This window comes from Lepidochelys kempii, chromosome 1 (genome assembly GCF_965140285.1).
Source record: "Lepidochelys kempii isolate rLepKem1 chromosome 1, rLepKem1.hap1, whole genome shotgun sequence".
NCBI classification, from domain to species: Eukaryota; Metazoa; Chordata; order Testudines; family Cheloniidae; genus Lepidochelys; species Lepidochelys kempii.
Genome location: NC_136380.1, coordinates 213,878,452 through 213,983,205, shown reverse-complemented (window position 1 = coordinate 213,983,205; position 104,754 = coordinate 213,878,452). Strand labels below are relative to the sequence as shown.

The 104,754-nt window shown below is 45.3% G+C and overlaps 2 protein-coding genes across 6 annotated transcripts; one reads left to right on the top strand and one right to left on the bottom strand.

Moving 5' to 3' along the window:
- Positions 1–39,948: 39,948 nt before the first annotated feature.
- Positions 39,949–62,789, top strand: LOC140905746 (C-type lectin domain family 5 member A). Of its 4 annotated transcripts, none has more exons than XM_073329180.2 (7): positions 39,949–40,084; positions 43,729–43,814; positions 47,551–47,619; positions 55,240–55,317; positions 60,416–60,552; positions 61,911–62,020; positions 62,545–62,789. In XM_073329180.2, the coding sequence occupies exons 2-7, from the start codon at positions 43,736–43,738 to the stop codon at positions 62,666–62,668; spliced, it is 597 nt and encodes a 198-aa protein (XP_073185281.1). In that variant the 5' UTR covers positions 39,949–40,084; positions 43,729–43,735; the 3' UTR covers positions 62,669–62,789. The 4 variants fall into 4 exon arrangements, with proteins under 4 accessions (XP_073185281.1, XP_073185251.1, XP_073185271.1 ...); XM_073329150.2 differs by having other exon boundaries at positions 43,717–43,814; XM_073329170.2 differs by having other exon boundaries at positions 39,949–40,211.
- Positions 62,790–68,999: 6,210 nt separating this feature from the next.
- On the bottom strand, positions 69,000–83,834 carry LOC140905720 (C-type lectin domain family 5 member A). 2 transcript variants are annotated; one of them, XM_073329146.2, is made up of 7 exons: positions 83,648–83,834; positions 80,842–80,939; positions 78,069–78,137; positions 74,207–74,275; positions 73,949–74,085; positions 71,544–71,653; positions 69,000–70,368 (listed from the first exon to the last, which is right to left on the bottom strand). In XM_073329146.2, the coding sequence occupies exons 2-7, from the start codon at positions 80,930–80,932 to the stop codon at positions 70,254–70,256; spliced, it is 591 nt and encodes a 196-aa protein (XP_073185247.1). In that variant the 5' UTR covers positions 80,933–80,939; positions 83,648–83,834; the 3' UTR covers positions 69,000–70,253. The 2 variants fall into 2 exon arrangements, with proteins under 2 accessions (XP_073185247.1, XP_073185246.1); XM_073329145.2 differs by lacking the exon at positions 78,069–78,137.
- Positions 83,835–104,754: the final 20,920 nt, after the last annotated feature.

The window sequence follows — 104,754 nt, the reverse complement described above, 5'->3', positions numbered from 1 at the left end:
AGGCCACAGAATCGCACCCACCCACTTCTGTAATAAACCCCTAACCTATGTCTAAGCTATTGAAGTCCTCAAATCATGGTTTAAAGACTGCAAGGTGCAGAGGATCCTCCAGCAAGTGACCCGTGCCCCATGCTACAGAGGAAGGCAAAAAACCTCCAGGGCCTCTGCCAATCTGCCCTGGAGGAAAATTCCTTCCCGACCCCAGATATGGCCATCAGCTAAACCTGAGCATATGGGCAAGACTCACCAGCCAGACAACCAGGAAAGAATTCTCTGTAGTAACGCAGATCCCACCCCATCTAACATCCCATCACAGGCCATTGGGCATATTTACTGCTAATAGTCAAAGCTCATTTAATTCCCAAAATTAGGCTATCCAATCATACCATCACCTCCATAAACTTATCAAGCTTAGTCTTGATGATGATGATGATGATCAGCTCTTACAAATGGGTATTACTGGCTTGGACTAACCAACAGAGCAAAGGGATGGGAGTGGTATATAAGCTATTTCAGCTGTGGCTGGCAGGTGTGGGGGATGTTGGCACATCTGGCTGATCAAACCTAGAAAAAAAATCAAATCTCCCAAAGCAGAGTTGAGGAAGTGGTACTTGCTGGTTAGTTTTGATTTGGGGTGAGGTAGGTTGTGTGTGTGAATGCATGTATATATAAAAGGGGGACAGACACTATCGGTGGCCCTGTTACTTAATTTAAATGCCAACTTCACAATGGAGTCAACTTTATTCCCATGTTTTCACCCTCTCCAGAATTCCATTGAAAAATGATGGCCAAAACTTGAACTGTGCTTACCTTAGCATGAAGCAAATGGCTACTGTCGACTGTGTGTTTCTAAGGACTTGTCTACACTTGAAATGCTGCAGCAGTTCAGCAGCATATCTGCACTGCTGTAGGCCAAGTGGACACTGCACACTTACTGTGGTATAACTACGTAGCTCGGGGGGGTGAAAAATATAGTTATACTGACCTTAACCCCCCATGTAGACCGCACTATGGGGGTAGCTCTCTTGCTGACATAGCTATTGCCTCTCAGGGAGGCAGAGTTATTAAATCGATGAGAGAGCTCTCTCCTGTTGGCTTAGAGCATCTTTACACAGAAGCAAAGACTTCCCTGGGACTGACAACAGCATAATACCTCTATAGTTGCTACATTCAGCCTTGTAGCCTTTTTTGAACAGAGTCAGAATAATTCCCTTCTTCCAATCATCAGGAATGATACTGGTGTGTCAGATTGTCTGGAAAAGCCTATGCAGTCATGGTACAATAATACTCTAACCTGTCTTCAGCAACTTAGTCAAATTCATTCAGCCCTTTGCTTTCGACAAACGTCTCGCAGAATTGCCACCTCATTTTTTTTCTTAGTTCCAACTGCTGTAAACATCTCTTCACTGATCCATGGTTGATATTTGAAGGGCTGAGGCCACAGCACCAAGCTGGCAGCAGTCAGCACTGCGGGCAGAGGAAGTGAGACTTCAGTCTGTAATGTTTCAGTGGCCTTACACAGGTCAGAACAGAAAGCTATCTGATAGCTTGGATGTAATACGAGCTTGGATGTAATACGAGCTGCCTTCCCCACTCTGAACTCTAGGGTACAGATGTGGGGACCTGCATGAAAACCTCCTAAGCTTACTTTTACCAGCTTAAGTTAAAACTTCCCCAAGGTACAAATTAATTTACCCTTTGCCCTTGGAATTTCCACTGCCACCACCAAACTTTAACTGGGTTTACTGGGAAAACGTAGTTTGGACACATCTTTCCCCCCAAAATCCTCCCAACCCTTGCACCCCACTTCCTGGAGAAGGTTTGGTAAAAATCCTCACCAATTTGCATAGGTGACCACAGACCCAAACCCTTGGATCTGAGAACAATGTAAAAGCATTCAGTTTTCTTGCAAGAAGACTTTTAATAGAAGTAAAGGAATCACCTCTGTAAAATCAGGATGGTAGATACCTTACAGGGTAATTAGATTCAAAACATAGAGAATCCCTCTAGACAAAACCTTAAGTTACAAAAAAGACACACAGACAGGAATAGTCATTCTATTCAGCACAGTTCTTTTCTCAGCCATTTAAAGAAACCATAATCTAACACATACCTAGCTAGATTACTTACTAAAGTTCTAAGACTCCATTCCTCTTCTATCCCCGGCAAAAACAGCATACAGACAGACACAGACCCTTTGTTTCTCTCCCTCCTCCCAGCTTTTGAAAGTATCTTGTCTCCTCATTGGTCATTTTGGTCAGGTGCCAGCGAGGTTACCTTTAGCTTCTTAACCCTTTACAGGTGAGAGGATTTTTCCTCTGGCCAGGAGGGATTTTAAAGGGGTTTACCCTTTCCTTTATATTTATGACACGAGCTTTTGGTTGAATTGCACTAATTTTGGCCCATTCACTGTCTGCATTCAAAGGTGAAGAAGCAGTTTTGTCAGTAGAAGTTGATGGTCAGTGTCAAGTGGAGCACCTCTGTGAAGGCATACATCAGTGACCATTGACCACCAATGATTGTTAATGAAGACATGATCAGTAACAGTCACAGTGAAACCATCTGGGCTGTACCAGGTCAGTTTGTGAAACCTTGGATGACAGAAGAGCAAGTCAATGGTCACCCTGTCATTGGCAGCTGCAAATTCCAGCAATCACTGTCTGTCCCTGTTCTTCTGCCCAATACCAAACTTCCTGAGAGTACTCACCCAGGTGTCATTATCTTTTCCTTCCTGAACATTAAAGTCACTCAGGATCATGATAACATCTCTCATGATGACATATCTTCTTGGAGTTTCACTGAGGAATAACTGCAGTTGCTGGTAAAAATCATCTCCAGTCACATCATTGGCCTTGTACCATATACTGTGATGGTGGTAAAATGTCCAGAGCTGGTAAGGAGTCAGATGCTGCTAAGTCACTCACTAATCACCTACCAACCTGCAGTGCCCGTCGGTCATTGTGGGAAAGTACAATAGCCACCCCTTGCTGGAGAAACCTATCGGGGCAGCCTGACAACAAAAATGTATAGTGCTCAACATTCTTTTCCCTGGCCATCACACTTCAGATAAAATGCAGATATCAACATTCAGACTTTTCAACTGCTTGACAAGGAAGATGGCTTTATCTGTTTCAGACAGTGTTTGAATGATCCTGGCACAAATTTTACATTTGCCCCGAACATATAGCATACCGGAATGGCACTTTTGCAAGGTTTCATTGGTAATTTTTGCCTCAGTGGCAGAGAAACTCTTGGCTGTTTCATCTACAAGGACAATCAACTAGATCATCACAGGTGGTCAGCTTCAGTATAAACACCCTCACGATGTGAACATACCAATCCTTCTTGTTAGTGTTCTTTCAAAGTGCACTGAAGTCAGTGGAAGAGTTCTGTTGGCTTCAATGGGCTTTGGATCAGGCTTTCCTTGCCTTTTTCTTTCCTGCCTGCATTACTGCCCCCCTTCAGTTTCTGCACCCAGTAACATTCACCCTTACTCACCATGCTCTTCTCAGTTAGTCCCTCCCTCCAGTCTCCCTGCAAGAGTCTTTCTTCCATTTATAACATTTACACTTCAGCCTTCTTGCCCACATTCATGAGAGATTATGAGAAAAATGTCTTTGCTGGGTAGCTCTTTGCTGACATAATTTGGCATGAGCAGTCAGCAAACAGCACTGTGGTTTTAGCAAACTTTAATGCTTTGGCCACTATGTGAATGTCACTGCAGGAAGTGGAGAAAACTTCTGTATCTGATCACACTCTTTCCTGTCACTGCCTGTGAAATGTGCCTGGTATTGCTTTTTAATAGAAACCAATTTCAATTGTACAAAGACCAGGCTGTGACATTGGGTGATGTCAGGGGAGTGAAACTGGTATAAAACTGGAGTGATTGCAGTGGGGAATCAGGCCCAGAGACTTTAACAATCTGAATAAAAATCCCATCTATTTTCAACTGTCCTTCCATGCCTGCCCAAGTTCCCCTCCCAACTGACTGTGATGTCAGAATCCGATGAGTTCTCCCACCTCATAAACTATTTCAGTATTTTCCATTCACTTTGCACTCACTTTGTTTTGGGGGAAATGACTATGTATGGTGCCAGGCCATGGGGAATCAGGCCCATAGAGTCAGAAGTCAGTGTTCTATATTGGTGTGTTACTGCTCAGAAGCGTCTGGTCTCTCCAGCCCTTCAGGAGTCTTGTTTCAGCTCTGTCTTTAAATGGGGGCAGGGGAGGGGTTGTTGAATAGCATCCAAGACTCTAAGGTAGAGTCCACACCACCAGATAGGAATACCTACCCACACCCTCTCTCTCCTTTTCACTAGGATTTAGCCCCTTACCCCCTGCTTAGCAAGTGCAGTTCAATTGAGGGTAACCTCCTCAGTCAGCGCAGGCTAAGCACAGTTCTGCTGCCCTTTGCTCAGACAATAAGGACAACAATATAATAATTTCCCCTGCATTCAAATTTAAAAATTTTATTAAGATTATGTTGAGAGAAAAAGAAAACGGTACAGAGTTCAAGCATAGAAGTTTCTGGTTATCAGGGAATAAGGTACAGATTATCAAGGGGTGCGAAATTCAGTTTAGGAGCTGGTGGCATAAGGAATACATGATCTGCAATCTCCCCGATTGGGGGTAAAAGTTTAACCGGTCAAAATACAGACATTGAGATATGGGGGTATGTTGTTCATATAATGGCTATGTTCAGGTGTGGAGTATAAGCGGATACGATGATAGAGATGGATCTACCCTCATTTGGTGGGATTTAATGTTCAGTGAGTTTATGGTTCCAGTTCATATGGTCCAGTGGAAAAAGCCTCTCAGTCCCTTTCCCATAGTGGATGCACGATGTCGTACCAGCTCACACCGCCTGGTACTGTCGGTGGCCGGTGATGTGTTCGATGTAGATGTCCCTGGACCATCGGATGGTGTCCGAGACCATGAGGCGCCACATGAGCCGTGCGTAGCGTCGACCGATCCCACAGGTCCGCAGCACACACTCGTTGCAGGGGTCCCAAGCGCCCAAGGCTCCAACGATCAGTGCATCCATCTGCACCTCGTAGCCCTTCGCTCTCAGGGTTTCAGCCAGAGGGGCGTATTTTTCCAGCTTACGAGCCCAGGCTTCTCGGAAGGCCGGGGTCCTGTTCTCGAAGGAGACCGTGATGTCGAGGAGAATGATCTTTTTCTGGGCCTCGTCGGTGACTACCACGTCGGGTCACAACTGGCTGTCAGTACCGGGGATGGCGCCATTCACGGCGATCTCCCCCAGGCGTGGTGCGATGGCTTTCACTAGGCGGTTCTGGATGGCATTGTGGCGCAGCTGCCAGGCTCTGGAGTGGGGCTTGCAGCTGCACAGGACGTGGGGCAGGGTCTCGTTGGAGTAGCCACACTTCCTGCAACGCTTGTCTCGGTTCCCGTGGTGGACGGCTCCGTTGAGCAGGATGCAGTTGAGCCGGGCACGGTGGATGAACCGCCAGTCAGCGAAACGGGTGAAGCCGCCCCCAGCGAGGAAGTGGTTGCTGGCGTCCCACTTGCTGGTCAGTTCGAAGGCTTTACCCTGGTCCGGTTTACGCTTCAGGGTTTCCATGTACAGTGAGTGGATGGCTGCCTTCAGGGTCCTCTCCAGCATGCCCCTGGCACTTGGGGTGTCGATGGTGTTGCCCTCAGACCTGATCTGCGGCACCAGGACTCCCAGCTCCTGGCGCTCCTCGCACCACTCCCAGCGGCAGCCGATGCGCTTCCCCAGGCGACGCGTGGCTTTGCGAGCGCGGGATCACAGTGAAGCGATGTCGCGCCCGTCCCATCTGAATTCGCCATCCAGGAAACCGCTCAGGAAGCTGGCAGTGTCTTGGCTGGAGGGGGCTCTGCCAACCTGCTTCTTTGTTGCGTCATGGAGGGCGTTTGCTGCGATGTTCCTTACCATGGTGTCGGAACACGTCAGCAGGCGGAAGGCGTGGGTGATCACGGCGATGTCACATAGGTCACCCATGCGGGTGACATTGGCACCACCATGCCTGTGGGCGATATAGACCAGCTTGTTGCTGGCTCTCTGGGGAAGGAATAGCCACTTCTTCACCAGCTGCTGGACGATCTTGTCTGCCTTGTTGAGGGGCATCTTTGCCTGATTTGTAACCCAACACCAGCCAAAATGGATCACTTTAGCAACACAGCTCTGTCTGCTGGATAGCTAGGCAGAGTAGGTGTGTTCATATAAATACAAGTATCAGGGTGTAGCCGTGTTAGTCTGTAACCACAAAAACAACAAGGAGTCTGGTGGCACCTTAAAGACTAACAGATTTATTTGAGCATAAGCTTTCATGGGTAAAAACCTCACTTCTTCAGATGCATGGAGTGTAAATACAGTCTGCTCCTGAAGTCTTTTCCCCTCCCCAGGTCATCATTAGCTGTCAGGGGAGAGCTCGTTCAGACCCTGTTACATATAAATCGGAACCCTTGGTCCCTAAAGAGAGTGGGTGTTATGTGTTCTGGAGACCTGTTTCATGGGGAGGCGGCTGCCTCATGATCCCTACAGATTCAGAGCTACATTTTCCAAAGGCCTGAGATTTTAATTCAAGTCTTGGGCCCTGAAGAAACAGGCATAAGGGGAAAGTACAAGCTGAGCATCATGACTACAAAGTGTGATTGGAGTGCAAGTCATCAGATTTGGCCCAACATAGTGCCTGTGGGGAAGGGCAAGGAGGATGCCACACTGGTATTTCTAAGGGGTCCTCCTGGTTTCAATTGTTCTATGGCGCTTCAAACTGTACCTGTAACTACCTGACCAAGTGACCGCCCCGACTCCCCCACACCACCCTACCCGGCTGCTGTGCAATTATTCATTTCACCAGCCGTGGTACATGAACCAGCCAGAGACAAAGAGCAGTCACTCAGAACCTGGTCATTGCTGCTGAACATAGCACCAGCAACATCTTCAGAGCTCACTCCTGAGCCAACCCAACCCCAGGCAGGAGGGAAAAGGGAACAGAAACAGGAAGAAAAGACTCACAAGACCCTCACAAAACACACAAGGCTCTGAGTTGCTACAGAGAATTCTTTCCCAGGTGTCTGGCTGGTGGGTCTCACCCACATGCTTAGGGTCTAACTGATCACCATATTTGGGGTCAGGAAGGAATTTTCCACCTGATCAGATTGGCAGAGACCTGGAGAAGGGGTTTCACTTTCCTCTGCACCATGTGGCACGGGTCATGTGCTGGTTTGAACTAGAGTAAATGGTAGATTTTCTGTAACTTGAGGTCTTTACATCATGATTTGATGACGTCAGTAACTCAGCCAGAGATTATGGGCCTATTGCAGGAGTGGGTGCGTGGTGGCTTGTGATGTGCAGGAGGTCAGACTAGATGGTTATGATGGTCCCATCTAGCTTTAAAGTCTGAGACCCAGAAATGGAGCAGAGTCCAACTGAACACCCAGCAGGAGTCACAGGATATGGGGACACTGGGATAAATCCAGCAAGAATATCCCTGTTTGGACTTTCCTGGAGCCATGTACAAGTATACACACACACACACACACTTGACATACTGTTGGACAACAGCCATATCCATATGCAGGATGTGACAGGGAACATGTGGCATATGAACAAGGACATTGCTGGGATCAGTCTCCCACCTCTGCTGCTGCCATATGCATAGAGCAGTCCAGGAGGGCCTGTCCCAGGACATGGAATCAGTAGCATAGGTGTCCATACCACAAAGGTGCAGGTATAACCCTGAAACTGTATGTTCCCAGTGCACAGGGCCCAATTGTTCCCCCACACCCCAGTGGCCATAACTGCAGTTTGGGATTACATATCCTATGGCACAGTTTTGGCCTCTCTTGGAGTCAGACTGGGGATGACTCAGGAAATTTCAACCCTCATGCAAATTTCATCGCTGCCTGGGGAGAACATCCATTCTGACTGGCTGCCTTCCCCACAGTTTAACTCAGGCTCTTGTTGTGCCTGACGCACTTCCTGCTGTGACTTTAGGGGAAGGTCAGAGATATGCACAGTAGGAACAAGGCAACATATTTATGAAATCATCTTTTTGGCCCCAATTTAGCAAAGAACTCAAGCACATGTGAACTATCACATCCCTTTTCAGCAAAACTCTTCAGCACATCCTTCATTTTAAGCAGATACATAATCCTATGGAGATTCAATGAGACTATTCACATGCTTGCTAGTATGAACTCAGCCTGAGGAGGTGAATAGTGAATTAAACCAGCCACGACTGTGGCTGGTAGGAGGCACCTATGATCCTGAAGCGAGGCAGTAGTCACAAGGAAATAATCATAGCCAATCTGCTGTGTAGTTTCCCCTAGAAGTTCTCAAGAGACCTGCCCCTGCTCCCTTCCTGTATGTACTTGCCATCTGTAGTTGCCTGGCAGTAAAGCTCATACTCTAGAGACCTAGAGATGGAGGATAAGGCTGGTTGTGGTTACACAACCCCACAATTCAAAGAAAGGAAACAAAGCTCCTACACAGGTAGGATTAAGACACCTGTGTGTTTGATACAAAATACAGATATGGAGTTTATTTTCTGTGTTGTCTCTCTCCTCTCTTATCTTTCTCTGCACAGAATCAGACTTTCCACTCTGGGTAGGAGATACAAGTGAGAGCAAGATTTGGCTCTATCTTAATAAAAGTTTGGTTTAGTATTTCTAGATGCTGATGCATTAGAAGCCACAGGTGAGGCACTCCGCTGTCTGATTCTGATCTCACCAGCATAATCCAGGAGTAATTTCACAGAAGCCAGTCTAGATACACTGCTGCAAGTGAGATTACTGTTGGGTGTCAAATCTCAAGCTGCTGAATATGAAATTCAAAGGGAAATATAGATCCTAGTGGAAATAGCTTTGTTTTTTTTTAATAGACTCCTAGGGGACAAGTTCAATTTCAAGTGTAAAGAAAATATTTCTGTGCAGCACCAGTATTATCTAAACTATTCTTGGTGTTTGCTTCTATAACTTGGATCTGTATAAAGTTGAGAGAGAAGACATAGGTCCAGATCCTCAAAGGTATTTAGGTGCCTAACTCCAACTAAAAGCAATGGGAGATAGGCACTTAAATACACTTGGAGATCTGGGCCATACAGCCTAATAAGAGCCTGAGTCTCAGCTGATATCAATCAAAGTAGCTTCAATGTCAGCTCTACTAACTTACACCAGCTGAAGATCTGGCATAGTGAATTAATCCTCACAACACTCCCGGAAAGCAGAAAATATTAAATGATTTGCTCAAGGTCATACATGAAGCCTGTGGCAGCAACATGAATAGAATTCCCATCTCCCAAACCCCTGTCCAACATCTTAGCTACAAGATCATCCTTCTTCTCCAGTCAGTTATCCCCTAACTTTTTTCTCAAAGTGGTATGTGATCTTGAACTTCCACCTTGCCAGTTCATCAGTGTAGGGAAGAAAAGTGCTAGTCTTCTCACGCTGCAAAACAACATAGTTTCTTCCAAGACAGTACCATACTTCCAGTGGACCTGGGCAGAAAGGCACATAATTTAACATCTTCTTTGAAGGACGCCACCCCAACCCACAATCTGCTTGTTGCTTAACAAAAAATTTACTCTGTCTTCTCTGAACAGCAGCACCTCTGTTCTGTATCAGGGTTCAAAAGGGACCTTTTAGCCTGGCTTGTAGACTCCTTTTTACCAATGGGTACCTCTCACCTCTATTCAGACCTAAACTACCCAGCTACTGACACTTATTGGAACAGAGCTAACGTACAGCCGCTTCTCTCTGCTGAAACCAAACTCTTTCATTTCTTATTGCCAGGTCCCTGCTCTCAGCAGCTAGGCTGGTGCATTGTTGCTCTAATTCTAGGGACTAAGGCACTGCTGCAAGGAGTTGCAATTGTCTTAGCTCTGCAAGGTGAGTGACACTGCCCAAATGGCACAGTCAATAAGTGTGAGTTCTGTACTGTATTGCCATTGGCATTTTGGGTTTGTGATGGGCAATTTCAGATGAGTGATTAATCTGATATCACTTTGATCTGAGGTTGAGAAGGGTGAAGGTCAACTCCAAAAGGTATATTCGTTCTATGGACCTGATTCTCCTCTCCCATACCTTGCGGTAAATCAGGAATAAGTCCAGTGAAGTCAGTGGGGTTTCACAGGTATAGTGAGAAGAATCATATTGTCAATATCTAGTTTTTTCCCAGTGACCATACTCTGCATAATAAAATGGTGCGGAGCTAGCCTGTCCCCTCCAGGCCTCATCTACCAACATTTTATCTGTCTACTTATAAGAACATAGGACTGGATGGGACCTCCTGGGTCATCGAGTCCAGTCCCCTTGCTATCACAGGCAATGCATGCTCCCATTACAGTAGTATACAAGTGCCTCACTAACAATAATGAATGAATCCTCACCACCACCTGTCAGGTAAGGGAAGTATCATTACCCCCATTTTACAGACAGAGAATATAAACACCTCATCTAAAGTCACAATGGAAGGCTGAGGGAGAGCTGGGAACCTAGATCTCTTACGTCCTAGCCCAGTACCTTAGCTGCAAAACCATCTTTCCCCTCATTTTATGTAACCAAAGTCCCTATTAACCATCAATTTATCTCCTTTTTTGTGTGTAAGCCTTGAGGGAGTGTTGTGAAAAGGCTGTGAAGACAGAGGCGTCACTAAGACATAATGCAAACCACACTTCAGTGGAAGATACCCATGGAGCTCACTCGTTGGTACTGAGCAGACTGAAAGAGAATCTGTGTGGAAATAAACAGGGTGAGGAGATAAAATATTTCTGCAAGAAGATGTTTGTTTGTCATATCTCTGGGTCCCATCATGCTCCAGTTGAAGTTAATAGCAAGACTCCCTTTGATTTCAGTGGGAGCAGGGGCAGGCAACGTAGTAGAAGGCTGCTCACTATGCGGAAGGTATGCTTACACTGCCCCGGGAGCAGTGTAATCCTAATATTCAGCCTACGGCCACATCCACATTGTAAATTAAGGGAGAGCACAAAACTGATCAAATGCAGGTTTCTACTGGTGGTGAACCCAAACGAGCAGTAATTTCTATGAATCTGGCAAGGAAAAGTCCTTTAAGTGCACATATTACAGTGGTGTGCATTTATTTTTATTTTAAAAGGGTAAATGGTACCTACATTTGATGCAGTTCTCAAACACCTGGAAAAGCAGTCAGTCTACTGTGGGCCTTGGTGTTCCAGGGGCTGAACGGCTCTGGTCTTTCAAGTATGTAGCTTTATTGAGACAAACCAGTGAAAGGCAATACAATACTAAGAGGTTTTTTTGCAGGTAAAATCAGGCCCACAAAAATTGTGCCTGCATTTTTTTGTGCCCATAGTTAGTTGAGCACAAAAATCGAAACAAAAATGTAGTTGCAGCTCAGTTATTTATGCCTCTAAATTGTTGGATTTGCCACCATAGCGTTCGCTACACCATAGCGTAGCGTTTCTACGTTTGCTTGAAAAGTACCAAAATCCTACAGAGCTGCTACTCACTTTTCCCTGGTCACGTTGTGTATCTCAGGTAGAAAGAGCACTACATGCCCTCCCTTAGCCTTTTGATACATCCTTTTCGGTCAGTGTTAGCCTCTTATTCAAACTAAACCCTGCTGATTTTTTCCACTCCACATTGCTGCCTCCCTCATATTTCCCCTCAGTCTCACACTCACTTTCCCATCCCCCCACTAATGCCTCCCCACACTTACACTTACCCCATTTACCATCTGCCACTGACCAGCAGCCTTCTAACTCTTTTCTCATGACTGGAACACTCACTCACTCACTCACAGTATCGCCAACCCCAAATGTTCAAAAATCATGAGTTAGACTCACCAAATATCATGAGATTGGCTTTAAAATCATGAGATTATGTACAAATAATAGATGTGGTGTGATTTTTATTTGCCTTCTGCTTTTTGAGCCTGCAGGGTGCTCTGGAGTCACATTTTGAAGCTTTCTCCGGAGCCCTCTTTTACCATTACCCCTGCCATTTTCTGCTTCTTTCCGGTACTCAACTTCACAGTTCACATACCCAGCTACAATCCCACTCTCCCACTGTCTCTATTCTCTTCTTCTCTGTAAAACGTTTCTCAGTAAAACATTAAATCTCTCTCTCACTTTTCCTCTTTTCTGTAAAATCTGTTCATGCTTTATTTGAAGGATGTGGTATAACTGTGTATGTATTGAGCTGCAGCTAACATAACAAAGTGGTGAGAAGGCATGACAAGATTATAGGAAACTGGGTTACAGCAGCGCAGACAAACTTCTGGCGCTCTAGTAGGAGCAAGGGTTGGTTTGTGGGCAGAGATATCACCAGTGTGTGTGTGGCAGGAAAGCAGAAGAAGCCTTAACACTCGTGGTGGGAAATGTTCCTGGTCTTGCTGGTCCTTGCTGAGAGCAAATGGAGACTTTCAAGGGGCACTGTTGTATCTTAAAAAGAAAAGGAGTACTTGTGGCACCTTAGAGACTAACCAATTTATTTGAGCATGAGCTTTCGTGAGCTACAGCTCACTTCATCGGATGCATACTGTGGAAACTGCAGAAGACATTATATACACAGAGACCATGAAACAATACCTCCTCCCACCCCACTCTCCTGCTGGTAATAGCTTATCTAAAGTGATCATCAAGTTGGGCCATTTCCAGCACAAATCCAGGTTTTCTCACCCCCCCCACCCCCCTCCAAAAACCACACACACAAACTCACTCTCCTCCTGGTAATAGCTCATCCAAAGCGACCACTCTCCCTACAATGTGTATGATAATCAAGGTGGGCCATTTCCAGCACAAATACAGGTTTTCTTAAACTCTCTTTTGACTGACCTTTGCTAAAGGAATCCCAGGCACTTACCTTGCTCCAGGCAGTGTTTCTGTGATTTGCTCACTCTGGCTGAAACGTCCTTGTTTCCTCTGCAATTGGCAGCAGCTTCTTTCCATCCTGAAGGAATGAAAATATCAGTGTTTGGTCAAAATATGATTGGTTTTGATTTTTCATTGAAAACTCAAAATTTTGTGTGTGTGTGTGTTTAGGGTGGGATTCTGTCCAGCTTTAGTCAGTAGGCACCCATCAAGCCTCAGTTGCAACCCCTGTTGCTTACTATTTGCATTCCTGGTATCCATTTAGATATGGGGAGATGTGCTCTAACTGTACCAAAGCACTAAATCAAAACCTATCTCAAAAACTTACTGCTTCCTTCAACCAGCTTAAAAGTTAGGTAGAGATGATCCAAAATCAGAACTCTGTACCCAAACACACCTGAGCTTTGACGGTTTGGAGAAAATGGAACCCAGATCTGAAAATTCCCGATTTTGGGTTTGGTCTTGTAAATCCAAAAGCATAATGGGGCATCCTCAACCCATTTCAGAAGTTATTAGCTCACCTTTGAGATTTTCCCCCCCAGTTTTACCATGAAAGACAGAAAAGGTGGAGGGGGCTGTGCTGCTTTCAAGAAGCAGGAGATTCATGCGGATAGCTGTCATTCATCATACAAGTGGATCTGTAAGAAAAAGGCAACTCTGCTGGATTTCTGAAACATTGCAGGAGGACTGGCTGCATACGCAAGCCTTGTCACACTATATGTTCAAATGGATTGCTTCCCAATAGAGGGCACTTGTGACATTCTGTACTCCAAAGCAACATCCTAGCACCCCATATTCACCATGGTGATATAATTATATGTTTTGTACAAAGTATGCCTTGTAAGGTATCATTCTAAAAGTCTTGATGTGTTGAACAGTTATATCCTGTTGGATTGTATGTGCTGTCATCTAGGAATTTAGAGAACTTTTCTTTCAGAAAGTGCTTGATGAGAGAAGAAAAGGAGGACTTGTGGCACCTTAGAGACTAACCAATTTATTTGAGCATAAGCTTTCGTGAGAAACAGCTCACTTCATTGGATGCAATTTGTTAGTCTCTAATGTGCCACAAGTACTCCTTTTCTTTTTGCGAATACAGACTAACACGGCTGCTACTCTGAAACTTGATGAGAGAAGAAAGTACATGTAGAGGAAGGAATAAAGCCTGAATGTTGCACTGTCTTGGCTCTCTCTCTTTGTATGCTGGACCACTGAATGCTGAGTCATTAATGAACTGGTTCCTTTATGTCCACATACCACATGGCTAGTAACCATTGCAGTTGTGTGCCACCCTTGCCAGCGGCCTAGGCTGGCACATATCTGTAATCCACTCACCACAGTTTTATTCAGTGCAGATGGGACCCTGATTGTTCCTGTTTAACCCAGTTTGGCTGCTTCTTCTTCCTCCCAGTTCTCTGTGCAACAGAACATCCCAGAGTGCACTGTGCTCCAGCTACTCTCTTCCAGTGCTTCTCAAACTTTTTGTTTCACAGACCACTTGAAAATTTCTAAGGGTCTCAGTGGACCACTTAATGATCTTTCCAAATGTTGTTTGTACCGTTAGCTAACTATTGTAAAGCTCTTTGGATAAAAGCGCTATATAAAAAAAACCTTAATACTAATGAATGTTTTCTTGTTCTACAAATAAAAGCACACAACTCATATTTTAATATCAAAAAGAAAAGGAGTACTTGTGGCACCTTAGAGACTAACCAATTTATTTGAGCATGAGCTTTCGTGAGCTACAGCTCACTTCATCAGATGTTTACCGTGGAAACTGCAGCAGACTTTATATACACACAGAAATCATGAAACAATACCTCCTCCCACCCCACTGTCCTGCTGGTAATAGCTTATCTAAAGTGATCAACAGGTGGGCCATTTCCAGCACAAATCCAGGTTTTCTCACCCTCCACCCCCCCACACAAATTCACTCTCCTGCTGGTGCTAGCCCATCCAAAGTGACAACTCTTTACATAATCAAGTCGGGCTATTTCCTGCATAGATGAAGGTTTTCTCACATCACCCCCACCCCCATACACACACAAACTCACTCTCATTTGTGCTGGAAATGGCCCACCTGTTGATCACTTTAGATAAGCTATTACCAGCAGGACAGTGGGGTGGGAGGAGGTATTGTTTCATGATTTCTGTGTGTATATAAAGTCTGCTGCAGTTTCCACGGTAAACATCTGATGAAGTGAGCTGTAGCTCACGAAAGCTCATGCTCAAATAAATTGGTTAGTCTCTAAGGTGCCACAAGTACTCCTTTTCTTTTTGCGAATACAGACTAACACGGCTGTTCCTCTGAAACCTGTCATTTTAATATCAGTAGTTTTACCTTTCTAATGCAATGGATGTGCCCTCTCTCCCCCTGCCGCGGCAGTCCCCAAGCTGTGGCTGGGAAGGAGGTGGAGGTCTCTCCCTCTCTCCCCTGCCGCAGCAGCCCCTGAGCTGGGGCTGGGAAGGAGTGTGGTCTCTCCCCCGCCACAGCAGCCACAGAGCTGAGGCTAGGAAAGGAGGACTATTTCTCCCCATCAGCCACAGCCGTGGAGCTGGGGAAAGTCACCTCTTTCTCTGGCCATCGCAGCCCCGCACATCCCAAATTCCCCCCACCCCCTCTTCCCCTCCCACCTACCCACTATTCCCCACAAGGCCACCACCTCACCTTACATGTGCGTTTTCTCCAGGGTCCAGACACCTAATTAGTGCATCCACGCTGGCCCTTCACTCTCTCGTGTGCGGCTGCCCAGGCACACACCTTAGAGGGAACTATCCGCGGACCCATGAATGCAGCTGGGGGATCACTGGTGGTCCGCAGACCACAGTTTGAGAACCTCTGCTCTATTATATACTGCCTCAGCATACGACACTGACTGGATTTTCCCAAAATGCCCTCTTACAAACATATGGCCCATTCCAATGCAAACATTGCCATTGACCTCACTGGTTATTGCATCAAGGCCCTTAATGTGGGAGCTTAGCAGGTATGGATATGCAAATACAACTGAGCCTGGGTTCGACCCTGTGTGGTGAGAGGGTACCAGAGCTCGGGCTCCCTCCCAAGCCCAGAAGTCTACACAGCAATGAAACTACCCCAGCCCTGCGAGTCTGAGTTGGCTGGCATGGGCCAGCTTTGCAGGTTTTTCTTTGCTGTGTAGACATACTCTGTCTGCTAGCTTTCTCTCACTGAAACACACCACACACACACAGCTGCAACCGGTCAATATTTGCAGCTTATGTTTGCAATCAGGCCCTAGGGAAATCCCTTGGCTCACATGGATTTATCTTCCGCTCAGGTCTTGCCATGCTGGCCCTTGCCTTGGACAGTAGCTTTTTTGTTTCATCTATCTCTACACAAAGGCAGGTGGTTGTGCCTTTATTTATATAGAGAGCATGCATCAGCTTTAGCCAGGTCAATGGTAGCCATTAACACCTTCATTGAGCCTTGTCTCTGAAGACTAATTACAATTCATCTTTCACAGCTGATCAATTCACATAACTTTCACATAACTCTTTCACTGCTGATCAGTTCAGCAGAAATCTTCAGCAAAACGGCCTTTCCCACAAACAAAGAGCAGAGGGGACTGCTGTAGTGATTGTATTAGCCATGATTTACAGTGAATTCCTCAGCTTCTTTTTCCAGTTAAATGCATTTCCCATTGACAGTATGAGTGGCTGGGGCTAATATCAGACTGTGGAGGTGGTGCTATCCTCTTTCAGGAGATGGCACCACTGCCTTACACAGAATGCCAGTGCACCAAAAAGACTGTAGAGAGCGTATGTATGATAGGGCCACCTCTTGCATTGTTAGCGCTTAGACTCTTCTATAACAGACCTCCAGCAGAAGTGAGAGCAGCTTCCTGTTGCACACGCTGCAGTTGAAAATGTCCCTCGTTGTCTCTAAAGGTAGAGAGAAGAAACAGGACACTGAAGGGCTAAAGTGTGAACTTGTTATTAATGACTCTGCACCAGTCAGGCATAGTGTGAAGTTGTGAGACACATCTGTTGACTTCAACTCTTCACCTTTCTAGTACACGTGCTAAATTTTTCTAAATGCTTTGCTGACAGTTAATCTAACTATACTTTTTACTTCTTGCTTAATATGTAGTAGCATGGCCACTTTGTGCGGTGCAGGGACAAGGTCAACAAAGGGCAGAGGGTTTAATTTGTAAATGGAAAATGTCACATAACAAATACCAACCATTCACATTACCAGTTTAAATGATCACAGGAGGCTCAGTTAATAGGGCTGTCGATTAATCCCAGTTAACTCACGTGATTAACTCAAAAAAATTAATTGCAATTAAAAAACTTAATAGCAATTAATGGCAGTTTTAATCGCACTGTTAAACAATAGAATACCAATTAAAATGTATTAAATATTTTGGATGTCTTTCTACATTTTCAGATATATTGTATTCTGTGTTGGAATTGAAATCAAAATGTATATTATAAATATTTGTGCTGTAAAAATGATAAACAAATAAATAGTATTTTTCAATTCACCTCATCCAAGTAATGTAGTGCAATCTCTTTGTCGTGAAAATGCAACTTACAAATGTAGATTTTTTTTTACATAACTGCACTCCAAAACAAAACAATGTAAAACTTCAGAGCCTACAAGTCCACTCAGTCCTACTTCTTGTTCAGCCAATCGCTAAGACAAACAAGTGTGTTTACATTTAGAGGAGATAATGCTGCCCTCTTCTTATTTACAATATCACCGGGAAATGAGAATAGGCATTTGCATGGCACTTTTGTAGCTGACATTGCAAAGTATTTATGTGTCAGGTGTGCTAAACATTTGTATGCCCCTTCATGCTTCGGCCACCATTCCAGAGGACATGCTTCCATGCTGATGATACTCATTAAAAAAATAATGTGTCAATTAAATTTGTGGCTGAACTCCTTGGGGGAGAATTGTATGTCCCCTGCTCTGTTTTACCTGCATTCGGCCATATATTTCATGTTATAGCAGTCTCAAATGACCCAGCACATGTTATTCATTTTAAGAACATTTTTACAGAATATTTGACAAAACACACAATGAAAAATGAAAGGGGAGGGGAGGTAGCTTCCTTTCACGGACACCCAGCCAGCCAGTTAGCTATAAAATCCCACTTAGTAGCTGTTCTCTACTTGCTTTACCTGCAAAGGGTTAAAAAGTCTCCCTGTATTGCATAGGTAAAAGGAAGGTAGTGGGCACCTGACCAAAAGAGCCAATGGGAGGGCTAGAACTTTTTAAAACTGAGAAAAAACTTCCCCTTTGTCTGTCTGTTGTTCTCAAGGAGAGGCAGACAGCGAGCAACTATGCTGTAAAAAGCTTGGGATCAGGTATGAAAAATCATTGGTATCATACCTAGAAACTACTCATTTGAAATCCCAGATATGTCAGTAGATCAGGAAATGTCTAGCAAGATGCGATTAGGTTTATCTCTTTTTATTTCTTTATGGCTTGTGGACTCCTCTGTGCTAACCCCAGATGCTTCTGTTTTGCTTGTAACCTTTAAGCTGGACCTCAAGAAAGTTATTCTTGATGCTTAATCCTTGTCATTGCTTCATTTTAAAATCTAGCAATAGCCTGAGTTTCCAGATGTATTTTCTTTCTTTTTGTTTTTAATAAAATTTACCTTTTTTAAGAACAGGATTGGATTTTTGTATCTTAAGAGGTTTGTGCACATGTTGTTTAATTAGCTGGTGGCAACAGCTGATTTCCTTTGTTTTTCTTTCTCAGCTCTTCCCTGGAGGGGCGAGGCGGGGCGGGGGGGTGAAAGGGCTTGAGGGTACCCCACAGGAAGGAATTCCCAAGTGCGCCTTCCTGAGTTCTCAAAGAGGTTTTGCACTTGGGTGGTGGCAGCATCTACCCATCCAATGTCAGAGAAAAGCTGTAACCTTGGGAGTTTAATACAAGCCTGGAGTGGCCAGTATTAATTTTTAGAATCTTTGCAGGCCCCCACCTTCTGCACTCTGGCTGGGGGTGTGGGCTCTGGGGTGGGGCTGGGATGATGGGTTTGGGGTGTGGGAGGGGACTCCGGGCTGGGGCAGGAGGTTGGGATGTGGGAGGAGGTGCAGGGTCCCAGCGCTGCTTACTGCAGCTTAGAGGAAATGGCTGCCAGGTCCCTGCAGCCTTTTGGCGCCGGCCCCCGTGGCTCCCATTGGTTGCAGTTCCCAGCCAATGGGAGCTGCAGAGCCAGCACTTGGGGCAGGAGCAGCACGCTGAACCTCCCAGTCCCTGGCTGCTGAAGCGCCTAGGGTCCACAGGATCCTGGCGGCCACTTCCAGGAGCCACGCGGAGCTAGGGCTGGTAGAGAGCCTGCCTTAGCCCCGGGCCCCCGCTGCGCCCCCAACCAGACTTTTAATGGCCCAGTCAGTGGGGCTGACTGGAGCTGCCAGGGTCCCTTTTCGACCAGGCGTTCTAGTCAAAAACCAAACACTTGGCAACCCTAGCTATAGCCCTCCCACTTTTCCCCATGGGCTTGACCTCCTGCCCTTCCTCTTCCCCCTGAGGCCCTGCCTCCTAGCCAAGCTAGAAGCTGAAGCCTGACTCAGGGAGCCCAGGCAGCTGTGGGGGGCATGGACCCTCCACCTGCCTGGCGTCAGGGGCCCGTGAGCAGCCTCCAGCCCATGTCCTCGCCCCCCGGGTCTCCCGCACAGGGTAGATGGAGGGCCCGCGGCACCCTACAGCTTCTTGGGCAGCTCTTACCCCAACCCAGCTGTGACTCTTCAGCCCCCAAGGCCCCGCCCTCAGGCCAGGCCTGAAGCAAGAGCCGCCCAGACAGCTGTGGGGCACCCTGGACCCACCATCTACCCTGACAGATTGTGGGGTCTCTTCGGGGGGGGGGGGGAAGAGAGAAGACTGGCAGGGCCTTGTGGCCCCCCACTTTTAGGAAGAATCTGTCACCCCTGCTAAGACTTCTTCATGGTAGTTTTGCCTGCAGTTCACCCTCATACCGGTATGACTCCTACCCTAAAGGCTTCTTCTTCATGTATTCATTGCTTCACTTCTCCAATACTCAATTTGCAGCCCGTACAAGTGAAGGGGAACCTTACAGGGCTGTATTCAGGTTGGTGCTGTTCACCCATCTCCTGTGCACTGTGATCCAAGAGTCTCACATATGGATATGATTAATTAGGAAATGCTTTAAAAAATGAAGTTTACAACAAGCTGAATTTCCTCCCTGGGAAGTGTTTATTTTTTGTACCCATTCCAAAGGCAAAATCTTCTGTTCTAAAGGGAAATTCCCAACAATATCTCACAGAAAACCATGGTCCTGCGTTGAAGTCTGTTCTCATTTACACCTGTTATAGTCCAGTGTAACCCTAATCAGGTCCTGTGTTTTCTGGGTCAGATCTCTTCTTGCTTAATTCTGTTCCAGGGCACAGAGCACAGAGTTCATGTGCCACATTCAGGCCTTGTGTAAACTGGTGAAACACCATTGACATCAGATGTGAATCTGGCCCCATGTCGCTAGCTGTTATCTCTGACAAAACCTGTGACAGCCAGTCAATTAGATAACATAACTTTCTAGCCCACCAACCATTATTGACTGAACAAAGCAGGAACTGAACATTCAAATGTCAGTCATCTGATTCATACCAGTACAGTATACTGCTATCTGATTGGTCAAAACACCAAAGGCCTGTTCACTATAAGGAAGACCAAACCAGATATCTAGGCGTAGTGCTTTGAAACGATGAAAGGTTCGACCTTCACCTTGTTGTAGGTACGCATCTCTCATAGGAATGACGGTCAAAATGTTCAAGTTTGGGTGCTTCAAGTTTGGCACTTAAATCCAGTTTAGGAACTGAAATAAAAAAGGACAGACTTTCAGAGCTGCTGAGCACCCTCAGCTCCCACTGAGCTCCCGCCCTCCGTGGTTGCAGAACATCTCTGAAATCCTGCCACTTGCTTAGGTGCCTAGATATTTATATAGGCGCAAAGCTTTAACCACCCAAGTTTAATACATTTTTGCCTAGGTGTGTATCAAGGAAAACCAAGATGTGAGAAGCTACAAGAAACATCAATTACAATGATGCAATGGATTCACACTTCTAACCATTCTTCAAGGGAAGGAAGGAAGGAATTAGGAAATCAGAAACGCAACAGGATTTAGAGACCAGAGTGATAAAGGCTAGAGACCACAGCTATAGTACCTACTGCTGTTCTGGCCCTGCCCACCACCCACAGCTCGGCCTAGGCACCTCCCCTCATCCAAGCAGACATGCTGCCACTGATGTTCAGACATCACAGCGATCCCCACAACATAAATATTAGATAGACAGATACATAGGGAAGAGCAGGAACCTCACTCTTCCTGCCAAAATTCTGCTGGGGGGAACTGAGCCAGTGCAGTGTCACCCCTCCTTTCTCTGACATCATGGAAGCCCTTCCATGGTGTCAAGGTTCCTCCCCCACTCTGAACTCTAGGGTACAGATGTGGGGACCTGCATGAAAAACCTCTTAAGCTTATCTTTACCAGCTTAGGTCAAAACTTCCCCAAGGTACAAAATATTACACCCGTTATCCTTGGACTGGCCGCTACCACCACCAAACTAATACTGGTTACTGGGGAAGAGCTGTTTGGACGCGTCCTTCCCCCCAAAATACTTCCCAAAACCTTGCACCCCACTTCCTGGACAAGGTTTGGTAAAAAGCCTCACCAATTTGCCTAGGTGACTACAGACCCAGACCCTTGGATCTTAAGAACAATGAACAATCCTCCCAACACTTGCACCCCCCCTTTCCTGGGAAATGTTGGATAAAAGCCTCACCAATTTGCATAGGTGACCACAGACCCAAACCCTTGGATCTGAGAACAATGAAAAAGCATTCAGTGTTTTACAAGAAGACTTTTAATAAAAAATAGAAGTAAATAGAAATAAAGAAATCCCCCCTGTAAAATCAGGATGGTAGATATCTTACAGGGTAATTAGATTCAAAAACATAGAGAACCCCTCTAGGCAAAACCTTAAGTTACAAAAAAGATACACAGACAGAAATAGTTATTCTATTCAGCACAATTCTTTTCTCAGCCATTTAAAGAAATCATAATCTAACACATTCCTAGCTAGATTACTTACTAAAAGTTCTAAGACTCCATTCCTGTTCTGTCCCTGGCAAGACGACTACAGACAGACACAGACCCTTTGTTTCTCTCCCTCCTCCCAGCTTTTGAAAGTAGCTTGTCTCCTCATTGGTCATTTTGGTCAGGTGCCAGCAAGGTTACCTTTAGCTTCTTAACCCTTTACAGGTGAGAGGAGCTTTCCCCTGGCCAGGAGGGATTTCAAAGGGGTTTACCCTTCCCTTTATATTTATGACACGCCCCCCAAATCTCAGCTAGGGTGAAACACTGGCTGGGATTTCTTCCTGGAGCTCTAGGAAAACCAGAGTTAATAAGACATATGCATCTCTAAATATACTACCAAGTACATAAAGACTAACAATATTTTCCACATCTCAAGGACGATTTTAACCAGTTGACTCTGGGAAACTTTCACGGGAGAGTGCATCAGCCACTTTGTTAGAAGCTCCTGAGATGTGTTGAATGTCGAAATCAAAATCTTGGAGAGCTAAACTCCACCGAAGAAGTTTTTTGTTAGTTTCCTTGACGGTGTGAAGCCACTTCAGTGCAGCATGGTCGGTTTGCAGGTGGAAACGCCGTCCCCAAACATATGGGCGTAGCTTTTCCAGAGCGTAGACAATGGCATAACATTCTTTTTCAGTGACTGACCAGTTGCTTTCCCTCTCAGACAGTTTTTTGCTGAGAAACACTACAGGGTGGAATTCTTGATCAGGTCCTTTCTGCATTAAAACTGCTCCCACACCACGCTCGGACGCATCTGTGGTTACTAGGAACGGTTTGTCAAAGTCTGGGGCCCTTAGTACAGGGTCAGACATGAGTGTCGCTTTAAGCTTGTTAAAGGCCTTCTGACACTTTCCGGTCCACTGAACAGCATTTGGCTGTTTCTTTTTGGTTAGGTCTGTCAGTGGGGCAGCGATTTGGCTGTAGTGTGGTACAAATCGTCTGTAATAACCGGCCAAGCCTAAGAAGGATTGAACCTGTTTCTTTGACTTTGGGACAGGCCACTTTTGGATAGCATCCACTTTGGCCTGTAGGGGGCTGATAGTTCCTTGACCCACCTGGTGTCCAAGGTAAGTCACTCTGTTTAGGCCTATTTGACACTTCTTAGCCTTAACAGTTAGTCCTGCCTCCCTTATGCGCTCAAGGACTTTTTGTAGATGTTCCAGGTGGTCTGCCCAGGAATCCGAAAATATGGCCACATCGTCAAGGTAGGCGACTGCATATTCTCCTAATCCCGCTAGGAGACCATCTACAAGTCTTTGGAAAGTGGCGGGTGCATTTCGCAGCCCGAAAGGGAGTACATTAAATTCATACAGCCCGAGATGTGTGATGAAGGCTGACCTTTCCTTGGCAGATTCATCTAGCGGTACCTGCCAGTACCCCTTGGTTAAGTCCAAGGTAGAGATGAACTGGGCCCGTCCCAGTTTCTCTAATAGTTCATCTGTGCGTGGCATTGGATAGTTGTCTGGGCGAGTTACAGCATTTAGCTTACGGTAGTCCATGCAAAAACGTATTTCCCCATCTGGTTTGGGAACTAGAACCACTGGAGATGCCCATGCACTTTCAGAGGGGCGGATTACACCCATCTGTAACGTATCTTGGATCTCCCGTTCTATAGCAGTTTTAGCTTGAGGAGACACCCAGTAAGGTTGGACCCTAATTGGGTGAGCATTACCTGTGTCAATGGAGTGGTATGCCCGTTCAGTCAGTCCTGGGGTGGCTGAGAACGTTGGCACGTAGCTAGTGCACAGCTCCTGGATCTGCTGTCGCTGCATACGCCCAAGGGTCATGGAGAGGTTCACCTCTTCCACACCACCAGCACATTTCCCTTCGTAGTAGCGTCGTCTCCTCCCTGGGCTATAAACTGACAAACCTTTAATTCTCTGGAATAAAAGGGCTTTAGAGAATTAATATGGTACACCTTAGGCTTTCGGTTGGAGGTGGGGAATGCTATGAGATAATTAACAGCTCCCAGGCGCTCCTGGACCATGAATGGCCCTTCCCACGATGCTTCCATTTTATGGGCCTGGAGCGCCTTTAAGACCATGACCTGGTCCCCTACTTTGAAGGAACGCTCTCTGGCATGTTTATCATACCAGGCTTTTTGCTCTTTTTGAGCATCCTGTAAGTTTTCTTTAGCAAGGGCTAAAGAGGTTCAGAGGGTGTTTTGTAGGTTGGTTACAAAGTCCAGAATATTAGTTCCTGGAGAAGGTGTAAATCCCTCCCATTGCTGCTTCACCAACTGAAATGGCCCCTTAACCTCACGGCCATATACAAGTTCAAATGGGGAAAACCCTAAACTGGGATGTGGTACAGCTCTGTAGGCAAAGAGCAACTGCTGCAACACTAGGTCCCAATCATTGGAGTGCTCATTTACGAATTTACGTATCATGGCCCCCAAAGTTCCATTAAACTTCTCCACCATGCCATTTGTTTGATGGTGGTAAGGAGTGGCAACCAAGTGATTTACCCCATGAGCTTCCCAAAGGTTTTTCATAGTTCCTGCCAGGAAATTAGTCCCTGCATCTGTGAGGATCTCGGAGGGCCAACCTACCCTGGCAAAAATGTCTGCTAGTGCCTGGCACACACTTTTAGCCCTGGTGTTGCTTAGAGCTACTGCTTCCGGCCATCGGGTGGCAAAATCCATGAAAGTCAGTATGTACTGCTTTCCTCTGGGTGTCTTTTTCGGAAAAGGACCCAGAATATCCACAGCTACTCGCTGAAATGGAACTTCAATGATGGGGAGTGGCTGGAGAGGGGCTTTGACCTGGTCTTGGGGTTTTCCCACTCTTTGGCACACCTCACAAGACTGGACATAGGTAGAAACATCCTTGCCCATTCCCTCCCAGTGGAATGACCCCCCCAAATGGTCTTTGGTCCTGTTCACCCCAGCATGGCCACTAGGGTGATCATGGGCTAAGCTCAAGAGCTTGGCCCGGTATTTAGTTGGAACTACCAACTGTCTCTGAGGATGCCAGTCTTCCTGGTGTCCCCCAGAAAGAGTTTCCTTGTATAAAAGTCCTCTTTCTACAACAAACCTGGATCGATTAGAAGAGCTGAGAGGCGGTGGGTTGCTCCGTGCCGCCGTCCAAGCTCTCTGGTTCCTGTTCGGTCTGGAACTGTTCCCTTGATGCTGGAGACATCAGTTCCTCATTGGATTGTGGACCTAGGCTTGGTCCCTCTGGAAGCGATATAGGGGATGGAGCTGTTTCTGTTGACTGTGAACCGCTCTCCGCTGGTGCACTATGTTGGGATTCAGGCTCCGGCTGAGCCTCTTGTGTAGGGTTATCGGCTGCTGCCAGTTCAGGTTCAGTGGGGCCCTCTGGTGTTGAGGTTGCAAGTACTGGATTCAGTGCTGACACGGGGTCTGGTGTTGGTTGTTCGGCTGGTTCCGGTTCTGGGACTGGTTCCGTCTGGGTCTCTGGGACTGGATACACTACTGCTGTTGCAGACATTGGCCTGGGGTCCGGGTCCATCACCTCTGACCAGGTCCTGATAGAAGTTTCCGGAACAGAGCTAGGCCTCACGGCTTGTTTAGCCTGGCTGCGGGTGACCGTTCCCACCCTCTTGGCCTGCTTCACATGATTGGCCAAGTCTTCCCCCAACAGCATGGGGATGGGATAATCATCATAGACTGCAAAAGTCCACATTCCTGACCAGACCTTGTACTGGACAGGCAACTTGGCTGTAGGCAAATTGGAAGAGTTGGACTTGAAGGGTTGAATCATCACTTGGATCTCTGGGTTGATTAAATTGGGGTCCACTAAGGAAGCATGGATAGCTGACACTTGTGCTCCGGTGTCCCTCCACACGGTGACCTTCTTCCCACCCACACTCACAGTTTCCCTCCGCTCCAAGGGTATCTGGGAGGTATCTGGGCCTGTGGACCTCTGGTGTGATTCCGGTGCAATGAACTGTAATCTGTTGGGGTTCTTGGGGCAGTTGGCCTTTACATGCCCCAGCTCATTACATTTAAAACATCGTCCAGCTGACGGGTCACTGGGGCGAGGAGGGATGCTGGAGAACGGGGTGGTGGGACGATAAGGGGTCTGGAGGGTTCTTTGGGAGGTAGGTGGGGCTTTGGGCGCCCCCCGGTAATAGGGTGTGGTCTGGGGTGGTCCCTTCTGGTCTCCGCTCCAACTGCGGCTAGTTTTCTTCTTCTCTGCCACCTCCACCCATCTGGCTCCAATCTCTCCTGCCTCGATTACAGTTTTGGGTTTCCCATCTAGGATGTATCTTTCTATTTCCTCAGGAACACCCTCTAAGAATTGTTCCATTTGCATTAGGAAGGGCAAATTTACTGGAGATTCAACACTTGCTCCTGATATCCAGGCATCCCAATGTTTCACAATATGGTAGGCATGTCGGGTAAATGACATGTCTGGTTTCCACCTTAGGGCTCTGAACCTCCGACGAGACTGCTCGGGTGTTATCCCCATTCTGACTCTCGCCTTGGATTTAAACAGTTCGTACTTGTTCATGTGTTCTTTAGGCATTTCAGCTGCCACCTCAGCTAAGGGTCCACTGAGCTGCGGCCTCAGCTCTACCATGTATTGGTCAGTAGAGATGTTGTACCCAAGGCAGGCCCTTTCGAAGTTTTCTAAGAAGGCCTCAGTATCATCACCTGCCTTGTAGGTGGGGAACTTTCTGGGATGGGAAGTGGTACCTGGAGAAGGATTGCTAGGGTTTGTTGGTATATTCTGCTGGGCCTTTATCCTCTCCACCTCCTCCACATGCTTCCTCTCTTTTTCCTTCTCCTCCTCCACATGCTTCCTTGCCTCCATTTCCCTCTTGTGGGCAGCCTCCTGTACCTCCTTCTCCAGCCGCATGAGTTCTATCTGTCTTTCATGTTCCCTTTGTTTTTCCTCAGCCTGAAATTTGGCTAATTCCAGCTGTAGTCGAGCTGAGGATTTGGTCATTCTAACCTCTCTGTTTTTAACTAACTTTACACCTGAGGTTTAGAAATAAACAAACAAAACTTGGCTGTAAAATTTTGCTGTGCTGGAATAGAATACCTATTCTCTGATAGTGACTGTCAGCCTACAGAAAAAGACAATTCCCTTGTCTCTGCTCTGGGCCCAAATTAAAGCAAAAAACCTCCAACTACTTAGAAACCTGCTTACCCAGCCCAAAGAAAAAGCAAATGGGTAGAACACACACCCCCTATTTACTTTTAGGAAGAAAAGAAAAAAAAAACCTCTGGGTTGGAAGACTGTGAATTTCCCTGCAGGAGTTAAGTACCCTGCCTCCAGGCAAAGAAAACCTGCAATTCACAAGATAATCCCCTTTTGTCTCTGCTTGGCCACAAAGCAGAGAAAAAACAATCTGCTTTCAGTTTCAGCTGCTTTCTGGACTTTCTTTCCAAAGGAAAGAAAAATTCCTTTTTAAAATCTGTATTTCTAGTTCAAAAAATCTCAACTGGATCTCAAAATGATTTCAGGTTAATCCGACCACTATGCCACCATGTCAAGGTTCCTCCCCCACTCTGAACTCTAGGGTACAGATGTGGGGACCTGCATGAAAAACCTCTTAAGCTTATCTTTACCAGCTTAGGTCAAAACTTCCCCAAGGTACAAAATATTACACCCGTTATCCTTGGACTGGCCGCTACCACCACCAAACTAATACTGGTTACTGGGGAAGAGCTGTTTGGACGCGTCCTTCCCCCCAAAATACTTCCCAAAACCTTGCACCCCACTTCCTGGACAAGGTTTGGTAAAAAGCCTCACCAATTTGCCTAGGTGACTACAGACCCAGACCCTTGGATCTTAAGAACAATGAACAATCCTCCCAACACTTGCACCCCCCCTTTCCTGGGAAATGTTGGATAAAAGCCTCACCAATTTGCATAGGTGACCACAGACCCAAACCCTTGGATCTGAGAACAATGAAAAAGCATTCAGTGTTTTACAAGAAGACTTTTAATAAAAAATAGAAGTAAATAGAAATAAAGAAATCCCCCCTGTAAAATCAGGATGGTAGATATCTTACAGGGTAATTAGATTCAAAAACATAGAGAACCCCTCTAGGCAAAACCTTAAGTTACAAAAAAGATACACAGACAGAAATAGTTATTCTATTCAGCACAATTCTTTTCTCAGCCATTTAAAGAAATCATAATCTAACACATTCCTAGCTAGATTACTTACTAAAAGTTCTAAGACTCCATTCCTGTTCTGTCCCTGGCAAGACGACTACAGACAGACACAGACCCTTTGTTTCTCTCCCTCCTCCCAGCTTTTGAAAGTAGCTTGTCTCCTCATTGGTCATTTTGGTCAGGTGCCAGCAAGGTTACCTTTAGCTTCTTAACCCTTTACAGGTGAGAGGAGCTTTCCCCTGGCCAGGAGGGATTTCAAAGGGGTTTACCCTTCCCTTTATATTTATGACACATGGAAATTCCAGGTTTCTAGATCTAAACTTTCCAAGTGGGTTGGTTGGCCTAGCTGTGGCTGCAGAGACCATGGCAGCACAGTGTATAGCTCTTCTGAACACAAGATTCACATTAGAATTTCACAAAAAGAAAAGGAGTACTTGTGGCACCTTAGAGACTAACCAATTTATTAGAGCATAAGCTTTCGTGAGCTACAGCTCACTTCCTCAGATGCATATCGTGGAAACTGCAGCAGGCTTTATATATACACAGAGAATATGAAACAATACCTATTCCCACCCCACTGTCCTGCTGGTAATAGCTTATCTAAAGTGATCATCAGGTGGGCCATTTCCAGCACAAATCCAGGTTTTCTCACCCTCCACCCCCCCACACAAATTCACTCTCCTGCTGGTGATAGCCCATCCAAAGTGACAACTCTTTACACAATGTGCATGACAATCAAGTTGGGCTATTTCCTGCACAAATCCAGGTTTTCCAAACCAAACTAAATAATCAATTCCATCCAAAAACCTACACATTAAGGTTGCTAAGTCAAGTATTCAGAAGTTACACTTAATTCTGTCATTTCCTCTCCCTTCAACCTTAATTTGCCCCCCTTTTGTGTATGCATTATGAGACAGTCTTTAATCACATGACTGTGTCCTGTCCTGTTGTGTACATAGGACCCCTGCCTCATTCAGTTAACAAATTGTCATATATATGCCTGTGACATTCCCCAGGGTGGCTCTCCAGCCTGGGATGCCTTTTCAGGGCTGGCTTTTGGTGTGGGCAGTCCGGGTGGCAGCCCAGGATGGCCTGTCAAAGAGGGCGCCGTGCGCAGGGTTTGCCATGCCTGAGTCCCACCTGACCTGTCGAGAGCCAGCTGGGCTGACGGAGGCAGCAGGCAGGCAGGCAGGCGAGCAGCAGTGTCTGGAGAGGAGGGAGGGACCCGAGCTGCAGGGGGGCAGTTGATGACCAGCCAGGTGACTCCTCCAGAGGGGGGATGCCCCTCCTGCCCCCTACTCCACTGCTCTGTGCAGCCGCCACTACTCCTGTTCCCTCTCCCCCCACACCCAGTTCCTCCCCCAGAGCCGCCCCTGGCCACCCTGGTCAGGACTGGGAGTGTCCTGTCTGCTGTGTGAGGGGGACGACCGGAGAGAGGCTGATGTCAGGGTGTCCCGCTCCTCCCTGCCTGTGTACCTGGTCTCCGCTGAGCTGGGGTGGTGGGACAGGGGGAAATTTGTCTGTGCTGCCACCTCTCTGGGACCGAAGCTGCTGGTGTAGTGTAGTAAACTGCTCCACATAGGAATGTGCTACTGGTAGCAGGTAGAAGGAAAGGAGTATTTGTGGCACCTTAGAGACTAACCAATTTATTTGAGCATAAGCTTTCGTGAGCTACAGCTCACTTCATCGGATGCATATTAGATTGTAAGAAACAGCTTTTGTAAAAAGATGCTACTTCCCTCATAGGTCATGTTTTCTAGACCTTAATTTTTCTCCCCTTTCTTCTCTGGACTCTCTCCAATTTGTCCACATCTTTCCTGAAATGTGGTGCCCAGAACTGGACACAATACACCAGTTGAGGCCTAATCAGCGCAGAATAGAGTGGACAGCTGTTAGGATATAGATATTCAGGTCTGTCTGTAAAGGCCTGTACTCTAAGAATTTAGGTGTCTTCTTATCACTTAGCTAGTTCTAGAGGTATAAAAGAGAGAATCAAAATCACTGTCTGCTGGTGTAAGGTCCTTCTCTTACTGTGACAGTCTGAGGCCCTGTTCTTAGGCTAAGGCCCTTGGCTAAGCAGCATTGGCAGCCATAAACTGGGAAGCGAAGGGTCACAGCCTCACATTCCAACCTAGTCACATTGAAAGAAGGTGCTATTGGGCTGTTAGGAATGCAATCCTGTCCTGATACTGCCGATCGCCTCCAGAGAAAGGGAAGTACCTAGAAAATGTAAAAGGAAACTTAGTTTGATAGCATCCTGTCTGGCAAGAACTCACTTATCAATAGCTGGGATGTGAAATCCTCACTTCTGTATTGTTTTGTCATTATAGTTCCCACTTTGCCATTGTTTGTCTGTATAATCTCTGTCTGGTTCTGTGATTGTTCCTGTCCGCTGTATAATTAGTTTACAGCCAGCAAAATTAATTAAGGTGGTGGGATATAATTGGTTACATAATCATGTTACAATATGTTAGGACTGGTTAGTTAAATTTCAGGAAAATGATTAAGGTATAGCTAAGCAGAACTCAAGTTTTACTATATAGTCTGCGGTCAATCAGGAAGTGGGTGGGGAAATTGGAATTATGTTTGGCTAAGGGCAGGAATGGGAACAGGGACACAGGTAAGGCTCTGTGGTGTCAGAGCTGGGAAGGGGGACACTGGGGAAGGAAACTGGAATCATGCTTGCTGGAAGTTCACCCCAATAAACTTTGAATTGTTTGCACCTTTGGACTTCGGGTATTGTTGCTCTCTGTTCATGCAAGAAGGACCAGGGAAGTAAGTGGGTGAAGGAATAAGCCCCCTAACAACATCCCAGAGTAATTTGTTTTTTTGCAGTAGTATTACACTGTTCACTCATATTCAGCTTGTGGTCCACTAGGACCCCCAGATCCCTTTCTGCAGAACTCCTTCCTAGGAAGTCATTTCCCATTTTGTATGCATGCAGCTTGTTATCATTCACAAACTTTATAATTGTACTCTCTCTGCCATTATCTCAATCATTGACTAAGATTTTGAATAGAAACTTATCCAGAACTGATCCCTGGAGAACCCCACTGGTTATGCCCTTTCAGTCTGTGAATCATTGATAACTACTGTTGGAACTGTTTTCCGACTAGTTTTGCACCCATCTTATTTTAGCTCCATCTAGGTTGCATTTCCATAGTTTGTTTATGAGAAGGTCATGGGAGACCGTATCAAAAGCCTTACTAAAGGCAATATAGACCATGTCAACCACTTCTCCCACATCCACAAGGCTTGTTACACTGTTGAAGAAAACTATCAGTTTGGTTTTACATGTGAGACTGCTTGAAATAGCTACATCAGATGTCCTTTTTTAGCAAAGTAGGACCTGTCGCTGCTGCATATGTTTCTGGATGGTACAAGGCCCTGGAATCTAATTGTAGAATCACAGAATATCAGGGTTGGAAGGGACCTCAGGAGTCATCTAGTCCAACCCCCTGCTCAAAGCAGGAACAATCCCCAACTAAATCATCCCAGCCAGGGCTTTGTCAAGCCTGACCTTAAAAACTTCTAAGGAAGGAGATTCCACCACCTCCCTAGGTAATGCATTCCAGTGCTTCACCACCCTCCTAGTGAAAAAGTTTTTCCTAATATCCAACCTAAACCTCTCCCTCTGCAACTTGAGGCCATTACTCCTCATTCTGTCATCTGCTACCACTAAGAACAGTCTAGAGCCATCCTCTTTGGAACCCCCTTTCAGGTAGTTGAAAGCAGCTATCAAATCCCCCCTCATTCTTCTCTTCTGCAGACTAAACAAGCCCAGTTCCCTTAGCCTCTCCTCATAATTCATGTGCTCCAGCCCCCTAATCATTTTTGTTGCCCTCCACTGGACTCTTTCCAATTTTTCCACATCCTTCTTGTAGTGTGGTGCCCAAAACTGGACACAGTACTCCAGATGAGGCCTCACCAATGTCGAATGATCACATCCCTCGGTCTCCTGGCAATGCCCCTACTTATACAGCCCAAAATGTTGTTAGCCTTATTGGCAACAAGGGCACACTGTTGACTCATATCCAGCTTCTAATCCAATGCAGAACTGCTGCCTAGCCATTCGGTCCCTAGTCTGTAGCTGTGCATTGGATTCTTCCATCCTAAGTGCAGGACTCTGCACTTGTCCCTGTTGAACCTCATCAGATTTCTTTTGGCCCAATCCTCTACTTTGTGTAGGGCCCTCTGTATCCTATCCCTACCCTCCAGCATATCTACCACTCCTCTCAGTTTAGTGTCATCTGCAGACTTGCTGAGGGTGCAATCCACGCCATCCTCCAGATCATTTATGAAGATATTGAACAAAACCGGCCCCAGGACCGACCCTTTGGGCACTCCACTTGATACCGGCTGCCAACTAGACATGGAGCCAATGATCAATACCCATTGAGCCCAACGCTCTAGCCAGCTTTCTATTCACCTTATGGTCCATTCATCCAGCCAATACTACTTTAACTTGCTGGCAAGAATACTGTGGGAGACAGTATCAAAAGCTTTGTGTAAGTGGGGGAATAGTCCTGCTATTGTGGGCAAGTTTTCTGACTTCTGCACTACCCCGCTGAAGTGGGCTAGTGAAAGGATCCGAGTCCTCGCTCCGACTTCCTTTACCCAGTGGCCTCCCTGCCCTTGAGGGCTCCCCCTCCACTCTGTCTGGCAGAGTCCTCGTAACCCCAACAAGGCTGGACCCAGGATTCCTGGGTGGCTCAACCCCCAATCCTGCTGTAGTCACCTAGGACAGGGGCTAGGGTGTCCCCACTCCGGGGTACTCTCTCTGCACTGGGCACTTCTCTGACCCACTGACCATTACATACAAGTTAAAGCTATTTAATCAACAATTAATTTTAAAAAGAATAAGAGAAAATGGGAAAGGTTAAAGGGAACACATCAACCCGCTCTGTGGCAGGGAACATCACAAACAGTGTCTCTAGAATGTCAGGGCAGTTCACAGTCTGCTCCTTGTAAGTCCCAGGGCCTGGCTGTGCTGTAAGGGTGCTGTGGGTTGGACACTTGCTCTGGTGGTGGCCACACGCTCTCAGGCTCTAAGTGGTAGGACCCTTCTTCCCAGTATCGCCCCCGCCCTGTCAGGGTTACGATCCAAGCCTGGCTTGCAGAGCCTCTTGGCTGAGGCGTCTCCCTGTGCTGGGCCTGCTGCCCAGGGTCCCTCTTGGTCTACCCAGCTGCTCATCGCACCCAGCTCCTGACTGCTCCAGCCCCAGCTCCACCACTCTGTCTCTGCATTGTGGCTCTGCCTCCAGCTCCCTGGGCAGCTTCTTTGGCCCCTCTGGCTCTGGTTGATGCAGCTCTGCTCCCAGGACAGGTCTGCTCTGCAGGCTGCTTCTGTGACTCTGCTCCCAGCACTGACCTGCTTCGTGGGCTGCTTTTCTGGCCCCTCTGGCTCTGGTTACTGAAGCTCTTCTCCCAGGGCAAGTCTGCTGTCTCTGGGCTGTGCCTCTGGCTTTGGGGTTGCTGCTCTGCTCCCAGGACAGGTTCTGCTCTGCTCCCCAGCTCAGCTTGCACCCCTGCTTTTTCCTTAGCTTGGCCCCACTGTCTGACCCAGGCAATTCCAGCTCACACGGAAGACGGGACCTCCCTGGCCTCCTGACTCCCTGATTAGCCTGCCCATCCTGTCACTCAGGCTGACCTGGAGCATTGGCCTCTCCCCATTGTTCCTGGGGACTATCAGTCTCAGGGTCCTGATTTCCCATAGACCCTTCCCCTTTTATTACTGGGAGCTAGCCAACCAAAACTCTCCCACTGAATGTTAGTAAGGGGGCAACAGTGCCCTTATATTTGCTAAAGTCAAGGCATAACACACCACTGCTTTCCCCTCATCCACAGAGGGAGTTCTCATCATAGAAGGCAATTAGGTTAGTCAGGCATGACTTGCCCTTGGTGAATCCATGTTGACTGTTCCTGATCATTTATCCTCTCCTCTAAGTGCTTCAGAATGGATTCCTTGAGGACCTGCTCCATGATTTTTCCAGGGACTGAGGTGAGGCGGGCTGGCCTGTAGTTCCCAGGATCCTCCTCCTTCCTTTTTAAAGATGGGCACTACATTAGCCTTTTTCCAGTTATCCGGGACCTCCCCTGATCACCATGAGTTTTCAGAGATATGGCCAATGGCTCTGCAACCACATCCGCCAACTCATGAATGTCCTGTGCCTAGCACTTCTTAGGAATGTTTGTGCTTTTGCAATACCAGCCCTGTTCTTGCCAGGTTTATTGTGAACTTACACGTAGACATGTTTTGTAACATACCAGGGCTTGATTTTAATTTGGGCCTTAGGCCTTAGACCAGGTCTCATGGCTCAGGCTCTGTCTGCTACAGCCAGCAACATGCCCATTTTATGATGGCTTTGACCAGGTCCTGGCTGTTGCACCCAGCACAGAGCCAACCATGCTTCATGATGATCTGGTGAGCTGTGAATCCAGCCCAGGGACTGATTGCAGTCAGCAGCAGGCTCCCTGCCAAGATCATGAAGTGACTCTTAATTAAACCAGTCCTAGAGTAGGCTGTGGATCAGGCTCAACAGAAAAATCTCAGCCCCTGCTCAGAGGAGCTATTTCTGCCCCCCACTGATGAAAAGCAGCCTACTGACAAGCATGCAGAGAACCCAGTGGGGACAGAAGCCACCCCACAGATGAGTAAGTATGATTCAAACTAAAAGTTTATGCTTACAATAGTGGTAGGGATTTCAGTTTTAATAATACAAAAATGATAAGCCCTAGCTACCAGCATTTGGTCATTAATGGCAGATTGTATCACAGCACCGAGGTATTTCTCTTGCCCTCCCAACATGTGTAGTTCAAAATTGCAACTTAGAATTTCAAACTTTCACACACTATTTTAAAGGTTATTTTAACTGTTAAGTCAGAGATTTGCTACAATCATTCTTGTTTTCCTTTTAGTAGTTAGAAATTTACCCCTCTGCAATCACTCCTGAGTCTATGCAGCTGGCTGTAAACAGTGAACTGAGTGTATGTTTGGAAAACAGTATTCTATATTTCCAAATCTAGTCCATTTCAGTTAGACTTAAGCCATGCAGTAGTAAAGCTGTAGGTTCAGGGCCTGCCTTAAGGCAGGGCAATGTGCGTACCTACCCAGGGCGCCGTAGCCAGGGAGCATTGTGGTGCAGAGGCCAGGGGCTTAGGCTTCCTCTCACTGCCTGCAGGGTGCAGTCTGGTGTGGGAGGAGTATCTGCTTCCCTGCTCCTGAGCAGAGGCCCCCAGCTCACCACCCCACATGGTTTCCCAGCCTGGTTCCAAGTCCTGCCTGTGCACTCAGTCTTTGTGACTGCAAGCCAAGCTCTCCCCCACCCCCCCATTCCTCCTCCCAGACTATCCCAGCCCTGCTGTTCCTTTTCCACATGGGCAGCCTGAAAGAAAGCCATGCCACACAATGGAAGGCGAGTGTGGTGTCTCGACTAGCCAATGGGAGTTGGAAGTTGCCGGCCCCTCCCAACCTGGAAGAGGAAGGGAAGGGACTGCGAACAAAAAGTGCAGGGCAGAGAGACCAGTAAGTCTTTGGTTTCAGAGTAACAGCCGTGTTAGTCTGTATCCACAAAAAGAAAAGGAGTAATTGTAGCACCTTAGACTAAGGTGCTACAATTACTCCTTTTCTTTTTTGCAGAAAGTCTTAAGGCTTCCTGAAGCTGTGTCCCCAGCTTCTAGGCTCCCCCCCCACAAATCTCAGGGGACCCATTGCTGTGCCCTTATCTTCTACCTCCCCCAGCACCCAAGGGCCCCTTCCCTGTGCCCCCAGGGAACCCCCTCCGTGTGCCCCCCTGCTACCAGCCCCCCTGCAGCTCCCAGAGGCCCTCCCTGTGCCTCTAGGTCCCAGCCCACCCAGGGGACACCTCCCTGTGCCCCCAATAGTCCTCCCTGTGCCTCTAGATCCCAGCCCAGGGGGTCTGTTTCCCCAAAGCCTGGGGGACCCCTCCCTCTGCTCCCAGTGACTCCTCCCTGTGCCCACATCCCCACTCCAAGCCCACACAGCTCACAGGAGGCCCCTCCCTCTGCCCCACAGAGGCCAGCCACTACTCCATAAAAAAAAAGAAGCTCTACAGTCTCACCCCCCACAAACCCACCTTGGAGACCTTCTACATGCTTGCAAAGAAAAACAAAGAAGGGAACCCAGGAAGACCCATCATATCTGGCCACAGCACTCTTACTGAAGGAATATCAGGGCTCATAGAAGCCATTCTCAGACTACTCACCACACAAAAGATTCCAGGACACAGGCAACTTCCACCAGAAACTCAAACATTAACAACCACCCTCAGAATACCATCCTTGCCACTATGGGTGTCACCATCCCTCACAATGGCAGCATTGCTGCCTACCTCAAATATTTACCAGATAATGGACAGCCCTCAGGTATCCACCTGTGATGGTTTGTACCCTTGTATTCACAGGATTGTAATAATCCCTATAATATCTGGTTTCACCTCCTGCACCAGTTGTTCTACTTCCTCCATTGTGTTATCTGGGCTCCTTGCATTGGTGTACAGACATCTTAGTAGTTTCTGCTTGGCTTTGCCTGTATTCCTCACCCAATTAGGTACAGTCATTCTAATGCTAGTATCACCTACCTGACTGTTAGCGTCGTTGATATTTTCTCCTACCTTCCGTTGCTCTTTTCTCCATTGCAGCATCCTCTTACTTGATTTTCCTCCTGTTCAAGGATATAATCTCCCAACTGTCTCCCCAGAGTTCCTAGTTTAAAGTTTTTAATCAGTTGTGCCAGTCTCCATCTCAAAAGCTTATTTCCCTTTCTACTCAGGTGGAGTCCATCCCATGATAACAGTCCTCTGTTCATGAATGCCTTCCAGTGGTTGAAAGCCTCAAAGCCCTCTTTATAAGACCACTGCCCAAGCCATCCATTGATAATCATAATCATGTTTTGCCTTTGCTTTCCTCCTCTTGGGACAGGTAGAATCCCACTGAAGATCACCTAAGCCTTCATTTCTTTGATCATCTTCCCCATCCTGCATATGCATGCCAGTGAGAATATAGCTGTATCTTTTGTTCCCATGTGAGGGGCAATCAGTAGATTTCCAGCCCCCATTTGGATCCTTTTCAGCCTCAGGTCCACATCCCATATCTTAGCTCCAAGCAGACAGCACACCCTTCTTTTCTCAGGATCAGTTCTGCTGACAGGCCTGTCCATTATTCTTAATGGAGAGATATAAATCACACAGACCTACCTCTTCCTGGTGGTGGGATGATTCTCCAGCCTTCCCCCTCCTGTTCTTTCTGGCTGCAAGTCCTCTTGTCTTTTGTTCTCACTTGCAATCTTCTCTGAGTCATCCTCTAGGGACCATGGGCAGCAAGTGAAGCTTCCCTTGTGGGAGGCTAGCTCCCTGTCTCACCTCTTCCACCCCCGGCCCTACTCCATCCCCACCCCACCCCTGCTCTCACTCAGCCCCGCCCACCACCACTCACTGCATTCCTCCTCTCCCCCCCCCTTGTGATGCCCCTTCTGCCCACCACTCCCCACCTCCCTCCTCTCCTCCACACCCTCTCCCCCTTAAACCCCCACCACTCATGTTCTCCACATCCCTCCTCCCTTGTAAGACCCCCCCACACCTGCAGGGATGTGGTGAGTGGCAGGGACCTCTGGAGATGGTGGGGTGGAATGGAGGAGAGGAGGGAGTCAGCCAGGCAGCGGGGGCCTCAGGGAAAGGACAGAGTAGGGATAGGAAGAGGCAGAGTGCAGGTGGGGTCACCATGGCCCAGGTGTCTGACGGCAGGTTGGTGGCAGTTGCACCAGGAGAAGCTAAGCCAAGCCTCCCCTGGGCTGTTATAACCACAGGGTAAGCCAAAGTTAAGAGCCCCAGGCAATCTCCATTGACTCTTCCTCTGTGCTGGAAGGACTAGATGCTCTTCTTTTCTTCCTTGCCCTGCCACCTTCTGTTATTGCCTGCTGTACCCCTTCTTCATTGTCCAATTCAGCTAATCTGTTTCTGAGCTCTATTTCTCTTTCATTAGCTGGTCTTTTCCTCCAGCTGGTTCTTGTAGTCACATGCTTTCACTGGCTGCTTTCGTCACCCAGCAGTCTCCCCTCAGAGTTCTTCAGACAAGCTTGCATCTGTTAATCTTGATTTTTCCCCTTCAGCCTCTTCTCGCCTTCTCTCTGTCATCTGCACTAATTCCCTTTGAAACTCAACTATAGTTTCTACCTGCATCTCCAAACCACCATCAGCCCTGTGAGGTGGTACTGCATACAAATGAAGTATTTTTCAGGTATCTGCTCCAGGAAAATGTACATGTCATAGCTTCCACATCCAGTAAACTTCATGGTCTCTTCCATTTCTTGGGTCACTACCACTGCTGCTTCTGTACCTGTCATAGCCTCCCCACCTAAGTTCTTGCCAAGGAGAAAAGACACAGAAAACCACACACTTCTCCACCAAACGCCCCTTACAAACTGCCACACAAACTCCGCTCTTTCCAGCTGTGTTTGCTAATTCCTGTGCTGCTGGCTGGCTGCTTCATTGCCTTAAGCCCCCTACTCAGGGAAGGGTTACGCCTAATCAGGACTCTGCTGTGTTCAAAGGTTCTGCTTCTCTCACAGCACACTGCCCCCTACCAGCCCCTGTAAACTTAAAACCCAACACACAACCAAGCAAAAAAAAAAAAATACCCACACTCACAAGAACTCACTCACTGCCCCCAAGGAACAGGGACTTGCTCCCTTCTTCCCCAGCAGATGTCCACTCAAACATCCCTTTTTCCAGGTCTGTTTGCTGGCTCCCGTGCCACTGCTCCTCACACAGAGAAGGGGACGTGGAGCGTCTTCAGCTCTTACATAGTGGTGTTGAATATTTAACAGAGATTGGGTAGACAAGATCTGAATTTCTAATTTAAAAATAAGTATACGTGCCCTATTTGCATATGCATGGGTGTGTACCCACACTGTAGTGAAGTGAAGACTCACCAGTGCAGCACCACCTGCTGGCCATCTTGGGAATTAGCTCTTCAGCCTGAGAGTGCCTTCTGCTGGCCCATGTCTCACCTGCCTTAGGGCCCCATGTCCCTCCCAGACCATGGTACCATTTACCTCAGGGTTCTGCCCCAGCAGGACCCCCACACTCTGGGTCTCCCATCCCAGGGGAACCACAACCCTCTAAACCCACCTTGCTTCAGTGGCTACTGCCAGTCCTCACTAGCCCCTCTCACTGGGGAAAACTGCAATCTGTAAAGGCCAGTCATCATTGGCAAGGGGGTAGGACCTGCTGCCTTTGCCTATCCCCAGGCTGCCCCAGTACTTTTTCATAGGCCTTCATCAAGGTTTACTAGGTTGGTGCTCCTCAGTTCCCCTTGCCCAGCACTGCTCCACTTCAGGTGCCTTGCTCACAGGCAGCTAGCCCTTCCTATTCCAGGGCTAGAGTGAGAATCTTTCAGTTCCTGGCCCACAGCCCTCTTATAAGGGCCAGCTGGGCCCTGATTGAGCTAGCCACACCTGTGGTCAGCTACTCACTGCTTTTCCCAGCTGCAGCCCTCTCCAGGGCTTTTAACCCCTGCTGACTGGAGTGGAGCAGCTGCCCCACTATACAAACACATATGCACCACACTTCTTGTAAAATGAGACTTTTCAGACTTTCTTCATAAATATTAAAGAAGAACTAAAGGACACCAACCATTTTCCCTTTGCAGGTCCCCTTTAAAATCCATTTAGTGGGAAACAGCCTTCATGGCTGATAAACTAGTAGACATTGGAATAAACCAAGGGAAAAAAAATTATAGGGGAACAAAGTCACCATTCCACAGCCCAATCCCTTGCTGTTGTAGCAGTCTTCTCAGACATTACCCTCAAACAATGAACCATGAGAACTTCTGAGTCATCCCATTGTCTCTGATTCCCAGCATACTTTCATTTCAGGAAGCCTTGAGTTAAAAAACATTGTTTAATTAGTTGTAACTGCACAAAGCACTTATCCTGGCATATACCACTAAGAAAAAGAGGAAGAAGAAGACACTAAACCTCAGGTCTGGAAAGAGAGAGACAGAAGAACAAGAAATACACTGTCAGAGCAAAGAATAAAAGTACGACCCCTAAGGTAACTGAAAACCACAAGGGACTGATAAGTCCCAAGGAGCCTTTTGTCAGTTTCCTTATAGAAAGCCTTATCAGCACTGAAGTGGACTGAAGTCAGAGATCTGTCTGCATAGAGCTCCTCCTGATAAGTATTTTTGTTTCTTATTTATCTTGCTGGTCTTTATTACATTGTTACTTTGTTAGATTTTCTATCAACTAAAATTTTGGTGACTTTGTGTAGCAAATGAAAAGGAGTAATGATGTGATCAAAGAGCCTCCACTTCTGGATGCCCATCTTGAAGATCGTGCTCACCACCCATCGACTTTCAGTGTGCTGAGAACTGCTGAAAATCTGCCCATGGGTGTCTCAAGTTGCACACACAAAAACAAAAGTATCCAGAGTTTGGGGCACTCTTGAAAATGTGGGACTTTATAAGGCACCTCTCACCTGCCCCTAAAACATCATTACAGTTCAACAGAAAGAGAATGGAAATTCAGATAAGGAAACTGATCAAATTAGGGTGGGTCTGAACCTCAGAGACTCAAATCGTTTTCATGTCAAAGCAGTTTCAGGGAGATGTGGCAGATAGGAGTTCTGTTCCCTTAGGATACAAAAGAGGATAAAAACAAACACAAAAATGGACAAGGATGGATTATCATCTTCTCTTTTACAAGGCATCCAGATGGAGATGCAGGGCCAAATTCTGCTTTCAGTAATTTTGGTGTAAAGCAGAATAATTCCACTGAAGTCAATGGAACTATTCCAGATTTCCACTGATGTAGCCAAGATCAGATTTTGGCCCGCAGTGGTCAGAAGTTGATTAAGATTGATCTATCTATCTATCTATTCTTCATAATACTTTGCTCTGTTATAGTACCTATCATCTGAAGGTTTCAAAGCACTTTCCAAATCTCTTTGGCTTAAGCCTCCCAACATCCCTATAAAATATTATTTCCATTTGATAGGTGGAAAAACTGAGTCATAGAGGGGGTAAATGATTTGACCAAAGTTGCTAAGAAGTCAGTAGCATATCTCAAGTCTCTCAGTTCTGGGCTTTAACCACAATCTTAATCTATTGGTACTGCAAGGTACTGTACATGGGCACTTTGCTTTATCCTCTGAATGATAGATGTGCTTGGCTGCTACTATAATACTGAATAGGATTAGTAAGAAAAGGAGCCCAATTCCCCAACCAAAACAGAATTTCTTTGTGTATCTTTCTCCTGCGATCTTTTGTATTCATTGGCTGGCCTGGAGGTGGGCTTTGACTAGTAAAATTACAATGCATTGTCAAATGGGCGATTGAGTTCAAGACAAGGACTGGTGTCTAAAGAAGGATTTAATTATTTGCATAGGTGTTAAATAACTGATTTTTAAAAATATAATGTTGGCATACCCAGCACATTCCTGAACATAGGAGCTGACATCATAGAGGTACAGGACAGGCAGGGACCTTGATAGGTCATCTAGTCCAATCACCTGCCCGGAGACAGGCCTAAGTATTATCTAGACTATCACTGAGGTGTTTGTCTAATCTGTTCTGATAAAGCTTCATTGATGGGGATTCCACAAGTTCCCTAAGTAATTTGTTCGAGTGCTTAGCTACCCTTACAATTAAGAAGTTTTTCCTAATGTCTAACCTAAATCTCCATTGCTACAATTTAAGCCCATTACTTCTTGTCCTCTCCTCAGTAGATATCATGCTCTTTTTTCTAACAGCCTTTTACATACTTGAAGCCTGTTATCATGTCCCCCCCTCAGTCTTCTCTTTTCCAGAGTAAACAAACCCAACTTTTAGAATTTTTCCTCATAGGTCATGTTTTCTAGACCTTTAATTATGTATTTTGTTCTCCTCTGGACTCTCTCCAATTTGTCCACATCTTTCCTGAAGTGTCATGCTCTGAACTGGATACAGTACTCCAGTTGAGGCCTTACCAGTGATGAGCAGAGTGTAAGAATTACTTCTCACATCTTGCTTACAATACTCCTGCTAATACATCCCAGAATGATGTTTGCTTTTTTTGCAACAGTGTTACATTTTTGACTCCTATTTCATTTGTGATCCACTATAACCCCCAGATCCTTTTCTGCAGTACTCCTTCTTAGGCAGTCATTTCCCATTTTGTATTTGTGCAATTGATTATTCCTTCCTAAGTACAGTACTTTGCATTTGTCCTTATTGAATTTCATCCTATTTATTTCAGACCATTTCTCCAGTTTGTTAAGATTTTGAATTCTAATCCTGTTCTCCAAAGTGCTTGCTACCCCACCCAGCTTGGTATCTGTGATGAGTTCCCAAGATACAACCTGGAACTGGAGTACTGCTGAGCTCACCAACCTGGGCTCCCTCTCACACTGTACTGCTGTGACAAGCTGCAAACCTCTGATAGGTACTGCGCTTACACAGACATCCACAGGCAGGGATACATCCAACTGAGTTACATGAATGCTTTTCCCAGACACTCATTAACTAACAATAGAGGGGCTCCAGCCAGTTCCCTCAGCTCCTAACCATGCAACCCTGAGCTGTACTGTCTTGCACTGGTCAGAAGCCTGACTAGTGTACGTTTATTACCCAGTCCACCCCTCCCTCAATGTGGAGAGGATATGCAACAGTCTTTGTTCCTGAGCTGAGGTTTCCCAAGCACTTCAAGGTAAATCATAAAACAGGTTTATTAACTACAGATAGATTTTAAGTGATTATTCGTGGTAGGCATAAAAGGGCAGAGATGGTCTCCAAAGAAAATAAAAATAAGTGCATAATCTAAATCTCAATCCTTATTACACTAGGCAGTATTCCAGTCATGTGAATGAACCCATGATGCCAATTATGTTGTAATTGTGTTTTGTCACTAGTATTTCTAGTTCTTCCTGTGTATTCCCCATTCTTCTTGCACTAGAATGCAGACATCTAAGATGTTCATTAAATTTCCCCTCTGTATTCCCTCTGGTCTCTCCTTTGTCCCCACTGTGATTGCCCATGTTCCCCCCATATTCTGACCCTTCACCCAGATCTCCATGTTCTGGACTTACCTATGGCCTTTTATCTCCTTCCCCCATTAAACCTAGTTTAAAGCCTGCCTAGCCAGTCTGTATCAAAAGATACTCTTCCCCTTCCTTGATAGGTGGACCCCATCTATGCTAAGCAGTCCTTCTTCTTGGAACAGCACCCCACGGCTGAGGAAGCCGAAGCCCCTCTGGCAATACAGCCATGCATTTAGCTCCAGGGTCCTCAGAACATATACTGTCTAGCTATCTAGCTACCTGCCTTATTGGGAGACACACTATTGACAAGATCCTCAGCTGGCATAGATTGGTGCAGCTCCATGGATTTCAGTGGAGCTATGCTGATTTATACAAGTGAGGCTATGGTGCTACAGGCCCATCTAGTCTGATATACCATCATTTACCAACCAGGAACTGAACAGTGGGGAGCTTTTCATATCTGTTGAAATTCAAGAACTATTATTAGATACCTATTCAGTTATGTTACTAAAATTTAGTAAAAACTTTCTTCACAAGTAATGCAATGTAATTGATAAACACCATTTTGACTGTCTAAATTCTCATGGTTTAGTTTGAAATTTGACCCATTCTGTCATGTGTTGAGAAGTGCCAGTGTACATTAAGCAAGGATGTTCTAAACCTTTCAGATCATTCCACAGGGGCAAGATGAACTTGCAACTGGTCATTCCTGGATTAGTCATCCTGCCCATTAAACTAGTAGGGACAGCTCTGTTTCTCATCTATTGTGAGTATCGCTGTGCATTTGTAATTTTGAGTTATTATTTATTGATTTTATAGCACTTTTCTTATAGCGGCTGATACTTTCAAGTGTGTGTTGTCTAGTGTGGGATATTACAGTGAATCTTAGCATCTCACACAAACCAAACTAGGCACAAAATACCCCCAAGAATGGTGCTGGGATTGGATCTAGGCAGCGGTGATGTGTCCTAGGAACACTTCTCTGTGGCTCGCTGAAGAGCTGAGCAGCATCCTGAGGTAACCCAAAAACTCCTCTTTGCTGCATGACTTTGTATGAGTAAAAGAATAAACGGACACAAATCAGACATCAGGAATGGTAACATACAAAAGCCAATAGGAGAACACCTCAATCTCCCTGGACATTCAATAACAGATTTAAAAGTAGCCATCCTTCAACAAAAAAACTTTCTTCAAAAACAGACTTCAAAGAGAAATTGCAGATCTACAATTCATTTGCAAATTTAACACCATAAATTTGGGTCTGAATAGGGACTGGGCATGGCTGGCTCTATAAAAGCAATTTTCCCCCTCTGGGTATTGACACCTCCTCATCAATTATTGGGAGTGGACCACATCCACCCTGACTGAATTGGCCTTGTTCACACTGGTTCTCCACTTGTAAGGTAACTCCCTTCTCTTCATGTGTCAGTATATTTATGCCTGCATCTGTAATTTTCACTCCATGCACCTGAAGAAGTGGGTTTTTTTACCCACGAAAGTTTATGCCCAAATAAATCTGTTAGTCTTTAAGGAGCCACCGGACTCCTCATTGTTTTTGTGGATACAGACTAACATGGCTACCCCTCTGCTACTTTGTATGAGTAAGCCATTCATAATGTGCACTTTAATGTACCTTGGGAGTGAAAAAGAACTGAACCGGTGACTGCACAATGGTGTGTGATCTTTTTAGATAGTTTACATATTAAATTGTAAAGAGTATCATAGTAAAGTACTTGTGTCAGGCTGCTGTCCCCTGGGATCTAAACCCAGAAGGGTAATAGCAAACTTTTAGATTAATTAACTGGTGAAGCTGCACTTGGTAATACAATTTCATGTGTAACTTCAGCCTCCATCTCCCATGTCATAATACATCTCTTCTCCTTTCTCTATTACTAGTCTTAATTTAGGATTGTTATATTTGTGTTTCCCTGTCCCCTTAGTATAAGACCCTCTTGCTCACATTCACTTAGGAAACCTGAGTGAAATGTTTTCCAATGGCCACCAACACTTCTCCAAGAATGGCCAAACAGAGTCACTTTTGAGTGATTCCTGATGCTTTCCCTGCAGAATTCCTGGTCTCTGTGAAGTGAGAAATGGATCACAACCCACCAGATATGTGCCCTGGATAGAAAGGATTCATAGTGGGGAAGGGAAGAATTTGTTTTCCAAGGAGTAATTGTTTTAGCTAAGGGAATTTTTTTACTCCTAGTTGCACTGAGTGATCTCACAGCTGGAGTTTCCTCTTTCTCTGATAGCTGACAGTTTCTGCCTGGGTCACAGAGGTATAGAGAAAAACTGAGCATTTTACTCCTGGGGGAATTCTGTGCCACCACAAATTCACATAATTTATGACCCCCCCCCCCCCGATTTCTTTGCTTTCCCTCAGAAAAATGACATTCAGATAGGGAAGCAAAGGGAAGCCACAAGAGCAGTCATGCAACCTCCCCAGCAGTATGTTTTGGGTGCCCAGCACAGCCAGCAGAGAGGTAAATCACTGTGGGGCAGGAGGCAGGACTGGGGAAGACCCGGCTGGTAGTTCCTACCCTGTGCTGGGCTCAGCTGCTAGTCCTGGCTGGGCTGGGGAGGATGGGACTTCCTCTGCCTCTGCACGGCATCTGGGGCTGGTTCATACCCACTCCCAGATTTCTCTCCCTGCAGCAGAGGAACAATGGGTGCAGGAAGCTCTACAAAATTCCCCTCCCACCGCTTCCTGCACCCATTGCTCCTCTGCTGCAGGGGGAGGGATTCCAGTACAGGGAGCTGCTCATACCCAGACCCTCCCACGGAGCCTCACCCCCCGCACTCAGAATCCCCACCATGAACCCCACTCCCCCTGCACCTGGACCACCCCGATGAGCCACATGCACACAGATCCACACCCCACTGAGCCCCAACCAGCTACACATGGGTCCCCACCCCACTGAGCCCCAGTCCCCCAGCATCTGAAGCCCCCCACACCCAGACCCCTTGCTGAACTCTATTCCCCCACACCCGTTCAACTGAGCCCCAACCACCTTCACCCCCCTCCAGAATCCCATTACTGTTTCACCCAGAAGCCCCCAACAAGCCCCTGTGCATCCAGATCCCCACCACAACCAGATCCCCCACTGAGCCGCCAGCACCCAGATTGCCCCACACACATAACCCTCTCAACCCACAACCGGATCCCCCACATTAAGCCCCTTCACACTTGGATCCTGCCTTGCCTTGGTGAACCTGGCATGGAGGGGCAGGGCCCTGCGGTGTTTCTGGGACAGGCCCGGTCCTTGCACTGTGTCAAGGTTGGGTGCAGCCTCACCGCTGAGTCTGTGTCCCAGGGGGGAGCTACACAGTGATCTCCCACCTCTGTGCAGTCCATGACCTGTGCTCCCCAATGCCATGCTGGGGCCTCCACATTTATTTGATAAATAAAATTGTCAGAATTTTAAAATATTGTGTGCAGAATTTTAAATATTTTGGTGCAGAATGCCCTTAGGAGTAATGGCATTTGTTTCTGTATTCGGTGTAGCTGTGTTTTTCCCAGGATATTGGAGAGACAAGGTGGGTGAGGTAATATCTGTTATTGGACCAACTTCTGTTGGTGAGAGAGCCAAGTTTTCAAGCCACACAGAGATCTTCATAAAAGATCTCTCTCACCAAAAGAAGTTGGTCCAATAAAAGATATTACCTCACCCACCTTGTATCTCTGTTTGTTTCTGTGGCAGGGGGAGAAATAGGGCATGACAGCAGTTTGTAAAGCATGTTACAACATTTGTCTTGGTGAAGCAAAGGGAGTGACCCATCCTGTGGGCATATAGGGCTTGAAACATCAGTGCAGACCCAGTCCTCTTCTGGGGATAGGGAAGTGAAATGATTCCCACACAGCCAGGAGTATTCCTAGGGTTTTTTTGCTATGGACAAGATATGTCTGGAATATGGAAAGTCACTTATTCTGGGAATTAGATTTGACCAACAAATTATTCACAAACATGGCTGATTTCTGTAGAGAATTTTTCTTTGCCCATGTTTGCACCCCTTCTTGCTTACTTTTTACAAACATATGTTATCATTATTTGTGTTACCGGAGTGCCTAGGAGCGCAAGTCAAGGGCCAGGACCTCATTGTGTTACATGCTATACAAAAACATGTGCGACAATCAAGCTTTGTTCTATGGACATTTATGGCAAGCTAATTTCAGATCCATAGTCATGATTCATTGCACTCTGTCTGTATTTAGGGTTCTGTATAACCATTTATCCTTTGTTTGTGTCTGTACTGTAGCCTGTCCCTATACCAGTGTTGGTTAGTGTTGTTACTGGCAGGAATACCAGAGATATTAGTGCTCCCATTAGCTTTATGCTGTAATCTCCCTCACCCCTATTCCAGGCTGATGATAGCTCCCTGGGCATGCGGTTGTGTCATGGGCTATGAACACCCTTTCCAAACAACTGCTATTAACCAAATGTTGTATAGGCAGCATTAAGGCTCATCTCCAGGAGAACAACATCTGGGCTTGTGTTCAGTTCCACAGATCTTCCCCATGCCGGGCTCTCAAGGGACCCTCAATTCCACAACTGAGGAGAGCATAACAGGTAAGATGCTGGGGTTCTCTATGAAATTCTGTTGAGCAAAGGGGGTGTTCTCTTTGTTTCTGTTGAATGCTCATATTGTTATTACTGAAACTAGAGGGCCTACCTGAGTTTGTGGGCCTATTGTACTGGGCAAGGAGCACCCGTGCTCACAACAGCCAAGTGAAAAAAAAATCAGAGTGGAGCAAAAATGGCCTTCTAAAAAAAAAAGCCCAGTTGCTCATTGCCCCTGGAAACTGGTGCCCTGCTCAACTGCCCCTAGAACTGGCCCTGTACAATTACATGGTAAAAGTTCCTGCCTGCCCTGAAGAATGTACTGTCTAAATAGAAACCACAGGATAAGTATCATAAGCCCCATTTAACTGCTGGGGAACTGAGGCACAAAGAGATTAATTGACAACTACAACTCTAGTGATAATCCCACTGCCACATATGTACCTGATATTGTAGAAAAAAATGCAATTCCTTGGCATATCATTGTATTATTGGACCAATATAATAGCAAGGGGGCAGAATTTCATGGACCGCTTTAACTCTGAATTTCCCAACTGTGGTTAAATCCTTAAATTTGAGAGTGTATTAGAGAAGAAGGATGTCCCAATGGTTAAGATGCTAGCCTCGGACTTGGGAGATCCAAATTCATGTCCTTGCTCTGCCACAGCCTCCTGTGCAACCTTGGGGAAGTCACTTAGTCTCAGTTTCTCACGTATAAAATGCATATTATTGTACTTCCATACCTCACAGATCAATTATGAGATGCTCAAATATTATGGTAATAGGGGCCACAGAAGTACCTTAAAAGGGTTAGCTTCACTTTTTGTATCTAATATACTCAAGTTGTTCAGACAAATGACTATCTATGGATTATTTGCACAGTAACTGATGCTAAGATTCAGTATTTGGACTTAAAATGGTCTCCTAACCACATGTATTCTGAATGTGCGTTTGTGATCAAATATCTGTCTAGATGAGGCTCTCATTTTTGTAGTATCTGAGAACCTCACAAACATTAATGAATTTATCCACACAACACACCTTTTCAGGTTGGCAAATATCATTAATCTAATTATACAGATGGGGAGGCTCAGAAAGATCAAGCCCAGATTTTTGGCGACGGTTTTCAATACTAGGAGCCTAAAGTGAGGCTCCTAAATCCATATTTAGATATCTGCCTGGTTTTCAAAAGTGCTGAGCACCCACTGTTCACACTCGGTGGCCAGGTACTGAATTTAGACCAATGTGTTTTAATCACAAAATCATCCTTCCTCATATGAGCATTTCCTCACAGATATACATGTCTGATACTTTCATTGAAATAAATGATACACCACTTCGAAAACTTCATGAGGTTGTGAGTGTGAAGGGGCTCCAAGAGGGATGAGTTGAACTACAGCCCTAAGGTAAAATGTTCAGAAGCGCCCAAGACCTAGATTCACAAAAGGATGTAGATGGTGAGATCCATCACAACACCTATCTTTTAAGCATCTAGAAAATCACAGGAACAACACTGCAATCCACACAGCTTGAGTTAGGCATCTAGGCTCCCTATACAATGAATGAGGAGAGATAGGTTCCTTGGAATGTGATTCACAAAAGCCAGCACACTAGGTGAGGAGTTGCCTAAAATAGCCAATGTGAGATGCTGATGAGATGCTATGCCCTGCCCCTCTTATAGACCTTGTCTGCACTTGTGGTGGTGTGTAGGGTATGTGTAGCTACATGCCACAGTGAAAGACAGGCTATTTCCACAGTTTGGCATGTAGCTGCATGCGACAGTGAAAGCCTCTGGTGGGAGGAAGTGGGGAAAGGCTCTGATGGGGGAGGCAGTGGGGAATGAGCCTTTCCCCGCTGCCTCCCTCCATCCAGAGTCTTTCACAGCTGCATGTACTGTACACACTGCCGCAAGTGTAGGCAAGGCCATGAAGATAGGAGCTTAAACCCAGGCTGCAGAACTTTGAAAGTGAATAAAATAAGTTGAAGTAAGGCCACCTTAATTCTGAATAAAACTGTCCACCCAGGGATTTAAATATATTGATTTAAATTCACACTTCATCTTAAACCAGTATAAATCTCCCATGTAGATAAGTCCTAATGGCCAAGCCAGTGTCTTTCCACAGGAGCTGGGATGCCTTCTAAACTAAAGGTTTGTCTACCCGAGATTTTAACTTCTGTTAAGTGATTGCCAATTACGCAAGGTAGTTAATACAGTTGTAAAGGCTAGTGCTGACCTCCCCAAACATTTGTTCCAGGTACAGATATTTGTAGTTTACCCTAAGGCCTGGTCTACACTATGAGTTTATGTTGAGTTTAGCAGCATTAAATCGAATTAACCCTGCACACGTCCACACAACGAAGCCATTTTTTCAACAAAGGGCTCTTAAAACAGATTTCTGTACTCCTCCCCAACGAGGGGATTAACGCTGAAATCGACATGGCCGTTTCGAATTAGTGTGGATGCAATTCAAAGGTATTGGCCTCCGGGAGCTATCCCACAGTGCACCATTGTGACCACTGTGGACAGCACTCTGAACTCAGATGCACTGGCCAAGTGTACAGTAAAAGCCCCGGGAACTTTTCAATCTCACTTCCTGTTTGGCCAGGCGAGCTCATCAGCACAGGTGACCATGCAGTCCCTGAATCAAAAAAGAGCTCCAGCATGGACCAAACGGGAGGTACTGGATCTGATCGCTGTATGGGGAGAGGAATCCATGCTATCAGAACTACGTTGCAAAAGACGAAATGCCAAAACATTTCAAAAAATCTCCGAGGCCATGAGGGACAGAAGCTACAGCAGGGACGCAACACAGTGCTGTGTGAAACTTAAGGAGCTCAGACAAGCATACCAGAAAACCAAAGAATCAAACATACACTCCAGGACAGAGCCCCAGACATGCTGCTTCTACGCTGAGCTGCATACAATTCTAAGAGGGGGCTGCCACCACTACCCCACCCCTGTCCGTGGACTCCGATGATGGGGTGCTCTCCGCCATGCCTGAGGATTTTGCGGACGGGGAAGATGAGGAGGAGGAGGACGAGCTTGAGGAGAGCACACAACACACCGTTCTCCCCAGCAGCTAGGATCTTTTTATCACCCTGACTGAAATACCCTCCCAACCCAACGAAGCCGGAGAAGGGACCTCTGGTGAGTGTACCTTTTTAAATATAATACATGTTATAAAAGCAAGTGTTTTTTAATGATTAAAAATCCCTGAGGACTTGGGATGCATTCGTGGCCAGTACAGCTACTGGAAAAGTCTGTTAACGTGCCTGGGGATGGAGCCGAAATCTTCCAGGGACATCTCCATGAAGCTCTCCTGGAGGTACTCTAAAAGCCTTTGCAGAAGGTTTCTGGGGAGAGCAGCCTTATTCCATCCTCCATGGTAGGACACTTTACCATGCCATGCAAGTAGCAAGTAATCTGGTATCATTGCATGACAAAGCCTGGCAGCATATGGTCCCGGTGTTTGCTGGCATTCAAGCAACATCCGTTCTTTATCTCTCTGTGTTATCCTCAGGAGAGTGATATCGTTCATGGTAACCTGGTTGAAATAGGGGAATTTAATTAAGGGGACATTCAGAGGTGGCCGTTCCTACTGGGCTGTTTGCCTGTGGCTGAAAAGAAATCCTCCCCGCAGTTAGCCATGCAGTGGGGGGGGTTGAGGGGGGGTGTCATTGGCGCTGAGATGTTCATGTTTGGCTAGCAGGGATCTTCCCTGCTAGAAGCCAGGAGGTAGGGGGAAGGGTAAAGCGATCATCCCAGAGAATTGGATGGTGGGGGCGAGGTTAGTTTGGTTTCTGCTGCTGCACGTTAACATGAAAACCGCAGCACTAAATGGCCAACTCAACGGGCTTTACTTGGTATGGGAAAGGAGGGGGCTGTTGTTATGAAGGTTGCAGAAGCCGAAAGACTATGGCTTACCATGGCCGCCTGCAAGCCAAATTCTGTTGCCCAGCACTGCATGTGTGATCTCTAACACCAAAGCCGCAGGCACTCAATATAAGATGCAAAATGCTACCTTGTACCAAAATCACATGTGCCATGTAATATGAATAGTGTTGTTCACCGTGAGAGTATAGCCATTGTTCTGTAAAATGGATCTTTTTAAATACTTCACTCCCTTTTTTTCTTCCCGCAGCTGCAAATGTTTCAAGCCTCCCTCCTCTGTCCCAAAAGCTATCTCAGATAAGGCGGTGAAAAAAAGCACATGTGTGATGAAATGTTCTCTGAGCTCATGCAGTCGTCCGGCACTGACAGAGCTCAGCAGAATGTGTGGAGGGACACAATAGCGCAGTACAGGACAGTGGCCAATGAACATGAGGAGAAGTGACAGCAGGAAGATCAGAGGAGGCATGAGGCAACGCTGGGGCTACTGCGGGATCAAACAGACATGCTCTGGCGTCGGGTGGAGGTTCATGAATGGCAGCAGGCTCACAGACTGCCGCTGCAGCCGCTGCTTAACCGCCCTCCCTCCTCCCCAAGTTCCATAGCCTCCTCACCCGGACGCCCAAGAACGCGGGGCCGGGAGGGGAGGCTTCGGGCACCCAACCACTCCACCCCAGTGGACAGCCCAAGCAACAGAAGGCTGGCATTCAGGAAGTTTTAAAGTGACCTTTTCCTTCCCTCCTCTCACACCCCACCCGGGCTACCTTGTGGGTTATCTCCCTATTTTTTTAATCAATTAATAAAGAATACATGTTTTTTAAATGATAGTGACTTTATTTCCTTTGCGAGCAAGCTGTGATCAAAGAGGGGAGGACGGGTGGCTTACAGAAAATTTAGAGTCAACCAAGGGGGTGGATTTTCATCAAGGAGAAACAAACAGAAGTGTCACACAGTATCCTGGACAGTCATGAAACTGGTTTTCAAAGCTTCTCTGATGTGCACCGCTTCCTGCTGTGCTCTTCTAACCGCCCTGGTGTCTGGCTGCACGTATTCAGAGGCCAGGCGATTTGCCTCAACCTCCCACCCCGCCATAAACGTCTCCCTCTTACTCTCACAGAGATTGTGGAGCACACAGCAAGCAGTAATAATAATGGGAATATTGGTTTTGCTGGGGCCTGAGCAAGTCAGTAAACTGTGCTAGCATGCTTTTAAACATCCAAATGCACACTCTACCACCATTCTGCACTTGGTCAGCCTATAGTTGAACAGCTCCTGACTACTGTTCAGGGTGCCCGTGCATGGCTTCATGAGCCAGGGCATTAAGGGGTAGGCTGGGTCCCCAAAGATAACTATAGGCATTTCAACATCCCCAAAGGTTATTTTCTGGTCTGGGAAGTAAATCCCTTCCTCCAGTTGTTTAAACAGACCAGAGTTCCTGAAGATGCGAGCGTCATGAACCTTTCCCGGCCATCCCACATTGATGTTGGTGAAACGTCCCTTGTGATCCACCAGTGCTTGCAGCACCACTGAAAAGTACCCCTTGTGGTTTACGTACTGGCTGCCCTGGTGGTCCGGTGCCAAGATAGGGATATGCGTTCCGTCTATAGCCCCACCACAGTTAGGGAATCCCATTGCAGCAAAGCCATCCACTATGACCTGCACATTTCCCAGAGTCACTACCTTTGATAGCAGTAGCTCAATGACTGCGTTGGCTACTTGCATCACAGCAGCCTCCACAGTAGATTTGCCCACTCCAAATTGATTCCCGACTGACCGGTAGCTGTCTGGCGTTGCAAGCTTCTACAGGGCTATTGCCACTCCTTAACGGTGAGGGTTGCTCTCATCTTGGTATTCTTGTGCTTCAGGGCAGGGGAGAGCAAGTCACAAAGTTCCATGAAAGTGCCCTTATGCCTGCGAAAGTTTCGCAGCCACTGGGAATCATCCCAAAACTGCAACACTGTGTGGTCCCACCACTCTGTCCTTGTTTCCCGGGCCCAGAATCGGTGTTCCATGGCATGAGCCTTCCCCAATAACACCATGATCTCCAAATTGCTGGGGACCGTGGTTTTAGAGAAATCTGTGTTCATGTCCTCATCACTGCGCTTCCCTCACCTCCTCGCCTGGTTTTTCAGGTGCTGGTTCTGCATAAACTGCACGATAATGCGCGAGATGTTTACAATGGTCATAACTGCTGCGGTGAGCTGAACGGGCTCCATGCTTGTTGTGCTATGGTGTCTGCTCGGGCAATCCAGGAAAAGGGCGCAAAACAATCGTCTGCCATTGCTCTGACGGAGGGAGGGGTGACTGACAACATGGCCTACAGCGTTGGCTTACAGGGAATTAAAATCAACAACATGAGTAGCTTTGAATCAAGGAGAAACAGAATGGCCCCTCAAGGATAGAACTCAAAACCCGGGGTTTAGCAGGCTGTTGATTTCATGGAGGGAGGGAGGAAGGGAGGAGAAAATGAATACAAAACAAATCTGGTCTATTTCTTGTTTTGATCAGTTAATCTATCTTTATACATCTTGCTGGCAGCAGACGGTGCAAGTATGACTGCTGGCCATCGTCATCTCCTGGGTGCTTGGCAGAAGACAGTGTAGTAGGACTGCCGGCGGGACTGAATTGCCATGAGACGAAACTTAAAAGGGAAATGACCTGGCTGAGTCACTCCCATGTTTGCCCAGGCGCCCCGACCGACCTCACCGAGGTCTGCTAAAAGAGCACCCTGGAGTACGGCAACAATGGCTACCAGTCATACTGCACTCTCTGCTGCCAAAAGGCAATGAGCTGCTGCTGTGTAGCAATGCCGTACCGCGTCTGCCAGCACCCAGGAGACATATGGTGATGGTTACCTGAGCGGGCTCCATGCTTGCCGTGGTATGGCGTCTGCACAGGTAACTCAAGAAAAAAGGCGCGAAACGATTCTCTGCCGTTGCTTTCATGGAGGGAGGGAAGGGGGGGGGGGGCTGACGACATGTACCCAGAACCACCCGCAACAATGTTTTAGCCCCATCAGACACTGGGATTTCTACCCAGAATTCAAATGGGTGGCGGAGACTGCGGGAACTGTGGGATAGCTACCCACAGTGCAATGCTCCAGAAGTCGATGGTTGCCTCGGTACTGTGGACACACTCCGCCGACTACATGCACTTAGAGCATTTGTGTGGGGACACACACAATCGACTGTATAAAAACACTTTCTACAAAACCAACTTCTATAAATTCAACTTAATTTCGTAGTGTAGACATGGCCTAAGATTAACTTTCTGAGTGCCTCCATTTAAACAATCCCTTAGGTACTTTTTAAAATGGGACTTAGGCTCCTAAATCACTGAGGTACTTTTGAAAAATTTATTCCTAGCTTTTGTGAAATATTGACAAATAATCTCCCCTGGTATTCAATCAGTACTATGCATTATCAATTCATCCCCAATTTTAGTCAGTGAATTGTTATTCGTGAATATTGCCAAAGTGTTTGGATGAACAAATTTGTGGCTGTTTGTCTGAATCACATGGTATTGTTTCTGCTGCCTGATTGGCAGGAACTTTTTAAACAGGATATATAATATAATATAATGGTAATTAATTAATATATATAGGAAAATTAACATGCTAGTTTTATCCATGTAGCTTTTTTTAACTGCTCAACCAGCTCTAATGTACAGTGATACTGTTCCTAAAAATGATTCCAACTTTGAATTGAATTGCTCAGAGTGGAATTGGATTTTCTTTTCAGTTGTACAGACTACCCCAGGCCTGCCTAAGACACAACCTGATACCGGCACAATCACAACTACAGCTCGTGACAGAACAGGTACGCCTGTGGAATTTATAATCCCATTTAAGATATCAGTTTGATAAAAGTAGAGGAGGGCCTAAAGCAGAACCTCATATCTAGCCCCTCTTTTCTAAAGTTTGGTGGAGAATAAGGTTCAAATATCCTGATCCAAATTTGACCCTATAGTTTTGTTTTTGATTGAATCCAAACCCTAAAGGGGCCTATTTTCCAGATCCAATTTGGATGCAGCCTTAAAATGACTAAAATACCATGAGAATATCTGTTCTTGGAAGATTTCCACCATTCTAGATGGCAGAAATTTGTCCATTTTAGCTAATATCAGGACATTTCTTTCACTAGGGATCAAAATCTCCCAAGGACAGTTCAGTAGGTTTTGGCACTGCCAAGCCCTAAACAGCTTTAAATGCTAAATCCAAACCTGCTATTCAGGCCATCTCTAGAATTTCTTGACGTTGGATAGTTACTTCTGATGGTTCCTGTGGGATACTTTCTCTGCCCTTAGGGGACTTGCAGGATGGATATGGAGCTACAGTGCTGGGCACATTACAATATTTTAGGCATATAGGTGACTAGATGGGCAGATTAAGTATTGTGTTGAAATATACAGACATGTCTGTATTCAGCTATACATACATGGTGAGGACCTCTCCCCTTACACCGATGTAAATGAAGATTAATTGAATTAAGGTCCATGAAGATGGACCTTTGTACGCAGGGATAGTTTAAGGTTATGAGGGGCCCAAGGCTAATGGGAGGGAAGGGCCTAAGTAGGAATTACATATTGCAAAGAAATAATGAAGTCATCAAACATTTATGTACATACATATTTACATATTATTTATTTATGTAAAATTAATAACTTTATTCTACTCTCACTACACTCAATTCTTCAAACAGTTACTGCTGAGTCAGAGGGAGCATGAGGGATGCTACGCTGTCCTTCTCTTAGGCCTCCTTCCTCCTAGGTAATGAAGTGCTCATCTGTAGGAGGACGAACACTGCAACTTGCCCCATCCTGCTCAACTCTTCCAACCTTGTGCTTCTACCCTCAGCTCTCCATATGACACAGCGCAAAGTCAAGCCCTGTAGGTGTTTCCTGCAAGCTATGGACTCTACACCACATACCCTGTCTCACTCTGTCTGCAGTCTGGGAGGCAGCCAGCTTTTGTTATGTAAAAGAAAACCACTCAGGTGTAAAATCCACTGAAGCAGAGGAAGTAGCAGTGGGAAAATTACATTGGGTGACGTATTTTAGGCTGTCTTGCTCTGAAAGCTGCCTCCCAGTGTTGCACTAGCTAAGGAAAATGAATTACTGTTTTCACATTGAACCCAAATATTATTTGTGGGATGATATCCAGTTTGTGTAGTTAATCTCCAGTGATTCATCACATCAGGCTAATTTGTCACCAAGCTCTTCCACAATTAGAATAATACAATAGAATCATAGGATTGGAAGGGACCTTAAGAGGTCATCTAGTCCGGTCCCCTGCACTCATGGCAGGACTAAGTATTATCTATCCTAGAATGTGTGATCAGCAGCTCTGACGTGAGGTTTTTTAAGCATGAGTTCTGTGTGCACCAGACCCGTATGGTTTGCATTGGTTTGTTTTAAGCTTTCTGCAAGAAAAAGGCAACAGCTAGAAGTGACACAGATCTTTAGATGGTTGCCCAGTCATAATATTTAGTGCTTCTGTACTATGTTAGCTCTTCAGAATCACTGTACAAGCATTAAACAAACTTAAAGCCTTTCAGTTTTTGAATGACTAGGAATTGACAAAACAGAGCTATTCCCTGTTGTGTTCTCTGCCCCCCTGAACAAAAAGACTTCATTGAAAATCAGCATCTTAAAAGAACCATTCAGGATCTTTCAAAAGAACGGTCCAACCAAGGCTGCTGTAGTGACACCCTTGTTACATCTGGCCTGGTGTTTGTTTAGGGCTGGGTAGAATGAAAGGAGAGCTTCCTGTTTCGTTTGCATGTGTAAATCAAGCAGACCTTGCTTATTTTTTTTTTGCCTTAAAGTGCTCAGAGTTTAGGGGAGGAAAGTGAATGAAATTCTGCTTATACCAGGTGTGAAAAAGCAGAAGGGACCAAAATCTATTCTTGTACAAAAATCTGTTCTCCCTGAAGTCAACAAGGCTACACAGGTGTAACTGTCAGCAGGAATCGACCTGTGTTCTAGAATCACACACATTCCGTGCTTACCCAACATTTGCCACTTGGGAGAGAAGTTAGTTTGAGTTGGGGCAGAAAAATGAGGACTAACTTCAGGTTTATTTAGCTTTAAGTTTTTGGGATGAAACTCAAAAGAAATCAAATGAGAGATACTTTCATGATGGATTGAACTGCTAGAGAACCAGCATATGGACTGAACCTGCCTTTAGCCTGTTCAGCCAGTCTTTCTATCATAGCCTGCTAAGAAGTGGATTTAAAATCTGTGAGGGAAAGGGGAGGGAGAAACCTACAACATTGTGTGTTGAGCTTCCTCCAGTGCTCTTGCAACCCCTTAAAAGTACAAAGATGCGCTGGCCTTTGGAACTAGGCTGAGCATGAGGAAAGAACTTTGTTGCCTGTGCATCCCAGTACAGAAAAATATATCAAAGAAAAAAATTAGATTTCTTTGATTTTTAGTACAGTTCAATACAGTATGGAACACAGTGCATCATAAATCTGAAGCCCCTCAGTGGAAGGTATTGTTAAACTACTGGTATCCAGAATGGGATGTTTTGTTTTGTTTTTCCTACAAATGTGGGAATTCATTCCTTATACATGGGAGGGGCAATAGTTCTGGCTGGAGTTGGATAGAGTGTGTGCAGGTTCCGTGCAAGCTTCCCACCCTACCTCTCTGGTACTGCCTCTTTCCCCCGCCACCACCTTGCCCTGCCCACCCGCCCCGGCACTCACCAGTTATCCAGAAACAGGACCCAGCACACACAGAAGATAATGGTGAAAGGCACTAGGACGCAGGAGGCAGCATCCTGGAACTGCCTGCCAGCCTCAGCCCAGGAGAAGGACATAGGGAGCTTCTTCCCACCCTGACAGCTAAGCAGAGCTCCAGAGACTCAGGGATGGGGGAAGCTGGGGCGGGGAGACAATGCCTGCTCAAACTGTATCCGCAACTGGCACATGTTCCCGTGGTAACCGGATTTTGAGTGTCCAGTCACCAGTGTTAACCAGATACCTGGCAGTGTGTTCCTGCAGTGCGGGGAGACGCAGCTGAGCTCCTTCCAAGCCACAGGGGACTGCTTTGCCTTGCCTGCTGGCAGGAGTGCTCTAGCAGGGCTACATGAGCAAGCTTGCCCTCCCCCACCACCCCAGCCGTGCCCCATGCCTGACCAGTAGGGCCTAAAAATAGGAGGGCCTAAGGCTATAGCCTTATTAGCCAAATGGTTAATCCAGCCCTGTTTGCATGCCTATTAGATAGATGCTGTAGTGAGGGCTGAGATGGAACTTGTGTTTAAATGCTTACATTCAGGTGCTTATCATTCTTTTTAAAGTATATAAACTGGTAATTGGTCATGCTTGTTCCCAACCCAAAAGTGAATTTCTGGAAGTTTAGTACATTTGACATGGATGTTTCAGAGATATATGAGTGTGAGTAAACAACATTTGCCCACCACATTTCCAGATGCTTTTTAATGCTCAGATTACTGAACCAGGCTTTTCCTTCAAAGCAGAAATTTGCCATGGATATACATATGTGTAAATCAATGGAACAATTTCCCCCCCACCACCCCCGTTACACTAGTGTAAATCCTAGTTAACTCAGTGAAAGTAAGTGACTTCCTTCAAATTTATACAGTTGTAAATGAGAGCAATATCTAGCCCACAGAGAGTTGAACCTGTTCACACAAAGTGTGAGTCTGGTCCTTAGGGACAAATTTTGTCCTTACCCATACTCCTCCATTTCCATTGATGTCAAATTCACACACTCACATCCACTCACCCCCTGGCCCATGCAGTTATGTTTATTTAATTGACTATGAGAGATGGGCCTGAACCAAACCTTCCCTCTCACCCAAAGCACCCCAAACTGTTCGTATTGGGAGGTATTTGAAATATGAATCTGTATCCAATATCACATCTAGTCTCTTTCTCTATAGTGTGCTGACACAAAACTCCAGATACAAACACTCATGAGCTTTGGGAGGCCTGAGACCTGGATGCAAAGTCTGCAGCTGGGGTGCAGTTCTAGTGTCACAGTGTAGGGCAACTGCGCTTGTATTTCCCCTCAGGGGTTCAGCAAGGACATCCACTTCCAGGCTTTCGGTTCCCCTGGCCCTCACCTCTCTTGGGTGGAGACACGTCTCTCTCTTTTCCTTTCCGACCAGGATATTTTTAGGCTGAACAGTTTTATGCCTTTATTGTGGTATTTCCTGCAAAAGACAGACTGCCTAAACAGACCTGCTTGCTTTTTCTCCCAGAAGCAGGTAATCAGTAGACAGTAGGTTTTTATTCCCAGGTCGTAGCTTCAAAGGCCTTCCAAGTACCTCCTAGGAAACCCACTTCATATGTATTATCCCAAACAGATTTTTGAAGTTCCTAACGTATTCCCAAGGTTTACATTAGTCCGTCTCCTGAAAAAGTTACTGTAGGATTGTATGTAACACATAAACTGTTACATTTTTAATGCAATAGATCCCATGGGTATTAAACTTAATTCAAGTAGAAATTCAAATAAACCCCATCTAATATATACATCTAATGCCTACATAGTCTAATCTATATATTTAACCTATATAAATGTGACATCTTGAAAATAAAACACATAGGACCAACTTCAGAGATGAGTCAACCAGATTCCTGGTGCGGTTAATGTGTGTGTAACTGAAGAGACTGAGTAGCAGCTGATTCAGAGCCAGTTAGGCTCATCCATAGTTCTGCTGTACTATGGCTGACCTGTAGTGAATCCTTTACTGGCATTTATCCACCTGACCACTGGTCTTCCCTGCCTTTCCAGTGATGTCCTGTAGGCATTGGAAGGGTAGAGAGTTTCCCAGCTGTAAATAAGATTTTTGCCTCTCATCTCTCTGTGATTTATTTTATAAGTTGACTGTCTCCATTTCTGTTCAAAATTCTATGTTTTTCTGTGTGGTCATGTCCCCTTCTACAGCTAAACCCTTACAGTGGGAGGGGCACCGAGGGAATTACTACTTATTTTCTAAAGCCAAAGGGGTCTGGAGTTCCAGCCGAACAGAGTGTGATGAACAGAGCTCGGATCTAGTTGTCATCAGTGACAGAAAAGAGCTGGTAAGATCAAACACTGCTTTGTGGGAATTGAGATTATGCTGAATGCCCAGATCCTCAAATGTACTTAGGTGCCTAACTCCCATTGAAATCTTTGAGGTTCTGAACTTAAGCCTCCAATACTCAGGTTTGTAATCAGTCCTTCCCACTGCAGACAGCTTTCCATGACCAGATCACTGGGTCTCTGTAAGCTGTTGATACCAGACACAGTCATCTGTATAGCAGTGATTCTCCAACTTCTTCATTATGAGCATCTCTTCTAAAGAAAGAGATCCTTTCTTGGGCTCACCAGTCCCCCCAATACCTCAGTTACCCACCATTTTGTTATCAACATGCTGCATTCTGCAAAGCACCAGGAGAGGCCTCAGAGTTTGAGAAAATGCAGCCACAGTGGAGGTTCTGATCAGAGGCCTCAGAGGAATGAGATACATCTCTCTGATCTCCGATTAATCAAGTATCCAACCATGCACGTGAATCCTTTGACAACAATGAAGGAGATTCAGTAACCTAAGGCAAAGTAACCTCACACAGTGTGTAAACTAGTGTTTCACACTCACTGTAAAGCCTCATCTACGCTCAGGGTTCAGAGCTACATCAATTTAAACCAGCTGAGGATCTGGCCCTCCAAGTATAACCACATCAAAGGACCTCATTATAGTACAGCTAAGCTTTAGAGAATTAAACTGAACTATTTAACTTTATAGTATGTAACCTTGGGATGACGTACCCTGCTCCCCACAGTACCTCTGGCTAGCTCTAGTGCCTCACCTCCTCCCCATCCCACCTCATTCCTCTTGGGGTGATTTGCATACCCCAGGGTGCAGAGAGGAAACAATCCCTGTATTCATCTCATGTGCATAGGCTGCGGTCATCCCTCTTTCTTGTTTGGAGTAAGCCAAGGTGGGGAAAAACTCCTTCCATCCTCATAACCTCATGTATCCAAGCCAGGAGCCAGAAAAATTTGCACTAGAATCGTATCCCAATATCCTAGTTAACAACGTGAATTATCCCAGGATTCACACAGTCACTAACAAAAAGGTTAGATCCTGTCTGCATTACAAATATTAACCACGTTGCAACTACATCAAGGGACATTTGGTTGCCAAGAGGAATGAGCTTAAGTGTGAATTGCAGAGTTATACACAGGAGTAGATCATTGGTTTGCAAAGTAATTGTAACTGGCAAAATGAAGGCGGTAACATTTCTCCAGTTACTCTCAATTCAGATGATAACCTGGTTCCTGGCTCCCACAGCCATTACAGACACAGTGGTAAGAGCAGGATAAAGGAGATGTTCTTTAGATTTTCCTCTCACATTTCCTTTGTGTCACTGATTCACCACACACTTCCTTTCCTTGTCAGGAGTTTCTTCGTAATAAAACAAGGGATGCTGATTATTTCATTGGACTAACTTACTCAGAGATGGAGAGGAGATGGTATTGGATTGACAAGACAGAGCTTACGAGAGGCCTGTATGTTTATTCTTTTCTCTCATAGCTAATGAACATAATGGGCCAGAGCATCATCATTTATATGCATGTGTTCAAGATGAGAATCTGGCTAAATAAATGTAAGTGAATCTACCAATGCAACTTCTAGTTCATTGTGGATAGTGCTAGAATCTCCTCTGAAAACAGGCTGTGATTTCCTGTGACTTTGTCAAGTGAACAGTGTTTGCTGAAGAAGTCAGTGCCATTGTCACATGGGCAGAGGGCTCCTTCTAGTCTGGAATTTCATTGAAGCTGTCTCAGAAGAACTGCGTTTGTCATCGAAGTCTACATTAGTGTCAGACAGGACTGAGTTTTTTTCCCTGGGGCTGTTATGGGGAATAATGTTAGCAGATTCTGTGCTTGAGGGAGAAGGAATATCTCTTTAGTAGAGGAGGAGGAGGAAGAAGGGAGACGCTTGTGTATGCATGCGTATACATATAAAGAAATGAAAATAAGGATTTAGTTCAACAGTTCAGCTTCTTTTTTGGTTATTTCTCTTTGCCCAGATTTACTCTGAAACCAAAGACATTGGAGTATGAAAATGACTGTGCAGTTATCAGAGCTGGAGAAGTGAGTCCTGCATCTTGTCACCAACTAAACCACTGGATCTGTGAGAAGACAATGAAATAACTCTTGTTTTGTAGGATGAGTCCCAGCACAGGTAGTCTGTGGCACTGGAATCCAGCTGGAGCATTTCCCCCTAATCTCAGACACAAATATGCACATGTATTCTCATTTTAGAATAAAAGAAACCATGATATGATCCTGGCCTATGGCACTTTTTATTTTCTATCCACAACAAATTCCAGACCAAGGTATGCATTTTGGACACCATTTCTGGATGCATTTTCATCAGCACATTGTAGGAAGAGTAATGGAGGACTTCGTTTTCTGTAATAAGGACACTTCACCAATCTGATAGACTCTGCCCTCCATGGAAGGTCACACATGCTGAAAGGATATAGGGTGCAAGAACTACTCAAGGGCCAGGAAAGATCACAGCTCCTACCCATGGACTGCTCTCTGCAGAGCAGAGGTGGGCATGAAGCAGGACCATAGCCCTAGCTCCTCCTCCCAGCATTGTGCAAAAGCATTGGGCCCTAATCCACAAAAAGCCTTAGGCATGGCAATGCAGTCCAGTTCAATGCCTAAACTTTAGGTGTCTGGCTACCCAGTGGAAGCCATAAAACCTGAGTTGGGCACATAGGCTCCCTATAAGATTCATGGGGAGATATACGTGCTTGAGAATGGGATCCACAAAAATTCCCACACGCTAGGGCATGGAGCTGTCTCACCAACCACTAGCAGATACTGAGGAGAGGGGTGTGTCCTAAGCCCCACCCCTCTCTGGGTCTTAGGCACCTAAATCCAGGATGGAAGGAGGCTCTTGTCTCTGCTTGGTAGTCACAGCCTGGAATTGTCTCCTGGAATCAGGCTCTTAAGCCATTTCTTGCCAGAAATGCAGTGGCACATGCTTAAGTTCATACAAAATGGCTGGGCATGGATGTGGGGGGAAGGGAGGACCTCCTTTATAAACTTTCACCCAGCAGTTATAGCACTCACTTGGGATGTGAGAGACACTAGTTCAGTCCCCCACTGGGGCTGAGGAGAAAGAATTTGAATGTGGGTTTCCCACCTCTTTGGCGAATTCCCCAATCACAGAACTATAGAGCCATTGTCTTGCTGGCCCAGTGTACATGGTGTGTATAAATAATTATGTAACAGCTTCAAGAGGAGGGCGTGAGAGAGCCCTATATCAAAACATCTCATAGTCCAGTGGCTAGGGCAGTCTCTTGGAAGACTGAAAACCTAAATTCAAATCCCTTGGCCACAGCAGGTAGAGGACAGAACTGAACTAGGATCTCCCACATCATGGGTTTATAAGGGCTGTCTCCCTTCCTCCCAACTACCCTTGTGTACAGTTTGGTGCTCTCCGAGCATGCCTCCTGGATCAGGCCCTGTAAGCGAGCTAGGAGGGGGAACGCCTGCCTTCCCCTGGTTTGAGGATTGCACAGAGGCTTAGGCGAAAGATAGGTGCTTGGACACCTGTTCGGGGCAGCAGGGTGCATGCCCGGTGTCTTTAGAATTTTTACAGCAAAAATGTAGGTGCCTCCAGGGTTAGGCGGCAGCTGAGCAGGATTTTGACTGTCTCAGTGGTGCCTACAGTTTGGACATAGGTGCCTGACCCCCATTTTAGGTATCTAAATCCTTTTGAGTGGCTCTTGGTTATTTGCAGAGCAGGAAATATGGTAAACTCTCATACAGGGGCACTCACATGGACTGCAGGACAGATTGTGCTTTATTGTGCTCCTTTTCGAGTGGGACAGCTCTGCACAATCCCCAACCCAGTGCCATAAACACACAGTCTGGCTTTGATAATTAGATTATTAAATAGTGAGGCATGAAAAACAATTTAGTTACATTTTTAACAGATTTCAGAGTAACAGCCGTGTTAGTCTGTATTCGCAAAAAGAAAAGGAGTACTTGTGGCACCTTAGAGACTAACCAATTTATTTGAGCATGAGCTTTCGTGAGCTACAGCTCACTTCATCAGATGCATGCCGTGGAAACTGCAGCAGACTTTATATATACACAGAGAATATGAAAAAATACCTCCTCCCACCCCATTGTCCAGCTGGTAATAGACCATTTAACAGACCATTCCCTTCCTGGGCGGCTCCTTGTCTATTCTGACTGTACGCTGCTCAGTTCAGGGACCGTCTCTCCTTATGTTTGTAAAGCACTTAGCACACTTTGAGCCCTATATAAATTCTAGTGATAACAGTGTTCTCTTTCTCTGCACATTTGCCAGAAAGCTTTAAAGGATGAGGTCTGTTTTTTGCTTTAAGTATCCTCTGACTGTCTTTCAAGCCATGGCGTTTAAACGTGTAAAAAGGAAGGATATGCATTCCCTATCTTGCATCAGCATGTTACATAATCAGCTCATGGTTTGCTAACACAGCAGATGAATTACAAAACAGCTTGCAGAGTTGCAAAACTCAAAGATTCCTTTTGAGAAAGAGCAGTTGACTGTGCAAGTGTAGCAACATCTGTGGCGTTAAAATCAGAGAAGTTTCAGAGTAACAGCCGTGTTAGTCTGTATCCGCAAAAAGAAAAGGAGGACTTGTGGCACCTTAGAGACTAACCAATTTATTTGAGCATGAGCTTTCGAAAGCTCATGCTCAAAATCAGAGAAGTGCTGCCACAGGGTGATTAAGCAAGATAGAAAATGGAGGTTTGGTTACTAGACCAGCAGAAGTTCCTAACAAGGAGAGATTTTTATGAAGGGATTACTCACCTCACCTAATATTTGTTCAAAGAAAGGAAAGGCAATAGCTTTTCTCCATAATTAAGAGACTCACTTTCCATTAAATACCTGATTTTAAACCTCTGCCCTAATGTCAACAAAACACAACCAATCCAGTAGAAGTTTCCCATGTGTAGTCCCCAGTCAGAGGAGTAAAGTTGGAGGGGAATCAAACATGGTATTTTGGAGACAGGAGTGTTTGGACAACTAGAGGAGCATTGCTTTTTGAGAATTCTTGTAATTTTTTTTCAATGCCATATCTAAAAAGATGTCTTGGAAGCTCCCAGGGTATGTCTGTTATGAGAAATCCTGGCTACAGAGGGAGAAATAGTGGCTTGAGTCGGTTCTGGGAGCAAGAAGCTCTTGAGTACTTTTCCTAGCTCTGCGGTATTTTACAGACTAATGATTACAGACTAAATAGCATTATTCCCATTGTGCATTCAAGGCAGGCATAGATAAATTAAGTGACTTGGCCAAGATCACACAATGAAGTAGTTATGGAATTAGGATAAAGAACTAGGGGCCAGAGCCTCAGCTAGAGTTAATTGGCATAGTTCCATTGTAGTCAATGAAGCAATCCTGTTTCCCATTAGCTGAGGATCTGACTTCACATTTCTGACTCTCAGTCCCACATATTTAATCCAGTGGACCACACTTCCAAGTAGGTTACATAACCACTCTGTGTCTCACTTTCCTCATGGGGCTAATAGTTACTTAGGTAGTTTAGAAGATTAAATAGTTATGGGTAGGTTGTATCCCTATTCACACAGAACCTTATTCTGTGAGTAGCCACTGAGACCAGTGGGACTGTTTAAGGAGCAAGGTACTAGAATCATAGAATATCAGGGTTGGAAGGGACCTCAGGAGATCATCTAGTCCAACCCCCTGCTCAAAGCAGGGCCAATCCCCAGTTTTTGCCCCAGATCCCTAAATGGCCCCCTCAAGGATTGAACTCGCAACCCTGGGTTTAGCAGGCCAATGCTCAAACCACTGAGCTAACCCCCCCCGCCCCCACATGTTATGTAAGGATAGCAGAATTTGGCCCTCAGTGTTTTGCAAATGTAAATCCTCTGTGGGATTATTAGATGCTCTCTGCATTTTGCAGAAGCACAGTGGTGCACTGCAAACATCCCTGGCTGTATTGCCTTCATATGAGGACTCCAGTCCAGCAACAGTGCACATGGCTTAGAAAGTAGAATTGAGATGGAGATAGGGGTGGCATTCATTTTGTTTGTTGTCACCATTAACAGGGCAAAAATAGAAATGTCCAGGTCAGAGCTTCCAAGAGGCAGATGGGCCAGGACAGAGCTTCTCCAAAGTCATTCATGTGTCACTGAACTGCTCTTAAAAATCACTCCCCCAAAACAAAGGACATTTTCAGACAAAAAGTTGTGTTAAAAGGTTAAAAACATGCATCTGTGCCTTCAAGGGAGAAAAAAAAATGCCTTAACCATTGGCTATAACAGTTTAGAGCATACTTGCTAACTCCCCAGAGGTGAGGGTCCCTTACCTTGGGAACACATTCCTGACTAGGGGTAAACAGATCTGGGCTACAGCCCTAGCACAGGAAGATGGAGGAATGGGATAGGAAGCCTCCCATTTCCAGGTCCCTGTTTTGAATCCAACATAAATCCATGTGGGATGACTGGTTTAATGAATTAGGAGTAAGATACAGAGCATATCTTTAGGTCACAGGAAGGCTGACTTTGGGGAAAGACACTGTCTTGGCTCACCTGAGACCTGCTGTTTGAAGATCTCACAAGACTCCCAGACTGAGTTTTGGCTTTGATAATGTGGTGAGTATGTACACATAGGGAGCAGCTGCTTAGTAAATCTTCACTATTGGGTAAGCTAATTCCCAGAGCAGAAAAAAGCATCACTTTCTCTGGGGTTGCCTCTTGAAATGCTGCACCTAAAAACCATTTTCAGAGGAAAGTCCCAGGCAACACTGCCAGATGAGGCATTCAGAGTGGGTGACAGGAAGACATGCTCATGAACACAGCATTTTAAAGATAAACATTGTTTTTAATATTGTAAATTCATAAAAGCCATATTTTTCATACAGTCATTGATTGTGGTTTCTTCAGTATTAAGCTTCATATATGTATTGTGACAAAGCTCTGTCCTTGTCTCTGTGGGTCCCGCATTTCCTAGCGGATTTTACTAGCCTCAGAGGCTCACTGTGACCCTCCATGTAACCCATCTCTCTCTAGAGACAAGGGTCACAGTCTACTGAGCCATTTTCATCATAAGCCAGCAAGGGAGGTGAGGAGAAGCTATCCTCCCTTGCACAGTCTCTGTTGTCTCCCAGTCTCAGTGATAAATTTGGGAGGGGAGGACAAAGCGGGGGGAGCCCAGGCCCGCCCTCTACTCCAGGCTCCATCCCAGGGACCCTAATAGTATCAGCTATGGTCACTGACCTTTTAGAAACATGACACGTACAATTCCCTGGACTACTTCCCCACAGCAGCCCCCACCTTCCTCAAGCTCCACTTCACCCTTACCTCAGGGCCTCCTTCCTTGTGCCTGATATGGTGTGTACTGCTCAGTCTCTCCAACAGCACAAATTCCTCCCACAGCTCCTGACATGCACACCCACCTGACTAACTGGGAGGCTTTTAACTAGTTTCAGCCAGCCCCTGATTGGCTTCAGGTGTTCCAATCAACCACTAATACATGTGGGATCACAATAAAAAAGGGAAAACAGAGGAGACTGAGGATTTCAGAATATTGCAGAAAATCCACCTGCTATTTGTAGATGACAATAGATGGTTACATACTGTGGCTATGCATGTGATATAAATAGAATGGATTAGATTAGATACAATTGAAGATACAGTATAAATCAAATAATCTAAAAGCATAGCAAGACAACAGCACTCTTATTGGTAACCTTATACTTACATTACAATAAAAGGCAAATCTCAAATTTCAGTTAGCAATCCTTCAGGATAATGGGTCAATATAGTGGTGATGAAACCCGGTAAGGGCTCTATCTTCAGCACAAACTGGACCAAGAATTAGGGTGACCAGATGTCCCAATTTTATAGAGACAGTCCCAATTTTTAGGTCTTTTTCTTATATAGGCTCCTATTACTCCCCCACCCCCATCCAGATTTTTCACATTTGCTGTCTGGTCACTCTACCAAGAATCTGGATATATGAAATATATAGTGAAACCTGTTTTAAGTAACCACTGAAGGGATTGACATTTGGTTGCTTAATTGAGGGGGTCTTTTAATAGAAGTGGAGCTGAGCTGTACTTAGTACAACTGAGGAATAGTTTGATGTCATCCCTTAAAAGAGAGGGTAGCTTTTTAGGGTAGTCTTGAATATAAGTATGGTTTAGTTCTCCAAAAGTATGGATTGGGAGCGTTCACCTCACAGTCTCCTCAGTGATAATCTCCAGCAGTTGCACTGCTAAATTTACCCTCAAAACAAAGTGGTTTATTTCAGGATAAATTTTTCAGAGTTTTGCCTGCAATAGACTGAGATGGAAATGCTCTGTCAAAGAAACTCTTCTTTACAATGAGGTAATATCTTTTAGTGGACCAATGTCTGTTGGTGAGAGATACAAGTTTTCAAGCTTAAACAGAGCTCTTCTTCAGGTAATCTGAGGAAGAGCTCTATTTAAGCTCAAAAGCTTGTCTCACTCACCAACAGAAGTTGGTCCAATAAAAGAAGATATTATCTCACCCACATTGTCTCTCTAATAGCCTTAGACTGACACGTCTGTAACAACACTGCATATTTTTTTTACAATATCCATTGACTTCCCTGTTGCATCACCAGGCTTAAGTCCAGAAATGTTAACAGTTCGTGCCATCTATAATAGGATCTTAGCTCCCCACCACAGCTGCTGCTATTAAAAATCTTCTGTTTTACACATCACAGGAAGTGTGACAAGCATTGTATTTCCCTTTGTAGTGTACCTTCCATGTATTTCATTGCGGTGGCCAGTAACAACAGTGTTCAACCTACAGGAAACTGAAGTGAGCTGTAGCTCACGAAAGCTTATGCTCAAATAAATTGGTTAGTCTCTAAGGTGCCACAAGTACTCCTTTTCTTTTTGTTCTCTTTAATTAGCTAATGTTTCTGCATTTCTCACATGATTAGGGGTGAAATCCTCACCCTGTTGAAGTCAGTGAGAGTTTTGCTATTGACTCAGTGGGGTCAAGGTTTCACTCCTGGTGCCAGGTTGATTTTGAACTGGTGTAACTCCATAGACATTTTTGAAGTTATTCCTGTGAAAGTGAGCACAGAATCAGGCCCATCAAGCTCTACCAAAATGCTAAATATAGCTGAGCTGCTATATTGCTTTTAACAAGGGCTTCCAGAAAAATTGTGCTGTTCTCAAGAGTTCCAAGAATTCTAATGTTCTTGGTTTGAACAGGGTCTTCCAGGTGCACAGATCTTGGTCTGCCCCCACATCTTGCTTCGTAACAGTGTTTTTAACCATTGTCATTTCCAACACCACTTTTATCTTCTTCAGCCTCCAATTTTATCTGTCATGCTTATTTTAATTCAAGAATTCTTATGTCAATGGTAAGTTTGTCCCTGGCTGCATGTGTGCATAAGAGAGAGAATTAGCCTCTATGCAAGTTTACGGTAGTTTGTGTGAATACAGCATTATATGGGCATTAACATCAGTACGTGGCACCACCATAGTGCATGTCATCTGAGGATATACTTTACAAAAGTGGATACTATTATTCTTTGTCTACAGATGGGAAAACTGAGGCACAAAAAGCCAAAGTAACTATCCCAAGGCCTTTCAGCCAATACAGTATAGAAGAAAACCTGTCTCCTGACTCCAAGTGACTTGCTCTAACCACTAAACCATGCCACCCAAGTTCCAGTTAGCCTCTGTGTGCCAGCCCCAGAGTCTTCCTCTGTCCACAGGAGCTGTTATGCTTTCTTTTCACAGATCCAACGGTTTGGTACAGAACAAGATATAGTACCCACGACAGTTAATCCGATTACAGCACAATCAGAGGTGTCACTATTCAAACCTATAATAAATCTGTGTGGAGAAGAGAAAGAGATGAGAATCAGGGTATTCATTCCTATTATTCAGATTTATCCAAAGTTCATGCAATAAACCCAAGGATAGACTAAGGTATTTCACCTTCTAGTCAGAAGATTCCTGATGAGTGATGGAAGCCACTTCATATTGACACCTCCTTCAATCTCCACATTTCTCACACACACACACTCCTCAGTTTACTATCCAAATCTCCCTCTGATGCACACACAAATACAGTGAGTTCTTTATCCAGTTCTATAGGATAGCCTGGGAGATTCTCACTCTCTAGACCAGTGGTCCCCAATTTTTTTCTGTTCCCCTTCCCTCTCCCCCCTCTCCCCCCCCCTTCCCCCGGGTAATGGAAAAATCTGTCCACACTCCCTAGGAGTCACGGCCAGGGTCACAGCCAGAGTTGTGGCCAGGAGCAGGGCCTAGCCAGAGCTGCAACTGGGGCCACGGCCAGGGCCAGGAGCAGGGCTGAAGTCAGGGCCAGAGCTGTGGCGGTGGCTGGGAGCAGGGATACAGTCAGGGCCAGGGTTGGAGCTGTGGCTGGTGGAGAGGCGGGCATGTGAGTATCTGGGTAAGTGGGGGCCCTATGGCTGGGCTCTGGGGGGAGAGAATGCGGGTATCTGGAACGGGGGTACCCCGTAGGTGGGTTCTGGGGGAGAAGGGGTTCAGGTGTATTGGCAGGGGGGAGGCCCCGTGGCTGGGCTCTGTGGGAGAGGGGTTGTGGGTTTCTGGCCCCGCAGCTGGACACTGGGGGTGGGGGAAGGGGGCAGAGAAACAGGAATTGGGTTGTCATATAGGTTTCTTTAACTCTACTCCTTGGGGATTTTGTGTGTGTGTCTGTATTGTTACAGACATACCTGCTGACAGTATTTTGAAATAAATTACCAAAATAATTAAAACTGGCATGATTATATAGTGTTATTTTGACACATAATATTTGCAGAATTTTAAAATATCGTGCACAGAATTTTTAATTTTTGGAGCAGAATGCCCCAAGGAGTAGCTTTTTAACCTTAGCATCAATTTTGCCTGTGTTATTCTTCCCTTTTGTAGGCACAGGAAAATCCTAGCCTGTGTTCTGTCCCTTTCTCCACAGTATACCTGTGGCAGATACCTCAGAGGAAATAATTGACACTTGGAGGTATAATAAGGAATAAACGTACATGTCTGTGTTAAACTCTGTGTTGTCAATCCATTTCCATCTACCTTCAGCGCCTCTGATTGACAATCCAATGAAGTGATCTTCAGCTTTTGTGTTATTATGGAGGAACTCCTGCAAAGGAAGCATACAGTGAGTTCTGAGAATTCTCACCTGTGGCCAGAGACAATTCAATAGCATTAGCATCTATTTGGGGTGCCACTAGGGGCGATTTGCTTGGGTTTGTCCAGATTGTCCTAGCCAAAAACTGTTTTCCTAGTCTAGACAAACCAAACATGACCAAGGGATCCCCAGTAGCCTGCTGCAAACCCAGCACAAAGCCTATTAGATCCCATCCCCCATTGGAAACTCTCTGTAGGACAATGCTCTCACAGGGCTTTGTCTAACAGATTTGCCAATGTCTCATAAAAGGACCCTATGAAATGAAAGGTGCATATTACAGCATATTTCCATTGTGGGCTATCTGGCCACATTTCAGAATGCCCACCTGTGGCTTTATGCCTCTCCCCAGTCTCTCCCCACTCCAGCTCCCTGCCAAGTACTTTGACATCTGGTGATGTTGCCATGCTCTTCTTACCTTAGACACAGGGGGCCTGGCTGTTGTATTGCTGGGCCCTGCCTCTCTGCATGCTTATTAAAATCACGTAGTCATGCTAGCCAACTGTGCATTGTAGTGCATCATAAATCCTGGAGTGGGTGTGTTAGGGGGCTTATTCCTTCACCCACTTCCTTCCCTGGTCCTTCTCGCATGAACAGAGAGCAACAATACCCGAAGTCCGAAGGTGCAAACAATTCAATGTTTATTGGGGTGAACTTCCAGCAAGCATGATTCCAGTTTCCTTCCTTAGTGTCCCCCTTCCCAGCTCTGACACCACAGAGCTTTACACCTGTGTCCCTGTTCCCATTCCTGCCCTTAGCAAAACATGATTCCAATTTCCTTACCCCCATTCCCTGTTCCCATTTCCCCCTTTAGCAAAACATGATTCCAATTTCCCCACCCCCATTCCCTGTTCCCATTTCCCCTCCCGACACCCACCCACACACCCACACACTCCCTGATTGACTGCCGACTATATAGTAAAACTTGAGTTCTGCTTAGCTATACCTTAACCAATCATTTTCCTGAAATTTAACTAACCAATCTTAACGTATTGTAACATGATTATGTAACCAATTATATCCCACCACCTTAATTAGTTTACACCCAGCAAAATTAATTATACAGCAGACAGGAACAATCACAGAACCAGACAGAGATTATACAGACAAACAATAGCAAAGTAGGAACTATAATGACAAAACAATACAGAAGTGAGGATTTCACATCTCAGCTAGTGATAAGTGAGTTCTTGCAAGACAGGATGCTATCAAACTAAGTTTCCTTTTACATTTTCTAGGCACTTCCCTTTCTCTGGAGGTGATAGGCACTATCAGGACAGGATTGTATTCCTAACAGCCCAATAGCACCTTCTTTCAATGTGACTAGTTTGGAATGTGAGGATGTGACCGGTCACTTCCCAGCTTATGGCTGCCTCTGCTGCTTAGCCAAAGGCCTTAGCCTAAGAACAGGGCCTCAGACTGTCACAGTAAGAGAAGGACCTTACACCGGCAGACAGTGATTTTGATTCTTTCTTTTATACCTCTATAACTAGCCAAGTGATAAGACTACACCTAAATTCTTCGAGTACAGCCCTTTACCGACAGGCCTGAATATCTATATCCTAACAGAAAAGGAGTACTTGTGGCACCTTAGAGACTAACCAATTTATTAGAGCATAAGCTTTCGTGAGCTACAGCTCACTTCCTCAGATGCATATCGTGGAAACTGCAGCAGGCTTTATATATACACAGAGAATATGAAACAATACCTCCTCCCACCCCACTGTCCTGCTGGTAATAGCTTATTAGATAGCTTACTAGATAAGCTTACTAGATAAGCTATTACCAGCAGCACAGTGGGGTGGGAGGAGGTATTGTTTCATATTCTCTGTGTATATATAAAGCCTGCTGCAGTTTCCACGATATGCATCTGAGGAAGTGAGCTGTAGCTCACGAAAGCTTATGCTCTAATAAATTGGTTAGTCTCTAAGGTGCCACAAATACTCCTTTTCTTTTTGCGAATACAGACTAACACGGCTGTTACTCTGAAATATATCCTAACAGGGTGTCTTTAATTAGGTAGCAGAGAAGCAGGTAATGCATCTGGGCCTGCACAAAGAAAGCTGAACCCCTGCGTTGGTACTAAGGTAGGGTGTAGCTAAGGAGGGAAGGGGAGAACTTGGAAGAGTGCAGATAGGAAACTTGCATGGGGAACTCAGAGATGGAGAAGACAGGCTGGGAAGCTCTTTGAAGCAGAGTCCATGATTCATTTCCCACAGGATTATACGCTCTTTCTACAATAGCTCTCACCAGTTCCTCTTTGCTGTTGATTATCACTAAACTAGAGTTTGCTTCAGAACATGCTCTTTGACTGGCATTCCAAGTCTTTTCTTGAACAGAAAAGAAGTAGCATTTCCCCCTTTGAAATGTCCACCGGATCGGGCAGTCTGTAGGAAGGGCACACACAAAGAAAGAGGGAAATACCAATATGTAATTGGCAGGAAAAGAACTCTTCTCTCCCAATCACATTTTACAGCAAACATCAGACTCTCACTGCACTGATCTTACCTGTTCTTCCCCCGCTGGTTGAAGACTTAGAGTTCTCTGGTGAGTCATCAGTGGAGAAAATCTGTGAAACTGAACACAAACCTAGTTTTTAGTCTCTGATATCTTTAATGCTATGAAAACATACTTGGCAATAAATGCTTGGTCAGCATTTGCTCTTCTTGATTTATAAAGTGCAAGATGCCCTATGACAGTGGTTTTCAAACTTTTTTTCTGGGGACCCAGTTGAAGAAAATAGTTGATTCCCATGACCCACTGGAGCTGGGGATGAGGGGTTTGGGGTGTGGGAGGGGCTCAGGGCTGGGGCAGGGGGTTGAGGTGAGAGGGTGAGGGCTGTGGTTTGGGGCCAGGAATGAGGAGTTCAGGGTGTGGGAGGGGGCTCTGGGCTGGGGCAGGGGATTGGGGTGTGGGAGGGTTTCAGGGCTCTGGGCTGGGGGTGCAAGCTCTGGGGTGAGGCTGGGGATGAAGGGTTTGAGGTGAAGGAAGGGGTTCTAGGTTTGGGGAGGCTCAGGGCTGGGGCAGGGGATTGGGGCATGGGGTTGGGGTGAAGACTTACCTCTGGCAGCTCCCGGTCAGTGGCGCAGCCCGCGGGTAGAGGCTGCACCCCGGGGGTAGAGGCTGCACCCCGGAAGTGGCCAGCAACAGGTCCAGCTCCTAGGTGGAGGTGTGCAAGCGACTCTGCACAGCTCTCGCCCGCAGGCACCGTCCCCCGAGCTCCCATTGGCTGGTTCCTGGCCAATGGGTGTGCGGAGCCGGTGCTTGGGGTGGGGGAAGTGCGTGGAGCCCTGTGGCCCTCCTCCCTAGAAGCCAGACCCACTGCTGGCCATTTCCAGGGTCTTGGAACAGGTGTTGGAACAGGTAGGCACTAGCCTGCCTTAGCTGGGCAGCACCGCCGATGGGACTTTTAACGTCCCGGTCGGCAGTGCTGACCAGAGCGACAGTTCCTTACATGCAGCGACCCAGTACTGGGTCATGACCCAAACTTTGAAAAACACTGCCCTATGAGACATGTCAGGAGAGACCATTCTTGTCCTGGAAATCTTGTGACCTGAACAGATGGGCAGCACAACACAGGCACTGGGAGATCCACAGGAAGGTTCTGTCTTGGTGGGGTTTTGTTTATTTGTTAATTATGGGGTGGATGAGAGCATTTTACTGATGTGGGCTAGTGTGTTTCAGGGAAGAAGTGAGTTTTGAGGAACGATTTGAAAGACAAGAAGGTAGGTGACTGTGATGTAGTGTCCCCCACTGCAGAGAAGAGACAGGGCTTAGCTGTAATGAATATAAAGGGGTTTCTTTGTTGGAGCTGCTGGGACACAAATAGAGCCTGTGACCCTATTGCTTCCGGATGGATTGGCTAACACAGCCTGGGCTGAGCAGGCTCACCTTAAGTCCTGGCCTGGACCAAGCAGCCATGAAGGGGACTACTGTTTGCACTGCAGGTGCTGGCACTCTGGGACAGGGAATGCTCCCCAGGCATGGGTGGCCAAAATACTGTGTCTTCTTTCCAGTAAAAAACTGCCCCATGCCTGGAGACCATCCCCAGCCTGTGTCTTCCCTTACACAGACCTCTCTAACCTCATCACCTGTCTGGTAAAGGGTCAGTTTTGGCCCGGCTGAACACAACCACATTAAAAGTTATATCCAGACAAGCAAAAAGACAGATCATTTACAAAACAGGTCAGGACATGTTCAGCATCCTAAGCCAGCCTGGGTGGAGGGCAAAAGAAAAGCCTGAGAAAAGATGATGTTAGCGGTGAGGTTGGATTCTTCGATGGATCCAAGGGAGCAAGGGGAAGAATGGTAGATGATGAGGGCATAGCTGTGCAGGGCCTAGAAGGGGAGGATGAGAAGCATGTTTTGCTATGGAAGGTAAGAGGATGAAAGGTGGAGGAATTCAGAGAGGGGAGGGACATGGTCTGCATGGTGGGTGAGGAAAAAGATTTTCCTTCAACAGTGGTCTAGATGCTCTAGTCTGGAGGTGGATTGTGATGGGGATCAGGAAGTCCAGAAAGAAAGGAATTGAAGGAGTTGAGTGTGACGTTGCACCCCTTAATGCTTCATAGAAATATGCTTAAGAATGTAAATGTGACATAACTGTATATTTTATGCCAGATATGCCATGTAACATATCTTTGCAAAGGTTATGTTCTTCTGTGTGTATTCATCCTATTGGTATGCATGTATCATTTTTGTATTCAAAGTTATGAATATTGGTTGTGTACTTGTTTGATTTTAAGTAGCCTTAGTGAAGCATTTGGTCAGCTTCTTGAGAAAAGACTATTCTCAGTAAGTGCCCAAACAAGAAACACTTAAGCTGACAACAGACCTTGATAGAAGCCAATTCACATCTGAGCTTTCCTGGCTGTGCAGCTTGGCCTGTAAAGTTCTGAGTCATGCATGGACATGTGACTTGCCCATGTGACTCCAAAACTTCATTTTGTAGCTGTAATTCTACACAAGGGGAGAGGGGGGTTTCCACCCAGAAGAGAGAAACTATATAAAGTCCTGGGAGACCCCTCCATTTTGTCTTCAGCTGGCTCAAGAGTTAGCCTCTGCACCACCAAAGAAACTGGAACAAAGGACAGTAACCACAGGGGTGTGAGTGGTTGCTGGACCCAGACTAGAAGGAGACTAGTGTGTAAAAGAAGCTTACTGGAACATCTCTGAGGGTGAGATTTCATCTGTAATCACTTTCTTACTGTATTAAGCTTAGATTTGCATATTTTATTTTATTTTGCTTGGTAATTCACTTTGTTCTGTCTGTTATTACTTAGAACCACCTAAATCCTACTTTTTGTATTTAATAAAATCACTTTTTACTTATTAATTAACCCAGAGTATGTATTAATACTTGGGGGATGGGGGGAAACAGTTGTGCATATCACTCTATCAGTGTTATAGAGGGCAAACAATTTATGAATTTACCCTGTATAAGCTTTATACAGGGTAAAACAGATTTATTTGGGGTTTGGACCCCATTGAGAGTTGGGTATTTGAGTGTTGGAGACAGGAACACTTCGTAAGCTGTTTTCAGTTAAGCCTGCAGCTTGTGGGGGATGAGGTTCAGATGTGTTTGTAGCAGGCTAGCATGTCTGGCACAACCAGGCAGGGCCCTGAAGTCCCCAGCTGACAGGGAAAACAGGTTCATAGGTAGTCTCAGCACATCAGGTGGCAGTTCCCAAGGGGGTTGCTGTGATCCAACCTGTCACAGTGAGCTTCCTGGTCTACAATGCAAAATTAAAAAGGCTGAGATTTCCCTCTTTGCTGCGCCCATCATTTTCCCCAAGTCCCCGAACACACACACACATGCCAGAAATTAAAGGTTAGGAAGCTCTGGAGATAACCAAAGCAAGGACAGGTTTTATTTCATTATTATGGTTGCTGGGATTATTGGGAATGGCAGCAGAGGGCTCCTCATTGAACCCTGACCTGCAAAAAATAGTGAATGGCCAGAAGACTGTCACTTCTTTGGACCAATGGCATAATCATAGGCCAGAAGTGCAGGGAAGGGCTCCAAGGAAAGCACAAACACAAATCCAGGCATAAAAAGCACAGGTATACCTATAGCAAACAAGGTTCAGGTCACAGGGGCAGACAGGAAAAGACCTTGTATCCCAGGTGGATGCTGCTAACCATTTCCCATCCACCATGATGAGTGAGGGACAATCCCACCTCTGCAGCCCCTGCCCCAGCTGGGACACAAACACAAATATTAGTATCTCTCTGGGCAAATATCCCAGCCAATAGGGTACTTTGCAGAAATGGACATCAGTGATGGGGAATCAGGAACATAAACCAAAATTCCCTTTTGCCCCCAGAGAATTTCACAGCAAATCCCAGAAACTCACTGCCTGGACATTACCTGTTCTGTTCCCCTCAGTTGTGGAATTGAGTATCCTCTGAAAACCCAGAGTTGGGAAGATCTGTGGAACTGAACACAAGCCCAGCTGTTGGTCTCTGGGAGATGATTTGTAATACTCAATATAAAGTGCACCTGTGGTGATAACTTGTTGGATGGCTGTCCATTTCTTGTTTTACTTTATTATTATTAATATTGCATTTGGGAACCCCAAGGATCTCAGCAAGAGTTTGTCACTGCCTCCCATTCCCAAGACACTGGAGCATGCCCTTAGCCTTAGGATGGCAAATAATACAGTGGGAAAATATAGCGTTCAGGGGAGGAAGTAATGCACCTCTGACATTCTAACAAATAGCATTGAGCGATAAATGATCAGACCCAAGCAGAGATTTAGGCAAAAAGAGAGCGGGAAGAGGTCAAGGACACAAGCAGAGATACAGACAACAAGTTTAGGTGGAGTTATGAGCATAGGAAGTGATGCAGGCACATATACAGGCAAAAGAATCATGGGTTCAGATGCAAACTCAGCACAATGAGAGGCACAGATAGTAAAATTAAGAAAAAGAACAGGCACAGACAAAGGTGCATGTTAAGGCTGACTGCCCAGCTATCATGCTTTTCTGTTACAAGATGTGTGGCTCAGCTCCTGTCCCACATGCTCTAGTTTCCACAAAGCATGAACTTCACATCACAATCATGGAAGCAACCGTGAATGGCTTTGAGGAAAGGGCAGACCTAATCCGTACTTGGGGGTGCATGTAGATTTGGGGATAATTATAGTTCTCTAAACATGCCATACAACTGGATTCCCATTGGCAGTGGAACCTGTTCATCAGCACACAGCACATGATGGCCATTCACTGAGCATCTCTACTGGTTTAGATGGAGATGCTTGCAAACTCCAGTCTTTTCTTTCTCTCCCACTTGCCGTAAACATACATAAACCATTTCCTTTGGTAGCTATAGACCCCTTAGGAAATTGTCAGTTCATAGTAAAATAGGAAACTGGCTGTGGCAGTGTTGTGCAACAAAGTGAATATGTGCCTGCCAGATTAGTCACTTCTGAGCCAACCATCCCCCTTTCTTTCCATTTATGCATTAACTGTGTCTCAGTGGAGTTGGTGGGGGTGTAATTTGTCAATTTGGCCTATAGGGAAGTAATATCATAGAAAGAATTTTTGTAGAATACATACAAATGGGGGAAATACACATGACAAACATATATATACATATTGATGTATAACACACATATCAAACAACATTGGGAAGCACTTTTGTAACCCACTGGTCAGTGTGTGTTACAGGAACCCCTGTGGACTAATCCATAAAGGATGTGAGTGTTACAGCCACCAGCTACAGGAAGTTGAGTTTTTAGTTCAAGCGGTAGCAGCTTGTGCTTTTAATAATGGAGGTCCCTGGTTCAGTTCAAATGTGTCATCCAAGAGGGCAGCCCTCACACTATATGGATATATTATTTGTAAATGGTGATCTCCTCTGTATAGGTCAGGGTGTGTTTTGTGTATGAGTTGTATAAGCAAAGAAACTGATGGTTCTCTCTTCTCTGAGGTAGGAAGATGCACCTTCCAGCAAACTTCTTCCTTTGACTATAAGACAGGATTTAGTTATTATGAAATACAAACATATACAGCAGACAGTCTGCACCTCAGCTAATAAGCCAATTTACACACCAGCCACTGTATGGACCAATGCAGCTCACATGGGTGAGAGACATCTCGCTGTTGCCTTGTGCTCCCCCTCCCCATATATTGGTTGTAGCCACCTGCTATCTCTTGTCTTGTACTTAGGTTGCTAGCTCTTAGGGGAAGGCTCTTTTTTGCTGTATGTTTGACACTACCTAGCACAATGGGCCCCGATCCCTGAGTGTGGTCTCTATGCCCTATGCAATACCAATACCAAACCCTATCTTAACTGTCAATTCCCATACTTTCAAACACTTTTAAAAGTTTAATATTATCTTGAATTTTCTGTCTCTTAAATGTTTAGGTTTTGAGAACCACGATGTTATCTTACATGTTTTCCTGTAAGTTATGGATTTTTTTCTTGGCTTTAACTCCATTTTACCGAAGTCTTTTGTCTGGGAATCTCTCCAGGTAGGTATAAAGATGTAAATAATCAATACCAATTGCAAAATATCGTCACAAGCACCACAGAGCAGCTACTCTCATCTTCACACCATTGGCAAAACCCATTTGCAGGCTAAAAAGACAGATTGGCCAGATGTGTCTTGCACTGTGTTAAAAATAGCAGAATGTAAGCAATGGTAGAGAGTACTAGTACTAGGACTCAGAGCCCGCCATTAAAATGCCACATCCCTCCCTTCCTAGAGTTCAACCATAGAGATAGTCAACAAGAGCATTTAAAGGTATATGGGAAGAAGAGATATCCAAGATAGTGAAGTCCCTGGCCACTTATGAATTTATAGATAATCATCAACATCTTGAATTGCAGCTGGGCGGGGAAGGGAAACCAGTGTAAGGCACAGAACACAGGTATTATGTGTTCACATCAGTCTGTCATTTAGACAGGCAACCAAGTTCTGCACTAGCTGAAGGATATGAGTTGGTTTCAAGCATAATCCAATGCACAGTTGTCCACCCTGGAGATGGCAAAGGTAGTAACAGTAGTATGGAAAATCTTGTTGAATGCCACCCTGTGGGATTTACATGGGCCTTGCCTGAGGCAGTGAGATTTAATTACAAGATCCCAGAGAATGTAAATTCCACTTGAGAAATAACAAATATTGACTGATACTCACAATATACCATGAACAGGGACGTTCCTGCAAGTTTAATGGCCACGATGATCAAGCCAGGAATCACCAGCTGCCAGTTCATGTTATTCTGCATTTTAGCCCTGAAAAGTTTAAAATGACACCATTTACCACTTTGCAAGTGTTCTCCATTGCCTCCTGGGATCTGCACTCATCTCAATGATATCTGAGCACACATGGATCTATGGCAGCTTGTCATGAAATAGAATGGGTGCCATCATTTACTAGTAAAGTTTGTACTAGTAAAGTACTAGTTTGTTTTATTTTCAGTTAGTCCCTTCATTCCTTCTTCCAGTCAGACTAAAGCTATCTGCGTCACTGCTGTCTGGTTTAACAAACTACTGTCCTTGGAAGAAGATTCTAACATTCAACTGATTATTAGGTTGGCAGCACCTGCAGGTATAGCTACATTGCAAAAGTAGTATGCAATAACAGAACGGATCACAACTGAAATCAGGTCTCCCCAATATGGATGAATTTAGATTCTCTGAAAACGATTACCTCATACAGTAATTTCAGTTACCATTATAAAACCAACACTTGCCAACAACGGTGGTGGACTTAGAATTGGAAATAACTGCAATAACTGACATACCCTGGTAAATTAATAAATGGTATCAGTTGACATTTTAATGGAGATCTCGAGTGAACTATTTGCTTCCTGTATTAACAATTCCACTCTTGATGGTATCTGCCCTCAGACTCTTAAGATCTCTGTGCAGCTCATAAGCTTGTCTCTCTCACCAGCAGAAGTTGGTCCAATAAAAGATATTATCTCACCCACCTTGTCTCTCCAGTATCCTAGGACCAACATGGCTACAACAACACTACAAACTGAGACTTTAGTCTATTGAATGAGCAAATTGCCACGGAGGCCAAAACAGTATTCATTTGAATCTGCAACTGGCCAAAAGATTGTGTCTCAGTCTATGAGATGTACCTGGTCACAGTGATCTACATATTTGTAACCTCCAGGCTTTATGATTGCAACTCATTATATTGAGGAATGAAGCAGCCCACGTGAGAAAGCTCCAGCTCCCACAGAATGCTGCTGCTCATCTGCTTAGTAACACAGATTGGCATGAACATATCACACTGGTTCTCCGTACTCTCCACTGACTACAGAGTCCAGTTCAATGTTCTGTCCTTATATTCATAGCCCTCAATGGGACAAGCCCTAGGTCCCTGTGACTGTGCTTATATTAGGATTTTTTTTCTAAAATTTCCCACTGGTGTTATCACTGTTTCAGCTCTACCAGTCACAGCCATTGTGGGACTGCTAGAGTAGACAGGGTTCCTGGCAGTTGCTAGCATTTTCATCACCGTGCCATTTGACCCTGCTCACAGCAGGTCTAGATGACAGTGGTTTAAATGTTAGTAGCTGTGGGTACCTTGCCTACAGTAAAACTCCTATGACTGCCTCCACTGGTGAAGCTGAAACAAGTGGTTAGCAACAGTAGAAAATTTTAGGAAATAAATTCCTAGATTGGAAAAGACCTCCCAGAGCACATCTTCCTCCACAACTATGACCTCCCTCACCAGCTACGTTCCACTGGAACAATAAAACTGTTGACTAAGACGGGGAGGATTGTGGATGCAGGAGAGAGGACTTTCACAAAAGCTGGGTGTAAAACTATGAAACTCACTCCCATGAGAAATATAACCATGGCCTCACCTCAATCAGACCTAAATGCAAAACTAACTCCTTCAACTTCATTCACCCCCCCCCCCAAAAAAAGTTCTTTACACACCCCAATAAACTAATCAAGCTGTTTCTCTCACAGGTTAGGAAGGAAGGGAGAGAGAGAGATTGTTCTTGTTATTCCTGTTGTAAATACTTGGTAGGTGCTCAGATATTCAAGTAACATTTAGGTACAGAGAGAGACAAATTATTTAATCAGAGTGTGCCAAATTAATCTGTAATGTAACATAACTGAACTTCACTGAAGTTGCACAAGACCTGAATTTGGCTCAAAATGTCTATTCAAATTTTAGTACCTGTACAATAAAGTAGATAATCTATTCACAATGACAATCTCTACAGATAAATTCCACTGGGTATTAACAAAGGTGTGATTCCAATGCAATAACTAGGGCAACTAACATACATCCCTTTAAATTGAATAAGGTAGTTCTTGCATATTAATCATGTAATGCAGCCAAACATTTATTATACCTGGGATACCACTAGTAAGAGACCTGGATTCAATTCCCTGCTCTGTCACAGGCTTCCTGTGTAAACTGAGGAAGTCACTTAGGCTCAGATCCACAACAGTATTTAGGCCCTTAACTTTCATTGACTGAATCCTTCCAGGACAGTTTGCAAAAGCAGACAGCATCTATATAATGATGAAAGGAGATGGTATGTGATGGGGAATATTTCATTAAAAAACCCAGAACTTTAACATTTTTTTTCAGTGGATTGGAATAAAAAAAACAAACCTTGTTTTTTTAAAAATCAGCCTGTTGGAGAAAGTGCCACTCCCCTGCCTTACTCTGGACCCTTCAGCCCCATGAAGACAGCAGCACACACCATTCTGAGCAGTCACATCTCCCAGGTCATCTACAAACTTGTATCCTACGCCCAGTTCTATATATACCCTCCATGCTCCTCAATTAGAAACACCAATTGGAGTCTCTCACAATTAAGAGACTGTGAATCTTGCTTATTCCAGCCCACTGAAATCTTTGCAATCCCAGGAAACCATTATAGTCATAAAAGGCAGGAGAATTACAGGAAGCAAGCTACACAAATAAAATGGAACAGAAGTACTTCTCAGAAAGAGCTCACCACACTGAGGGGATAGTTCAAAAATCTTTTCCCATCATATCTCGGTCTGGAATGGATGCTGTGGAAAGAAATTAACAGTATGTGTCCTTTGGGTCTTGATCACAATTTTTTATATTTCTTGGCTTCCTTGGCAATCACGCTGTGGTTCCTTTTGTGTATGTGCCTCTCTCTCTCTGTCTCTCAGAAGAGAATCAGTGTCTATAAAGGCTTCCTCTTTTGTATCATTTCACAGGATGGATGCTCTTCTAAATAGCTTGAGGTTAGGAAACACATCATGCCTTCACAACAGCTAAAGAGCTGAGACAACACAATGATGGTTTAATTTCTCAAGTGATTTAATCAAGGAGAAGAGAGCACAATACTTTATATCTGCCCACACTAAGAGAGAAATGTGGGGTTCAACATTTCTGGTCATTCCCTGTCACTCCCAGACTAAAGGGTAGCTTGAGAGGTTTAATGGGACACTTAAAATGATGCTGAAAACTTTTGTAGATCAGCAGCCACATGATTAGCCTAAGTAAGCGTTTACCTTATCTGCTGTTTGTCTATAGGGAAATTCCCCAAGTTTCTCTTTTAAACTGCTCTTTGGAAGGAGGGCTTGAGGGACCTCTGGAACTAATGAGGGCTGAGCAGGAGGGCACTGCCACTTTGTGTGTTGCTCTATCGAAGGTACGTGTATACCCCGTCACTGTAGTGCCTGAGCACCTCACAATCTGTAATGGATTTATCCTCATAACACCCATGTGAGGTAGGAAAGTGCCATTATCCCCATTTTACAGATGGGGAACTAAGGTGCAGCAAAGCTAATGCCCAAATCCACAAAGTTATTTAGCTTGCTAACTTCCATTGAAATCAATGAAAGTTAGGGGCCTAAATACCTTTGTGGATCTGAGCCAAAGTGACTTGCCACAGTTTACACAGGAAGCCTGTGACAGAGCAGGGAATTGAACTCAGGTCTCTGACTAATGCTCTAACCCCTGGCTCCTTCCTTCCTCTCATATTTTAAGAAGCCCACAGCTTGTAGTAATGAATGTGTTAACCCTCGTGTTCTACAGGGGACAATAACAGTTTATAAATTTTGCTGTTACCAATAGTCAAGCAAAAATCACAATGAATTACTCAAAAATGAATCTAACCGACTTTAAAGTCAAAGGAACAACCCACAGAGGGCAAAAGAATAAAGTTAATTGGGAATTTTTCAGGGTCCTGGAGCCTTGGCTCCAGCCTGAGCCTGAACAGCTACACAGCAATTAAACAACCCCTTAACCCAAGACCTGAGAAATCAGCTAGCACAGGCCAGCCATGGGCTTTTAATTGCAGTGTAGACATACTACTCAAGTGCTTAATTTGTAATGAAAGAGGTGCTGGGGCTCAAGCAATTGTTTCACTTTCATAACTGATGCAAACCCAGAGGTGCTGGGGCTATGAACTGCCACGCCTAGAATCAGCCCTGGCAAGTCCTGGCACACTTTAAGCACTGAGACATACCCGTTTTGGTCAGTTGGAGCTGCTGAGTGCTCAGCACTTTGAAAGATTGGATGATTTATTTGGAAGCTTCTGTAAGAAAATGTGTAAATTTGAAATTATGCATCTAGATTTTTAACAAACCATAACTTTAGAGATACTATCAAATCAAAATTCACAATTCTGACTGATTTTTTCACCTATTATTGTTTCTATTCTATCAAATAATGCTGCTATGACTGAAAGAGATTAACATTTTTTTCCTTCCTTCACTCCAGTTTCTTTACTTTGTGCATTTGACTGCTCTTTGTTTACAGTCAGTTTCACTGTTTCTTATTTGTTGTGATTCTTTCACACAGCAACAGAAGCAAGAAAAACATTTTTAAAAATAGGAAAATGTAATTGTAAAACACAAAAATGGCAACAAGACTTGTAGTGTGGTTGGCCGCCACCAGACTACCCCTTCATGGCCAAAGGTTGATCTGCAGCCACCTGCCTCTGCTTTCCCTTTCTTCAGGGCTCCTCAAACAAACTCAAAACAGTCCAAAGGAAATTAAAATATTTTGCCACATGGGGTCCAATTTATTCAGTCTTTAAGTATATACAGGATAAATAAATACAATTTTGTAATTATTTCTCATGGACTGGAAATTCCATTTCCCCACTAGCTCTAGAGAAAAGTTCTTTCCATGGGAGTCTTGTGATGAAGTTTATCAAGTCTCTTGTCTCAGATAGCACTTAGCCCAGTGGAGAAGTCTCACTGATGCCTCTTTCAATTTGGGATTGACGAGAGTGAGAACAACAGCATCCACAGAGATATAGGTCCATCACGATTTCACAAATCATCCATATCCTGGAGTTTTGACTGGAATTTTGACTACAGCAACCATTATCATTGAGACAACACTAGCCACAAAATATAACACATAGAAGATAAGGAAGGAGATCAGAGCTCTAACAGCTCCGGCATGGACCTCAGTATTGGGGTTGCTTAAGCTGGATATACTATGTTACATGTGCCTGATGTTTCTCCAAAGAGAGAGGATTAAAACCAGGAATATCACAAAGAGGAAGAAAGATTTCAGACTACTGAAAAAAAAGTAAACAGATATCAATGATTTTCTCATTATTTTTCCAGTGATATTTCCAGTGAGATGTTCAGTTGTGTGGAGGAGAAAACTGTTATAAACACATCAAGATAATGGCACTGTGAAGAACAAGGACCCCAGCTGGGATCTCAGGAGCAGCCACAGCACCAACCTTAGCCAGAGGAAGAGGAAATGGGTGAAACTGGTGATCTTCAGGTAGCAGAAGATGCTGAACCAGATGGTAAACCAGAGACTTGACTGATATATAAACATCCAGATTGCAATTAATGTAATCTTCACTTGAGCTGGCCTGGAACCAGTATCTGGAATGGAAATGAAATAGATGCTGCCAGGAATAACAAACACTGCAGGCAAAATCTGAAGGCAGAATCAATTACAGGAGAAGACTTCTCTGTTTTTGATCCAATCAATTAAATTCACCACCATGAATCCATTTACATTCCCTGTAAGGAACTCAGGGTCTGTCTACTGTGATATAGAAGGGCCAGATAGCAGTGGTAGAGTGGTCACTGGGAAATATATAAGCCCTAGGCTAATTAAGGCATGGTTCCCTGTAGACTAGGGAGGGTTGCTACAGGTTAATTGGAGCACCTGTAATCAATTAAGCCCAGTCAGGAACCCAATAAAACCCCCCTGCTCCAGGTAGTCAGGGGAGAAGGAGAGAGAGGACTGGAGTTTGAAGGTGTGTTGTAAGATTTGAAAGACCAGAAAACTGAAGTAAGGGAGACCCTGCCCCAACATCTAAGGACTGAAGGGTTCCCCATCCAAGGGGAAAGAGGGTAAGAACCCACAGGGGTTTAGAGGGGCTGGGGTTCAGAGTAAGGAGCAAACCTAGACTCTTCCCCTGCTTCCCTCCTCTGTCACCTTCCTGGGCCACTAGTGGGTACCTTGATGGTCTAAGAGCAGGGGCAAAGAGTGGTGTCTTAGCCTTCCTCCCAAGAAAAGTGTAGGACCCACCATACTAACATTGGCCATCTTGCCACACTACATAGCAACTAGACACCCATGGCTGGCCTGGGCTCACAGGTCTCAGGTTGCAGGGCTGTTTCATTGTGGTGTAGACTTCTGGGTGTGGTCTAGAGCCTGGACTCTAGGACCCTGTGGGGTGAGAGGGTCCCAGAACTTGGGCTCTGGCCAGAGCCCAGAATTCTGCACTGCAATGAAAGAGCCCTGCATCCTGAGCCTTGTGAGCCTGAGTCAGACAAACCTCAGTGACCAAAATGATGATACAGATGCTGCTAACTTCAGTTAGTTTCATGGTTCTAACAAGAGCATCACAGTTGTAGTGCCCCATCTGTATTGGAGGCTGCTGGGTCAAAAAAGCAATGGGAGCAGTGCAAGTTGGCTGCTCAGGAGCAGCCTCAGAGTGTTAAGCATGGGTTTTTTTAAAAAAAGGGAGCCCAAACAAGCAGCTCCAGGGGGTATCAGGAGAACTCCAAGGATTCCAGGGCAGTAGAAGAGGGGTGAACTTGAGCCTGGAATGCTTTTGGGGGGGGGAAAAGAAAAAACAGCTGGGTAGAGCAGGTGGCAGCTTCACCCTCCAGCACTGCTGTGATCAGGCCAAACAGGCAGCAGCAGAAATGGCTAGTGGAATCTGGAGGGAGGTTGCCCAGTGCTGGAAGGGAGAGAGTCCAGTTGTGAGTGAGGCAGCAACTGGCACCAGAAAAGAAGGGATGCAGTAAGTGGGGAGCCAGTGCATAGGGTCCCCCGGTGGGTGAGTTGCATCATCAGAGGGGCTCCAGGAACAGAGCTGAAAGGGAAAAAGACAACTCCAGTTCAGGAGAGACAGGAACAGTAGGGATGGCTACAAAGGGGACAGAATATAGGAAGAGGAAAGACAGTGGTATAAGGAAAAAGAAGAGTCAAAGGAAGAACAGCGCAGTTAAACAAAAGGAAAAACAACTAAAGAATCTCTTAAGTAATTGAAAAACTATTAGAAAAAATCTCTAGAAAACTGTGTGGAAAAAAGTAAAGCAAGAATAAAATGTGAAGGAAATAAGCTGTAATAAAAAGTATACTCTAATAAAAGAGAAAAATACTTGAGAAATAAGGAGGACCTGAGCTGTAGTGAAAGTAAGAACATAGCAAGGACTGTGTAAAAAAAAAAAAAAAAAAAAAGTCTGGATAGCATCTGAAAGTATACAAGATGAAGTGACAGAAATAGAGATTGTCAGAGAGTAAAAGAGTGTAAGCTAAAAGGAGCAGAGGGATAATTATTCAGTCAAGAAGCCAACACATTGCATCATGGAATCCACATTTTATTTAAGATGGAATTCAAAACTATAAACAAAGCTTGCACAAGAGGATTGCTCAAGCTATAACTAAACATCCTAATTTTTTCTCCAAACTCTGGGCTTATATAGGCTGAAAACTGAGCAACTGAAAAGGGAATTATAACTGTGGGGTTTATGTTCCAGTGTATTGTATTTTCTAATTCAAAATTCTGGTATTTCATAAATGTGAATTATTATGTTAAGGGGAGTTTAGTTAAGATAATAGTAGTTAATAAACAGTTGATAATGCTAATTTACAGAAGTTTACAATATAAATAACTAAGTAGTAGTTCCCACAAAAGCAAATAACTGTGATTTACTTGTGATTATTCCCCACAAAACTGATGTCTACTTTATCTCAGCTGACTGAGATAAAACCTAATTTGGCCTCTAGATTGCCTCTGCTTCCTCTTCGTGCTGATTCAGAATACCCCTCTGTTGCGCAATTACTGACTGGTAAATTTGCAGAGGAGTGTCTCTCACTGGTTCTCCAGTGTCGATCTGAAGACAATACCTTCTGTACAGAGCTGGCCTGCTGGTATCTTCTTCTCAGATTCATAATACATTCTTTTGTCAGATTTTTAAAAAGTAGCGGTTTTTCCATTTGTTTGTTGTTAAAGCGCCAGGTGCAGTTCAGAGGGATGCAAATCAGGCAAGGATTCTTTTCTTGACTCTCAGTCATCTAGACACATCTTTGCATTTCTGTTTCTGAGGTGACTGATGATCTCCAGCCCCATGACGGATGGACCTGGAGAGTGGTCTTATGTGGAAAGAGGCAGATGTTTCATTTTAGGTAAGAGTTAATAAATTAGCATCTAAGGGATGTAAATCAGGGAAAGAGTCTGTTATTGACTCTTGATTACATGGTCACATCTTTGCCTTTCTCCTTCTGTAGTGATCTTTCAGGGACATGTCTCAGTCTTACGAAATTCCAGACTCATTTCATTCACTATGTGTGTGCCTAAATCTGATTTTATGCACTCAGCTTCTTGTGAGACAGTGGCTATGGATTTTCAAGATTGTTTTTGGCCAAAAGTTTTAAAAACTTGGAGATTAAATATAAGATCATAAATTCATAGCCAGACATTTAAATACGTGGCCTGATTTTCAAAAGTTCTGAGCACCCAGCTGTTCCCACCAACTCCAGGAGAAGCCACTGAGTACCTGCTTATTTGGGTGCCTGAATATGGACTTAGGCACATAACTGTAGGCTCCCACTTCTGAAAAGCTTGGCCCTGGATGCGCATATTTTCTGAAAATTATGTGAGATTTGCATGGGTAATTGCTGGGAGCTGAAGGGTTTTGCCTGTGTGCCCAGAGCTGTGTTGTTCAAAAGGCCTTGTGAATGCTACCCTTCCAGCTGTACCTTTCCAGCCTTTCTGTGAGCTCTCTGTGTGGCACCCTTTCCCTGCAGTAGAAGGAGGGAACCTAGGCAGCTTTGTTGGCAACTGCTTAATACCAAAACAGTTTCTTAGTTTATGCAGCCATGGGTGGTGGGTATCAAAGGCCACAGGAGGCTAAGCCTCCCTAACCCAAGCCATGGTCCCGCTCTGCCCTGAGGCCCCCATCCCCACTCCACCTCTCCCATGAAGCTGGCAGGGGCTCAGCTCCAGCCATTGGAGCTCGCGGCTCGGGCAGGGGTGGTTCAGGCCAATGCTTGAGCCGGTTGATGACCTGGTGGAAAAGGTCTGCGGGAAAGGACCTAGGGGTGACAGTGGACGAGAAGCTGGATATGAGACAGTAGTGTGCCCTTGTTGCCAAGAAGGCCAATGGCATTTTGGGATGTATAAGTAGGGGCATAGCGAGCAGATCGAGGGACGTGATCGTTCCCCTCTATTCAACATTGGTGAGGCCTCATCTGGAGTACTGTGTCCAGTTTTGGGCCCCACACTTCAAGAAGGATGTGGATAAATTGGAGAGAGTCCAGCGAAGGGCAACAAAAATGATTAGGGGTCTGGAACACATGAGTTATGAGGAGAGGCTGAGGGAGCTGGGATTGTTTAGCCTGCAGAAGAGAAGAATGAGGGGGGATTTGATAGCTGCTTTCAACTACCTGAAAGGGGGTTCCAAAGACGATGGATCTAGATTGTTCTCAGTGGTAGCTGATGACAGAACAAAGAGTAATGGTCTCAAGTTGTAGTGGGGGAGGTTTAGGTTGGATATTAGGAAAGCCTTTTTCACTAGGAGGGTGGTGAAACACTGGAATGCGTTACCTAGGGAGGTGGTAGAATCTCCTTTCTTAGAGGTTTTTAAGGTCAGGCTTGACAAAGCCCTGGCTGGGATGATTTAACTGGGAATTGGTCCTGCTTCGAACAGGGGGTTGGACTAGATGACCTTCTGGGGTCCCTTCCAACCCTGATATTCTATGGTGCAGCTCAGGGCACGCCAGCTGGGGCTCCCCTGGCCGTGGGGGTGGGGTGGGGAGACGCCTGAGGGCTCTGGCGGGTGGGGGCAGGGCCTCAGTTGGAAGGGGCATGGCCAGGGGCTAGCCTCCCTGAAGGGGGAGTTCACCCCCCATGCATGTATGCAGCTGAAATATTGCAGAGTCAAGACTGTGATGAGATGAGGTTTCTGCACAGATATTCACCCAGCATTTCTGGAAGTTCTTTGAATTTCTCATGGATGAGCTACAAACTGGTCTCATTTGCCCTTATGGGACAAGGAATCTCTTCAGGCTTATATTAAAGGGCACTTCAGTTACCATGCATGCTGTACTTCATATAGGGACTTTGGGAATGGGGACAGGTAGGGAAGAGACCCTATAAAGATGATGGCACACCCTCACGCAAACTCTATCGCTGTTTGCAGCCAACAATGCTTCCAGGAATGGTAACATTGAGCAACTTTCAGTAGTAACTGTGCTGAACATATTCTTTAGCTCTCAATTATCAGAGGTGTAGCCATTTTAGGCTGTATCCACAAAAACGAGGAGTCCGGTGACACCTTAAAGGCTAACATTTATTTGGGCAGAAGCTTTCATAGGTAAAAAAACCCACTTCTTCAGATGCATGGAGTGAAAATTAGATACAGGCATAAATATACTGGCACATGAAGAGAAGGGAGTTACCTTACAGCTCTCAATGTCCATTGTAGCGAATGGGAAGGTGGCCAGGGACTTTTAAGTGCAGAGACTACTAAGGTTTGAAGAAGGCCTATTTCCTAGCATTAGACTGAACCAGTGGGAGCTTCCTGCAAACCTCCTTGCTGCTTTGGAGGCCTAGGAAAATTTGTTAATCTGGCCCTGGATGGATGGAAGACCATTAGAGCCTGAATTAATGTTTATTAGTTTTAAATGAATTTCCTGTTCCCACTCCTAGTTCCTCCGCTGCCTTGGCATTGCATCTGTGCCACCAAACTCTGAGACCATACTGTGATGCTGCAAGGAGGCTACCTCTATTGGGTGCTTCATAGCTCTTGGAACCTTGTCAGACATTAATCAGCTGACATAGAGAATGGTTAGCATTCTGCTCCCAGTGCCTTGGTCTTCATCTAACAGCTGATCTCTTGCAGGATTTGGGATATACTTGCTATGGCTTCTTGGGGAGCAGGAGCAGTTGCCCATCACCATTCTTTGGGTGCTGCTGGACTGAAATAGCACAGCACTATAATTGTGCCATCTAGTCCAGTGATGTCATGGAGCTGAGCTGAATAAGCATGGAGATGTGGCCTCTATTCAGTGCCATGAGGAACTTGTCTTTTAGTGCTACTAAGACTGTCTCAGTGCTGTGTGCAGTCTAAAGTCAGACTGCAAAGCATCCAGGATGTTGGCAGATCACATGCTGTTGGAGGTTAGTTGTCATTAATTTCTTGATGACTTTGCCTAGGAATGGGAGGTTGGAGACAGAATAAAAGTTATGTGATTTATTAACCATGAAAGATCCAGCTCTCTTCATGAGGATAAAGATTGGAGAAGAATTCTGTCTCTGACTTTCTGTAACTCAGATACATATTTGCTTTTGTCTATTCAAAAGCTTGGTAAGTGAGTGCAAACAAATTGCTTTTTCAGCAAATAGAAAACTTAGTTATGACTAGCTTTAGAAGAGTTATAATTTTTCAGTAAATGTTGGTAAAAGTTGATTTCACTGTATACATGCAAACCAATGAAAAAATATTTCCATCAGTAATAATGGAAATGTACAGATAGGCAAATTTCAGAGTAGCAGCCGTGTTAGTCTGTATTCGCAAAAAGAAAAGGAGCACTTGTGGCACCTTAGAGACTAACCAATTTATTTGAGCATAAGCTTTCGTGAGCTACAGCTCACTTCATTGGGTGCATTCAGTGGAAAATACAGTGAGGAGATTTATATACACACAGAACATGAGAAAATGGGTGTTATCATACACACTGTAAGGAGAGTGATCACTTTAGATGAGCTATTACCAGCAGGAGAGTGAGACTAACAGGACTTAGGTGAGAAGGCTGTGACGGATACAGAGGCAGCAGTGGTAGTGACACAATGAAGATGACTGGATGTAGAAGCTGCAGCATGATCCTGGAGCGGGTACCTGAAAAGCTCTGCATGAAGTGCCGCCTGATTGAGCTGATGGAAGAAAAGATCCGAGATGCAGGTGGAAACTCTGGTTGAGTTTAGAAGGGGGTTCGAGAGGATGATGGAACAAATACATGAGGAGGCTGATGGGAAAAGCTCAGACTTGCAGATGGAAGCAGGACCAAAGAAGTCTGAGGGGAGACTGCTGGGTGAGGAAAGTGGACAGTGGAAGCATGTGACTAAGAGAACCAGGCAGAGGAAAAGACAGGCTAGTGAAGGAGAAACAGAACTCAGGAACAGGTTTGCGGAGTTGGAAAATGAAGAAGGGGCACAGCAGGTGGTCACTGAAGGTGAGAGGGCAAGGAAGAAGAGAAGAGCAGATAGTCCTATAGGAAGAGGGCAAGAGTCAATGGATATAACAACACCAAATATGAGCCCCAGAGGATTGATTTGTTCAAATATGATTGCAGAGGATTGGAAGGGACAATAGGAATCGAGAGGACTTGCAGCCAGAGGGAACAGAGGATAGACTGGAGAATCGCACCATCATGAGGAAAAGGCAGGTCTACATGACTGGAGTCAACTCCTTACTGACAAGAATAGACAGGCCTGTAACAAGAGCTGATCCAGAGAACAGAAGGATGTGCTGTCTGCTGGCTGCTAAGATATGGGATGTGGACCTGAGGCTGAAGAGGATCGTAACGGGAGCAGGAAAGAATCCACTGATTGTCCTTCATGTGGGAATCATAGAATCATAGAATATCAAGGTTGGAAGGGACCTCAGGAGGTCATCTGATCCAACCCCCTGCTCAAAGCAGGACCAATCTCCAACTAAATCATCCCAGCCAGGGCTTTGTCAAGCCTGACCTTAAAAACCTCAAAGGAAGGAGATTCCACCACCTCCCTAGGTAAGGCATTCCAGTGCTTCACCACCCTCCTAGTGAAAAAAGTTTTTCCTAATATCCAACCTAAACCTCCCCCACTGCAACTTGAGACCATTACTCCTGGTCGGCTAGATTCTCGCTGGAACGTATCTAGGGAGACTATGCCAGGTTGGGGAAGATGCTTAAGGAAATCAAGGCTCAGGTGATCTTAAGTGGGATTCTGCCTGTTCCTAGAGAAGGGCAACAAAGGTGTGACAAGATTATGATGCTCAACAGATGGCTCAGGCACTGGTGCTAGAAGGAGAGCTTTGGGATGTATGGCCACTGTGAAGCATTCATGGACAGAGGACCGTTCTCTCAGGATGGACTTCACCTGAATAAGGAGGGAAATAGACTTCTAGGATGGAGGATGGCACAACTGATCAAGAGAGCTTTAAACTAGGAATCTGGGGGAGATGGTTGGGAGATGTCCAGGTAATCTCCACACTGGATTTTAACATTGAGAGGGAAGAAAACGAAGTAAGAAAGGATAAAGCCATGGGTAGGAGAATGGACATAAGGAGGAAGGGTAGTGTACATACCAGTCTAATAGGTGATACTGGTGGTAGAATGACCGTGCCTAATCAGGTAAAGAATGTGAGCGAGGCCAAACCACAAAAATTAAGATGTTTGTACACTAATGCGAGGAGCCTAGCTAACAAAATGGAGGAACTAGAGCTACTGGTGCAGGAAGTGAAACCAGATATTATAGGGATAACAGAAACATGGTGGAATAGCAGTCATGACTGAACTACAGCTATTGAAGGGTATGTGCTGTTTAGGAAAGACAAAAATAAAGGTAAAGGTGGTGGAGTAGCATTGTATATTAATGATGAGGCAGACTGTAAAGAAATAAGAACTGATGAAATGGAGAAGACAGTCTGTCTGTGCAAAAATCACATTGGAGAAGAATGCTACTAGAGCCTCCCCTGGGATAGTGCTTAGGATGTGCTATAGATCGTCAGGATCCAATTTAGATATGGTTAGAGACCTCTTTAATGTTTTTAATTAAGTAAATACTAATGGAAATTGTGTGATCATGGGAGACTTTAACTTCCCATATATAGACTGGAGGACAAGTGCTTGTAATAATAGCACAGATTTTGCTGGATGCAATAGCTGATGGATTCCTTCACCAAGTAGTTGCTGAACCAACAAGAGGGGATGCCATTTTAGATTTGGTTTTGGTGAGTAGTGAGGACCTCATGGAAGAAATGGCTGTAGGGGATAACCTTGGTTCAAGCGATCATGAGCTAATTCAGTTCAAACTAAATGGAAGGATAAAGAAAAATAGATCTGTGACTAGGGTTTTTGATTTCAAAAGGGCTAATTTTAAAAAAAAAAAAAGGAAATTAATTAGAGAAGTGGATTGGACTGAAGAACTTGTGGATCTAAAGGCGGAGGAGACCTGGAATTACTACAGGTCAAAGTTGCAGAAACTATCAGAAACCTGCATCCCAAGAAAGGGGAAAAAAAATCATAGGCAGGAGTTGTAGACCAGGCCAGATGAGCAAGCATCTCAGAGAGAAGAAAAGGAGGACTTGTGGCACCTTAGAGACTAACCAATTTATTAGAGCATAAGCTTTCGTGAGCTACAGCTCACTTCTTCAGATGCATATCGTGGAAACTGCAGCAGGCTTTATATATACACAGAGAATATGAAACAATACCTATTCCCACCCCACTGTCCTGCTGGTAATAGCTTATCTGCAGTTTCCACGATATGCATCTGAAGAAGTGAGCTGTAGCTCACGAAAGCTTATGCTCTAATAAATTGGTTAGTCTCTAAGGTGCCACAAGTCCTCCTTTTCTTTTTGCGAATACAGACTAACACGGCTGTTACTCTGAAACATCTCAGAGAGGTGATTAAGAAAAAGCAGAAAGCCTACAAGAAGTGGAAGATGGGAGGGATCAGCAAGGAAAGCTACCTTATTAAAGTCAGAACATGTATGGATAAAGTGAGAAAGGCCAAAAGCCATGTAGAGTTGGACCTTGCAAAGGGAATTAAAACCAGTAGTAAAAGGTTCTATAGCCATATAAATAAGAAGAAAACAAGGAAAGATGAAGTGGGACTGCTAAACCCTGAGGATGGAGTGGAGGTTAAGGATAATTTAGGCATGGCCCAATATCGAAACAAATACTTTGCTTCAGTCTTTAATGAGGCTAATGTGGGGCTTAGGAATAATGGTAGGATGACAAAAGGGAATGAGGATATGGAGGTAGATATTACCATATCTGAGGTAGAAGCCAAACTCGAACAGCTTAATGGGCCTAAATCAGGGGGCCCAGATAATCTTCATCCAAGAATATTAAAGGAACTGGCACATGAAATTGCAAGACCATTAACAAAATGTTTTAATGAATCTGTAAACTCAGGGGTTGTATCATATGACTGGAGAACTGCTAACATAGTTCCCATTTTTAAGAAAGGAAAAAAATGTGATCCGGGTAACTATAGTCCTGTTAGGTTGACATCTGTATTATGCAAGGTCTTGGAAAAAAATTTGCAGGAGAAAGTAGTTAAGGACCTTGAGGTCAATGGTAATTGGGACAAAATACAATATGCTTTTACAAAAGGTAGATCATGTCAAACCAACCTGATCTCCTTCTTTGAGAAGGTAACAGATTTTTTAGACAAAGGAAACGCAGTGGATGAAATTTACCTCAGTTTCAGTAAGGCATTTCATATGGTTCCACATGGGGAATAATTAGCTAAATTGGAAAAGATGGGGATCAATATGAAAATTGAAAGATGGATAAGGAACTGATTAAAGGGGAGACTACAACGTGTCATACTGAAAGGTGAACTGTCAGGCTGGAAGGAGGTTACTAGTGGAGTTCCTCAGGGAGCTGTTTTGGGACCAATCTTATTTAATCTTTTTATTACTGACCTTGGCACAAAAAGTGGGAATGTGCTAATGAAGTTTGAGGATGACACAAGCTAGGAGGTATTGCCAATACAGAGAAGGACCGGGATATCATACAGGAAGATCTGGATGACCTTGTAAACTGGAGTAATAGTAATAGGATGGGAGTACTTGTGGCACCTTAGAGACTAACCAATTTATTAGAGCATAAGCTTTCGTGAGCTACAGCTCACGCATCTGATGAAGTGAGCTGTAGCTCACGAAAGCTTATGCTCTAATAAATTGGTTAGTCTCTAAGGTGCCACAAGTACTCCTTTTCTTTTTGCAAATACAGACTAACACGGCTGTTACTCTGAAACCAGTAATAGGATGAAATTTAATAGTGAAAAGTGCAAGGTCATGCATTTAGGGATTAATAACAAGAATTTTTGTTATAAACTGGGGACGCATCACTTGGAAGTAACAGAGGAAGAGAAAGACCTCGGAGTGTTGGTTGATCACAGGATGACTATGAGCCATCAATGTGATATGGCCATGAAAAAAGCTAATGCGGTCTTGGGATGCATCAGGCGAGGTATTTTCAGTAAAGATAAGGAGGTGTTAGTTCCGTTATACAAGGCACTGGTGAGACCTCATATTGAATATTGTGTGCAGTTCTGGTCTCCCATGTTATTGCCAGTGGCTCTGAGATTTCTTCAGCTAATTCCTTCAGTAGCCATGGGTGAATAGCATCCAGCCACACTGATTTGAATTAATTCAAATTGGTCAGAAGATCTCTGACATGTTCTTTACTTATCCTGATCTGCATCCCTTTCCCTATATTGTCTGTGGTAATTTTGCTAGTCATCTGGTCACATTATTTTTTGTGATAAGACTGAAGCAAAGTAGGCATTGAGCAGCTCTGCTTTCTGATCATCTTCTGTTCTGAGCTCACCTTCTCCACTGAGCAGCGGACCCACACCATACATGCTCATGCTCATACACCTACATGCTCATGCTATTCCCATGTATACTTCTTTGGTGACATAGTTCCAAAGCTCATCAGATTAATCCCAAGAGAGTGTCCTCTAACCAATACACAGTTGAGGAGTAAGATGCATTGAAAGATTTGAGCAGAAGCACTAACAACTCAGGGATAACAGCTGGGGATAGGGGCTGTCAGGATTGAGAGGCATTAACAGAATTGTGTATGTGTTGTGCCCAGGACTGGAATAGAAGTGGGGCCTCAGAATAGGATTGGGTGGCATTGGCAGAGCTGAGTGCGCAATGCGGGAGGTCCAGGGTTAGACTATCGGGGGATGGAGTAGTCAGTGAAAATGAAGTGAATACACCTGCCTATGGGCCCTTCCTTTACATGTGACCCAGTAGATATCAATGGATTGCAGGTGCCATTCTTTGTGTAAGGCACTGACTCTGGTTCTGCCATGTGCTTTGGTCTCGAACTCCAGAGCTGACCATGTTTCCCCAACCGCTAACCACTCAGGAAGGTAAAGGCAAAGGTCACTTACATCAGTGGTTTTAATCATGACTATCTGATCAGCCTCCTTGGCTGCTTTCTCTGCAGTCTTGATGGTTTCATTGTTCCACTCGACATAGTTCATGGCAATCATTCCTTCCATCGCACTGCAGGGGAAGAGTAAAGGGGATTTGGGAGAGTGAGGAAGACAAGTGTGAGGAGAGCGGAGGAAGAGGAGAGAAGAAGGAAGGAGAGAAGGGAGGGAAAAAGGAAAGGAGACTGTTATGGTATCACAAATGGAAAAATTCCTGAGTAGGGTTCAATCAGACAGGTCTAGACATGTGCAATATCAGCAACATCCCTTCTCAGTTATCTCTTTCAATTGGCATCCTCCCCATCCAGTGCCACATCCCTCAAGTTTTGCTCTCTACTCTCCAGAAATGCATCTAATGAGGGACTTACTCTGCCTACACACTTGGCCAGGAGGCCTCAATCTGCTGGATGTCTGGGTAGCCCATGCAGCTGGAGATGTTGTTGTGAGACTAATAGAAGAGGAATGCCAGGCACATCTCATTCAAGGTACTTGGCCCACCCTTCAAGGTACAGAGAGCAACACAATGTTCTACTAAGACACAGTGGGAACAATACTACCCATAGTGTCATTGCCAGCCCCTTCTATAGTTTAGCCCAAGCCAGACCACAGGGGAATTCTGTGTGATGAATGATTCTAAGAAGCTGTGTTCCGTCTCAGTCTTGGAGACCCTCTTCCCTGCTTGGGGAGCCACCCCTCAATTATGGTATGAATCTCTGTGTATGTCAAAGAAAGCTTGCATTGCGTTAGTCCTGGGATAGAGGGCATTGTTCTCCAAGATCTGTCAATCCAGCACCTTTCAATAAAACTAAATTGGTCTTAAATGCATAGAAAATTTGCAGATAGAAATCAGACTTACGAAGGTGATCTCCGTCCGATCCAAAGTTTGAAAGTTACATTCCACTAGGATCTCATCTCCCTGCAGCACAAAACAGGTCACATAGTCAGAGCTGTAGGAGCAGGGGCCACTGCCAAAAGTGTGCCTGGAGAAAGCACAGAGCAATCGGTACCCACCAATGGGAACTGGTAAACTCTTGTCAGCAAGTTAAGGAAGTATGGGCTGGATGAATGCACTATAAGGTGGGTAGAAAGCTGGCTAAATTGTCGGGCTCAACGGGTAGTGATCAATGGCTCCATGTCTAGTTGGCAGCCGGTATCAAGTGGAGTGCCCCAAGGGTTGGTCCTGGGGCCGGTTTTATTCAATATCTTCATAAATGATCTGGAGGATGGTGTGGATTGCACTCTCAGCAAATTTGCGGATGATGCTAAACTGGGAGGAGTGGTAGATACGCTGGAGGGGAGGGATAGGATACAGAAGGACCTAGACCAATTGGAAGATTGGGCCAAAAGGAATCTGATGAGGTTCAATAAGGATAAGTGCAGGGTCCTGCACTTATGACGGAAGAACCCAATGCACAGCTACAGACTAGGGACCGAATGGCTAGGCAGCAGTTCTGCAGAAAAGGACCTAGGGGTGACAGTGGACAAGAAGCTGGATATGAGTCAGCAGTGTGCCCTTGTTGCCAAGAAGGCCAATGGCATTTTGGGATGTATAAGTAGGGGCATAGCGAGCAGATCGAGGGACGTGATCGTCCCCCTCTATTCGACATTGGTGAGGCCTCATCTGGAGTACTGTGTCCAGTTTTGGGCCCCACACTTCAAGAAGGATGTGGATAAATTGGAGAGAGTCCAGCGAAGGGCAACAAAAATGATTAGGGGACTGGAACACATGAGTTATGAGGAGAGGCTGAGGGAGCTGGGATTGTTTAGCCTGCAGAAGAGAAGAATGAGGGGGGATTTGATAGCTGCTTTCAACTACCTGAAAGGGGGTTCCAAAGAGGATGGCTCTAGACTGTTCTCAATGGTAGCAGATGACAGAACGAGGAGTAATGGTCTCAAGTTGCAGTGGGGGAGGTTTAGATTGGATATTAGGAAAAACTTTTTCACTAAGAGGGTGGTGAAACACTGGAATGCGTTACCTAGGGAGGTGGTAGAATCTCCTTCCTTAGAGGTTTTTAAGGTCAGGCTTGACAAAGCCCTGGCTGGGATGATTTAACTGGGAATTGGTCCTGCTTTGAGCAGGGGGTTGGACTAGATGACCTTCTGGGGTCCCTTCCAACCCTGATATTCTATGATTCTATGTGGGACGGTAATAGGCTCCAAACCAAAATGACATGGAGAAACTGTCTCAAGATGTCAAGAATTATAACATTCATAAACCAGTCGGAGAACACTTCAATCTCTCTGGTCACGCGATTACAGACATGAAGGTCGCTATCTTAAAACAAAAAAACTTCAAATCCAGACTCCAGCGAGAAACTGCTGAATTGGAATTCATTTGCAAATTGGATACTATTAATTTAGGCTTAAATAGAGACTTGGAGTGGCTAAGTCATTATGCAAGGTAGCCTGTTTCCTCTTGTTTTTTCCCAGATGTTCTGGTTTAACTTGGATTTTAACTTGAAGAGTGGTCAGTTTGGATGAGCTATTACCAGCAGGAGAGTGAGTTTGTGTGTGTATGGGGGTGGGGGGGATGTGAGAACCTGGATTTATGCAGGAAATAGCCCAGCTTGATTGTCATGCACATTGTGTAAAGAGTTGTCACTTTGGATGGGCTATCACCAGCAGGAGAGTGAATTTGTGTGGGGGGGTGGAGGGTGAGAAAACCTGGATTTGTGCTGGAAATCACTTTAGATAAGCTATTACCAGCAGGACAGTGGGGTGGGAATAGGTATTGTTTCATATTCTCTGTGTATATATAAAGCCTGCTGCAGTTTCCACGATATGCATCTGAGGAAGTGAGCTGTAGCTCACGAAAGCTCATGCTCTAATAAATTGGTTAGTCTCTAAGGTGCCACAAGTCCTCCTTTTCTTTTTGCGAATACAGACTAACACGGCTGTTACTCTGAAACCTGTCTCACTATGTAAGCCTGTTCTGCCTCCTCTGCATCCCAGTCCCCAGCCCACAAACTATGTCCCAGTGGGAGATCCTGGCAGAACATATATCGCTTTGATGGTGATGACCTCTTTCAGGTCCCATGTTTCCTGCAGGGAGAAGTCATATTTATTGTCTTTGCAGATGATCCTCACCTGCTCACCATTCCTGGCAGGGATGAATAAGGAAAGGATGTCAGAGGCATTTCCACACACTGCTCAGACTAGGGATGTGGATGGGAGCTAATTCATATAAAATAATAACTAGTCCCTTTTTTCTCCTGGATACTCAGTCTTTGTCTCTCAAACCTTCCTCCTCCAAACCCAAAGGCTAAACTTTGTGCCCCAAAATGAAAAGCCCAGAACTGGTTCCCTGGCCAGACAACAGCTCCTGTGAGGCACCTGCAGCCCTGCGATACCAGAGAAACTCCATCTTAAAATCCCCAGATCTTTGGCTTCCATTTTAAATAAGCACAAGTCACTCCACCATTAGATGGAAGCTGCAGGTCATGTAGTGCTCAATACAGAACTGACAGTTAGAAACAAGACTAAAAATAGAACTGACAGTTTAGAATGTTGGTATGCATCCAAAGAGAATGTTGGCCGTTGGCATGCATCCAAGAAAGATCTGAAAAAAGATATTAGCTAAAGTGTCTAGAAAGTTCTTACCGAATGGTATAAAGGTCAGGCTGTCAGCGGGCAGGCAGCAACAGCTGAGGACCTGAGGAGAGAGAGAATAACAGCAGCAGAGGGAATCATGTCACTAGAGCAGAGGAAGAAGAGACAGAGAGCGAGAGAGAGACAGCATGCAGGAGACACAGTAGAGCATAGTAAGTCTGTCAGCTAGTTATAATATAGTGTTAGTGTGTATATACATCTTTATTAAACATTATCTATATATATGTTTAATAAAGATGTGTATATATACAGTAACACTAAACTATACTATAACTATCTGGCAGTTATGCTCTACTGTGTTTCCAATCTTTATAGCTAGGGACCAAATGGCTTGGCAGCAGTTTGGCACAAAAGGTCTTAGGGGTTACAGTGGACAAGAAGCTGGATATGAGTCAACGGTGTGCCCTTGTTGCCAAGAAGGCCAATGGCATTTTGGGATGTATATGTAGGGGCATTGCCAGCAGATCAAGGGATGTGACCGTTCCCCTCTATTCGACATTGGTGAGGCCTCATCTGGAGTACTGTGTCCAGTTTTGGGCCCCACACTACAAGAAGGATGAGGAAAAATTGGAAAGAGTCCAGCAGAGGGCAACAGAAATGGTTAGGGGACTGGAACGCATGACTTATGAGGAGAGGCTGAGGGAACTGGGCTTGTTTAGTCTGCAGAAGAGAAGAATGAGGGGGGATTTGATAGCTGCTTTCAACTACCTGAAAGGGGGTTCCGAAGACTATGGATCTAGATTGTTCTCAGTGGTAGCTGATGACAGAACAAGGAGTAATGGTCTCAAGTTGTAGTGGGGGAGGTTTAGGTTGGATATTAGGAAAGCCTTTTTCACTAGGAGGGTGGTGAAACACTGGAATGCGTTACCTAGGGAGGTGGTAAAATCTCCTTCCTTAGAAGTTTTTAAGGTCAGGCTTGACAAAGCCCTGGCTGGGATGATTTAGTTGGGGATTGGTTCTGCTTTGAGCAGGGGGTTGGACTAGATGACCTCCTAAGGTCCCTTCCAACCCTGATATTCTATGATTCTACAAATCCCTTTTGTATTGAATGCAGGGGTAATGAAATGCTGTTATCCTTATTGTACAAGTAAATGTCAGCAGAACTGAGCTTAGCATGTCCTGATTGTGGGGGTCACTCTCAACTGAACTGCACTTGCTAAGCAGGGGATAGGATGCCAAATCCTAGTGAAAGGAAAAGGTGGGAAAAGGTGTTCCCACATGGTGGTGTGGGCTCTACATAAGAGTCCTATGTGCTGTTTGATCCTTCTCCTCTCCACTGTTTAAATACAGCTGCTTAGGCTCAGTGGAGAGTCTTTTGTTTAGTGATCATTAGAGCTAAAATTACTGATAACTAGGTCTAAGGACTAAGACCTTATCCCTGCTGTGGGACAGTCTTTCAGTGAAAGACTGCACAGCCTGCGCTAGCAATGAGGTTCTTCATTAACTGCTGAGAGCTGGGTTATAGGGTAGGATCTCAAGACTAGGCATCTTTGAGGTTGCAGTAGAGATGCAGGTGGTAGTGGAGAAAGCGACGATGTAGCAGCATGTGGCAAAGTGAATGACAGCACATCAGCGGCAGTGGGCAGAGATGCAGAGTGAACAGCAGCAACTGTGAGCCTGTTGCATCGTCATCATCATCATCATGATCAGGGCATCTCTCTGGGCATCCCGGGGTGGGAAGTGAGCCCATGTGAGCACCCCTTTGATCTCTGGGTCTTTGCTGACCAAGGACAGCAGCTGTGAGTGGGGTGCAGAGGAGACAGAGGGGAGTGGTCTGTTAAAGGAACTTTTGTTAGACTTTCACACTGCAAGGTGAGAAACTGAAGCAAAGGGCCACTGCCCAACACACTGTGGGGTCGGGTTTGTTTATAGTCACATGCTTTGAATGTGGTTGTGGTGTTTTCCCAGACTAATGTTGGGTTCCCTTTCCCTTTTAATAAAGGTTCTCATTTGCTATACACAGACTCAGTGCTTGTGAGTGGGAAGTACTGCCTCTTAGAGGCGCCCCAGGGCAGTATTAAAGTTCCCCAGATTTCTTAGTGGGGGCTGGAGCTGGTTCTGTTTTGTAGTGTTAAGAGTCCTTGTTGCTGCCAATGTCACCTGGGAGAAGGATTAGGTTATAAAGGACCTGATCCTGAGCTGTACCAGACAAGCTGTTCCTTAAGGGCCACCTTACCTGGTAATTTCTGTGAGAGCCCAGTGACTGGGCCTGGATACTACAGAGGGAACGCCATGGGGACTCGGGGTTGGTGTGTGCCTAACACTAGTTTGCACAGAGACAGTGAGGCCTGTGGAGACCTGGAAGGAAGTGCTTGTGGGGTCAGAGGCTGTTGGTTTCACATAGCTGAGCTATAGCGGGCCCAAACAAGATTGCTTCACTCTAAGGGCAGGTAGTGGTGAGATACCTCACAGCTCTGGGTACCCCTGGGGAGCAACACAAGGTCCACGAGAGATAGTCTGACACTGAAGGCCAGATGTTCAGAATTGCTGCATGTGTTAGTGCATGGGGGAAAATGTCTATTTGTGTGCCTGTTCTGTGAGTGCAACTTCAAATGTAATCTTGGTAACTGAGCACCGATGACCAGCCATGTATCTAAGTGGTCATTTGTACATGCAGTTACATGTAGAATGATGATAAATGTGTTCCCACTTTAGATCCACAAACATACACATTTGTGTATGTAGAGTTCTGGTAATCTGTCCATTAATGTACCAGTGACAAAGCAGATCTTTTGAAAATAGGGCTTCTAGGTACTACAATAATACTAATTAAGAATTATAATATCACAGACTCATATTGTCATTTTTAGGCTGATCAGACT

Bases quoted from the DNA above. Each gene is read 5' to 3' on its own strand.
- LOC140905746 (XM_073329180.2), top strand. From the start codon at position 43,736: ATGAACTTGCAACTGGTCATTCCTGGATTAGTCATCCTGCCCATTAAA. The intron at 55,318-60,415 runs GTACGCCTGTGG...CCCCTTCTACAG, and splicing joins TACAGCTCGTGACAGAACAG to CTAAACCCTTACAGTGGGAG. The intron at 60,553-61,910 runs GTAAGATCAAAC...TTTCCTTGTCAG, and splicing joins TCAGTGACAGAAAAGAGCTG to GAGTTTCTTCGTAATAAAAC.
- LOC140905720 (XM_073329146.2), bottom strand. From the start codon at position 80,932: ATGCAGAATAACATGAACTGGCAGCTGGTGATTCCTGGCTTGATCATC. The intron at 78,138-80,841 runs GTGAGTATCAGT...GCTTGTGTTCAG, and splicing joins GTCCCTGTTCATGGTATATT to TTCCACAGATCTTCCCAACT. The intron at 70,369-71,543 runs GTACGTTTATTC...TTCTCCACACAG, and splicing joins ACAGAGTTTAACACAGACAT to ATTTATTATAGGTTTGAATA.